We start from the raw sequence: 144179 nt of genomic DNA, 5'->3' as shown, positions 1-144179 counted from the left end.
ATGCAAGAGGTAGAGAAGGACGTCTCCCAGACCTTCTCACAGAAATGGCGGTGACAGATATCTGCTATTGAAACAGTTAAACTGTGTGTGGTAAGCCTTGGGTGTATCTCTGTGAACCAAAAGGCTAACCCAGACACAGGATAAGCAGGGTTGATAGCCTGTTTTGTCTATGTTAGCCATAGCTAACATAGACAGATTGTAAAATACGTACTTGGACCTGCTTATACTGGAGTGAGGTTGGCAGTGGGATGCTCATTCCACCCGGGCTTCGGTCCTGGGTTTCCATAGTCACATGGGTCATTAGGGCCTAATTTAAAGCTCATTGTAGAGCTGAGCAGGGTGGCTATACCTGGAGAAGCTGACAGCTGAACTACAGAAGGTATTGCATGTGCCACCCAATACTTACCCTTTATACTTGTGGGCCGGGTAGCCGGTCCCACGTATAGTCAGGGACTGTTTTGTTGTATTAGCTACTGACTCAGCCGAGCAGGGTTTGTTTGTTTAAGCCTATTAGTTAAGGCTATGCCTATGTTTAAATATATGTGTGAAATAAAAACACTTTAATCGGACTTTATCCTGTTTGCGTCCCTGCTTCCTGCACAGCTACCAAGTGTCTACCAGAGCGCCAACCCATCCAAACTGTGTATACAGAAATAGCTGTCAGACACTAATAGGACTATATCCTTTACTTCAAAGCCCAGAATAAGCAGGTACTTAAATGAATAAATTACAAGTTTTACTGAATATTTTCATATTAAACTATATACGGTATATCAATCTGCTCAGCTACTCCTGCTCTATAACATGCTGCCTGCAGCTCAGAGTTTTTTAAATACAATTTATTGTTTTATTTATTTATTATATTTAAGTTTTAACATTTATTTTGTAACTCTTGTTTTGTAACTCTTTTTTAACCTGTTAATTTTTATTTGTCATGGTTATGTTTTGATCATGCATGTGAATACTTACCTATACACCCACCCCAAGGAGTGGATCTTTGGGCGTTCCTTCCTGCCCACCGGTGGTGCCCTTTTTCTTCACTATATATATGTTTGCTGTATGTCAATTATGTATGTAAACCTGAAGAAGGAAAATTCTATCTTCGAAACGCGTTGTTTTTCACAATAAAAATAATTCATTGATCCCATGACAGTTGATGTGGTCCTTTTGGGCCTGGCGTTCCACCATTCTTAACTCTAAAAGTTGGCACCTGTCCTTGAAATTCATGTGACTGCGGCTGAATCCCATACAACAGGTGACCCTCCAAATTACAGGAGTCTGACGATTCATGGTCCTGACATACTCACCCTATGGGGCACTCTTATTTCTGTTTTAACCCTAACAGATACTTCCTGCCTTCCATTTGGGAACTATGTTCAACATGACAGGTTCCATTTAATTTTAGCATGAGAATCCTTTGCTCTCAAATCAGATAAGCCACTGCCAAAAGTATCTGACAGCAAATTACCTCCCTTCGCACACTTAAAACACTTGCAAACCTGGCTAAACTGAGCATGCGTATATATGGGTAGTGTATTAGTGATAGCTGTCACCGGACTGAGCATTCTGTTGAAAGCTATTGAAAATGCATGAGTAGCTTCAGTTTTCCACTTTCGAGCTATTAATTGTCAACTTTGTAGGATGCTGACCATTGACATTCAAAAATCAACAAGAATGAAGCTTCCTAGACAGAAGCACATTACTGGAAAGAACTTCCTAAATCCCTACTGAAAGCCATTTCCTTTCAGAAAGAAGGGACCAAACCGCTTGAATTAGTAAGGAGGAAGAGCAACAAAAAAGGGCTAGCATTCTGAATGAACATATTAAAGAGATTACTAATAAGTTACGGACTGGCACTCTGTGTGTGTGGTTATAAATAAATGAACAATATATAGTGATCACACTCAATTTAATAACAAAATCAATATCCATAAAATACTGTAGACTATTAAAAGATCATAAAACAATCAATCACACATGTATATGCTGGCACACATTAAATATTGAAAAAATGTGCAATGGTTGTTAAATATGCAAATAAAGATAACTTCCTGATAGGACTGGCTAAATTTGTTGGTTCAAAAGTCCACATGAAATATGTTCATATCACTATCACTTGCGGCTTGTAAGCCAAAACGTCCTTAGATGGAAGGAGCAGTCCTGAATACAGTAGCAATGATTTGCAATTCAGTGTCCCGACCTTTGTTTCTATCCACGGTAGTGCAAAAAACACGTAGCAATTGTACTATGATGCCCACCTATACAGGTCTTACCTGCTCCTGGGTGGATTAGAATTTTCGTAATCCCAAGATGTGGCATTGCATGCCCGACATAAAAGCTGCTGTTGTGTTTGTCTCTCCACGCTGTTCAGACGGACGCCGGCATATCACGTGGTCTGTGTCAGAAAGCAAACTTGTATCTCGTAGCAAAGTATCGCGGGAACTCGATGTAGAAAATGGGATCCGAATTTTTCTTCTTATTTGGAGCGCTCCGATTGTTTGTTGGATTTTAATAAATCATCTGTATAGAGGCCTCTTATTCGTCCGGTGGGAGTTATCAGCTGGTTATGCCAGACGCGTTTCGGGGTATATATTATACTCAAGTTGTCATTTGCCATATTGGCTAATGAACATACCATTTGGATAATTCCGTCGTATAAAAAGGAATTGCACTGAAGATTCACAATTCCAACAGGAAGCACAAAAACTAGAAGACAGGTTTGTGGGAAAAAAGATACCCCACACAAGTGCTAGAAAAAGCACTCTTAAAGGTCAATGAAATACCTAGAGAGACTGTCTTCAGAAAAAATCCTGAGAAAAACAATAGAAAATGATGAGGAAGCTAAAGAAAAAAAGAATACGGATTTTAGGGTCATAATTCCTTTTTCTTCACAACACAAACAAATTGAATTAATTATAAATAAATATTGGCACTTGCTATCACGGGACAAGGTAATTGGTCCTTCACTACCTATCAAACCCCAAATCACTTACACAAAAGCACAGAATTTAGGATTAAAAATTGCACCTTCTATTAAGCACAAATCTAAAAATCCGTCCCTCAACAGTTGGATAAGCCTGAAGGGGTTCTACAGATGTGGAAAATGTCAGGGCTGTAAAATAACTAAATTTCCAAAAAAGACCACTGAAATCAGCTCATCTCAAAATACATTTTCCATGACTATAAAAATGTTTCTTAATTGTAACACCTCTAGTGTAATCTATTTGATCCAATGTCCCTGCGGAAAGCAGTACATTGGTAGAACAAAGCGGTGCTTGAAAACTAGAATAAGTGAACATATACGAAATATAAGAAATGGATACATCAAACATTCACTGTCAAAGCACTTTAAAGATTTCCACAATAAAGATCCGAAAGGTATGTTCTTTATGGCATTACAAAAAAATTGGAAAAGATTGGCGTGGAGAAAACAAATAGAAAAAATGTCCAGAGCCGAATCTAGACTCATCTTTGATTTTGGCAGCCTCATCCCAATGGGTTTAAGTGCTGAAATAGAAATTTTTGTTTTTTTGTGATTTTTGGGGTTGTGTGTTTGTCATCCGATGGAGAGTCTCATGGTGGGCTGGTTATCAGCACTGAGACTCTCCCTTGGAGACAAGCACACACCCCCATATCATCATGCAAAATAAAAGCAAAAATAGTGAAAGAATACTTCTATCATATCAAGAATCTATTAATATGTTGCAAACAAATATATATCCACTGCAATATCTACGTTCCACTATGGTATTTTAATTTTTAGATTTCATGTTGTATTCAATTTTACAAGCATTTTTAAGTTTTTAAAGCATAATATTATTGCTACAATATTTATTTTTTATGGGATAGATTGATCGCAATATGACACACATTGTAACCAAAAAACGCATCAATAGCGGAAAAACCGCATGTCCAATAACAGGGTTAAATTCCTGAACTTTTGATTACCAAACCCGCCCTACACCTTTGGGTCATTATGGGCGGTCTATAAAATAGTTGGTCCAAAAATGGGAGATCAGCTGCCACTGAGGAAGGGGTAAGAGGTCCCCGAAACGCGTCTGGCGTAACCAGCTGATAACTCCCTCCGGACGAATAAGAGGCCTCTATACAGATGATTTATTAAAATCCAACAAACAATCGAAGCGCTCCAAATAAGAAGAAAGATTTGGATCCCATTTTCTACATCGAGTTCCCGCGATACTTTGCTGCGAGATACACGTTTGCTTTCTGACACAGACCACGTGATATGCCGGCGTCCGCCTGAACAGCGTGGAGAGACAAACACAACAGCAGCTTTTATGTCGGGCATGCAATGCCACATCTTGGGATTACGAAAATTCTAATCCACCCAGGAGCAGGTAAGACCTGTATAGGTGGGCATCATAGTACAATTGCTACGTGTTTTCACTACCGTGGATAGAAACAAAGGTCGGGACACTGAATTGCAAATCATTGCTCCTTCCATCTAAGGACGTTTTGGCTTACAAGCCGCAAGTGATAGTGATATGAACATATTTCATGCAGACTTTTGAACCAACAAATTTAGCCAGTCCTATCAGGAAGTTATCTTTATTTGCATATTTAACAACCATTGCACATTTTTTCAATATTTAATGTGTGCCAGCATATACATGTGTGATTGATTATTTTATGATCTTTTAAGAGTCTACAGTATTTTATGGATATTGATTTTGTTATTAAATTGAGTGTGATCACTATATATTGTTCATTTATTTATAACCACACATACAGAGTGCCAGTCCGTAACTTATTAGTAATCTCCTATTTTTTCTCTGTATGGGTGATACAGATTTTGGACTAGAGCACCTGTTCCCTGTCACATAAGAGTGAGCTATTCCAACCAGCTTTTTTCTCAATATTAAAGAGATTGTCTGAGAAAATTCAAAATCTCCAACAAACTCCTTTATTGCCTGAAAAATAGAAAATCATGTCATATTCACCTTTTTCTCCAGCGCTCTTCTCTCCACTGCTGGTCCAGTCCTACTGCTACATACAGTGATTGGCTGCAGTGGTGACATGCCGTACACCCACATGTCATTGATGATAGTGATTGGCTGCAGCTGTCACATGCTGTATACCGACACATACAGTTTGTAAAGGTTTTCAGTTGCAAGGTTGGACACAGAAAAATTGCAGGTTACCGCAATGGTCCCACAACCTTTTTGTATCCTTAAGGTTGGGAAGGGAATTTGTAGGCAGGCAACTTGTGTCAATTACAAAAATTCCAACCAAATCCCTACATGGTATTTCTCCATAGAGGGGTAAGATCTAAAGTTGCTGTAGTGTCCTAACCTTAAAAATACAGAGAAATCCTAAGAAAAAAATTATTAAACGCAGTTGAATGAACATTTCAGATTTAGAAAAACTGCATATGTTTGATTCCCAAAATGACATTTGATAGTAAAATCACTAAAGTTCAACTAATACAAGGTCACTTATGAATGCGGCAGGCGGCGATAAGCCTGGAGCTTCCTCGAATGACACAGCTGCTGCTCCACAGCAATTCATTTCTGCTATCATATTATATATTGCTGCATGTGGACCGTAAGTAAAAAACTTAGCTTTACAAATGTTAAAGTGAATACCCAAGTAAACAATACTAAAATTTGCGCATTTACTTTCCATTGGCATTAGCAAGGACAAATCCACCTATTTCCATTTAACAGTTATGGCTTATAGCGCATAATAAAATAAGTGGCATTTCTAAAACTATAGTAAGTCAGTGATAGCAACCGTTTTTGTATTTTTGGTTTTAAAATGATCATCTGTAGTTCCACTATGCAAATCAGGCAATAGTAATTTTCTGACCAGCATTGAAGAAGGTCTACGCTCCACAATGATTATTACATTGTCATGGTAGACTGCAGACGCTTATTGTCAGAAACAATTAGGTGGCCGACACCTTAGACCCTGTTCCCATCATGTTAGAGCCTCCGGTCAAACATATACCTTACGTAGTGACTAGGCATACAGTGGCCCAAGTTCCCCATAGATCCATATGCCTTAGAAATGTATGTTGTATGGAATGTATTTGAGCAAAATGGTCTTTATCAGGTGAATGGAGACCTGCGAACAAGTTTAGCGTATACGTCAAAACCATTTCCTGGAGTATACAAAGTACAATCTGCAGACAGCATGTTATAGAGCAGGATGAGCTGAGCAGATTGATATATGGTTTTATGGGAAAAGATTCAGCATAACTTGTATTTAATATATTAAAAACTATTCTTTCTGACTTCAGTTGTACACGGGGAAGATGTTATCAGTGATTCATAGCATTCCCTGTGCTGTCAGTCACGGAAAATTGTACACTTATGTTTAAGGTTCAGAAAAAGCATAGGTTTCAATTCATAAATTATAGGAGTCATTTATGAAATCAGATATGTCCGTTTTGTAGCGTAAAAAAGTCACAAGTCATAGCAACTCGGACACGTGCACCGCAAATTTAAAGAAGGTAGTGCCGCCCTGCTTCTTACTAAAGTCATAGCAACTGTGACATTTCCATGTCATTTTGTGATCCTTGCCACTTTTCACAGTGATCTATGTTTAAGAGCTAAAAATGAGTTTAGATCTGGATTATGGCTCATTTACTATATGCAACTTTTGAAAAAGTTGCAAAACAGTAGCAACCCACGCCAGACAACCCCCTGTCTACTTTTACACCTACACATTACAATCACTCCACATACACTATTAAGGTGCACCAGTTCATAAATTTGGTGCAGGCACATAAATTTTGCCATTAGTGATTAGCGATGCGAGCTTTGGATATTACATCCGAAGTCGCTTTGTTCAAAACTTCGGATTAATACTGTACGGAGATCCGTCTCCATACAGTCTTAGAATGTATGGGCTCTGATGAACCAAAGTTAGTTATTTGCTTTGTTCAAAACTTCGGATTAATACTGTACGGAGATCCGTCTCCGTACAGTCTTAGAATGTATGGGCTCTGATGAACCAAAGTTAGTTATTTGCTTTGTTCAAAACTTCGGATTAATACTGTACGGAGATCCGTCTCCGTACAGTCTTAGAATGTATGGGCTCTGATGAACCAAAGTTAGTTATTTGCTTTGTTCAAAACTTCGGATTAATACTGTACGGAGATCCGTCTCCATACAGTCTTAGAATGTATGGGCTCTGATGAACCAAAGTTAGTTATTTGCTTTGTTCAAAACTTTGGATTAATACTGTACGGAGATCCGTCTCCGTACAGTCTTAGAATGTATGGGCTCTGATGAACCAAAGTTAGTTATTTGCGAAGTCGCATGTGTAAATTGAGAGCTCTATTGAGGGCCAGATGTTCCATTCCGCAAAATGCTCATGGCCGGCATCTGGGTTTGTGTATCTGCAATTAGCGGACTGCAAAATGGACACAGTCATGTGCATAAGGCCTTATTCACAGGCCGTCAAAAAAATGGCCATCTGAATAACCCCACAGACTAATATTTTTCTCAAAAAGGCCACTGCCGTTTAAAAAAACTTTTCACTGTCTTGTGAATGTAGCCTTAGGCCTCTTTCACACGGGCGAGTTTTCTGCGTGGGTGCAATGATTTAGGTGAACGCATTGCACCCGCACTGAATCCGGACCCATTCATTTCTATGGGGCTGTGCACATGAGCGGAGATTTTCACGCATCACTTGTGCGTTGCATGAAAATCACAGCATGCTCTATATTGTGTGTTTTTCACAGCCCTATAGAAGTGAATGTGGCTGCGTGAAAATTGCAAGCATCAGCAAGCAAGTGCGATTTTTCACGCATGGTTGCTAGGATATGATCGGGATGGGGACCAGCTAGTCTTCTTTCTTCTTCTTTGATGACCTGGGAGGAAAAGGACCTTTGGTGATGTCACTGCGCTCATCACATGGTCCATCACATGAGCCATCATCAAAGGGTCCTTTTCCTCCCAGGTCATCAAAGAAGAAGAAATAAGAGAAGCCGGGTTGCGCGAACAAGTGGATGAGGTGAGTTTAATTATTATTATTTTTTTTTTAGCCCCTACATCCCTAATTTACTTTGCATTCTGTATTAAGAATGCTATTATTTTCCCTTATAACCATGTTATAAGGGAAAATAATAAAATCTACACAACACCTAACCCAAATCCGAACTTCTGTGAAGAACTCCGGGTTCGGGTCTGGGTACCAAACATTCCGATTTTTCTCCCGCAGTTGCAAAACACATTAACGCTTTGCACTCGCGCAGGAAAAATCACGCATTTTTACCGCGACGCACCCGCATCCTATCCGGCCCTCACATGTGTGTGAAAGAGGCCTTAGAGTGCTGCCACACGTCGCTGTTGTGCTGAATTTTGGCTGTGGCAAAAAAACACATCCAAAAAATGCATGCAGTTTTTTTCAAGGAAAAGAAAAAGCAAATCACACACAGCAAAACTGAATTACATTACAAATTTGAGTTGCATTAATGCAGTTCATATTACTGTGTGTTTTCATTTGTTGGAAGGAAGCGCAGCATAAATGCAAATATGTTGTTACAAAAACCACATGCGTTTTTATTTATAGGCTACCTGAACACACGTGCAGGATTATAAATTAAAAATCCTTACAAATGTCTGTGCGGGTTTCTCTGCGTTTTCGCACCAAAAAGGGTGAAATCCACATGCTGTGGATTTCCTAAATCCGCACGGCGGGTCAATTTCTGCATGAAAAAAAAAAAGGAAAGACTACATTAAAATTGTTTAATCTCACTCACTTTGCTGGTCTGTATGAGGCCTCTGCTGTCTCCATTTTCTGGTCCCAGCACTGTTTACATCTGGCGATACATGGGCATGGTCAACGATTTCAGTGGTGATGTGCTGCTTATGGACGCAATACCTCTGAAGCCAGGCATTAGGATGATGCATGTGACCAAGCCCATGCATCGCCAGAAGTAAAGAGTGCTAGGACCAGAAGATGGAGACAGCAGAGGACTGAAGCGGCATGGAGCCGGTAAGTATAAATCTTCTATTTCAGGACACAGGCTGGGGACATTACCTAAAATATAATTATTACCGGAAAAACCCTTTAAGAGGTATATGTACATGCTATTCCACACAGATGATCTGCAAGGCATCAGCATCCTGGAGCCTTGATAAAAGAATACACTACAGATTGTGTGCAATCAGAGACAGAATAGACAATAACTAAATTGATTGTCCTCTCTGGTAATAGTTGTTGTCTTTCCACCATCTGGCCCAAAGCATTATTAATTTATTTTAACGTTCTATTCAGGCAAATCAACTAGTTTTGAGCAAAGGGGACTTATTCATCTCTACATTATTTATTAGATTGGCCCAAAGCATTATAAAGCCTTCTTCCAGCTGTATTTCTGGAGTAGACTGCTTTGGCTCAATTGTTCCACTGCACATCCCACTCAATCAGGCACAAAACGCCCCACTCCCCAAACTCATGTAAATATGCAACAATAACCGGTCAATATTGTGCCCAATATCTGAGTCCCTGTAAACAGTCGCAGTGACCCAGTGGATCACTGCTAAATAGGGTTAAATACTAGATTAAATATAACAGAGGGATACAAACCTTCAGCAATGCCAAAATGCAGAGCTATCTGGCAGGCTGTTCCCTGCCGCATCGCCGCTGCTAGTGTGCAACTAGCCTTAGTGTAGTAGTGAGCAGCGTGTAGCGAGGTGCTAACCATGCCGCTTAAGCAGCAGGAAACAGACATCAAAAAGGGGGCTTAAAGGGAGTCTGTCACCTACAGAACATGTTTAAACTGATTAGATAGCTCTGTGGGAGACAGATACATTGCACTGATGGTACCTGGGTTTAGTTATTCAGAGTCTCCAAAAGTGCCATAAACAAAGTTTTAAAGATATGTAAATTACCTATCGCAAGTGCCCAGGGGTGGTGAGTGTTCTGCAAGTGCTCAGTGCTCCCCGCCTTACTTGTGCCTGACTCTTCCCCTCTGTATCGTCCAGCCAGCCCTGTATTCTTGCTGCGTTATTTTCATCTCTATTCATAATCCAGCGCCGGTGCGCTTCACCGCCGGGCCCGGTCATGTGCAGTACATTGCCCACTGTGGGCAGAGGCATTCTGATATGCAGTGAGCATGCGCCGGTTTTTGGCACTTTGAAGACTCCTCTGAAAACCTAAATCCAGGTGCCATCAGTGTTATATATCTGCCTCCCTCAGAGCTATATAATCAGTTTAAAACATCTTACATAGGTTACGTGTTACGTAGGTGACTCCTTTTAAGGAGACCATGCCAGGTGATGTCCTCTGAGGGAATGAAGAACTGAATCAGATTTATTTATTTTCCTAACTTATATATGCTGACATATTCCGCAATGACAATCTAAGTTCCCTATCAGTGTATCTTTGGAACATGGGAGGAAAACACAGTACCCGGAGAAAACACATCCAAACACGGGGAGAACATACAAACTCCATGCAGATGTTGACCTTGGTTGGATTCAAACCTAGGAACCCAGCGCTGCAAAGCACTAGTACTAACCACTGAGCCACCATGCTTCCTGTGGGTAGATGGTAGGGCAGCCATTACAGAGGGATTGTGCATATAGCAGCCTGTGGAAGTAATGCTTCACAGCATTTGGCCTCATGCACACGACCGTATGTATTTTGGGGTCCGCAAAAAATGTATCCGCAGAAACTACAGATTCCGTATTTTGCGGAACGGAACAGCTGGACCTAACAGGACAGTACTCTCCTTGTCCGTAATGCGGACAATAATAGGACATGTTTGATTTTTTTGCGGAACAGAAATTGGGACATACGGAAACGGAATGCACACGGAGTAACTTCAGTTTTTTTTTAGACCCATTAAAATGAATAGTTCTGCATATGGTCCGCAAAAAAACAACAACGAATGGACACAGAAAGAAAATACGTTTGTGTGCATGAGCCCTTTGGCTGTGTTATAATCTTCTGACTCACATTCCTACTCAAGAGACAGATTACCAGTCTGTTAATGGTCTGCGTCCTGCAGATGGACTTGCAGACAGAAGTTTTGAGAGAACTGCACCCCTCGGTTGGATTAGGCTACTTTCACACTGGTGTTTTGGTTTCCGTTTGTGAGATCCGTTCAGGGCTCTCACAAGCGGTGCAAAACGGATTAGTTTTGCCCTTAATGCATCCTGAATGGATAAGGATCTGCTCAGAACGCATCAGTTTGGCTCCGTTCTGCCTCCATTTCGCTTTGTCCATCTGATGAAACTGAGCCAAACGGATCCGTCCTGACACACAATGTAACTCAATGGGGACGGATCTGTTTTCACTGACACAATATGGCACAATGGAAAACCAATCCGTCCCCTATTGACTTTCAATGGTGTTCAAGACAGATACGTTTTGGCTATGTTAAAGGGATTCTGTCATCAGATTTGTGCCCTATAAGCTAAACATATGGCCATGTCGGTGCTAATAACATGAATCCTAAACTGCCCTTATTAAACCTGCTTGTGGCTCTATTGAGCGAAGTGCGCATGTGCCGGCCTGATGCGCATGCGCACTTTGCTCAACGAAGCCGCTGCCAGGAGTCCGCGGCGCATCAGGCTGAGCCTAGTGCGCAGGCGCTGGATCTGGCAGAGGGACGGGTGGATTGAGGAGGCGGCGCTGAGGTGAGGAAGGCGGTGCTGGGCACCAGACGGCGAGGGGTCCGGGCGGGCACCATGGATTAACGTAAAACCCCTTGGGCACCTTAGGTAGGCGAGTGACAGCTTATAAAAACCTGTTTTTTGGGCTAATAGAGCCACAAGCAGGTTTAATAAGGGCAGTTTAGGATTCATGTTATTTGCACCGACATGGCCATATATTTAGCTTATAGGGCACAAATCTGATGACAGAATCCCTTTAAAGATAATACAAACGTATCCGTTCTGAACGGATGCATGCGGTTGTATTATCTGAACGGATGCGGATAGAAAGACTGCACCGTGTTTTGGAAAGTGTCCCAGAGGATTCCTGTACTGAACTCCATATGCCAGCCTCAGGTCTGTTGGTGACATTTAAGAAACTGTGCCTGCACCACTTCTAGACATATGGGAACACTGCTTAGACAGTCACTGTACTTTCACATAATTTTATTTCATAAAGCAGAGAATGGTGTAATTAGTAAATTTCTATATAACTTTATTTTAAAAATCTGCCTGCATCCACCTAAAAAGAAAGCTGTAACGTCATGGCCACCAGGGGTCTCACTTCCACCTAATTTGCAGTCCACTGGGCAAGTTCTGTCCCTGGTAACAGAGACACAGAAGACAGCTCTCACGAAATAGGGGGCATGTGAGAGCTAGCTAAGATCCTGAGCCTGATACATGAACTGCTTCTACACCGCTTTTGAACACTATAGGAGCGATCCTGTGTGTCTGTAAGTGTGATTTCCCCCTCCTTATCTGTTCTGTGAACTCCAGAGCTGAAAACAAAGTGGGAAGTAAGGGAAAGGATGTCACAGCAGTACAGTGCGGCGCACCTTCACCAGTAGCTCAGGCAAATTGGGGTAGGTTTTGATAAACCGCTGAACAACTAAGTTAAAGACGTGGGCTAGGCATGGGATGTGTGTGAGCTTGCTGAGCTCCAAAGCCGCCACCAAGTTACGGCCATTTTCTAGCTCTAGGTTGAGTGGCGATAGCCACAGCTCAGTCTGGTCTCTTATCCCCTACCACAGCTCTTCGGCGGTGTGTTGTTTGTCCCCTAAGCATATAACATGTCCTTATTCTTGTCCGTGCTTTGCGGACAAGAATAGGCATTTATATTAAAGGCTGTCCACCATCCGTGTTTTGTGGATCAGCGATTTGCGGACCGCCAAACACACCACGGTCGTGTGCATGAGGCCTTACAAATGCCATCAGTTAGCATACATTTTGATGGATCCGGCAGGCAGTTCCGGCGACGGAACTGTGTGCCGGATTCCTCTGCCGCAAGTGTGAAAGTACCCTTACAGGGAATGTCACAGGTATTTGGGATAAGGAAACGTTATACAGGAGAGGCACCACCGGTAATGTCACTGTATGCAGCGTCTACGCAAAAAAGTACACTGTATGTCACAGATACATTTTTGAAGCGCACACGTTACACTGCAGATGTGGCCCTGGCAGTGTCAATGTCAGAAGCGGACACAGTCTATTGACAAAGTACACTGTATGTCACAGATACATTTTTTAACCGCACACGATACATATGAGATGTGCCCCTGGTAATGTCACTGTCAGAAGCGGACACCGTCTATTGAAAAAGTACACTGTATGTCACAGATATTTTTGGGATGCGCACATCTTACACAGGAGATGTGGCGCGGCTAATGTCACTGTCCGCAGTGGACACCGTCTACGGAAAAAGTACACTTTTCCATGTCAGTGTTAATCAGTGTTTTACCATTTAGTATGTACGGGAGACTTGCATTATTCCTACCCATGTGCATAACCTTACATTTGTCAGTGTTAAACCTCATCTGCCACTTCTCTGCCCAAGCCTCCAATCTATCCAGATCCATCTGTAGCAGTATTTTACACATCAATTATTTGACACAGTTTAGTGTCATCTGCAATTTTTTTTATTTTACTGTGCCAGCCTTCTACAAGATCATTGATAAATATATTGAAGAGGATAGGGCCCAGTACTGACCCCTGAGGTACTCCACTAGTGACAGTGACTCAATCTGAGTATGTGCCATTAATAACCACCCTCTGTTTTCTATTACTGAGCCAGTTACTTACCCACATACAGACATTTTCTCCTAGTCCAAGCATTCTCATTTTATATACTAACCTTTTAAGATGTACAGTGTCAAATGCTTTGGAGAAGTCCAGATATACGACATCCATTGATTCACCGCTGTCAAGTCTAGAACTTACCTCCTCATAGAAACTTATTAAATTAGTTTGACATGACCGATCCCTCATGAAGCCATGCTGATATAGCGTTATTTGCTTATTTTCATTGAGGTGCTCCAAGACTGATGTTAAACTTACCGGCCTATAGTTTCCGGGCTCTGTTTTTGGCCCCTTTTTGAATATTGGTGCCACATTTGCTATGCGCTAATCCCGTGGAACACACCCTGTCATTATAGAGTCCTTAAATATCAGAAATAAGGGTCTGGCTATGACATTACTTAATTCTCTTAGGATATGGGGGGTGTATGCCATCTGGTCCTGGTGATTTGTCTATTTTAATCTTTTTAAGATGCCGCTGTACTTCTTCCTGGGTCAGACAGGGCACTTTTAATGGAGAATTTACTTTAACATTCTGCACTTCATCTGACAGTTTATTTTCTTCAGTGAATACAGTGGAGAAAAAAATATTTAATAGCTTTGCTTTCTCCTCATCGCTCTCTGCAATTCCCCCCTCATCACTGTGTAAAGGGCCGACACCTTCAGATTTATACTTTTATCATTTATATAATTGTGAAACATTTTAGGGTTAGTTTTGCTCTCTTTGGCAATTAATCTTGGTCACTAGTTGGGCTGCTATTATTTGTTTTTTACATATTCTATTTTTTTCCTTATAGTTTTTCAGTGCTTCCGTGCTACCCTCCTGTTTTAGTGATTTAAATGCTTTCTTTTTGTCATTTATTGCTTTCTTTACAGTTCTATTTATCCACATTAATTTATTTTTGTTCCTTAACCTTCTATTCCTATAAGGCCCCTTTCACACGGGCGAGTATTCCGCGCGGATACGATGCATGAGTTGAACGCATTGCACCCGCACTGAATACCGACCCATTCATTTCTATGGGGCTGTTCACATGAGCGGTGATTTTCACACATCACTTATGCGTTGCGTGAAAATCGCAGCATGCGCCTCTTTGTGCGTTGCGATGCGATAATCCACGCAACGCAGGCCCTATAGAAGTGAATGGTGTTGCGTGAAAATCGCAAGCATCTGCAAGCAAGTGCAGATGCGGTGCGATTTTCACGCACGGTTGCAAGGAGACGATCGGGATGGAGACCCGATCATTATTATTTCCCCTTATAACATGGTTATAAGGGGAAATAATAGCATTCTGAATACAGAATGCATAGTAAAATTGCGCTGGAAGGGTGCTCGCGTAGCCCGGCATCTCCTTCTGTCTTCATCTGAGCTTTGTGCAGTAACAAGGACCTTTGGTGACATCACAGTCATCACATGATCCATCACCATGGTAAAAGATCATGTGATGGATCGTGTGATGACCGGAGTGACGTCATCACAGGTCCTGTTCATGTATTTAATGCTCACCCCAGGTCCTGTTCAGCAAAGGAGACAGAAGGAGATGCCGGCTACGCGAACAAGTGGATTAAGGTGAGTTAAATGTTATTTTTTTAACCCTTCCAGCTTAATTTTACTATGCATTCTGTATTCAGAATGCTATTATTTTCCCTTATAACCATGTTATAAGGGAAAATAATACAATCTACACAACATCGATCCTAAGCCTGAACTTCTGTGAAGAAGTTCAGGTTTGGGTACCAAACACGCGCGATTTTTCTCACGCGAGTGCAAAACGCATGACAATGTTTTGCACTCGTGCGGAAAAATCGTGGGTGTTCCCGCAACGCACCCGCAGATTTTCCCGCAACGCCCGTGTGAAAGGGGCCTAAGGTATGTACCTCTAACAATTACATTTTAGGATGCTTTGAAAAATATCCAATTTTGTGGCTGTATTTTTATTTTTGAAGACTTTGTCCTAGTTAGTTAGGCCTATCTTAGTTGGCTAAATTTAGCTTTTTTGAAGTTTGATATTTTTGTTCCTCCCTGAAGAAACTCTTTTGAATGATGATTGGAAGGTTATTACTTTATTGTTACCATTTCCCAGGTGCACATCTGTTGTTATGTCAGGTCTATTGGTTAATATTAAGTCTAGTATGGCCGTCCCTCTAGTTCGGTACTGAACCAGTTGTGAAAGGTAATTTTCTTTGGTTATTGCCAACAACCGGTTTCCTTTATGAGATGTACAAGTTTCAGTTTCCCAGTCTATATCTGGGTAGTTGAAGTCCCCCATAATAACGAACTCATTATGATTTGCCGCCTCATCTATCTCGTTTTGTAGTAGGTTTTCTGTGGAATCTGGTATATAAGGTGGTTTATAATAAACTTCTATTAGTATTTTAGTATTGTTTGCGGGGCCAGGTTGCGTGCCTGGCGGACGGGCTCAAATAATTTTGTACAAAACGATTTGCCAAGCATCTCTAACTTATTAGTATAGCATTTGCAATTATGATGCAATTTTGTACTTTATTTGGTTTGCAGTGAGCTGTTGCATTGCATGTTTTGTTTAACAACAGTATCATCCAGCCATGTCTCAGTTATTCCCAATATGTCACAGTCCTCCTCACACATCACTATTTCCAGTTCCCCAGTTTTAGTAGTCAGGCTTCTGGCATTAGTATACATACTATAAATTTTTTACCCAACACCTTTCCTTCTAAACTGTTCTAGTCCCTCCTTCCATTCCTAAATCTTCCCCTCCTATAATGTAATTACCCTCCCATTCCGTAGTTTAAACACTCTTCCAACCTTCTAGCCATCTTTTCCCCCAACAAGGTGCAGCCCATTCTTATGATAGAACCTGTAGCTGAGAGAGGTCAGCCCAGTTCTTCAGGAACCCAAACCCCTCCTTCCTACACCAGTTCTTGAGCCACTTGTTAACCTCCCTAATCTCCCGCTGCCTTTCTTGTGTGGATCGTGGTACAGGCAGTATTTGGGAAAATACTACCTTTGAGGTCCTTGCCCTAAGCTTTTGACCTAAATACCTAAAATAATTTTTAAGGACGCTCCACCTACCTCTAACTTTGTCATTGGTTCTGATATGGACCATGACTGCTGGATCTTCTCCAGGCCCTCCCAGTAATCTGTCAACCCGATCCGCGATGTGTTGAACTCGACGATCCTGGTCTTTGTGACAGATCACCTTATCTGTACCCCTAATAATTGAGTCTCCCACTACCAGCACCTGTCTGGCCTGCCCTGCTGGTCCCCTGCTTACTGGAGCTGACATTCCCCTGACTGGCAGAGGAAGTGTCCAGCTGCAGCAATGCTCTCTCTGAACTGACATCCCCCTCATCTGCCAACCTTGCAAACTTGTTGGGGGTGTGTCAGATCAGGGCTAGCCTCCCTGGCACTCTTCCCTCTACCCTGCTTTCTGTTACCCGGCTAGCTACCTCACTTTCCTGAGCCTCCTCGCTACCACCCTCCCCCACATCTACCCCATAGAGTGCTTGCTCAGTGAGCAGCAAACTCTTTTCCAAATTGTCAACGCCTCTCAGTGTCGAAACTCACCCGTTTAGATACTCGATGTGCGATTCCAAATGGACAATATGCACACATTTTGAACAAAGATATGCACCCTCAAACGGCTGTTCCAGGACTGCATACATTGGACAAGATGTGCACTGGACTGCGCTGTCAGTAATGGAACACATACTAAATGGGAATTACGCAAGAAAAGAGAAAAATTCTATATAATGCAGTGATAAGAAACTGATTTACTGCAGTCCCCCACTAAAGTCCCTGAATCTGAAGCCACTTAATCTAAAGTCACACACTTAATACAAACACACACTTAAACATCAAACACGCGAACGCTCACAAACTCGCATTATTTGCCTGCTTGTATAAATGGATCTCTCAAAACAGCCTGCTTTTTTCCCTCTGGATTCAAAGGGTTAACAAGCGTTAGGCATCTCCTGCAGGCAGTTCCATCAGGGAGCAGCCTGCCGGAGATGTCTGGATCCACGCTGGCCCCATTTACTATAATGGAGACCAGAGAAGATCAGGCCACAATCTGGTAAATCGGGCAGAGGTTTTTGTCCGACCGATTACCTGACTCCCCCATTTGGTCAAGTGTGTATGTGTTTTCAAAGGGAGAGAGGAGAGAGCAGCTGCCAGACACCTTTGGTGGAGGATTATTTCTCAGGATAAGGCCTCATGCACACGACCATATGTATTTTGCGGTCTGCAAAAAACGGATCCGCAGAAAAGTCTGTGCACATTTTGTATTTTACGGAACAGCTGGCCCCTAATAGAACAGCACTATCCTTGTCCGTAATGCGGACAATAATAGGGCATGTTTTTTTGTGGAACAGAAATACGGACATATGGAAACGGAATGCAGATGGAGTAACTTCCGTTTTTTTTGCGGACCCATTGAAATTAATGGTTCTGCATACGCTCCGCAAAAAAAACAGAACGGACACGGAAAATAAATACGTTCGTGTGCATGTGGCCAAGCCCAAAAAAAAATAATGATGCTAAATCCTTTTCTTCTCAACATCTTCTTGGCCAGTTTCCCTCAAAACCATGGGTTTGTCCAACAGTACTGTGAATGGGAGACATTACTCGCTACAGGCTTGTCATGGAACAGTGGCTTGCACCAACTTCCTCTTTAACTACTTTTCAGTTTGAACATTTTGCTGATAAGAGAGATTGAAAACCTTAAAAAATATGTGAAATATTTCAAAATTTTCCTCTATCTAAAACAAGAAGTAAAAAATGGTGACCAAATTGGAAAAGGCCCAAGATTTAGATCTGCCAAAGGAATCATCTGGGGAACCACCAGGGGTGGAATGGGAAATTAAAGGGGTTATCCGACACTAACAAATGCCCCCTATAATCCGGGCCCCTCACACTAAGGGCTCATTCAGACGGCCGTATGCTGCCCACAAAAATGCGGATCCGTTTTTTTGCGGATTAGATGCTGCCCAATTCACTTCTATGGGGACCGTTTCTTCCATTGCACGGCTCAGCAAAAAAATGAAATATGTCCTATACTTGTCAGTGAAAATCAGGACATGGCCCTATTGAAGTCTATGGATCAGCAAAAAAACGGAATGCAATCCGTTTTTTTTTTTTGCAGACATGCTGAACTGTCCGCAAAAAAACGGATCTGCACTTTTGCGGACAGCATACGGCCGTCTGAATGAGCCCTAATTCTACTTACCTTGCTCCCTTCTCCCCGTGCGCGGATGAAAACATCCGGTGTCGGGGGGGAGCAGCCAATGGCAGGCGATGCTATAGAGGCTCGTCCTCATCACCGCCTGCCATTGGCTGCCCCCCCCCCCCCCCGACACCGGATGTTTTATTCAGCGCACAAGGAGAAGCAGGTGCGGTGGTGCGGGGACCAGGAGTGGCGCAGAGAGCGGGTAGCCAGGTAAGTAGAATTAGTGTGAGGGGACCAGCATAAGGGGGGCGGGGGGGAGTTTGTTAGTGTTGGATAACCAGTGGCGTAACTACCGGGGAAGCAGGGGAAGCGGCTGCTTCGGGGCCCGGGCTGACAAGGGGCCCGGCACCCGGCAGCGTGTCAGTCAAGTTTTCAGTGCAGCGCCGTCAACATTGGGGGCCCGTCCTGTCCATCATCGTTCTCCGCCCCTGCCACGCAGTGCATCATATTGCCCGAGCCAGACAGTACTGGAATCGAGCTGGTACATCCGGAAGCGCGCTGTTTAAATTAGGACCGCCCACCGAGTTCCCCCAGTCAGTGCGAGGCAGAAGCAGAGCTCGGGCCGGGAGGCCTCTCCGGGACCCTCCGTCACCCAGCTGACACTGCCAGGCCGGACAGGTATATCCTCCCTACAATCCTCCTCCCCCTGCCCTCAGTCAAGAGGTTTTGCAGCATCCTCCCCCGAATGCAGCGGCGCTGCAGTCAGGTGTGATGCTCTGCAGCCTGTGGGGACCTAGGGTGATTCATACTTTCTCCATGAAGAGCCGTCTGCTGTGCAGCAATGATGAGGATGCGGACCGGGCTCACTCCGTCCTGCCTGCAGAGCATCAGAAGGGATGGATCCTTTCTACCTCTGCAGAGCATCTCTTTTCTAGGTAGTTTATAAGGAATAGGGACAGAGAAAGTCTATAGACCGACTAGTGGAGGCCATTGTAATGGAGCCGGGACAGATCTGTGCTGACCCATATGATGTTTTATGATGTTGCTCTACTAAAATTTCATAGGGTAATCTGAACATATCATTGATCTTCTTCTGTGTGTGACAAGGAGATAAGGTGTTGGAAATCAGAAGTCTTAAGCCTCATGCAGACGTCCGTGGAACACGTTCCGTGAGATACTGGACTGGCATTGCAGGAGCGCACAGCGTCATTGGTTGCTATGACGCTGTGCGCTCCTGCAATGCCAGTCCGGTATCTCACGGAACGTGTTTCACGGACGTCTGCATGAGGCTCAGGCCGAATGCACACGGCCGTGTTCCGCGGCCGAGAGCGGTCCGTGGTAACGCGGCCTGGATTCCTGTTCAGAGCAGCGAACGGCGTTGACGGCTTCCTGCTACCACCGCAGTACAGTAATACACTGGTATGATCTATACCAGTGTATTACTGTACTGTGGCGGCAGCAGGAAGCGCACAGCGTCATAGCAACCAATGACGCCGTGCGCTGCTGCTCTGAACAGGAATCCAGGCCGTGTTACCACGGACCGTTCTCGGCCGCGGAACACGGCCGTGTGCATTCGGCCTTAGGGTGCGTCCAGACAGTGCATTAAGGATCCGGCCACATCAATTTGCGTGACAAATGGCGACATGTGTGGAGTGGCAAGAAAGTTGTACAAGATTTGATTTGGTGTTGCTGTGGGACATGTAAACTGCAATCACATCCTCTCAGTCTCTCGCTCTCTGTGCTATCAGTTTCCCTAGAATGAGAAAGTGGGAACAGAAGGTGACAAATCTTTACTAGTTTATTGAAAAGTAAAAACTTAAATCTCACATTGACATACGTCTTCCGCCCCTTCACTCGGAGCATAAGTCTTCCGCCCCTTTACTTGGGTATGGTCTAGATCGTGACCAACCCAAGGGAGTTGGGTTTACACAGGAAAATACGGTTGTGTAGCCGGGAGAGGGGGTTTGGGAGCGGTTGGGGGGGGGGGCCCATACAAAAATTTGCTGTGGGGCCCAATCACTTCTAGTTACGCCCCTGTGGATAACCCTTTTAAATTGGCCCCATGTTGTAGGCGAATTGACAGAAGGCGAAGCAATACAAGTCACAAGTGGGCAGGGACAACAGAAGGTTGGCGGGGGCAGCAATACCGTAGTGCAGCAGAAAATACCCACAGAAAAACCATACACAGTGCAGTATAAAATACTGAGGACGGTAATACAGCTGGATTCAGGAGGAAACGTGCAGCTGCATGCCAGGTTCTGAGCGCATCAGAACATTATGTATCTGGTCAGTGACCGTGAAGAGGGCTCGGGTTACCCACTGCATAGATCTGAAGTCAATTTGTTCAAACACTTCGATTTTAATCCTGTCTCCATACAGCATTATAATGTATTGCCTCCATGTAGGCAAAATTTGTGTTACCTGAAGTTGCGAGGTACCAGCTGGTACAAAAACCAGACTTCAGATTCATAAATTTTAATGTTTTTAAAGATGCAGAAATGAATACCGAATTAATTCATAGAAGTGAAACGAAGTTCGGCTCCATACAGGGTCCATTTACACGTCCGCAAATTGCGGATCCGCAAAACACGCACACCAACCATGTGCGTTCCGCATTTTGTTAATAGAAACGCCTTTTCTTGTCCGTGTCTGCGGACAAGAATAGGACATGTTCTATTTTTTGCGGAAAGGAAGTGCGGGTGCGGCCAGCACACAGTGTGCTTTCCGCATCTTTTCCACCCCTTTGAAAATAAATGGGTCTGGATTCGTTCTGCAATGTTGCGGAACGGATCCGGATCCATTTTGCAGACATGTGATTGGACCTTTATGCTGTACGGAGACAGAATTTTAATCGTAGTGTTCGACCGAATCCATTTCGGATCGATGATCCAAAGATTGATTTGCTCAACACTACATATCTGATATGAAAAATAAAAATCAGGCATCATATAGCACAAGACAGTGGGGGTCATTTACCAACATCAGTACACCAAGTTTTGACGTTAAACAAAAAGTCACAAAACACGATGATGTGAACACAACACAATAGAGTTGCGATCAGATAGTAACTGATGGTATCATAAATTACTATGGTGCAGTCAGTGCAGGTCAGGGCAGCAGCAGTCGGTCCAGGAGATGTGGCTGACCAAACCCGGTCGTGTGAATCAGCCCTAAGGATGCTTCCGCACAGTCCGTGTTTGATCAGTGATTGCCATCAGTGACTGCGAGCCAAAAGTGGAGTATAATGGAAAGATTTGTACCCGTTCTGTGTTTTTGACCTGCTCTGGTTTTGGTCCAGAATCACTGATGGAAATCACTGATCAGACACTGACCAAACAATGAAAGCATGAAAGTGTCCTTAGGGCTGTATTACACCAACAGATTATCTGACCAATTTCTGTCCAATCAGACCAATAGTTGATGTGTAAATGGTCATCTGACAATGATTGGTCAGAAAATCTGTCAGTGAGGCCTCAAGCACACGACCGTTGTGTGCATCCGTGGCCGTTGTGCCGTTTTCCGTTTTTTTTCACGGACCCATTGACTTTCAATGGGTCAGTGGAAAAATCGGAAAATGCACCGTTTGGCAACCGCATCCGTGATCCGTGTTTCCTGGTCGTGAAAAAAATATGACCTGTCCTATTTTTTTCACGGCCAACGGTTCACGGACCCATTTCAAGTCAATGGGTCTGTGAAAAAACACGGATGCACACAAGATTGCCATCCGCGTCCGTGATCCGTGTCCGTTTTTTCCTATCATTTCAATGGCAAACGTGACTTAGATTTTTTTTTCATTTTTCATGTCCGTGGATGCTCCAAAAATCAAGGAAGACCCATGGACGAAAAAATGGTCACGGATCACGGACCCCGTTTTTGCGGACCTAAAAAAAAAACGGTTGTGTGCATGAGGCCTTAATCTTTTGGTAAAATACAGCCCTAAGGCAGGCCATACACATTAGATGTGTATCTGCTGAACACACCGATATCAGAGGGTCCTTTTCACAGCTGACATTGCGGGACATATGGATTGGGCAAATTGGATTCAATTTCCTGATCCTTTCGTTAGCACGGAAATAAGCCACTGGCCGGCAGCTTTCTCCTCTATCCCCATTTGGCTGAGTCGGGTATTCATATTTAGAAGAGGATGGGGAACGGGGATCTGTCAGCCGAACAAGCATTTGGCCAACTATCTTATGTGTATGGCCAGCTTAAAGGGTTTTTTCAGTCACAGACAATGGGGGCATATCGCTAGGATATGCCCTCATTGTCTGATAGGTGTGGGTCCCACCTCTGGGACCCGGACCTACACCGAGAACAAAGCTCTGCAAGTGGTGGAGGGTGCACTGCGCAGCCGCCCTCCATTCATTTCTATGGGGCTGCCGAAAACAGTCGAGTGCTTTACTTGTATGTGGAGAACGCTTTGTGGTGGCCAGACCCTGGGAAACCTGGGGTCCTCCAGCCACCACTCTCCCCGATCCAATCTCGTCGTAGGTGCGGGTCCCAGAGGTGGGACTCGCACCTATCAGACAATGGGAGCCCCCATTGTCTGGGAATACCCCTTTAAGAGTGAATACAGAAATCACAATGCTTTTATAGCCTGTCTCATATAAGATTTCACATACATACGTATTCATCCAATGAAAGTATCTCTGATAGGGAACCCAAAAGCATAAACAATGAATCTTTCTAGTTAAGCTATAGCAGTAGCCATGGCTCATCCCCATACAGAAGAGATGATTGCTGCGCATAAGTGTAGCTCTCACCGCTGTTCACAATCGGGCAATTATCAGGAACGAACAGTTTATTCCCAATAATTGCCAAGCTGATGTAAAGGGGCCTTAAAGGGGTTTTTGGGTACTTAAATATTGACAGGGGTGGACTGGCCACAGATCCTACTGAGAAATGTCCAGGTAGGCCGACGCCCAGTGGGACACTGGCCATGGCAAGTCATGATCTGACGCTCCCTTCTGAATCCTGAATTCAACTGTATTGCCATCCTGAGGCAGCTAAAGTAGGAGGACAGAACATGGCAGCTGGTGCTGGCCACCACAGGGGGCAGTTACTGGGTTGGTATTTTGTGATCCACTGTGGTATTTGGCGCTTCTGGGGTGGTATAGCGTGCTGCAATATGGTATTGCCTACTTGTGTTGACCATGCCTTCTGCCATTTTGGGCCTCATTACAAAATAGGCTCACTTTTAGTTTTTTCCAGGGCCACTTTACGTTCCCAGTTTATCCCTGGATATTAATTACCTTTCCTCGGGCTAAATCATCAATATCAAATTAGTGGAGGTCTGACATCCAGCACCCCATCCACCATTTGTTTGTGCAAGCCAAGCTGACGATAGGTCATCGATATCTAAGTCCCTTTTAGGGAGTGTTCTCCTGGCGGACCTGCTTACGGTTTAGCTCAACTGAATAGAGCTAAACCGCAAGTGGACACTGGTGCGCCTTCCCAGTGTCTGCCCGGACAACCCTGTGGTCATGGCTTTAAACCACCAGCCACATGAACGGCAGCACGCCCTCCTACTGAAAACAACAGGAGGCACCCACAAATTGTAGACTTCCCCCGTCCTCCCTAGAGAGCCCTACTGTCTCCTCGGGACATCACCAGGCCACACCACGTCCTTACACCACTGTGTGTCTGTTGTCTACATCCATCCCTTTGTGGCATTACAATGATCATTAAAGGGGTTCCTCTATCTGGACATCCCTTTGTAATTTGCAGATTTCCTGGGGGTTGGTTGACCATGGGGTGTGCCACTGGTAGGCATCTGGCATTAGTAAGACATGGTCATGGTCAAGGCGGGGATCCCCTTAATGACAAGGCACTATTTCACTGTACAGATGCATTTTTTAAAAAGTTTGGCCACTAGATGGCAGCACACGGGAACAACACTACGGTTGTATCATTTATTTTTACATGAATAGCAAATAAATTTAAAAAAAAAAAAGCTATAAAACTTTCAGCTCTCTTTAGAAGCCAGATGTGAGGTGTGACCGAAAGAGGTCACCTCATTGTCCCTGCGGTAAAAGGTCAGGAGCTAGGACTTAATAGCCCTATGTATCAATGTGCGATAACGTCCTCCTCCCCCCACAGCGGACGGATGACAGGACCCCCTCCCCCAATCTCCTCATGGCTGAGCGGCTGGCCATCCTCCCTGCAGAGCATTGCACAGCAAGTCAACCGAGCCCCCCTCGGGCGGGTTAGGGGCTCAGCCATCCGAGCAGCTTGTCGGGGCTGGAAATAGCACAGAACAGCTTCCCCCCCCTCCTCCTCCCCCTCTTTTTTTCACAGGAAAATTATGCCAGCTCCAGTGGCGCGTAAAATTGGTAGGAGCCGAGGGAAGTGGGTTCTAGCGGATCCCTCCGCGGATTTCTCAGCACGCTGCACAAGGCTGGTCTTGTCTCTTTAAGGAGACACCGGACTCTAATTAGCCAGCATTCCTTGATGTGGGTGATAGCTAACATAGGACAAGGGAGGAGGACGTGCGGTAATGGAGGAGTACAAGCGCCCCTCCCGTCCAGCTCCTCATGCCTCCATGCTTGTTTTCACCACAGATTGCCACACAGAGCAGCAGCGGCTCATCCACACACTAGCAGCGAGCAGGCGGCCCACGTTACTTTGATTGACAGATGGACAAATGTTTCCCCTGTTCGAACGCTCGTAATGAGAAGCGCCCGCCCTGGTCCCACTTATCACACCGCCCGGGGCGGGGCTTACGACAGATTTCGGAGCCCATTGGATGGAGGAGGCAGGAAGGCTGACTCGGATTGGTCTGGACCCCACGTGGGGGCGAGCCAGTAACAGCCGCTACTTGCCCTTCTCCTATTGGCCAGCGGAGAAATGATAGGCAGTCATTGGAGAGCTGCGATTAACGTTCCTATGCTTCCAATTGGTCAGCGAGAGCCAGTGCCTTGGTCCGAGGGAGGGCCTTACTGTCGCAATGAATCTTGGGCGTTGTAGTTTGGTAGGTGCATTGCACCCATACTGGGGAGCGCGGCTTGCCGAGGTCGTGGACTACAAGTCCCAGCAGGATCTGGTGTCCAGCCTCAATGTTGTGAATATGTATCAGAATGTTAATGATTTGCTGCTGCTAAATTTGGTCATAGAAGTCACCTACACAGAGCGTGTTGTTGGAGCTGCTAAGAGCGGTAGCCTGGCTTGTGTGGGGCTTTTTTTCTTCTTCCTGGCATCCCCCCTCCTCATCTCCTGGGCAGTGTGTGGCTGAGCCGTCGAGGAGATCTTGGCTGAGTTGGGAGAGAACGTAAAACAAGGGAGATTTTTTTTTTTTTTAATTAATTTATTTTTGTGTTGCTTTTGGGCGATTGGGATTTAAAAGAGCGGACGAGGCTCCATCTACGACCCCCCGAGAAGAGCGCGACCACCAGCGCGTCGTCGGCAGAAAGTTGCTTTGTTCCCGGGAACCCGGACAATGAGAGCGGGGTCGCCGTGAGCGCTCTGTGGAATGTGGAAGGCTTGGCTCGGGGGATCAGCACCATTAGCATCGCCATTAACACGGGGAGCCCGGGGGCAGCTGTGTCATTAGCTGGATCACACGCACTCTGCTTCCTCCTCCCTCCCTGCTCGCTGGGGGATCCCCCCCTCTCCTCTCCGCCAATTAGTCAATGAACCTTCGTGCTCCTGGGAGAGGCACCTAAACCAGCGGCTTGGATGATTCGAGACCTGAGCAAGATGTACCCCCAGTCCAGGCACCCGGTGAGTACCCCCTGGCAGGGGCTGGCGCCGTCCATGACGGAGCCTTTGTTTCCTCCCGTCGTGTGTGTGTGGAGGCCCCCCCCCCCATGAGGTGACAGAGACGGGACAGCCGAGGAAGCCATATTGCCCCCCCCCCCCCATCATATGAAGTGAGCTGTAACATTTGGTGCACATTTGAGGCCCCCCTCCCTCTCCCAGGGACTGTATGCCTCCCCCCTCCTGCTGCCTGCTCTGCTTATCTTGGATGGTGGTGTGCTTTCCTCATCTCTGACCTGAGCGCTGCCTTTGTCTGGAGGCTTTTGTGGAAAAAGGAACACTTTTTATTTAACTTAAAAATAAAGTGGCCTCATCCTAACCCGGGTCCTCGAGACCCCCCCCCCCCCCCCGGATTCAACCTGATAATCGCCATGGAGGCCGCATCCTAACAAGTTGGGGGTCCCTGCATTTCCGCCCATTAAGTCCGATGTAATTGAAACAAGCGCTGATCCTTTAATACGCTGTTGTGTAGACGGGAGAGGCTGATAGGAGATTGACTTTCCTCCGCCCAAAGGATCTGATGACCTTACCCATGAAAAAAAAAAAAATGCCGGGTTGTAGCCATTTTCTCTGAGGCGCAGACAAAACTAATTTGCAGAGTGGCTGAAATGAGCGGAGCAGGAACATCTTTCCTTCTAAGCTTCTTTCATTATTCCGCCACCTCGATGGACGCCTTTCCTGGTATAAGGCGCTCACTTTGGATACCTTGTATCCTTTCCATTTCCCGTCTAGTGTATCCCACATAAATCCCGGGCCGCGACTATAAGACAATAAAAAAATATTGTGCTCCAAAAACATCTGTGTGTTCCAGGTGGCCTTTTATGCATTTATTATATGGTTATGATTGGGAAATGGAGCGTTTTGTGCCTGTAATCTCTTAACAATTCTTGGACTTTGGTGTTGTGCAAGGATTATAATCGTCTCCTTTTTATAGGACAGCCCCACGCCTTCCTGGCAGAGAAGAAGCAGCCTAGCCTGATAATTTCCTAATTAATATTTATTATTTTTAGGCTCCGCATCAGCCAGCACAGCCCTTCAAATTCACCATATCCGAATCGTGTGATCGGATTAAGGAGGAGTTTCAGTTTTTACAGGCTCAGTACCACAGGTAATGCTGTTTACTTTAGCTGATCCTTCTATTTGCTTAGCCCTTGTTGTCAGTTTTTTTTTATGTGTGTACCTAAGGCGTTAACTGTTGAAAGGGTTTGGACTTTTCCTATAGGAAATACGAGTTAAAACACCTTCGCTTCTCAAAGCCAAATACGCGGTAGAGCCTAGTGCTATTATGCGCGGTCACAAGCATGTGCCATTATAAACTGCTGAACTGTTACAACAATGGCACCAGTGCACTGCTGAAGTTTACCTGGAGGTGATCTCACCTGTGCGGATTACCTCCTCCAGTGCTTAAGATCAGAGGTGAGTGCTCTAAAAGGCTTGCTGGCTCTACACGGTAAACATGATTAAGCAGCCTTTGGCAGCGCAGGAGTGGGATGTAGTTGATATCCCGCTGAGCAGAAGGGAAAAAAAACAAAACCTTGGCATGCGTTGCTGAATACTTTGCTAACCGGAATTAATAAATAAGTTACATATCAGCAAGTTCCCCCCAAAAAAAAAAACAATCGGCTCCACATCTTATTTGGCGTTGGAAACCTCATCTAGCCTAATTCCAGATGACATTTTGAACCAGCTAGGCGTCCATTTACGGAATTGTTGGATGTACCGACCGTTGCCGAGCCGTCCATGTCAGATGGGAGGTGTTTTTTTTAAATGTAGGTTAAATGATGATTGGGTCTGATCATTTGGACCCGTTCATACATGGCGATTTTATCTCTGTCCTCTGACATTCGGTGGGGAAATTGGGGGGGGGGGCCTGTAAATCCACTCGTCAAGTGACGACAAAAGGAACCTTAAAGCAGTGGGAGGGCGAGTATTTATCCCGACAGGTATGAGATTGTACAACGCGTGTCCTGCTAATCTCCCACGTACGCACAAAGCGGCGTTAATTACTTTGATGCTATTCCCCGCCTTCAAGGGCCCGGTGTAATACGCCGCAGCTATCGACAGGTCTCCTAGACCCTGTCATGAGCTCTAGAGGGTATCTTTATGTTTTGTGTCTTCAGAGACAGCCTAGGTTTAGTGAGTTTGGGGGGGGGTTCTACAATCAGTGAATCTTTCATTCCTGCTTGTGTTTACCACGTTGGATTACATTGTTTAATCCCCTTTCATTTGAGTAACATGCAATACATGCCACCGCAGTAGTGAAAGGATTAAAGGAACTGGGACGTGCTGGTAGGACGCTCCCTTGAGGTAAATCTAGAGATGTGTGGATACATTGAATGGATTTATAGTTGAACGTGGTGTCTCTTTACCCTGAACATCTTCAAGTTCTTCAAGAGGAACGCTAAGTGATTGGTAATGGTGGGAGGATTTTCAGTAGCTGAGGACAACCCTGGCACCTACCTAATGCTGCCAGCAATAAGTTTAGCCAAGGAAGAAAGAGTTAATTGCATTCCGATGCTAGAGGTGGATGCTTGGAGCCCATAGAAGCGTCCACCTCCTGAGTTCTTGACAGGAACATTAACCAGCCCTAATTCTATGTGGCCGTGTAAATATGACCATTTTTGTCATTGCTTTGTGCAGCTTGAAGCTGGAATGTGAAAAACTGGCCAGCGAGAAAACCGAAATGCAGCGGCATTACGTGATGGTAAGAAGATTTCTCTTCATAGCTTTCTACATACCAGGCTTGCGTTGCTGGAGGCAAGAGCTGGATTATAGGTTAAAGGATTGGAAGTTCCGTGTGGTCTTCTGTCTTGTAAGAGGCCGCCGTCGCTCCAAGGCTATCTAATGGGCTTTCTTTTTCTTCTCTCCCCCTCTAGTATTATGAAATGTCGTACGGGCTGAATATTGAGATGCATAAACAGGTATGTCGATACGCTTTCACTGTGAACATGTACCCTGCGCATTCCGGCGGATTAAGGCAATCACGTTAAGAATTTGTGGGGAAAAGGTTGGAATATTTGTTTGCCTTGTGGGCCTCCTGCTTTAATATCATGGGTGCTGAGCGGCTTGAGGTTGATGACTGGCTGCCTCTGGTGCAATATTAGGATACCGCTCCGCTCTTGTATACGTGTTGTGGAGCGGCGGTAACCAGCGCGCTTCATTTGCATTTCTGTATATTTTGGGGAAGGCGTTTTGTGTCGTGGCGAGCTCCGTTCTGTTTGTGTGTGCTGACAGCTTGATCGATTTGCTTCTGTACCGGGGGAGGGGTGTGTGTGTGTGAGTGAAGAAATGGTTCTGAAATATGCATGCGTTTTTAAGGAACGGAAATAGTAACGCATCACTTAAAGGGCTAATTGTGGCGAAATCAAAGCAATCAAACCCCATTGTTGATTTCAAATTCACGAGATAAATGACATTTTAATTCCGAGCGTTGTACGAACAATTATGTGAAGGGTTGCGCTTGCACTTTAATGGGGAAGTTGCATGTGTAATTATGATTGGAATAGGGGATTAGCGAGGATTACGTTTAATTAGAATATAATTTTCCATTACTGTCGTTTTTGTACAAATTAGTAATGTAAACAGCGCGGTAATACTTCTGGACTTCATCAATTCCTGATGGCCCCAGTGAATTGCTGCCTCAGACCTGCTTAGTAATTATCAGTGTTTAACTCTGATACCAGCGCTACGTTTTCCATGTCGCTGTTTGCAGCCGGGAAATTAATTAGTCGCTTTAAAGAGTGTAATGATTTAAGATTTAGTGGCTAATGTCATGTTGAATCTTGTTTTTCTCCAAATATGTTTTTAATACGTGGCACGATATCCCTTCCCTATATTTATTTGCTTCTTCTGCCCTTACCCTTTTTTTCCTTTTTATGAGAGAATTTGCAGAATTTTATGAGGGAGATTATGCTGTCATATTTCCATCCAGTCGTTCTTGCTTTGCCTTGATTTTTACAGCTTAAAAGAGAAGCCTCATAATCTCCCTTCTACTCCAGAATTGATCTTTATACAGCCTTCCTTAAATGCAATCTTACCCCAAATCCTGCAGGCTGTTTATCGCGTTAAGAACTACAGACGGCCCCACAAAACCACCTACTTACTATATTCCTTTTTAATCTCTGCTTCCTCCTCTTTTCACCAAAGCCGAAGAAGGAAGGGAGGGGACGATGAGGAGGGGGAGGAGGGGGAGGAGGGGGGGGCGGTTAGATCTGTCTTTGTTTTCCTCCACTAGACAGGCGGCCTTGGTTCCTCTCAGGCACTCATCCAGATGTACTTACTTGATACCCTTGTAATAGAAAGCAGGTTATAATTCTGTGAAGTTGCCGTGCGGCATAATTGGACAGAGTGCTACAGATCGGGCCAGGCTTATTAGATTTATGCCTCTCAGGGTTCAAGAGCAGTGTTCTCCAGAGACCATGGAAGTACCTACTAGTTTTCGGTGACCCAGCTATTTTAAACCTATTGCGTCTTTGGCTTTTATTTCTTTTCTGTGAATTGTATCTTGTTTTTTTTAATTTTTTTTTTCTTGGCCCCTCTCAAATCCCCCACCCCTCCTCCTCCCTATTTTTGTTGTTTTGTACTGTGGGATATTATTTAGTCGGAGGCTTGGCTCCTACCATGTGGGGTCGAGGTTTTGAGCCGAGCCCTCCCCTTGTTTTGATGCTCGTCGTCAGTCATCCAGTGTTGATTTTGATAGACTATTAAGGCGAATCCTATGGGGAATTTGTCATTCTGAAAGGAAAGCTAATGTAATTAGTACCAATTAAAGTACATTTAGTAAATTGGATTTAATCTTAATTAAGCCTGTGTAATGTTGCCAATTTTTAACAATTATGTTTGAGAACCTAATTAATTTAAATTTTGGAAATTGAGTAAATAGCTGAAGCCTGGATGGTAAGGGCGTATAAAATATCTAGACGCAGCCGGTATATTTTTATTTTTTTTTTTTTTATCCTAATTTGACACCTCCCTATGAGGTATAGGCATTTTAAAGGGAACTGCTTAAGCTGCGTTTTAGAGTTGATGCGTTCTGAACGGATCCTTAACCATTTGGAATGCATTGGGGCTGAACAGATCCGTTTTGGGCCGCTTGTGAGCGCCCTGAAATGGCTCTCGCAAGAAAACGCCGATTTTTCTAGCCTCCCAAATGACGCAGTTAAATTGTTAACGTGCGACCTCTGACTGCGTATCGTAATGTCACGGCCAGGCTGAGCGTGAGGGGGTTAAACGCAGCCGAGCCTATTGAAAATGAATCGGTCGCTCTTGCCATGTAAATTTTATTGCGAGACCTGGGCAACAGCCATTTTGAAGTGCTGCTGAAATATTAATTGAGCAGACATGAAAGGGCTCGGCAGCCCCGATAGGATGTCATAATTGTAGATGCAGCAGTCGATGGCAAATGATGATAAATGGCATTAGAATCCTTTTAGCAAACTGTAATAACTTGAAGGAGGGAGGCGGTATGGATTTGCTTTATATCTGATACCCTCTAGTACCAAGTGGATTGCCAATACTGCTTGTTTAGCATTTTCTAAGGGCTATAGGATATTGATTTTTGGCTTACAAGGAATAGCTCTATTTTCACCATTGAAAAGTATTGCAGGTTGTTAAGAAGAAATTGACTTGAAGAGGGCTGACTGCTGCCCATCATGGAGCAAATAAAGCAAAACTGCCGAAGCATAGTGAAGCAGCGAGCTGGGCCCTCAGCAATTTGTTGCTATTAATTTACCATGCTCGACAGCAAATCAATCGGCATCTACTTCATCTGCTGGAGAAAATGCTGTCCAGGGCAGATAAAAGGGCCTGTGTCTTCCACTGAATAGACTGGATTCTGGAAAAGCAGGCTGAAGGTAATGTGTAAATAAGCTAAATCAAAGCCGCAGCTGCAGAAGGAGCTGGTTTTAATTAGCTTTGGCCTTTTTAGGGAGGGCTTTTATTTCCTTCTCCATCCATTTTCCTTCCTCTCTAGGAGGACAGCCTGATACATGAAGAGTCCAGTTAACCCACACACTGTAATGAGGTTGGTAAGCCATCTGTGCATGTTCACGGTATTTAAAGGGTATTGATGTACACCGTGATAATCGGACCTCATGTAGTAGATGACAATCTCTTTTGAACAAAGCTAGCACCAGCCCTGTTCCTCACATTTATCCAGAGATCTCCTCATTTATTCCTCCAGAAGCTATGCTAGATTGTCTTCAGGCTGGCAACTAAGAGGGTGCGTCCTTTCTCCGGGGTCTGCTACCGCTTCTCCCTTTCACAGCACAGGGGGTGTATCCATTCTCAGAAAGTGTCTTTTCTGCTGCAGCTTTTAACAATATATACAGCCAGTGACAGTTGAAGGATCGAACTGGGCATGTGCGACCACCTCAATAGGAGGACATGTACATTACTCTACAGATTAAACACCAGGGGTGCATTATGGAGAAAGTTATTTTATTTTTTTGAAGATTTAATTAACATTTAATGGTAGCACAACCCCTTTAAAGCAAGCCTCTAGGCTTCCCTGTTTTTTGTTTTGTTTTTTTCCCTTTGGTTTATTAGTTTGTATTTATAACCATTCTAGCCATACTGTACTGGAAATTGTCTCTTCCTACACTCACCGGTGAGCCTGTGATAGACTTGTTATTCCAAGACAGAGCCGCAGGGGGAGGGACAGAGCATCAGCCCCAACCAATAGGACAGGAGGTGTGTCCCAGACTACCTCAGGCTTCTGTAGGCACTGCCTGTAGTTGCAGATCACTACTCTTCCTGAATATAGCTGACTGAAAAACTATCCAAGGAACAAATACTGAGTAAACAAATATCAGCTAATCGTCACTTACAGGTAGTGAATTACATATCATATTTGAGCTCCCAAATGAACAGTTGTTTTAAGTGATTAACTAGTCTTTTTGAGCTCACATGAGGAACGCACATCACTACTGTCTTTTACTCAGCACACTCCGAAAACAACTCTTGGGCCAAACCGTTTTTTCCAGCTCCCATATTTTTCAGCTTTAAATGTTTTGTGTGTGTGTATTTATTTTTTTTTTTTTTTGGCATAGTTTCTAGTTTAAAAAAATGTTTATTTCCAATTTAGTATATTTGTAACTTTATTTTTATTTTTTATAATTGTTTTCAAGTCCTATAAAGAAGTCCATACTGAAAATGCTAGGAATAAAATGTCATACCCAGAACATGCCGTGTTCTGCAAAAATGCCTTGGACGTGTGGCTTTTTTAAGTTGTCTTCGGTTTAATAGGTTTTTCTATCCTTCTAAACTGGTGACCACAAAACTGTTTGCTTCTGACTAGGTTTTAGGAAAACCAGTGTTTTTCTTTAGGGTTTGGAGAGCCTTTCATTTTCACTTTTCCACAGTTGAACCTCCTGTTGTTACTTGATGAATGATTTTGAGCAAACTGTACCAGAGTGAACTGGGTGGGTGAAGGGGGGCATAACATACTAGTTGTCTGTCCTGCAGCCAGTGGTGCTGTGTAGGCCACTGCAGGAGAATAGATGTTCTGTATTTGTGAGCTAGAGGCTGACATGGGTGGCAAAAGGGTGCTGAAAAGTTTCACTTCTGTAGTGGTTCTGTAATGTTTCCTGGAAAATAGGAGAAATGAAAATTGCTTATGTTTGCTGTGGCTTGTGCGAAAAGAATGTCTCAATGTCTGGCTTTGCAGTAGCTCATGGAATTGCAGATTTATTTCTTAGATTTGTAGATTTTTGTTAGTGCTGTGACTTTTTGGAGGTTGTTCTGACTATACAAGTGAAATCTCCCCCAACACTTCATAAACATGAATTGTGCATAGAACCAGCAACCACGTTTTAATGTGTATGACCAGAGTTAGTTCTACATAAGTGTTATTAAAGGGTGTTGCCTGAGTTAAAGGGGTTGTCTGGGTTCAGAGCTGAACCCAGACTTACCTCCATTTTCACCCAGGCAGCCCCCCTGACATGAGCATCGGAGCAGTTTATGCTCCGATGCTCTCCTTTGCCCTGCGCTACATCACGCAGGGCAAAGGCATTTTTTGGAGATCCGGTGACGTACCGGGCTCTCCATGGGGTTGCCAGGAAGCCCGGTGACGTCACTGGCACTGATGGGTGGGATTTAGCGCTGCCCTAGCCAGTAAAACGGCCGGCAGTGTGTTATTGAAAAAATAAGGGACCCTGTCCTGCGCGATTTAGCGCAGGGCAAGGGACTGCATCGGAGCATGAGGGGGCTACCCTGGGGGAAATAAGGGTATGTCCGGGTTCAGCTCTGAACCCGGACAACCCCTTTAAATAAAAACTGGGTCTTCACTGTACATATGCGAAAATAACCAAACAAGCCATACTTGCCCCTTTTCTCCCCTTCCTCATCCTTTGCTGTGCTTTAGTTCTCCACGCTTCTTTTTCCTTTTTTTTTTTTTGCCTGGCTGCAGCAGTGACGTTCCGTGCACACGGTTTACCACTTCAGCCAATCCCTGACCTCACCAGTGATGTCCTGTAAACCTGAGTGTACAGAACCTCACTATTGAAGTCAGGAAGATGACATCAGTGGCGGGGTGGACCAGAGCTCATCGTTGGAAGCGGCAGGGGAGAAAAGGGGTAAGTATGACTTATTTTTATAAGGTGGCCAACTCCCTGAAAGAATGGATAGGTTTTCAGGTTTATGGCAGGGTTTAATTCAGATGGTCCTTTTAAAAAGGTTGTCTGGTTTCAGGAAGAAACTGGACAACCCCCAGGATACACCTGAAATACAGAACATTTAAAGGGGTTATCCAACACCTGAATTGCCCCCCACATATTCACGGGCCCCTCGCACATATCGTAATTACCTGGCTCTCCGGCACCTGCGTCTTTTACTGAAGCGCGCGCGGAACGCCACTGCATCTCTGGTGTCGGGGGATGGCAGCTAATAGCAGGTGGTGGTGACTGGAACGAGCCTCCCTAGCCTACAGACTCCCCTTTAACTTCGATCACTTGGAAGCCATTATCTGAGAAGTTCAGGTCATAGTCTGGTTGTGGATCAGGCTGAAAATGTGGTTATGATTTAATAAGGGCATAGACGGTGGTTTTCAATTGTGTATTGACTTGTCAAAGACATTTCCACATGGAGCTGGGTATTTTGGAGAAACAGGAACAGTACCCTGTTTATCTCCAAATATATGTCTCCTCCACGATGTCCTGACTGAGGACACCATGACTGATCCCCTTAACAAAACTCTTTGTTGCATTTTTTGACCCAGCCATTCACAGACTACTGCTGTCCATTTAAAAGTTTAAGGCGACTTTCACGCCTGCGTTTTGGGTGGTTCCGTCATGGGTCTGCTACAACTGATCCGTTCCAATAATACAACCGTATGCATCCGTCATAAATGGATCAGTTTGTGTTATCTGTAACATAGCCAAGACTGTTTCGTCAAGAACTCCATTGAAAGTCAATGGGAGACAGATCCGTTTGTCTATTGTGCCACATTGTGTAAGAGAAAACGGATCCGTCCCCATTGACTTACATTGTGCCAGGACGGATCTGTTTGGCTCAGTTTCGTCAAGCGGACAGCAAAATGCTGCAGACAGTATTATGGTGTCCGCCTCCAAAGCGGAATGATTGGAGGCAAACTGATGCGTTCTGAGCGGATCCTTTTTCATTCAGAATGCATTAGGGCAAATCTGATCTGTTTTGGTCCGCTTGTGAAAGCCCTGGACGGATCTCTCAAACGGAAAGCCAAAACGCGAGTGTGAAAGTAGACTAAGACACTAACTGGTTCTCCAGGTTCTGGCCAATCCGAGGGCAGCAGGAAGTGTCTTGAACTAACAAAATGGCTGTGATCCATTTTCAGCATTCTTGCTGGTAAAGTGTCTTGACCATTGGACTGTGTGGCATGGTTAGCCTCTTGCTTTTGATGTTTTATATCTGTGTGGGATTCCTTAAATAGTCCTGCACTATGTTAATTAGCAGAGATTCAAGGATGGGAGCATACAGTTGGTAAACCAAAGTGACCACAATTTGGGTCCTGTATTTGCTATGATATTTGAGGCAAGTTTGGCTGTGTAGGCTGTACTGAGATTCAAGCAAAGGTTTCTGTAACCACAGTGGAACGTTAACTACAGACTACGTGTTATTCCTCCGACTGCAGCAAATATAAGGGAAGAAAACCGCACATATGACTGTCATCATATATTATATATATAATTTATTTATTTTTTTTATTATTTTTTTCTCGTGTCATTTGAAATTGGCCCACTAAGTCATTGAGCTGGATCGTGAAGATCCATTTTTTTTTTTCTGATAGTTTGTTCCTGGAGCAAATGCAAACAGCAAGTGGTGATTATCTTGAAACAACTTTGTAAATGAGTGGTTAGTTCACAGAGTACAGCTCGGTCATTGATATGCTGGCAACCTTCTTAGATAAACATAATGGCTCTAATCTTTCTCTAATTGTCAAAGTAGAACATTGCCAACATTATACATTGAAGCCCTTTTAAAATTAGAGGCCACCTTTCATCTAACCATTGGCTTTTACACTAGATCAGGCTATTTTATTTTTATTTCTCACAGTTTAAGAGGTCTGGAAAATTTAAGAGACCCAGACAAGACTGTTTACTGCATTTTGGTAAACCAAAGTATTACTTGGTGGCTTTGAGCCACATCCATTAAACTGAGCAGAACTGTGGTTTTTGCAGTCTTCAGCAACCAAGCAAAACATGTTATGTCTTAAGATCTTGCTTTCTGTTCCTGTTTTTGAACTTTTTTTTTTTTTTAGCTTAGTAACCTGTGGCATGTGAAACTTTGAGAGTAGGTACAAAACTAAAGCGGTCTTTACATTGTACAATCTGCAAAGACTAAACCGCTTTATGTATAACGTCTGTCGTTGGCTCCGTCCTACCCATGTATTGTCATTTTGCGCCATTGACAAATCCACCTTAGAATCTGCTGTGGTTTTGCCATCGAATTCTTGTGGATTTCACCTGTGGCATTGCAATACCCTCCCAGAAAGTCCATGGAAAATCTGCCTCTAAACCAACGTCAAAAGCCACATGCAGATTTTGTGGTGGATTCATACGTGAAATTACAGGACATGGGAAAATATTCGTGTTGGCCAAATTGGGACCAGCTGACGGTCTAACGTGTATGGGAATCTCCCAACTATCCCCTGACAGATGATGTTGGGGCAGCGAAGGGCTCTCTAAGGTCCAAATGTATATATATATTTTTTTTTTTTTTCACTGGCGGTGCCAGGCAGTGGCTTTGTCCTCTTTAGCCTTTAAAAAATGCATACATTGGTGATCAACAATGTTGAGCACTCCAGCTGCCGTGAAACTGCAACTCCCAGCATGCACACTTGCTCGGCTGTTCTTGTAACTCCCATAGAAGTGAAATGAGGATTCTGGAGTGCTGAAGGTTGCTGATGCTTGACATACAACCTCGGCTTAGCATGTAATCGTATGGAGGAGTCGGGAGAGATAGCGGTTAACTGAACGCTATTGAAGGTATATGGGCGCCTTTAATGTTTTACAAGGAATTCCATTTCAGCCCCCAGCACCACTGCCAGACCGAGAATCGGGTTTTACGGAGTCGAGAAAATTCAGGACGCCATATATTTGGCTCCCCCCAAACATGTAGAGGTGTGCACTGATAACTTTGTTGTTTGTAAGGACAGTGTGTGTATTTGGTGGCACCAAGAAATAAAAATGTGGCTGGCTCTGCATGGTGGTGCCCAGGTTGGGCTGTATTTTGATTTTGGAAAAAGGTAGCCATAGTAAGTGTTTTTTTTTTTTTTTTTTTTTTTTTTTTTTTAAAAGAGGTAACCAAGTGAAATGTATAGAACTTTTTATTTGTATAATTCGAGCATAGTGTAGCCGTTGTAAAACCCTTTGGAATATGTTGGTGCCATATCAATAAAGATTAGCATGGCAGACTGTCATTCTGGAGGAGGCTTCTTATTTACCGTGTCTCGGTGTACATTAGACAGAGGTATTTTGGGGTTTTATAGCTGCTGAGATGGGCAAGACGTTTCAAGCCTTTCTCTTGTTGCTGCATTGCCAGGAGGGCTTCTAGATGCTTTGCATAGGTGGAGGGGGCATAAATCTAAATATGACAGGTTCAGCTAGTTCCCGTTCTCTTCCATTAGTCCCTAGACTGCAGGAAATTCTTATGTAATGAAGCATGATGCTTTGTATTTATTGTAAAGGTAACAGGACCAGTACTGGCTTTCTTCATTATCTGTATTTGACATGTGAGAAATCCCTTTTTTTCCTTACTTCCCTGCATTCTAACCCCCCTGATCCAGAGATCCCTACTGTCAGGCCTCTATTGAAATCTGCTCTTTCGCAATGTTCCCATCAGTAAATACATGTATTTCTCATTTGACTGAAGTCAGTACATGAGAAAGTTCATTTAGATTCCATTTATAAACTTGCGGTTCTGATGACATTATGCATACTTCAAAGTATAAGTAATCTGATCTTGATTTATTAAGGCTGGCCTTTCACATTAGTATTCATCTCACAGCTATCTGTCTCTCCTGGCCCCCTATATACATGCACACTTGGTTCAAGTGTGCATGTGTTTTCTGTGAGGAGAAGGGAGAAAGCCACCGCCAAATTCCCCAAACAATGTCTTCGCTTACTGAGATTGAAGGGATCAGGCAGTGGAAATTCAACTGCTCGATCCCCATATCTGACGCCTCTAAAGTAACTAATCCTTGATTTAGATGGTTGGCGGTCTCTGAAATACGGTGGTTCGGCTGATTTGTACATCTAATGTCTTTTGTCATCTTAAACCTGGCAACAAACGCCATAGACTTTAACGCAACCTTCCATTTCACGTTTACTGGGATAGGAACAGATCACTTACCTGGTGCCCTCCTTTTTGTCTTTTTATTTTTATTTTTTCCCCTACACTCCTCTTCCTCCATCCAAGATGACCACACCACTTCTGAGACAACCTAGTTCAGGCATGCTCAACCTGCGGCCCTCCAGCTGTTGTAAAACTACAACTCCCATCATTCCCAGACAGCCTACAGCTATCAGCCTACAGAAGGGCATGGTGGGAGTTGTAGTTTTACAACAGCTGGAGGGCCGCAGGTTGAGCATCCCTGACCTAGTGCATACTGTGATTTTGGTTGCCCAAGAAACTTCCTGATGCCCTTTTAATGGCCTGCTCATGCGAACAGTGCTGGCCAATCAAAGATCACAGCGGTAGAAGCAGAAAGTATCTTGGCCTAATGATGCACATTAGAGAAGTGGTGCAGCCATCTTGGATGGCATGAGAGGATCCCAGGGATTTGGTGGATCATTAGCTAAAAAGGAGTGCACCATGCAAGTGTTGTGTTCCTTCCCCAGTTAATGTGAATTTTTTTTTTTGGGGGGGGTGGTGACTTTATCCTTGATGATACATGGTTTTGTACTCTGGCTGTAGAATTGAGGATATCCATAAACAAAAAGATTCATTGTTGCCGAAAAAATATGCAAGGTACATATGGGAAACCCATGATATCACTAGGCTTTCCCGCTCTCAATGGCTCTTGCAGTGTAGGGAGATGGAGAGATCTGCTACATACGATACCCTCCCCATTTCAAATGATGCGTGGCGTCCACAAGTTCACCTAAATGTTTTCATGCTGCAATTTACCAGCAAACAGCTGAAGAAAGACCTGGAAGGTTGCTGTCTGACTGGGGAGGACTGTCTGGAGGATCAGTACTGCTTGAACATGACTGTTCTATTCAATATATCCGCACTTTGGTATGCTCTATATTGATCTTTTACCTCCTACTTAGCTGAATGTTTGTTTAGGCAGATTGCTGACCTTGTGAATCATTCTGTATTTTTTGTATTTATGGCGTTTCTTCTGACATTGTAATGTTGATTTTTATTTTTATGTAACTGAACTTTATGACTTGTAAATAACTGTTCATATAAGCATTGACAAAAGTAACTTGGCTTACGTGTACAGTTTACTCCAGCTTATCAGCTTTTTATGGTATGTTAATCTTGGGCGATTGAAGGTATATGTATTTTTTTTATTTTTTTTTCCTCCTTGGACATTGATTGACTCATGAGTAAACAGACAAAAGCACTTGAACACTCTTGGTTTAATCAGTTTGCTCAAGCACTTCAACAAGCTGTCAGATTAGAAAGTTTAAGTTCAAACGTTTGTCCTTCAGTTTCCACTGCAACTAGATCTTTCCTGACAACCCATTGTACTGACGGTGGGAGTGAGGCCGCACAGTTACCTACACCGTTCAAGCAGAACATTGTAATCGATACGTGTCCAGGGCTGGCCTCATAAGCTTGAGGTGACGCTTTTTCATTCTTCTGCATTTGGTTGTCAACGTTTTCATAGAAAAAGTATGCAAAAGTTTGAAACCGGCAAAGATATGCAAAAGTTTGAAACCAGCAAAGTATAAGGAGTTTTCAGGAGCTAGAAATTTGATGGGCTGTCCTTAGAATAGGCCACCAGTATCAAATTGGTTGAGGGCTTATCTCTCAGAAACCCTGACAATTTGCTGTTGGAAGGGCAGTGGCATCCTCTTCATTGATCCACACTACACTACATGGTAATTTTAGTAGCTGCTGTGCATGGTATGGATGCTTTGTCCCATTCAAGTGACTGTAAATGGTGAAAAAGCCGCAATACTCGCCCAAGTGCCACAACCTCTTCAAACAGCTGATCAGAAGGGGTACAGAGTCTTTTCTCCTACCAATCTGATATGGGTGGCCTACTCTAAGGATAGTCCATTACTTTTCTAGTCCTGAAAAACTCTTTAGACAGTAGTTCTTTCTTATTGGATGCCATAAATTTCTACAGGATATATCGATAATAAATTGCCTGAGGAGAACATCTCCTCTTGGGACAAACCAGGATCCAACTGATTGGACTATAGTCTGTCAATTTTTCCCCTTTAAAGAATATACAGTGGTAGAGAACTGTCATCTGCTTATCTCCCTCCTTCTATTGAGATAACAAACAGCTGCTATAAAAAGTGGGCAGCTGGTTATCGCAGCTCAGCCTCATTCACTTCTATGGGGCTGAGCTGCGCCTAGGCCATGTGACTGATGAACGTGATGTCACATGGCCTAGGGAAAGCCAATAGAAGGCCATGACCCTACTGCCATCCCTGGTGCTTTCTCAAACTGTCAATCATCAGGGGTCCCATAGTAAAGTCTTGGAAAACCCCTTTAAAGCTGCTTTCAGCAAGATCTAGTGACCATCTATAGTGTGTACAGGGATCACCAGGCTCTTCCCTGTCATCAGATGCCAAGGGAAAGCGTGATTGGTATTTGGGCTATCAACATGACCAATTCTTTGTCCTCTCGGGCACTTGCTGTCACCAGAGGGTTCTGATATTGACTTGCCAGTTGAAAATCTTTTTTATTTTTATTTTTTTGTGTGTGTGTGACCTAAACGAACACTTAAATGCACCAATTAATGTTTAACTGATATCGCTTGGCTATGCAGTTAAATTTTGGGCTGGCAAGAGGCTGATCGGAAGGGTGCCCATGTGGATTGTTGATGAGAAGTCCATAAAATGTTTTTCCCCCTGATCTCTGCATTACATCCACCTATATCTAGTTCAGAGAACCTGACATACATTGATGTATGTGCTGGGGATTGTTATGTATAGTTATAGTGGAGACATTGTGCCGCTGTAGGGCGTTTATCACCGCTCTTCTCGAGCCCGTATATTATACATACAGCTTTGAAATGGTCAGAGGGCGTCTGAGGCGCAAAATGGCATTGGGGCCATCATTTCATGTACTTGGACTTGGCAGTGAAGTATGTCGTTTCATCCCTCTCCAGCCTCTTGGTGACAAGCCAGCAGAAACATTCCTTGTTAAATGAAGATGGTCCTTATCGATTTGACCCATGCTGCTCTCCTCCTTTGTCACATTTAGAGGTGTGAGGACAGGGTCTGGATGGCTTCAGTAGTCTATATAACAGCGTTGCCATTTCCTCCTATTGATTTTTCTTTCTCTACCCCCGACCCCCTCCCCCTCCCTTTCCCACACCTTGTATTATATATTTTGTTCTCCTTAACAGACTTGCCGTTGAGCAGTGATGTGCATTTTCAAAGCAGAAATGGTATATTGATTGAGCGGTTGACAATGCTTATTGTTTGATTTTTCATTTTCAAATGTGGTGAGATTCTTTTTTTCCTGTAAAATATATGCATGATAAAATACAATATGAAAGGGCTGCAGGTAGAACACCCGACATCCTTTTATTTATTATCTTCTCTTTTATTTTTTTTTATTTTTTCTTCTATCAGTGTTTTTTGTGTTTGGACAGAATAGACTATATTAGCTTTTTTTTTTATTAATTTTTTTTTCTCTCTGTGGAAAATTAAGTATTGTGAGCGGTTTTCTATGGCCGCACGGCATTAAGCTCCAGTCATTTAGCAGCTGTTGATACGGAGGACGCCTCGTGATGCATTGGACGGTATTATGAAACGTAGCAAGGCCTAATAGCTTTGTGAAATTTGGATTGGGATCAACAGAATCTTTATGAATGTATGTGTTCAGGGATGCATGACCCACATAACCTACAAATTTGATTGGGTTGGCATCAACTGATGGATAGCAGATTAGAATCCCGTGCTTTGCAGGCTACAGATTTGTTGTCAAGCGAGATTTATCAGATGCAATCAGAATTTCGAGAGGTTACACAGGAATTCCAAAGCACGGATGTTTTTATATTATTCCCCCCTCCCCCCACCTTGCAAGTGCATTGGTAATGTTCTGTACGAGATGGGGGGGGGGGGGGGGGGGAGAGGCAAATGTATGTATATTGGATGAATCCTCTCCCTAAAGCTGTCTGTTCATCAGAAAGCAGGTCGCAGCTCGCTGAGCAGGAGAAAAGATTTTAATAGAAGTTGTGCCAAGGGCTGTAATGCATCATTTTAGGGCCCTAATTACATTACAATGACAAATATCAATGGTGACAACAGCAATAACCCACATCCTTTAATGGCTGTGCTGGAAAAGGAGTTTGGGCTCTGCGCCATTAGTTTAGCCTTGCTTTCAGAATCATAGGCCATTAGGAACGTGTTTCCATAGTGTTACTGTACGACCAGTAGTACGAATTGGAAATGTCTCTCCATAGCGCGATCTCTTGGGGGCACCAGAGTTGCTACGGCAACGTGTACTCTCAAATGAAATGGGGGGAGGTTAAAGGGCTGGGAAGACTAAGCTACCAAGCGACACGTTATTAAAAGGTCTCCTGCCACTGAAGATCATGCCCGTTAGCATTGGTCCCTGGTGCATTGTCGTGCGCCATGATTATCACCAATAGGTGGATGTTGATCTATATATTTTTATTATATTTTTTTTTCCTGAATTTTTTTAATACAAAGAAAAGCACATGTGGTGGTGGACTCACAAAGGTAATGCGTTGTATTGATCTAAAAGACAGATGTCCTCAGTGACATGGCTGAGAAATACATCTTTACATGAACAGGTTCTTACAGATGGAGATGGGTAGATTGGAAAGGCGTTTCGGCAGGAAGTGGTGAAATCGCACATTTAGACAATGGCCCAGTTTATCCTTTTTAACCACCTTCTCTTTTTTTTTTTTTTTTTTCCTTTCTACTTGTGCGACAGTGTAGGTGTCTGGAGGGGAAGAATGACACTTGATTATGCATTGTGTGCTTCTGAAGTGTCTCAAAGGTGTTTGTGGCAGTGTGACATGTTAGCTGTGGTTAGCTACAGGCCTGAAGCTGTTTCTAGCCCTTAGGTCTGAGAATGAATGCCCTCAGGAATATACGGTTTGTGGAGATTATACCAGAATACGTTAAAGGGATTCTGTCACCTCCCCTAAGCCAAAAAACGATTTTAAAGCAGCCATGAAGCACAGCTTACCTGGATTAGGCTGTGCTCTTTGATCTTGTAATCCGTCCAGCAGTTACTGCAAAAAACGACTTTTATTGATATGCAAATGTGTCCTGAATGTGCCCAGAGGGGCGTTTTGTTCCTCTTAGAGAGCCCAGTACCGCCCCTCTTACAGTGCCCAGCCCGCCTTCCTTGCACTGTCTATCCGCCCCCAGCCTGCCACAGCCTCTCCTCCCCCTCCCTCACGCCGAACGAACACTCGCACAGGCGCAGTACCCACTGAGGGCTGCGCCTGTGCGATCAGCAGGAGACTGAGGGCAGCAGCTTCATCCTCATCACTGGGCATGCGCCGAGCCCAGTGACGTCCGATGCTCGCTCTTCCCTGCTGACTGAGGGAAGAGCGAGCATCGGACGTCACTGGGCTCGGCGCATGCCCAGTGACGAAGATGAAGCTGCTGCCCTCAGTCTCCTGCTGATCGCACAGGCGCAGCCCTCAGTGGGTACTGCGCCTGTGCGAGAGTTCGTTCGGCGTGAGGGAGAGGGAGGAGAGGCTGTGGCAGGCTGGGGGCGGCGGTTAGACAGTACAAGGAAGGCGGGCTGGGCACTGTAAGAGGGGCGGTCCTGGGCTCTCTAAGAAGAAAAAAACGCCACTCTGGGCACCTTCAGGACACATTTGCATATCAATAAAAGTCGTTTTTTGCAGTAACTGCTGGACGGATTGCAAGATAAAAGAGCACAGCCTAATCCAGGTAAGCTGTGCTTCATGGCTGCTTTAAAATCGTTTTTTGGCATAGGGGAGGTGACAGAATCCCTTTAAGCATGGGTATTCACTAAAAACAACCTAACTGTTCCTCCTTCTGTCTTTTCCTCCATTTATTTCATGTTCCAGTTCATACTAAGAAATAGAATCTGTGTCCCTCTTCCTCCTCCTCACAGTCTTGTGATGATCTGTTACCCTGGGTTCACACCTGAGCGTTCGCGATGGAGCGCTCTGTATGCGCGATTGTACGGGCGTCAATCGCGCATACAGAGACAAGCGAACGCCCATTGTCGCGGGTTCCCGAAAGTCTATGTACTGGAACTCACGACAAAACGCCCCAAAGAAGCTCAAGAACTTTTTTTGAGCGTCGGGCGTTTTACAGCGCGATCGTACGCGCTGTAAAACGCCCAGGTGAGAACCATTCCCATAGGGAAGCATTGGTTTCTCCTTGTTGAGCGTTTTACAGCGCGTAGGAACGCGCTGTAAAACGCTCAGGCGTGAACTTGGGGTTAGACAAGTACTAGGAGCAGGAGCCTCCCTGCTGTGTCTTGTGTGTAATAGAACAGAGAAATCATTAAAGGGATTCTGTCGCCTCTTTTTACCCTATAGAGATGCGGACATGCACAGCTAGATCGCCGCTAGCATGTCCGCAATATACCTGTCCCATAGCTCTGTGTGGTTTTATGGTGTTTAAAAAATTATTTTAGGGATCTGTAAATGAGCCTGGTAAGGAGCCCAAGGGGCTGTATTAACCGTTCTGGAGCCCAGCCATGCCCCCCTGTGATGGAGCCCAGCACCGCCTGTAACCAGGAATCTGGGCTCCAAGCAGGTGATAGATAGATAGATATTGCGGACATGCTAGCAGCGATCTAGCCATGCATGTCCGCAGCTCTATAGGGTAAAAAGAGGTGACAGAATCCCTTTAAGCCCCCGCTCTGCCCCCTCCTGTCAGTCTCCAGCCAAATATGGGGCAGATCAGCAGGAGACTGACACCTTTTTGTTCTCTGCTGGATTTCTGCAAGACAATTTCTAAGAATCTTGCAGAATGTGCTGCATACCAACAAACAGCAAAGACAGTTGAATTTCTTGTTCACATTTCGCAACTATTTCTAGGTGGTGTTCCTTTAAAATGTATGTGTCATTAGAAAAATACCTTTTTGTTTAAATCCTTCTATTAAACATGCTGTTTTTGATGTGTGTTTTTAATTTTGTTTTATTTTTATTAAAATTTTCCAATCTATATAAGAAAAAAAAAAGTGCATAATCCTGCAGGTTTTTACACTGGCCACTAGGTCATGATATCCTGTTCTGTACAGGTAACTTTTCAGTAACTATTATCTTTATCACCACTGGCCGAGTTACAATGACAAGTAACACCTCTAATTATAAGATAACACAGGATCCACCATTCACAATAAGTGATATCACAGCTTATTTGCTTCCTCCTGACCTCTGCATAGGGCACAGAGCATGTCTAGAAAACTTTACCATATAAGTCCATGAGGTCCTGTCCTGTCCATTGTGTCTATGGCCCATGTAGCTGCTCTCAAAAGACAGAACATCTTAACATATTTTAGGCCTAGTGTCCAGTGTGAAAACTAAATTGTATAACAATAAAAAAAAGTGACATAGAAATTTAAAAAAAATAAACTGTAAATTGTTACATTTTTAACGTAACAAGAATAAAACGGGTCATTTTTTGATGACGATCTCTTTAAGAGGGGCTGTCTAGGTGAAAATGGGGATATGTCCAGGTTTGGCTCTGAATCCAGACAACCCCCATTTATACAAGGCACTTACTAATGTACTGTGATTGTCCATATTGCCTCCTTTGCTGGCTGGATTCATGTTTCCCTTACATTATACGTTGTTCGTATTCATGGTTACGACCACCTTGCAATCCATTATCGGTGGCTGTGCTTGCACGGTATAGGAAAAAGCACTAGCCTATGTGCACTCCTGGCATACAGAGAGGATGGTGCTTTTTCCATATAGTACATGACAGTCTCTGCATGATCTCTCCTTTCGTTGCTCTGCTAAATTTATATAAAACTGGTAGCTCAGGGGGTGTGTCTGCAGCTCTCCACCTATCACAGCTCAGGAGGCAGTTGAACGATGGAACATGCTTGACCACCTCAGAGAGGTGGATAGAGAATTTAGAAAAAGAACAAGCAGCAGGTGGCGCCATACAGATGCATTTTATTAAATAACTCAGTGGCTGTACCAAATTTTTTTATTGCATACAATTAGAAAAGTATTCAGATCCGGGGGCTGGTTTGAAAACTGCAGGGTATTTTTAGTGGCACAACCCCTTTAATGAGGCTCCTAATCTTCACTGACCGCAAGGATTCGTTTTATTGTCTCTGTAATTTCTTGTGTGCCGTTTTCTAGCGCTGTGTGTTAGATGAGCTATAGATACTTGAGCTGCTAACTCATTGGATGGTGTCAAATGCCGTGCGGATGTGCTCATTAATGTGTCACTGTCAGGTTTCAAGGCTGACTTGGCAACCTCTGCAGTTTTTCAATGGTCTACTGAGCTAGCTGTAAAGACATATAAAAAAAAAAAAAGATGCAAATTATGAATGGAAATTTTGGCTGTGCCTTTCATTGCAACAAAAACTTTTGAGAGCTGGCCTTATTAACATACTGCTGAGCTGAACATCTTGGACCTGAGCCACCCATCTCCTGCAGATTTGTGGCTCATCTTGCAGCTTTGGGTTTGCCTGCTTTTCCCTATGTATGCGTTTATTTAGAGACTACGCCATTGCTATACATAATTTAATATATCAAATGTTAATACATTCTGTCCATGGAAGAAAAAAGGGGCTATGAAATGCTTTGCTTTAATGAAATGCTCTTATTTATTTATTTTCCCATCTTTCTCTCCAGGCTGAAATTGTCAAGAGACTAAATGCTATCTGCGCACAAGTCATTCCTTTTTTGTCCCAAGAGGTAAGCGAGCTTCATTTGTAGTCACCTAGCTAAGTAATGCCATTTAAATGACATGTGAGTTCTTTAAAAAAAAAAAAAAAAAATCCCTTATTTTCTCCTACCGCGTATCTTGTGGTGCTTGTATTTCATTTTCTTGCTGCTCCACTCATTTCCACCACAGCGTCTTATTAAAATTCCAAGCAATATAATTTAAATGCACTTATATAGTGGAAAATGTTCTAATGTGCTAAGCGTAATGCAGCTGTTTCCTTGTCATGTGCGCGCCGTGTCGCTCAGAATTATGACTGTTTGTCAGAATGGCATCTAATAGACTAGATTGAAAAATTGCCAGAAAAGGTAGAGAGAATCGCTCCCCTCGCTTGATGATAGGCATTAAATGCTGGCAGAAGTGAGGCTGGGCATATCGAATGCAAGTGCTGCTAAAAGTAAACAGAATGAATGGCGTCTTGGCTAAACGTTTCTCGGAAAATGCTAAGTTGTCACCAAGTTTTTTTTTTTTTTTTTTAATATTTTATTTTTTTTTCCCTTAAAGCAAAGATTTCCTTAATCTCCCATGGTATTAAAGACAGACAGCGTACACCTTGTTCTGCTGTTTTATATTGCAAGCTACACTCTAAGTGGTTCTTGTGTAAAATGGTTTGCAAGTCATTGCATTGAATTTCGGCTGTATTCACTAGCATCATGGTTTCCAATGTGAATAGGACCATGACTGATCTGTTGGATCCAGCCAGACTTTGTAACGAGATCTGTCAGGTTTTCATTATTGTGCTGTCCATAAGGGAAGACAGTAGTGTAACGGAAGGGAACCTAATTGCCAGTCTGAAACTGAGCCTTCCAAAGTTGCTATTATAATGGGGGCGTTTTGGTCGGCAGCCCCTGGAGAGACGTTTATGTGGCGCCCATTGCCGCACAGAGAGCCTGTTACAAGGAAGGAAAGTGGTGTAGGAGAAAGGACCTGTGATGATATCATCGCCATGTGACCAGTAAAAAAAGGATGTTAGTGGTCAAATGGTGATGACGTCATCACAGGTCCTTTTCCTCCAGGAGGAGTGTTGCTGCAGAAAAAAATTGCCATAGTTTTTATGTTTAAGATTACATCGGAAAAAGGTGACAGAGGGTGTTATACTGTATACTACATGCTGTGGGATCCTGCATACTGTGGGGTATTCTACTGCATACTGTGGGGCATATAGTACCCCACAGTACGAGGTGGTATACTGCATAATCTAGGATGCTGTTAGAACACCCCACAGTATATAGTATAACACCCTGCAGTACACATTAACTAGAACATCCATAGTATACAGTATATACTGTAACACCCCACAGTATACAATATACTGTATACTACGGATTTCATAGTTAATGTGTACTGCGGGGTGTTATACTATATACTGTGGGGTGTTGTATACTATATGCTATGAGGGGCTGGGAGTGTTATACAAGGTGTACTTTGAGTTGTTATACAGTGGTATACTGCATGTTGTACTCTATACACTATGAGGGGTTGGGGGTGTTGAACTATGTATGTGGTGTAGTTCTCTTTAATAATTACCAGAAAAAAAATAACTATGGGGTGGGACGCGAATGGGGGATGGTTAGGGCAAATGGAGGGAGGGGGCCCAATATGGGTAAACATCCCCAGGCCAATGATGAACTAAGCCTACTTTCACACTAGCGTTTTAATTTTCCGGTATTCAGATCAGTCATAGGGGCTCAATACCGGAAAAAAATGCTTCAGTTTTGTCACCATTCATTGTCAATTGGGACAAAACTGAACAGAACGGAATTCTCCAAAATGCATTCCGTTCCGTTTAGTTAGGTTCCCATACCGGAGAGCAAAGCGCAACATGCTGTAGTTTGCTTTTCGTCCTGGGGTGTGGAGCAAGACGGATCCGTCATGACCCCCAATGCAAGTCAATGGGGAAGGACCCATTTTCTCTGACACACTAGAAAACTGATCTGTCCTCTATTGACTTTCAATGGAGTTCATGACTGATCCGTCTTCGGTATGTTAATGATAATACAATCGGATCCGTTCATAACAGATGCAGGCGGTTGTATTATCGGTAATGGAAGCTAGTGTGAAGGTAGCTTTAATCCGCCCCTGGCTGCTGAACCTTAAACTAAAGCAATCCTTTGCTTAGGATAGGCCACATTGCTGTATGATCGTTGAGGCATCGGTTCTAATGCGTTCTATAGGCACATCAGCAAAACGCATACTACAGGTCGGAAACTATTTAAACCCTCTTAATTCTGTTGATCATGGGGGGTCCTGGGATTTGAACATAAGACTTGGACTTTAATATTCTGCATAATTTGGCAACGTATTTCTTGCACAGCTATTCACTACCTAGTCTTGAATAAAACTGAAATACATATACAACAATTCAATTTCGAGCATTGAGACGTGGTCACATTGTACAATGGTGGGGCACCAACATCTAGATGGGTGGTTTAATTACTAGACTAATGATTACAAAAGACACTTCCATCAGCTTGTTTATCACATATTAACAACCTATATGTGAATATTCAATGTTTTTTATATGAAAGCAGGTGGGTGGTTTTCTGAATATACCGTATTTCCTGCACCATAACACGCACAGAGGTTTTAGGGGGAGGAAACTTTTTTCATCAGACCTCAGATCAGACACAAACTAAATAAAAGCGCTTACCTCTCCTGCTTTGGACAACTCCACCACTCACAGATCCAGCGTGTTCTTCCTGCACTCACAGCGTGAGGTCATAGTGTGCGCTTACACTGTGCATCATTAGGTCACAGCACAGCGTGCGGTGCCCGCTGAAGATCGGGGAACAGTGAGCTTATTTTAAGCTGTTGCAGGGCTTGTCTGAGATTTTTAATCCTCTCCCAACAACCCCTCTAAGCTAGGACAGGAAGTAGAATACATAGAGTAACTTCAAACTATTATATTCAGAAAACCAGCCACCCAAAAAATGACATAGAATATACTCATATATAGGCTGAGATAAAAAAGAGAGAAAAAAATGTAATGGTAGTGTCCCTTTTCAATCAGACCATCACTGTTATCCCAATTTTACACCTACAATGAGGATTTCCTCACAACAGCCAATTTATATAGGAGCGCTTATCATTTCTGTGGACTGCTACAGAAGGAGACCATTATGTATTTAATTTTCAGCGGCATAATACTGCCTAAATAAAAGAGAAAAGCAGCCAACAATTTAAAAATAATAGTTTTATGAATCTTGCTTTACAATAAAATACCTCTTTCTGATGGAAGTGTCATTTTTAAACTCAGATTTGTGGATCTTACAAACCTTATTTTTAGCAGACTTGAAGATCTACAACCACATTTGGTTGTGTATGGGTATTTACATCTTGAGGTAATTATAAGAGACACTCAGTCTGTATATCTCAAATGTCTAAAGCTTATTAACATATATTTCTGGTTGTTTGCCAAATTAAATGATCTAAGTAAGGAGCTAGATGTTTACTTCTACCATGTGTGAAGGTATCGAGACAGGTAAGTATTTTTTAGAATTTTCCTTACTTGTTCTCTTGGATTTTCAGTTAGAAAATAACTGGTGGGGATGCTAAGAACGTGTTCCGGAATCTGCAGCCACTGCAGGGTACATGTTTTGTTACATGGCACTGATTCGAAGGAACACAGTGGCTGAGTGGCTCTCTGTTTTGACCAATAGACTTGGTTCCCAGATCTCTTTAGTGCCATCTGTGGGTAGCTACCCTGTCGGCCATTGTCCAACCCATTTATAGAGTCCTGAGACCTTACTAGGGATATCTGCAATTGGGAATCTGCATATTCCAAAAGCTACTTCAAAGGCATCCCGAACAGTTGACCAGAACTCTAATCTGCACTGACGAGGAACAAAACGGTCTCTGGTTTGGCTGATGTCCCAACACTCTCTATAATGGTACCAGACAGTGGCTTACAGACTGGCCACCTATAGGTGGCACGAGAGGCAGTTTGTTTTTTAAAAGATTAACATCTTTAGGTATCATAATGGTAGACTTCAATGGTCAAATGCAAACCAAAAGGTTGGTCTTTGGTATGACTGATCTCAATACCGGAAAATTAGAAACGCTAGTTTGAAAGTAGCCTAAGTTGGGATACCTCGGTTATGTTGAGATGCCCAGTCAAGTATGTTTTTCAATGCAACCGAATACAAATGACAAATACTGTTTATACTGTACAGTATATAATTTTCTTTTATAATGGCAGACATTAACTGTTCTGGCATATAATTGCATAAATCTGGGTGAATCTTATCACTGAATGCTGTATGAAGGGGTTGTCTGAGCTACAGATATTGATGACCTATCCTCAGCTTTGGTCATTAATATCTGATCACCAGAGGTCCGACTTCCTGCACCTCCACCCCACAGGGTCTTACATCTTTCTCTCCCATTCACTTGATCATGAGCCACTGTAATTACACTGCACCACCACTGCTATTTAGACGGCGTGCAGGTGAACACTGAAAAGGATGCCGTGCCCAGACGACTGCCATGGCCCATTCAAACAGCCAGTCAGCGGGTCTAAAGGGAGTGGAACACCCATCAGCCTGATATTGATGACATGTCCTAAGGATGTCACCAGTATCTGTAGCCTGGACAAGCCCTTTTGATTAACTGCAGTATTTAGCTTAAAATGGAAGAAAAACAAATCTGAGAATACCATTGGAAAAAAGGAAGATACAAACAGGGATTACTATACCAAGTTGGGTCAAAACCAGGAGGTAACGTCTGAGCCAGAATCGGCAGTCAGAGATTAAGTCACTAATGGGTAGGTCAGAAGTTCAGGGATCCACATGGAAGAAATGCAAACTAATCATGTGAGGCAAGAAGACCGCCAACAGGAAGCACATAGACACCAGCGCCAAGCCTGATTGGCACTGTCAGCTGGGCTGGTTGGCATGGTAATGGAGTGACACCCGTGGTGCCACATTCTGGCAGCTACTTATCTCCCCAAAAACAAGCATCTGGCAGATGAAATCCAACTTGCTTAATCCTTTTCACAGAAGGCTCCCATACACATTCTATAGCTGGCCAGTCCCACTGACCAACAGACATCTAATGTGTATGGGGTATTCCAGTTGTTAAGTTGTCCCCTATCGACAGGATATGGGAAAAATATTAATTTGTAGGGGTCCTACCTCTAGACTTCTTCCGATCACGACAACAGGTACCCCCCAATCTGTCTGAGTGCCTCAAAATGAATTAAGAGTCAGGGTCAGGTTTGCAGACTGGTGCTTCACTCGTCGTTATGGGAGTTCCAGAGATGGCAGAGTGCATTGCTTTGCTATTTTCGGGACATACTGATGAGGAACTTTTGTGATTGTGAGCCCCATTGGGGACAGCATGGTGCTAATGTCTGTAAAGTGCTGAGGAATATAGAAGCATTATATAGGCGCATGCTCCACCAGCTGCTCTGTTCATTTCTGGACGCTCCGAGCAGTACGGAGCTTCCATTTTCATTATCGTTGAGGGTCCGAGCAATAGGACCTCCAACATCTGTAACGATCAGTATTCCCGTTTAAGTCCCAAAAGGTTGATAATGTGACCTGTTCAATGTACCTTTGATGTTTAGCATGCAGTTAACCCATGTTGATCCAAAATATATTGATTTGTGGCTCCAATAAGAAAATTATGCTGTAGGTTTGAGCTGAGACAGGTGACCTGAACTGATGTTAGGATGATTTCTTAACTTTTCATTTCTCAAGGCTCTTTTTAAAGGTATTGCTGTAGATTTTACCCTTTTCTGCGGGTTTGTAGTGGATTTTGTTACGGATCCACAATAAAATATCCTTGGAATTTTCCACCACAGAATTCTTCCTTTGTTGATGTACCCTTAAAGTGTGTAACTGTATGGTAGCCATTGATGGGGTAAGAATGACTTCCTAATCAGTGGTCAGCAACATCACAGTTGTGAAACTACAACTCCCAACATGCTCGGTTCATTTCTATGGGTGATCAGAGAACAGCTAAGCAAGTGTGCATGCTGGAAGTTGTAGTGCTTGGAAGTTGATGACCCCTCCTCTTTATGTTTATTGTATGGTCACGTACAAAACGATAATACACAGGACTGTATTTATTTCGTGGTCCACAAAATATGGGTACCAGCCGTGTGTATGCAGCATTTTTCAGAGCTCCAATAGTAGAAGTAATTATTCTTGTCCTCAAAACAGCAATAGGAAATGTTCTATAATTTGCAGGACCAAAATATGATTGTGTGTGAAGCCCAAAAGAAATGTGGGCAATGCTAGCTCTAAGCGAGTTGCTTTACTACGTCTGTAGGAACCTTTGGGGTCATTTATTAAGGCTGGCATTTTTAGATGCGCTGGCCTCAACTTAGGGCTCATTCACACGACTGTGGTTTGGTTCTGCATCCAAACCACATTTTTTGCGGCTCTGGTGCGGACCCATTTACTTCAATGGGGCCGCAAATGATACAGACAGCACTCTGTGTTTTGTCCGCATCCGTTGCTCCGTTCCGTGGCCCCCGCAAAAAAATGATAAATCATGACCTTTTCTTGTCCGTTTTGCGGACAAGAATAGGTATTTCTATAATGGGCTGTCCCTTTCGTTCCGCAAATTGCGGCAGGCGCACTGACTGCATCCGTGTTTTGCGGATCCCCAATTTGCGGACTGCAAAACGCGGCACGCTCGTGTGAACTAGCCCTTAAACGCATCAACCGCTGACCTCTATCTTCGCCAGCTACCTTGCTGGCGTGAATTTATATCCTTTTCTACGCCTATCTTCCTCGCACACACCAAGCCCCCTTTTTTTTTTAGACCTGATATGAGCGGGGAAAAGTCGCAGATTTTTGCAGCAAATTCCCTTAGCGACAGATATACGCCAACAATGGGCATATATCTAATAATAAATGTTCCCCATGTGTGATAAACTGCCCTGTCCCAGGACTTTGCCTTTTATGTATTATTGATTGTTGAGCTGTCTGTCTGTTCTTTCTTTCTTTTTATTTTTTTCTTTCTTTTATTCCGTTGAACAGATTGTACCATAATTCTCCTAATTGGCCCATGCTGACTTTAATTCCGCCTCATTAACCAATACTTCAATCCTGTTGCTTCCAACTCTGATATGCTTGCAAAAGGGGACAAAAAAAACCTAATTAAAATGACAGCAAATGTGTTATTTTATTCTATTTTCTTATTGTTTACTTCGACTCGTTAGGTCTTGATGCTCTTTATTTGTTTGTGACCCCGATGCCTTAGTGGAGACTAACAGCATATGTCACTAAACCCACATGTGTCTATTCCGTGCCAACCATATAGAAAATCCCGGCTCTCCTGATGTATTCCCTTTGTGCCGATTCTTTTGATGTTTGCCCTGCAGATCTGTCTTAAAAGGCTGAGTGCAATCATAGAACATACAATGGTAATACATTATAGGAGCAATTAAAGCATTTACACTCTTCCCTGCTGATCTGTGGTAAACCACTTATAGCTCTGCTATTTGATGAGGTCATGAAGGAAATTGCCCATGCAGGGCGGTGTATACTCAGCATAGTGCTCTGTATACGAGCAGCAGGAGGATGTTTACTTTGGGTACTAGTTAGAGGGAAGGTTGAGGTTAATGTTGATTAAAGTTCTCTAATTATATCCTTATGGCAGGATCTTTCCCCACACCTTGTTAACTTGCAGCACTATCTGCAATGAAAGCAGAAACCAACAGGCAGTCACCAGCGTGTTTACACATGGTGGGGAGGAATGTCAAGGAGTAAACAGTCGGAAGTGCTGCCGCGGCGCGTACAGTAGCTTCACTGTGTTCTCCTTCACGTAGGGCTCATAGACGTTCAAATGTATATAGCAGCGTGGAGAAATTGTAAAATGCTCTTCTTGTTCTCTTAACAGCACCAGCAACAAGTGGTGCAAGCCGTGGAGCGTGCCAAACAAGTGACAATGGCAGAGTTGAATGCAATCATTGGGGTATGTGGTCTTTTCATCATCAGTGACTTCTGTTTGTTACGTTGTACTCTTTTATTTTACTTCTGTTCCTCTTGTTTAAAGGGAATCTGTCACGAAATTCAAAACGTAAGACGAGCCCTTGCCAGCGGAATCTAATGCTGTTTGTCCCATCTCGCTTCCTGGCCGCATTGCAGCGTTTTAATAATGTAAAATTATTTATAGAAATATAATCTATCAATTTAGTCCCCAGGGCGTTGCCGTTGCACCCGCAGGCTCCGCTCGCGCTCCTTCCGGCCGCTCCCCCATCACGTTGACTCGCAAGGTCAGGCAGTGAAGCGGTACTCACGCCTAGCCCCAAAGTCTTGTCTGCGCCTTGGCACAGTACAGAAGTTCCCCCGACTGATGAATTCTGTTCTCCGCCTGCAATGTTTGGCTGGTTGTATTGAGAGGTTTTTAGTGACAGATTCCCTTTAAAGGGTTGTAACATTTTTAGCCAGTTTTTTTTTTTTATTGGCATGACCTGTTGCCATGGAAACGTTCATATATACTGTAAGCGAGTGTTTGATTTACTAACGGCTGGGACACGCAATGTCTGCCGGCAAATCCCTGCGTACATGTGTTTATTAATATACGGTGAACTGTTCCATATTGCACAAAAGAAAAGGAACCCTACTGCCCATAGTAGGTGTTAGACATTCCTTTCTAATTTTACTCTGCTTAGGTAGTCGTATATTTTTTTCAGGTGGAGGGAGGCAAAACCCGGAGTAAGGCCACTTTCACACAGTCAGTATTTGGCAGGTATATTCATACAAAACCAGGAGTGAAGCCTACAGAGATAAATTATAATAGAAAGGTTTGTGCTTTAGGCTACTTTCACACTAGCGTTCGTCGGTCCGCTCGTGAGCTCCGTTTGAAGGGGCTCACGAGCGGACCCGAACGCAGCCGTCCAGCCCTGATGCAGTCTGAATGGAGCGGATCCGCTCAGACTGCATCAGTCTGGCGGCGTTCAGCCTCCGCTCCGCTCGCCTCCGCACGGACAGGCGGACAGCTGAATGCTGCTTGCAGCGTTCGGGTGTCCGCCTGGCCGTGCGCATCCGTGCGGATCCGTCCAGACTTACAATGTAAGTCAATGGGGACGGATCTGTTTGAAGATGCCACAATATGGCTCAATCTTCAGGCGGATCCGTCCCCCATTGACTTTACATTGAAAGTCTGGACGGATCCGTACGAGGCTATTTTCACACTTAGCTGTTATATGCTAAAAATAATGCAGACGGATCCGTTCTGAACGGAGCCTCCGTCTGCATTATTATGATCGGATCCGTTCAGAACGGATCCGATCGAACGCTAGTGTGAAAGTAGCCTTAGCCTTCAGTTACTGATGCCAAATGCTGACCTTGTAAAAGTGGCCTAAAGATCCTTTACATGGACTGATAGTCGGGCCAATTATCAGGAATCGGCATTCGCAGAAATGCTTGTTCTAGATAATTGGTTCTTGCAAAAGTGCCGCCGATCATCCAATGGACAAGCAATTGCCTATTCATCAGAAGATTGTGGCTTTCAGCCGGCTCCAAAGCTCATTGTTTCTGGACAGAAGTTTGGCCTGTGTAAACGAGAAACAATGATCCTCTATGGGGAGGGGGCGAGCGGTAGAGATGATTGCTGCATGGAAATGCAGCTCTCACCATCCCTGATCATCAGGCAATAATCGGGAGTGTTTGTTTCATTCCCAGTCATTGCCTTTAATATCAGTCTGTGTTAAACTACCAAAGTACCTCTTGGTTTTGCTCCCTCTCTAGAAAAAAATGACTGCAGTTGTTAAATGGTTGGCCCCTTTTAAGGACCATATAATGAGTGACATTCTTAACAACTCCTAACTATAGTTCACTGGAGAAAAAACCCTACAGGTGGTCGTAGACTTTTGTGGCCAGCTATTCCTAACAAACTTCCCATACACATGAATGCTTAGAGCGGCTGAAAGTACACGTGTTTTCGTTGTGGAGCGGTGAACAAGTCGCTACCAGACACTTACACTGGCTTATCTCCCAGGAGCACAAAGAATCTGACATGCTGAAATCCATCATGACCGATTCTTTTATTTTTCTTCTTCTTGGCAAACGTCAGCCAGAACTTTCCAGCCGACCATTTAATGGTTGTGACATGTTTAGCCACCTTTGGGGTCCATTCACACGTCCGTAGAATGGGTACGCAGAATTGTGGAATGGGTGCCGACCTATTCATTCTTAATGGGGACGGAAAGGATGCGGACAGCACACATTGTTCCGGTCTGCAGCTCCCATAGGCAGTTCTGTGTGGGTGCCGGCCCGGTGTATTGCCGATCCGCAATACACTACGGACGTTTGAATGGTCCCTTACACTGATAATGTATACATTTACATTTGCATGATTGTACTCTGATAATTGGTGACATCATGAACTGATCTGAATGGCCTTTCTCTCCCCCTAGCCTTTTACAGTCTCTTTAGTTTTAATTTGCTCCTTTTCACCTTTAAAGGGAATATGTTAGCTCTGAAACGCCGACCCTAACTAGAGTTAGTGTACTTTCACACTTGCGTTTTTCTTTTCCAGCATAGAGTTCCGCCACCACAGGGGCTCTATACTGGAAAAGAACTGATCAGGCATATCCCCATGCATTCTGAATGGAGAGTAATCCGTTCAGGATAGATCAGGATCGTTTTGACAAACGATAAAACCGGATCCTGCATTTTTCCCCATAGGAATGTATTAGTGCTGGATCCGGCATTCAAAATGCCGGATCTGGCCTGCGCATGCGCAGATCGGTAATAATGTAAAAAATAAAATATAAGACTCATCCGTCTGTCCGCATGACAAGCGGAGAGACGGATCTGTTCTTGCAATGCATTTGTGAGACTGATTCGCACCGGATCTGTCTCAAAAATGCTTTCAGTCACACCCAGATCGGCGGATCCGGCGGGCAGTTCAGACGGCGGAACTGCCCGCCGGATCACACTGCCGCAAGTGTGAAAGTAGCCTAAGCGATGTATAGTGTAAGTGACGCAGAGTCTGTTCATGTAACTTTTATCTTCATACTTGCTTGCATTTGGAACCTGCGCTCCCCCAAACCAGCAGTAAAATGCATTGAGAGGACCCCCGGGCTCATGTACATAGCGGAGAAGAGTCCTCCCAATGCATTTTACTACTGGTTTGCGGAAGCACAGCTTCAGAGTACAAGCGAATATGAAGCTAAAAATGAGGTAATCTGACTGGGCGCTACATACTTACACTATACACCGCTTGCGTTAGTTTTGGGGCTGTTTATGAGCTGCCCCCCATGCTGGCAGCAGCGTTCAGACTGCAGATCTGGGCAGGCATTTTGTTTACCTTTCCCATAAAAGCCAGAGAAACAATGGAATATCGTCTGTTTCGCATCACAAAGTGGAGGTGAGAAATCATAGTTCAATAACACATTATTCCCATCCATAATTATACAGCTGGTGCAGCCGCTAAGTTATTCTAATGAAGGCACTACAACTGTACTTTTCTTATTCGCCCCCTCCCAAATGCTTTTTCTTTTGTGTATAGATTATACATAAAAGTCTTTCCCTCTTTTATTCAGTGTATCAAACACACTTTGAAATGCTAATTATTCCATTTACTTTCATTAAAATTCAAATTGCCGAGTGAAGATGTGGATAAGGGTCGCCGAATAATCAATCTGAAGTGAAGATATTGCCTCAATTATGCCTCTGTCTTTTAACAAGGAAATCAGCACTCTCTGATCCTTGCTGACGGAGGTAGAGTGCAATGTTCTGATTGTGGCCTGCATTTAATGGCCTATTTCTTATTCTGCTTTGTGCCCCTTTGACCGCAGGAGAATACTGGTAGTCAATTAAGGGTTATAAATGGAGAAAAAGTAACCTTTTATTTCCTGTGAAGTTCCCCAATAAAAAAGACAAATCGGGGAAGCTGTGTTCAGCCACGAATAACATTTGCTGCAAGCTCTTGAAGCACAAGTAAGAGGTGAAAAGGCCATCCCCCTTTCCTTGAATAAAATGTCTAACTATCATGCAAACAGTAAAATCCTTTAAATCCAGCATTGCCTGATCAGCATATAGCCTAAATAGCAACTTTTTGGTTTTAATACAGATATGAAAGGTAAAAGAACCTAATTGCGCGATCTTAAAGGCTAGCTGCAGACTTGGAACCCGTTTTGTTGTTCCATTGTAGCCAAAGTGAAGCAACTTTGCAATAGGTTGTGATTAAAAACTTCATCTGGTTTTATCTGCACAGCTCCTGTGCAAAGCTGTGGTGACGGACTGCAAACAAACATTTCAAACAATAATCGGGGAAGCCGTGAAGGTTTATTCCATCAATTAAAATTCATATGGCCTAGTTTTTGTGGTCCTACTCCCTTCTATTTGTCCAGTATCACTTGGCAATATAAATTCAGTAGAGTTAGCAAGATGTAAGGGGAGGAGGAGAGTGACCGCAGGATCAGACTACAGAGTTAGTTTGTAGTCTGTTGCCATAGAGACGCATAGCTGGTTTTATTCCAAAAAGAGACTGGCATAATCAAACGACTCCCCTTAAAGGGAGCTTGTCTGCAGTTCTGTTGATGCAAACCTGACAGACCAAGGTAGGGGCAGGGCACAGGAGTTTCTACATACCCCTGTCCCTGCTTTTAATCGCTGTGTGCTCCCAGTAAGTGCTTCCGTAACAGGCCCTTCAGGCTCTGTGTATAAGCAGCACCACAGACCCTTGCCTGAGCTATGAGCAATGGCGTCCAGTCATTAGACTGGTGCAGAAGTCCACAGCAGAGGGGAGGAGGGAAATGTGGCATGGTTCATATTCTGAGCCTAAAGCACTGCAGCTTGTTGGCATGCCCCCCACAGCACATACGAGATCGGTGCCAATGGCATTCAAAGTTTTTCTGAGCAATACAGTGATTAAAAGCAGAAATGTTTTACCTCCTGTCCACTGCCCCTGCCTGTGTCCGCAACGGCTGACACCCTTTAAGAGGAGCGATAGGCCATCAATATCAGATTTGCAGGGGTCTGATATCCCACACCTCCACCGATCATCTGTGAGCTCCAATACACCGCTTTGTCCATTGTGTAGTGGTAACTGCAGCAGTGTGCCCATCCACCTCCCAAGTGCTGCATCTCTTGCATCATATATGGCCAAGTTCAGAGGTTTAGGATTTAGGCATCGAGTCCTCATCCAATCAAACATTCTGCATTCACCCCCAGTCATAGTCCGCATTTTACACCTCATTCACAGGCTCTGAAAAATCATTGAGTGTCAACCTTTGCTGCCACATATCCTCTTGTTAGATACACAAAGGAATTGCCATTGCCAAATCCTGAAATAGCCTGGTCAATCCTCTGTAACATAAATATATCGGGACGGGAAAAGATTGTTCCTGCTGGTAAGATGTAACAGCCGGAAGAGCCGAATGGTTACACAGAGGATGTCCTAGATTTGTTTACGTTTTAGTAAACTCTCATTGTGAGACATGTATGGTCTGTATTGATCAGCCCAGTGAGACTCCACATGCCTTATTAAGCTATGTGGACAAGGATCATCTTGAAGCAACTAACTTTAAGTCTGGTTTCAGACCAGCATGTGTGGTCAAGAAAATGTCCAAATGCCAACCACATTTCTTCGACTGACTGTGGCTCGGGTGACCCAAACTTGCTGCATCTTAGTGTTCTGTAATGCTGTGAGTTCCGTCCCATACTGACGTGATGTGCTAAGTAGACCTGTGGTCAGGCTGGAGTTAACAGCGTCCTAGATCGAACAGCGAGTTTGGGTAAGCCACAATCAGTCCAGGAAATGCAGCAGTCACATGGACCATAAATGCTCGTCTGAAACTGACCAAGTAGGAATAGGTAAGACTGTGCAACTATATCAGCAGTTCAGGTTTTCTTTTCCATTGAGTCCTAGTAATAGACAAACAAAAATGTCAGCAGTAATGGATCCGTCACATGATGGACACCAGTGGCAACTGACAGACCCTGTTTTATAATGGTGTCTTTGTGTATTTCTTCTGGTATTTTTGATGGAATCTGTGACGGGCTCATGAGCCTCTGACACTGATGTAGACAATGCTTATTGATTGTGGAATCATGTCAGGTTATCTGATGCAGGCTGCCTAGGAAGATGTGGGTAAAGTAGTGTCATTACAAACTGATTGCTTTCCTTTAGGAGGTGATGATTTTAATTTTTATATATATTTTTTTTAATAGTTTTTCCCTAGTCTACACCAGTGCTCACTGTCCACATGCCACCATGTACATTGCCCTCTTTCTCTAACCTCCCAATTGTGAGCCTGTTTGTTTTAATTTCTGTGCATTTTTCCTCTTCAGTCTGCATTCGGAACAGATTGCTTGTTCTGCACTGTTGATTTTCATACTGCAGATCTTAAACAACAATTTGTTTGCAGGCGGTGAGCAGTCTAAGAACAGAATGTTTTCCTGAAACCTGTAAAGGTTGTGTTGTAATAAACAGTGCTGCTTGAATATTGTCGTACAGCTGTCAGTGAGCTATGTCAGGGAAGAACGTGCTGAATGCGCCTGTGTTTTCTACGCTTTACTTCCCTTTACATGTTAATGTTGGACAATACAAAGAAATTGTCACGGCCTATGGTGTGCGTAGTGACATTTTCCTTCACTTGGTTGCCCGTGACTACGTTTGGTGTTGTATGCATGTGGTGGCAGTGTCTCGGCCTTCTGGCTGATCCCCAGGACATGGTTGCCACGCATGCCGTTAACCGCGGCAACAGGTGAAGTGTGTGTTTGTGTGTGTACTTCCCCTTTAAGTGGCCGACTTCCCTTGCTTTGTGTTGGAAGGGTTAACTTCCTTCCTAGTGTGTGTACTGGGTGTGTCTGTGTGTAGGTGTGGCTACATGGGCTATAAAACCTTAGTTTAGATCGGTAGTCTGAGGGGTACTTCAGCCATGGTTAGCTGGAGTCATCCTCCTGTGTTGTTCCATCTGCCAGTGGGGGCCACCCTTGTGGTCATAGGTTTATGTTACATGATGTTACGAAGATGTTTGTTTGTTTGGTCTTTATTCTTTGCAGCTTATGGTCCTGGGTTCCTGTGTGGTGTGTGGTGTGTGCTGTGTCCGTTTGTGTTGTTGTGGACAGCAGCACTTGCACATGAGTTCCAGGCTTTGTGTCTGTGGCAGGTAGGTGTTGTATTTGTTACATTTACCTGCCATTGCCATAAGTTGTATATGTTCCCCCATTCCTTGCAGCTTGGCCAGTGAGACTCCTGTTCCTCCGTATCCAGAAGGAACAGGTCGTCTACCCTGCTCCTAGTTTAGGGCCACCCTGAGGGCTAGCAGGGATTTCAAGGTTCCGGAGTATGAGCCCTCCTAACATCAGGGTCGGCTCATACAGCTAGGAGTCAGGGTCAGATTAGGGATGCGATTAGGAGGTGACCTGCTCCCTAATTCTGTCGTCCTGGTCGAGCAGCGACCACCATTTTCAGCCATCGCACGGCTGAGGGTTTTCCCCATCCTCAACCGTGACAGAAATCCTCTTTTAACCAAAAGGTGTGCTTTTTGGTGGGTTTTGAACTAATGGTGGTCTGTGGATGGCACTGTTATGGGGACGATCTGTGGATCCCTGTCCCTGCAGTGTGAATGACCTCCAATACAGGGGCTAGGGGCCGGCATCTGGATTAGGAATGACAGCTGGGAGTGGTGCAGGCCCTGTATTACAATGCACCGGGCCCCGCTCACTGTTGTATAATCTTATCTAACCTGTAAGCATTGTTAAGATATAATAATCATGTGTAATGCATCTGTATTACTTACAACATTAAGTTCCGTAGGAGGGAGGAGGCAGGCTGGGCGGGCAGGCGGTGCGTCACTCACTACGTCACGCGTCCATGCAGCAGGCGGCATGGGCGCATGACGTAGTGAGTGACCCGCCGCCCGCCCTCCTGGCCTCCCTCCTCTCTGCTACGGAACTTAATGTTGTAAGTAATACAGATGCATTACACATGATTATTATATCTTAACAATGCTTACAGGTTAGATAAGATTATACAACAGTGAGCGGGGCCCGGTGCAATAGAATACAGGGACTGCACCAATCCCCGCTGTCATTCCTAATCCAGATGCCGGCCCCTAGTTGATACACCCACCAACCGCGCTGTGCGGCATCACTGCAGCCGTGTATCATTGTAAATTGCAGCATTCGCCCCATAAGACGCACTGCTATTCCCTCTCCTCCCCACACACACACACACACACACTTTTTGGGGGAAAAGTGCGTCTTATAGGGTGAAAAATACGGTACTTAACCTGGCTTCTCCCTGCGCTGATCTGAACATGAATATTTTTGGTGAAGTGGGCGAAGATAGGCTGACCATACTGTTGTTCTTCGTGGTTGTTCTGTGAAGGTGGTGGTTTTAGACAACTGTCAAATCCCTGATCGATCATGTGATCTATGGCTTAGTCAGGGCTTCCATTGATGGGATGCAGTTCTGTTGCTTGGGATGAACGACTAATACAGTGCTGACAACAACCAAAATCCAGATCAAGTTTTTCATAGATGTCATGAAAACCAGCAGCAGTCAGCAGAAAATTGTCTGAATTGACATGCAAAGTCTCTAGAATATGACCTGCTTTAGTTGTTGGTCCATTGACCAATGAGCCAACTGCAAGCTCTTAAGTATCTAAAGCCTTTGTCATATCCATTATGTCAGGAGAATAGACATAATGGTGATGGTCTTGTCATGTGTAAAGGATATCTCTGTATATACAGTCATACAGGGAAGGTTGACAGGGTCACCTCCTTGATTCCAAAGCCCAGAATAAGCAAGAATTTAAATGAAATCAGTTTATACTGAATGTTTTCCTTCAAAGCTGTACTCATTGACAAAAATAACCCACCCAGATAGCGTGCAGGCGTGGCCTGATTAGACACTGGTTCTTGCCGCAGGAGCACGGAGGCTTTCAGAGGTTACTTTTGGGTAGTGTACCTCTTGGTAAGAGATCTTTGACTGCCAGACATGCTTTTGATGCACTCAAAGGCATTTTGCCCACTTGACAGACTTTGAGGGGTTGCATCATTGGACTGAGAAGCAGGATGGTTATTTTGATGAACCGTCGCCATCTGGGCTGTTCTGACCTAGCTGTTAGGAGGTGTTGGGAGCACTGGTTACATAAGAAAACGTACACATGGCGAGCAGATTGCCTAGACGAGCCCACCAGAGAAAGCACGAGCCGCTATTTTTGTGGGACTGAGGAACAGATATACAGATGTGAACAACACGACACTGCACTAGTAAAGCAGGCTTTGAATGTTTAGGAGAACAGGCAAGATATTCTTTTACTTTGCTTTGGTAAGTTAGGACTATGTATGTGAGAACATATGTTAAAATGTCTCTCAAAAACGCTAATAGTGTTAATTTTTATTTGATCCCATTTTCCTTTGTTAGCAATTCCCACTTTTTCAAGCATGTTTCTTCAATCTGCCTTTGTTCATAAAGCGGAGGGCAGCTTTCCAGGCATTATTCATAGTGAATGGCTCTTTGTCATTCTTTTTCCCCCTCAGTAATACTAGAATTACTGTTGTATTTTCCAGGTCTGAGCTAATGCCTCAATCAGAACATTTATAAATCTATATATTTGCTTTGAAGCCAGTGGTGAACAGACATAAATCGATCAAATGCTTGCTATCTCATAGCTGGGCCTGGCGATGTTATCCATTAGTTCCAGATCTATGTCTATGCTCTATCACATTTGTTTTGTCTGCCTTGAGAACCAGGCTGTGTAGGACGCTATGTTTGCATGCACCAAAACTGCTCGTTAAAAAAATAACGCAAATGATGGCTTTACAAAAGTTCCCAGTTCTGCATGCACGACTTTTTGTTCTGTCGGAGCCGGCCCTTATGTCGGATAGCAGCCGAATCCCATTATAGTCAACGATGTCACAGTGCACGGCCGTGTCCAGTGAACTCCGTCAAGCCGTGCCTCTGCCGGATCAGTTAAACGCAGATGTGAATCGGCTCTTACTATCATTTTAAGGGGTTGTGTAGCTCAGGATAGGTCATCAATATCTGATTGGTGGGGGTCCAACTCCTGGCCCCCCTGTTGATCAGCGTGTGGGAGCACTACTTCCTCTAAGATTAGGCTACTTTCACCGCTTGTGAGATCGGTTTCAGGGCTCTCACAAGCGGTCCAAAACGGATCAGTTTGCCTCAGTTCCGCTTGCAGCGTTTTGGTGTCCGCCTGACAATGCGGAGGCAAACGGATCCGTCCTGACAACCAATGTAAGTGCTTGGTTTGTTCACTTGAATGGAGCAAGTACTTGTAATTGCACTGCCACTGCAAGCGAGAAGACACGCAATATAATCTGGAAAAGCAACCAGTGCTTGTGTGAGCGGAGCTTCCTCTTCAAATAGGCTGATCAATGAGGGTGCCGGGAGTCAGACCCCCACCAAGCCGATATTGATGACCTGTCCTAAGGCTGGGTTCACACCTGAGCGTTTTACAGCGCGTTCCTCCGCTGTAAAACGCTCAACAAGGAGAAACCAATGATTCCCTATGGGAATGGTTCACACTTGGGCGTTTTACAGCGCGTACGATCGCGCTGTAAAACGCCCGACGCTCCAAAAAGTACATGAGCGACTTTTGGGGCGTTTGTGGCCATAGGACACTGTAGTGAATCACACAAACGCGCGTCAAACGCGCGTTTACTATTACAAAAACGCGCATAAAAATGCGCGTCAAAAACGCGCGTTTGCGCAACGCTCAAGTGTGAACCCAGCCTAAAGGATAGGTCATCAGTATGTATTGCTTGCACAACTCCTTTAATTAGCTTTAACAACACTTATCACCTAAAGCATGTAGGATAAGTGATAACTGTTCCTTGGTTACCATATAGGAGGCACAAACTGTATAGACCAGAAATGGTCAACCTGCAGCTCTCCAGCTGTTGCAAAACTACAACTCCCAACATGCCCAGACTGCCTATAGCACGACATGGTGGGAATTGTAGTTTTACAACAGCTGGAGAGCTACAGGTTGGCCATCCCTGGTATAGACAGTGCTGCAGCATATGTGTGCTTTATGGCCGAGAAATGTCAGACTATTACCCACCCCTACAGTGTTGCAGTTCTCCATTATCTAAGCGTCTAGACCCCATCCCTTTTTGACTGTACACAGCAGAGCTGACTAGTAAGTGTCAACCCATTGTGTATGCACTGGCTGTTAGTCTGAAGGCTTGAATATTGGGCTTAGGGATGAGCAAAACTTTGTTGTAATACTGTACGGAGCTGGAGTATTCTACCCGTATTTACCGATGGAAAATCTGCAGAGTAATGTCCGGTAGTACTGGAAAAGTAGTAATTAATTTAACTAATTTAAAAATCTGCACAGCACATCAACTTATTTGGTGGATTTTCTTTGTAGTTTTCACTCCTTTTAATGCGAGAGGTGAAATCCGCAACCAAATCCACAGCGGAAAGATCCGCCTTGTGTGCAGATACCAAAATATTCTAAGACCGTATTAAAGAAAACCATTCAATCATCATTACAGGCCTGTAGCCGTTCTATTGATCTGTCTCCTTTTGTGTCCTGCAGACAGGAGACGGAGTACTTCTCTCTCCTTATGCTAGCGATCGTTGGGGTTCTCGGCGCTCTCTGAACACTCGGTTACCCTTTAACATAATTAAACGTTTCTGTGATGCTCATGGAGTGTACTATTGTAGTTAAAGGGTTATTCCCATCTCAGACATTGGGAGCATATCGCTAGGATATGCTCCCAGTGTCCGATGGGTTCAGGTCCCAGCGACACCTACTCTTTTATAACTGAGCCCGCAAAGTCCCAGGGGGCGCACTGCACATGTGCAACTGCCCTCCATTCATTCCTATGGGAGCACTGAAAATATTTTTGGAAGTCTCCTTAAACTGAAATGGAGGCCCACCGCGGCCACTGCTCCATCCATTTCTATGGGGCTGACTGAAATATCCCAGCCAGTGCCTGGCTATTTTCTGCGATTTCATAAGGGCGGTCGAGGTGCGCCCTCCGGGACTTTGCGTACTCTGTTCTAAGCATAGATAAGACATTCAGACATTGGGGGCTTATCCTAGCAATATGCCACCAATATCAGAGGTGGGAATAACCCTTTAAAGACCAGGCATCACTCCGCCACCCAGAAAAAGGAATCGCAATCACTGGCAGAATTATTGTGGTCGATGCATTTCCTTTTATGTAGCTCAGTAGGCTGGCCAAGTGGGGGTAAAGGCATTTCAGTGCCACACATGCTCGCCCTCCATTTTTAGCGGTGACATTTTAATGATGGGAAGTCTGCAAAATTATTTGCCATCAATTGTGAAGGCAATAACAAGCCTTGGTGGTTTTTCACACTCTGTGTTAAGTGCTTTCAGAATGACAGCGTAAACTGTGTTGGAGAACTCCAAGGAAGTAAAACTGATTAAAATGTTCATGCTTGAATGCGGCTGATGGAATAGTTCATTTGGACTTTCCATACCTCCTGCAGCTCAAGCTGAAATATTAAAATTCAGTGGATTTAAATCTCTCTCCCCTCAGCTCAGGAAAAAACATTACATTTTAATAGGTTTTAAACTCGTAATTCATTGGTTCGGAGCAGCACATATTAAATCTATTTAAATATTACTTAGGTGATGACTTTAATGATTTTTTTTTTTTCTTTCTTTTTTTTGCCTTTTAGAAAAATTTCTCCAGAATTACAATTTTTTTTATTTTTTTTTTCAGGTTCCTTACTAAATAATTTTGCTTCAGGGATTTTTTTGTCATTGTTGAAAGACACGGAAACACTTCAAAGATACCGTAGATTACCTTGGATACAAGGGATTCTTGGAAAACTGCCACCTCAGGGAAAAAAAAATATTTTTCTTTTCTTAGAAAATTTCTATCTTTCTATCTTAATTTGTATATTCTATAATATGCGTGTCTGTATTTGGTGTACCGTGCAAACGTTTTAGGCATGTGTGGGGAAAAATGCTGTAAAGTAAGAATGTTTAAAAAAAAAATGAAATAAAAATAAATTGAAGTTTAATTTTTTTCAATTAACAAATTGCAAAGTGAACGAGCAAAAGAGAAATGTATATCAGATCAATATTTACTGTGCCCACTTCTGCCTTCACAACAGCATCAGTTCTTGGTACACTTGCATACTGTTCTTGAAGGAACTTTGCAGAGAGGTTGCTCCATACATCTTGGGGAGCCAAACACAGATCCTCTGGATATAGGCTTTTTTTTTTTTTTTTTTTTTTTTTTGGATCCGCGGAACAGAAGCACGGATGCCGACATTGCACCGTGTGGTGTCTGCAATATTGCGGATCAGATGTGGACACCAACATATGACTGTCTCAATGAGCCCTTGCGCGGAAGATGGTTCTTCAAGAAAATGAAAATACGTTAAAATTACATTATTAGAAATATATTCCCAAATACATTTCATTAGTTATAACTGCTTGTTTAGTCTAGGGAGCAATGAGTAGGAGAAACAAAATGGCCACTGTCGTATTAGTGCTCACAAAGCCTATCCTAATCTCACAGGAGGACAAGTTACTTCGGAACACTGAGCTAAAGAGCTGCTTTATCCTCCTCTCTGCTCTACCGGTCAGGGATTATGATCCTATATACAGCTGATAAGATGTTCAGCTGAATCTCTGTAGAAATGGAGTTCATGAGGAGACATGAAGTACAAAGAGGATGGACAAGTAATGTTGGTTTGTGGTAATGGAAACTGCATACACTTAATGCTGCTCATTAGCCACATCTGCTAATGAATTCCATTCCTACAGAGATTAAGCAAAAGTTCTTATGTGTTCAGGATCACAATCCCTGTCAACTAGGAGAGGAGGATGAGACAGTTCTTTAGCTCAGTGTTGTGAAGTAACTTGTCCTCCTGTGTGATCAGCACAGGTTTTGTGTTTACTGATAGGACGGCGGCCATTTTGTTTCCCCAGATTATTGCTTACCTAGACAAAACGAGCCATTATGACTAATGAAAGGTATTTGGTAATATATTTATAATGAAGTAATATTTAAGCATTTTCATTTTCTTAATTGCCGGAAGAACCCCTTCAATGACAGTGGCTGTATGTTTGAGGTCCTTGTCCTGCTACAGAATAAATTAAAACTTAATCTATTAACATGTCTATATTTTTATTTATTTTTTTTATTTATAAAGCATTCTTACGTTGCATCATTTTTTTCCACGTGTGCCTAAAAAACATGCACTATATTTTGACCGATCCATGTGGTGGTTTTCCTTGCTGTGCACAGCACTATACAGTAGACGCTGGTGGACAGATCAGGTCACCCTCCATCCTCTGCTCTGTTGGGACCAGATTGCCATACAGCCAGGGATGTGGACAGTTGTAACGTGCAAATGACTTAATGCCCAGTGATTGTAATTATGCTGTGTATTGGGTGGAAATTGGTTAGAGATATGAACAGCCTTCTTTATTATTTGAATGATTTCTGTAGCAATGTAGAATCTAATTTCTTAATGGTATTTACCTGCGTCCCTCCTGTGGCCAGTCAGGGAAATTTGGTTTTCTTCTTCTATGTTTTTGTTTTTTTGTTTTTTCATGTTTATATGCTCATGAATATGGAAGATTCCTTTTTAACGTTTGCATAATAATAAAATAAAAATGAAATAAAATAATTTATACTCTTCCTGTAAAATATCTAACCTCCTAATACCAAAGAACCTTTTACCCTGCAACATTGTGGTTTCACATGGTCACAGTGCTCCTTGGTGGCTTTTGCCATGGTCTACAGTTTACCTTTTTGGTTATATTACAAGACCTTTTGGAATGAAGCAAGTTGTTCATCTGTTTATGTACAACGTGCACTATAAAGGGTCAGAGTGGGTGCATAATATTAGAAGGTAAATGCTGGCAGGTTCAGAGTTGGAGACAGGAAGCGGTATTGGCTGAGGTCAAGCGCTCCCAATTCTAACCTCTTCGGGGCTTTCTGTATGTGTTGCCAGTGTGCTGGTAAAAATGACTTTAAACTCTTGTCAGCGCAGTTACTGGTGCATGCATCACAGTCCTCCTCAAATAAACCTGTCACAACACAGAGTCAGCAGCAAGAGAAGAGTACAAGGGCAGGCCTCTAGCTTTTCATTCGAGCATCACTAAACGTGCACAGAGTGCCCAATTATTTCAGCATTATTGAGCAAGCCTACAGGAGAACCCATGCCTTGCTACATTAGATTTTCTTTAGTAATTTGCTCAAGTACCGCTGAGGACACTTAAAGAGCTTAAAACGGTGGCTGCAACCAGTTCCCTTTCTGAGTTGTTAATTCAGGTTTTTGCTTTCAAATTAACTCTCTCTGCATGCTGTGCAAGCGGGCTAAGGCTGTTCAGCGCTAATTTTCTCAATTTAGACATTTCCCTTTTTTCCATTTCTGCATCTGAAATGTATATATTTAGGAAGTTTAAAGGTTATTTTACACCAGATTTTCAGCTTTTTCAACCTTTTTCCTTCCTCGTAAAAAAAAGATGTCTGGGCTAACTTGGCTGCCATATATAATCCGTATGAAATGGAGCAAACTCTGGGAGATTAGGGCAAGTGTTGAGCGAACTTCTGTTTTTAAGTTCGGCGTACAAGGTTCGGGTTATCAAAGAATTACGCTACCACGGACCATAACCTTAATTAAAAAAAAAAAAGCGATGCTTAGCATTGTTACTGTTTGGTTTACAATATTTTTTGCCCCATAAGACTCACGGCCCGCCCATAAGGTTTTTGAGGAGGAAAAGAAAAAAATTTTTTACCCAAAAGGTGTGCTTTTGGTGGGTTTTGAACTAATCGTGGTCTGTTGATGACACTATTATGGGGGATCTGTGAATGACGCACTGTTATGGTGGTCTGTGGATGGCATGACACTGCTATGGGGGGGGGCATCTGTGAATGACACATAAATAGCATCCACAGATCCCCGCCATAACAGTATCCCTGTGTAATGTGAATGACCCCCAATACAGGGGTGGGGGCCAGCATCTAGTTTTGTAATGGCAGCGGGGCCCGATGCAGTCACTGTATTCTTTTGCACCGGGCCCCGCTCACGTTACTAATCTTATCGAAGTGTAGGCATTGTTTAACAATAGAATTAATCTTCATTCCAGCAGCCTGTACTACTGTACTTACTAACTTCTGTAGGAGCCGGGCGGGCGGCTGTAGCGTAACTCACTACATCAGGCACCCGCACCGCCAGCTTCATTTATAAAGTGGGAGGAGCAGGCGCGTGACATAGTGAGTTACGCTCCAGCCGCCCGCCCGGCTCCTACAGAAGTTAGTAAGTACAGTAGTACAGGCTGCTGGAATGAAGATTAATTCTATTGTTAAACAATGCCTACACTTCGATAAGATTAGTAACGTGAGCGGGGCCCGGTGCAAAAGAATACAGTGACTGCATCGGGCCCCGCTGCCATTCCTAAACCAGATGCCGGTCCCCAGCCCCTCCTCCCTCCCCGCTGATACACTGCCGACCGCATGCTGCACAGTGCGGCCGGAGGGTGTATCAGTGTAAACTGCAAAGAAATAGAAAATCCGCGGCGCTCCTCAGTTCTGATGAACAAGCTGGTTACTTTATTGGTAACGGCAGCATAGGGATAGCAACATTTCAACCATCTCTACAGCATTCGCCCTATAAAACGCACTGCCATTCCACACACACACACACACACACACACACACACTTTTAGGGGGATAAAGTGCGTCTTAGGGCAAAAAAATACGGTACTTTTATTTTAGGGTTATTTTATGTGACATACAGTACAGCGCCGAGGCCTTTGCCAGATTTCGAAGCCTGGATCTCTGACTGACCCAGGAAATGTCACCACAGCCTGTTGTGCAGTCTTCTGTTAATGAAAGCCAGTACTCTAAATCTTTCTAGTGACACACGGCCATTGATTTATATGCTTTTTCTCATCCACTGGCAATATGTATGATTTTGTTTTATTTTATTCTGTATATTGAGCAAGTTCAAGATCTCTGTTTACTTTCTCACAGCAGCAACAACTCCAAGCTCAGCATCTGTCTCATGGGCATGGTCTCCCGGTGCCTCTGACTCCGCATCCTTCTGGCCTGCAGCCCCCGACCATCCCGCCTATCAGTAGCAGTGCTGGATTGCTGGCCCTTTCCAGTGCCCTCTCTGGACAGTCTCACCTTCCAATCAAGGATGAAAAAAAGCACCACGACAGTGACCATCAACGAGGTCAGAAGGAAATCCAATATAAATGTTGTGTTTTTGTGAATTATTCTGTAACTAATTTCTCTTGTTTTTTTTTCCATATTTTATTTGGCCTGTGGATTTTTTTTCTGAACAAACTCTTTGCAGACAGAGATTCCATTAAGGTAAGATTTATTTTCCTATTTTTGTTTCAGATTCTGATATTAATGTGGTGTTCTAAAGCCCATGAGGTGACTCTGCTTTGCTCCTTTAGGAAAGAGCTGTGATCAATGATTGCAACTTGGTCCAGTTGGAGATATTGTGCAGTATCATAGGCTCGAGCTGCTTCTCAGTCCACATGCTTTATGTGGAGGCCCGGCATGTTAAGATTGCCCTTACAAACAGCTAATTAAGCGGGGGTGCTGGGAGCCGGCCCCCCGCTGATCTGATATTGATGACCTCTCCTGAGGATATGAAAGGGGTATTCCAGTTACATTAATGTATCCCCTAACCTGTGGGATAACTATCAGATTTGGGGGGGGGGGGGGGGGTTCCTACCTCTGGTACCCCCACCGATCACGAGAATGGTGGTCCTATATCCTTTTCAGTCTTCTGAATTGAGCAGACGGTCAGGCATGCGTGTGGTGCTTCTGTCTGCACACTTATATTCAGCAAGAGCCCATATAATACTGTGGGCAGAGTAAAATATATAAATATATATATATATATATATATATATATATATATATATATATATATATATATATATATATATATATATTTTTAATATTTTGATTTGCCATTTTCCAATCAAAGATGAATTCACAGAGCAACAGCACTGTGGGGAGATTTATCAAAGCTGGTGTAAAGGAAAACTGTCTCAGTTGCCCATAGCAACCAATCAGAGTCCACCCTTTATTTTTCACAGCCTCTTTGGAAAATAAAAGGTGGAATCTGGTTGCTGTTGTCCTATACACCAGTTTGATAAACTTCCTGCTGCATCTTTGTATGAATAAATTCCCACGTGTCCGACATGCTTGCAACTGTCTCATTCATCGAAATAGGGGTTGCGGTTGTTGGGGTTGTCCCTGCACAGTCTGATACCAATCAGTGATGCCAGTGTCAGACTGTGCAGATACAGCCCCAGGTTGATAAATGGATTTTCAATCTCGGATATTTCTGCGCCATTCACCCTATTAATGCACTCCTGCTAAAAGAAGGTTGTATAAGGGGAAGGCGAAACAGTTGCTTGGCGCTGCAGGCTGTGCCCACAATTCTTTGTGCAGTCATTGGCAGCCTGCGAGCAGCCATACTGTTTGCCCTTACCTTTAGTCTATAGTTTACTTTGGATACTGCAAAGTGTTGCTCTGTAAAGAGGACCTCTCTCCGCCCTTGGCATTTCTGTTTTAGCAGTTACTTGTGTTCCCCATGTAATACCAATTCTGGATCATCTAGTCATATGACCTATGTTGTGCTGTTCTTCTACTAGTCTTGTTAGAAGTTTATAGATATATGTCGAGATGGGTGTCACCAGCTGGGCGTGTGTCCCTGCACAGTCTGATAGTATCCAGTTAGTGTTGCCGGTGTCAGACTGTGCAGGGACAAACTCCCATCTGTACCTATATCCATAAACTTCTAGCAGGAATAAGAGAAGAATGGCACAACATAGTCATGCCCTAGAATTGCTATTACATGGGGAATGCAAATAGCTACTCTTTAAATCTACGTAGTATTGCTGTATTGTGTCCTGAACGATCAAGCTTTTAATATGATTTCAGCTTAAAACAAAAATAGCCAAAACGGAGACAGACGTGACATAAGATAATGCCCTCTGTTCTGAAGGCCGTGTGCTGCTCTTAATGGCTGGGCGCCCCCCCCCCCCCCCCCCCCCCCCCCCCCCCAGTCCGTTGGCTGGCCTGATGGAGATGCATGTGGTGATTGGGAAATTGTGGTTTGACAGATTTTCTGCTGGATTGTAGCTGGGTTGAGTCTGCCTCAGAGGCTGGCTGCCAGCTTTTACGAGGTGAACTAGTTTGCTAATTTCCTTAAATGTTTGCAGCAATGCCCGGAGAAGCAGTTAGCCGCTTGTTCTATTGATCCGCCCTCCCTTAAGTGTCTCCTTGTTAAGAGGGTTCTCTGCTGATAGAATTGTCTGCGTGTGACTCCCGGTGAACTCGCGCTTGCCAGCAGCCCGGCTTATCAACCATTTCCTCCTAGGAGGAATCATTTATTCCTATAGAAGCCGGCTCCTTAACATTTAGCAGGTAATGAAGGAGACATAAATTTACCTCTTTTAATTCCTCCCTCTCCCCCAGCTTCTAATGAGCAAACAGACAGTTTGGGGAATCTAAATAATAAGTAATTTTTGGCCATCTGTCAAAAGGAAACTTCAACACAAATTTAAATTAATGGTGCCTGAAATTTTTTCATAGCTTCTCTAAAAGCCTCTAATGTGCAGAAAATTCCAGATCTGCTGCTTGTAATTAGTGTTGCATGTAATGAGAATATGGGCAGTGCTTTGCGGGCCCCTGTGTAACATTTTGTTATGGTAGCAAAATCTTGATTTATTCACGGCGCCGGGCAGGTTTAATTGTCAGAAGCGCTAGAATGAGAATTTTTTTTTTTTTTTTTCTCCCCTCTTTGACAGAGTAGATTATTAAATAGGGCAGTATTCAGGATTGCTTGTAAAATGTAAATTTAAACTCCCTGGATACTCGGGCAATTAAGCTGCATTGCTCGTTGGCGAAGAGGGGGCATTGCCGCAGAGCCCAGCAGAACTACTCACCTGTTTTTATAGCTTTCATTTCTTTCCCCAGAAATTGCTTTTCAGTAATGTTTTTAATAAAGACGCATTTTCAGCCGTGTGGTTTTCATATCGACATCTGCCTATCTTTTTGGTTTTGCTTGTGATTTCCGGAGAGCGGATCAGTAGTAGGGTCACGAGTACGTATTTGTGGCTGGGAGAGGAAGTGGTTTTCATGTGGACTGAGTGCAGTTGTAGACTCTGTCAACAGTTTCTCTTCCGTCTCGCCATCCTCTATGCGCTTGTATTAAGAGCAGTTTCCGCTTTGAGTTTTGTCAGTTACTAGGGACCCCTAACCTGTTTTCTCTGACATGTGATCACATTATACAGTATCCCATCTTATCTCTCTCCAGAGACCCTATACCAGTGATGGCTAACCTTGGCACTCCAGCTGTGGTGAAACTACGACTCCCAGCAAGCTCCATTTATTTCTATAGCGTTCTGAGAGCAGCCAAGCAAGGGGGGCATCTTGGGAGTTTTAGTTTTACCACAGCTGGAGTGCCAAGGTTAGCGATCACTGCCCTATACTATACTTCTAGATTTTGGGAACTCCTTTGGAAAGTTACAGATTTGAATGTTTAAAGTGGTGGTCCAATCTGGACACTTGTGTCATATCCCCAGGATATGTCTGATAGGTGCCATCTCAAGAATGAGACCCCATTGCGCAATGCAGTGAGTGGAGAGGTGAGTGTGCACGCGTGTCGCTCTCTCTCTCCATTTCCTGCTATAGTACTTCCGGTAATGGCAAAGTATCGTGCACAGCTTTTTTTGGGGGAAGTGTCATAGCAGTGAGCAATGAGAACCACATGTGCAGCCTTTCTCAGGAGTGGATCCCACCTCTATCAGACATTTATGGAATGTCTTGTGCATATGCTGGAAATGTACTAATGGGAATGCCCCTTTAACCAACTAACTGCTCTGGCAGGAGGGGGGTGGGACTGCTTTAGTTGCTATATATCTGGATTGGTAGCAGATAGAGATTTGGGCCTGGTCTTGTTTGAAAGCAGTCTAGGCTTTCATACAAGACCAGAATCGCAGCATTAGCACAACATCAGCTGGAGATATCACAGGTAGAAATTTAGTCAAGAATAATCACGGTAAAGTCTGTCCAGTGGTGGCCGTAGCCATCCCGAAAAGTTAGGTGCCACATCATTTTGGATCTATTTGGATAAAAAAAATAAACCTTAGCTACACTTTTAGGAAAATGTCTACTCTTTCTAGTATAAATCTCCATTTAAGATTTAAGCGGTTGTCCAAGTGTTTAATATTGATGACTTATCCTCTGGTTAGAGATGAGCTATTATGTAAAGATTGGCACCTGTTTGTGTTTTTGACCCACACCTGGTTTTGTTCCAAATAAGTGACCAAACAACTGAAGTGTGAACTTGGCCTTAACTGAATTTCCCGGTGACAGGTTCTTTAAAGGGCATCTATCAGCAGATCTGTACCTATGAAACTGGCTGACCTGTTGCATGTGCGCTTGGCAGGTGAAGTCCTCTGTGTTGGTTCCATGTTCATATGTGCCCACATTTCTGAGAAAAATTAAGTATTAAAATATGCAAATGAGTCTCTAGGAGCAATGGGGGTGTTGCTGTTACACCTATAGGCTCTGCTCTCTATGGAACTGTGCGCCCTCTACACTTTGGCTTTAGGAGAAGTTGGGGTCAACATAGGAACAACACAGATGCCTTCAGCTGCCATGCGCACATGTAACAGGTCAGCCAGTTTCATAGGTACAAATCTTCTGAAGATGCCCTTTAAGATGAGCCTGAGCAATAAAACTGAGATCTGTTACAGGTGGAAGGGCATTGGGGGTGATGACATAAGGCACCCATACACACTAGACTTATCAGCCGAACCTGCTGTTTTTGGTGACTCAGTCTAACAAACCAATGTGTATGGGGTACCCCCAACGTCTTCTGTCAGGGAGAAAAGAATATAGTGTGTTTTAATTGAAGCAGCAGGTCCTTTTATTGTCCTGGGAAATAGACCACCATCGGAGGTGTTAGGCAGTGGCTTTTTCCTCTGTTGAAATCGCTTACACATTCGGCTGAACTTAAGCCTGTATTACACTGGCCAGTTCATCGTTAACATGCGTTCACCGATTACTCGTTCCTCGGGCAATCATGATTTTTTTAAGCATGCTTAAACATCATTGTTTGACGACGGCAGATACTTCTGTGTAATCACAAACTGCTGCTGGCAAACAACTAGACAGCATGGGGATGAGCGATGGCATAGAGACCACTCCTCCCTATGCTGTGAAGGAGATTGCCGCATGTAATAGCAGCGGCCTCCTCCTCTAGCGAGCAGGCGATTACTGGGAAGGAATGCTTCCCTCCCGACAATCGCCTGCTAGATCGTATAATCTAATACAAGCTTAAGTGTGTATGTTGGAGTAACGAGGGAGCTGTTGGCTGAACCTGCATCTGCTGTAACTTCTGAGAACATATTTTATGTTTCCACCTAAAAGAACGCTAGACCTGAAAACAAATAATAAAAGAAATATAGTTCCCATCAGTGATTGTCAGTGTTCATCACTTTCTACATGATCCTGACCTCTTGTAGGATTCCTGCATAGAACAAAGGGGAGATTTATCAAACTAGTGCAAAGTAGAACTAGTTTAGTTGCCCATAGCAACCGGTTAGATTCCACCTTTATTTTTAACAGCCTCTTTGGAAAATGAAAGGTGGAATCTGAAGGGTTTCTATGGGCAACTAAGCCAGTTCTACTTTACACCAATTTGGTAAATCTCCCCCAAAGAGTTTATTCAATCTCCTGGTGATCTGCCCCCTTTTGGGTGGAGACTGATCAAGGCCGGGGGTCCTAGCTGTCTCTTTGGTCTGCTGCAGACAGGGCATGGCAGGGAGGCCTCCTCTCCAGCCACTTGTCTTTCAGATTGTCACAGGACCTTGAGGAGTAGGCCATCGATGACCACCCGGGATGTGTAGAGAACATTTCTTTATACATTTCTCAGTTTTCACTGTAATAAGAGAAAAAATAGGACCTGGAAGGGAGGCAGTGCTTATTTTGTGTATCTTCAGTGTTTATTGTCCCTTACTCTAGACTTGAATATATATTGGGTTTTATATCTACACACTGTGATGTTTATGTATGTAAAATGTGACCACCATTTTTTTTTCCGAGCCTAATGTTACATTAACATGATAGAGCAGACCTCTAACTCTATGTGGCTGCAAGTCCAATCAAGTCTCCTATGAGTATATTGATAGATTTATAGTATGGAACTATATACTAGCAAGGGCAGAGTATGGACAAGCAGCACTAATCTGGTCAATCCTAAAATGGGATCCTGACCTCTAATCTCCTTATGTACTCTCAAAGCTTTTCTATTATCTTATGTATAATAATCCTCTGATAATACTGCAGTCCGGAGTATAGCTTTACTTCATGGGTGCTACAGTCCAATGAACGATCAAGGTCTAAAAAAAAACAAAAAAAAAACAGTCAGTAGTTTTGATGCAAGTGCACCTGGCCTAAGTATGAACAGATAATTTATCACAATTCTTCCCAAAAAAATCATGGTTCCTGACCAGTTCTGAAGCAGTATACATACACTGCATGTGGTTATTTCAATTCTAGCAACTATTTCATTACTTTAATCCACAAGGCAATATCTGGAGGTCTTTTTGTGGTTGTTCAGTACTTTGACTGTAGCAATAATGACTCAAAGATGAGAATTAAACATCTCTAGATTATTTTGGCCATTGCCTCTATTGATTCAGAAGAATTATTTTCATAGTTGGGTTGTCTACATATGCTTTGCCACCATATCACAGTCGCCTAGACAAGCTAGGCCAGAGGTGTTGTAGGCCCGTACTTGCAGTAGTAGCATCATTCTACGCATCTCCATTATGGTAAAGGAAGTGCATCTTGTGATTAGAAAATATGGTGGATGCCACAGCTTTAACCCTGTTTCATATGTGGTGAATCCATGTCACTGGGTAGGAAGCAGCACATGAAAGATATTTTGGTGTTGGGGAATTCAGGACACCTTTAAAGAGGGGAGGTGGTACACACCGCTTGTCAATCCTGCATCGGCAGTTTTTTTCCCTGCGGCTGTCCACCAGATTAGTCATGGTGGTTTTATCATTCCACACATGGACATTATCCCTCAAGGTATTTTTTTTTTTTTTTTTTTTTAATCCTCATTATGGAAATTCTATAGTAGGCACATAAATGAGCTGTCCATGACTAGAAAAACGTGGCTGTTTTCCAGAAGGAGTGCCGCACCTGTCCACAGGCTGTATCTGCTATTGCAGCTCAGCTCTATTGAATTAAACAAGGCCGCTCTACCACACTCGACCCGTGGACAAGAAAAAGGCCATGTTCTTTGTCCTGTATAATCCATTTAGTGTTTTTATTTTGTATTCACATTTAGTGTCCGCTGGGACAGAAAACTGTAATATGCTATAAAATCACGTTCTAGCTTTTGTAATTGGCTGTGTACACCAATTTACCACCACTGCGTAGTCCCTGCCTTATTACTTCCTTGACGCACAAGAGAATTTCCCCCAGAAAATTGTGGCAAATTTGGGCACGCTCTGACAATGCGGTTTCCCCTTCCTGCCCTCTTGCGTTATTTTGCAGAGCATCCGCAAAGTCGCCCTCACATCCTGTGCATTGAACTGTTGGAAGTCATTTTGCTCGGTAATACATAAACCATAATTGTGAGCCATGTGTTGCATATTCCTCTGGGCTCCCTGTAGACGTGGATGGAAGGAAAGGTATTATTTAGCGCTGTAGAGCTACATTAAAGATTCCTCTGGGAAACCTCTTCTGCGCTACGGTTCGGAGATGGAGCAGCTTTTATTTGCATTTTAACCTGTTGTTTGCTTTCCAAAGAGTTGAGAAATCCATTTGGGTTTGTGCAAATTCCCACTTTAGGCTTAGTTGCTGAGTGAGCTGTTTGCTTTGCTTCCTACCTTCTCATGTTTAGGGTAGCTCTATCAAAGAATAATTAGAAGCTCCCTTTTTGCTGCCGTGCAATACAATATAACTTGTTAGGTGCTGATAACGGGGGCCCTTATACCAATGAATAGCTTGTAACGCAGGTGAATAAAGATCTGAGCTCTCTTAATTCTGAATTACTCATTTCTAAACACTAGAACCCAGCAGGTTTAACGGAGTGTCATGTGGTGATGTGCTGTTACAGCACTCTGACCTAAACTGCTATCATAACATTAAAGGGTTTGTGTCACCTGAAAATTGGGTATTAAGCTGGCTGACGTTAGCGATGTGCTAATGTCAGCTGAACATAACTATATTACTGCCATCCCACTGCCTCACTTTGCACCTGCTCCTAGAGGCTCAGTTTGCCCACCTCTTTTTACGCCCTTCTTCTCTTGATTGACCGGGTCAGGTAGCGCTGCTCTCCTCCCGCTGGCTGTGTCTGCAGTGTAAATCTCATGCCATTCAGTATTCGGCGCAGTGAGGGGAGGATGCTCGGCAGCTGCTGGCTTCCTCACTGCTCCTGCGCCGAATACTGAATGGCGCAAGATTTACACTGCAGACACGGCTGGTGGGAGGAGAGCAGCCTGACCCTGTCGATCAAGAGAAGGGCACCTCTTGGAGGCTACTGAGCATATTATAAGAGTTTTTCTCAAAGGCTTCAGGCAGTGAGATGGCAGTAATATAGTTATGTTCAGCTGACATTAGCACATCGTTAACGTCAGCCAGCTTAATACCCATTTTTCAGGTGACAGAAACCCTGTAAAGGGTATTTTAATATATTAACGTGTATGTGGACACTTGTAAATCCCATTTGGAGTTAACCCTTTTAAATGTACGTTTTCTAATTCTGTGCTTTTCCGTACCGCCATACTTTAAACTCTATAGGAATGTTGGAGCTATCAGAGAGTTGTACCTGGCTATCTTCCAAAGTACCGTAGACTTTGACTAGAGCAGCAGTGCACATGCTCAGCCTTTGCATTATTCAGGCATTGGTGGGGTTCCCAGAAATAAGACCCCCACCAATCAGACACGTACTACCTAGCTTGTTGGTAGGTAATAAGTTGACAACTGCTTTAAAGGTGGGCCCGTCTGGGGAATGGATGTAATTTCACTGGGATATCGGTATCAGATAGGTGAAGGTCCCACCTCTATGAACTGCTTCTATCTCCAAAACTGTGCCCCCCCCCCCCCCCCAAAGTGAAGGAGAGCGCATTGTGCTCAGCTGTTTTTTTTTTTTGTTGTTTTTTTTTTTTAAGTCCCATAGCGGTGAATGGAGAGTGCACCACCCAAGCATGGCCACCTCTCGGCTATGGCCATGCCGGAAATAGCCGAGCTGGTTGGCCACGCATGCACGCCTATCTGACATCGATTTCATATCCTAGTGATTTGCCATCTATGTGCCAGATGGGTCACCTTTCTAAAGTGATGAGATTAAGTTGAAAGGGCCAATAAATACAGGGGCCAAAACTGGAGATCCTAGAGCCCCTGGTTGGGAAATACCATGGCACAAGCTTAGGATTCCTTTTACATGGGCAGATAACTCCTAACGAGTGACAACAGACCCTCAAGTTGATCAGTGTTTAAGTACATTTTACATGGACAGATAATTGGCTGAATGTATAAGCGCCCCTTACTTAAAACCGTTTGTGAACACGTTTGTGTCCATTATAGTCAGCAGCAGGATGCATTTAAAAGATGTGGTCAGCCTGTGCTCTTAGTTGGCAGCAGACCGCTTGATCATATGCTCAAGTAAGGGTATGATCACATGGCACCCTTTGACGCGGACATCCGCATCGAAGGCAGTACTGAGGAGGGACATCTCAGCTCTGCTGCCGCTCCACAATCCTCAACGCGGCCTCCCATGGAAACGAATGGGAGGCAGAAAGGACGCGGCAGTTGGTGACATTTCGGCTGTCTGCACCAAAATTCTGCAGGAAAACCTATTATGTAAACGGCCTCTAAAAGTTCCTTAACACAAACAAGACGATGATTGACGCCTTTGATCCAGTAATTGTGACCCATCAGTGGTAAATGCTGAAGCCATTGATTACATTGATGTTTTATTCTACTTTTAGGAGTAGGTTTTTATACCAGAAGGCTTGAAACAGTACTGTACCTAGGCCTCTTGGAAAGCGCGCATAGCTTGGTGCACTTTATCTGATGTGCTCATTTGAATGACTAGGTAAATTTTTGCCTCGGTATGCAAAGTATTCCATTGTTTGCAGCAGTGTGTTGTCTTTATGGATAGAACACACAAGCAAAGTACAAGGGGAGTGGTAGGCCTTTCTGTTTGAACAGCGCTAACCACATAGACTCCAAAGCCGAGGCTGGACCTCTCAAGTCTAACCAGACACTTTACCAATCCCTTCAAAAGGAATGTGCCTTCATTACATGACCTACTGCATAAATCACATTTTTGTTAAACATGCTTTTTAGAATGTTTGGTTATTTTTCTTTTACTTTTCCATATCACTATTAATTTATAATTTAATAAGAAAACTAAACTAAAATTGTGCAGTTTTTGTGTCTGCCTCTGGGCCTCATAATATGTTGAGACTTTCTGTTCTGTACAGAAAGAGATTATCCAATCCTATAAAAGGTCCCCCAATATGCCGGGTCCCCCACATTGAATATACTTACCTGGCTCCCCGCGCTGCTCCTGGTCCCCGCACCGCCGTGCGCGGATGAAAACGTGTCAAGGGAGGAGGGGCAGACTGGAATGATGATAGGGAGGCTAATCCCCGTCCCCGCCTGCCATTGGCTGCTTCCCCCAATACTGGATGTTTTCACCCACGCAATGGGAGAAGCGGGGGTGCGGGGACCAGGAGTGGAGCGGGGTAAGTATATTCAGTGTGGGGAGGCCCGGCATATTGGGGGGGCTTTTTATACTCTCAGATAACGCCTTTAACGTTTCAGCTGTCCTCTTAATATCATCACCGGCAGGATTACACTGACAGACATTACCTCTCTGGAGAGAACACAGGATCCACCACTCGCAATAGGGAATATCACATCTTATCTTTGCCCTCCTGATCTCTGCACAGGTCACAGAATGCCTGCCAGTATGGAAGTCTGTGGCTGCTGTCAAAGAATAGGAAGTCGTGACCTAATTTAGGCCGCCTAGTGGCCGGTGTGAAAACTGCACGCCTTTGCAAATATAGATGACATAGAAAATGTATGTGTATAATATAATTTTATTTTATTATGTGTCATTTTCCGATGATACTTTCCCTTTAAGGTTTATGTTTTGGATGACACTCCTAAACTTTGTTTCCCCCCTCCTATCCTTTTCCCTTTCTTCGCTCTTTTTTCACCTCAAGCCACTCGGCCTACTGAATAGCGAAATAAAATTGGAAATGTTAATGTGTGGCAGGCAACTGGGAGAGAATGACGTCGCCATGGTAACAAAGCTACTTTCCCGATGCCTTGCTAAGATATAGCCGAACTGGAAGCAGATGTCTGATCGAGGGTATTTTGCCTCCTTCAATGTAAACAAATAACTTGTAGGCAGGTGTTAGAAGTAATATGGAAATCCTATTAAGAAGCGCTGGGTTCCTGTCAGCCAGGAAGCCCCGACCACAAAGGGAACGGTTGTCTGAATGAGCAGCAAGTCATTTCTCATTAGTGCTTTATCTCTTCCCAGGAAATGGCTGTCGCCTCTCTGTGTGTTCATTCTCCTGCAGTCTGAATGTAAGATGGGATTCATTCTGCTGTCATTTCCCTACCTCCCTCCGTCTTTTAGTTAAAAATAAAATAAAAAATCAAAGCACCTAAAATGTAGTTTCATGCGCCTTTTTATTATTTCACATATTTTGGGGGAAAAAATGTGTGGTTAGAAGTGGCTGCAAGGTTGTTAAAAGGTTAACAAAAAAAAGGAAAATGTATGTCTTTGTGCTGTAGTATAATTGACACAATGGTAATTCTAAGCTGGAGGCCTATTAACTGCCCTCGTAGCGGTCCTTTTGCGGCACTGAGGGTGCGAAAGTTCAGCGGCTACGCTTAATTTGCATTTTAATGTCTTTCACTGGATTTTCTTTTGACTATGCAGGATATTTCCTCCTTTTTTTTTTTTTTATATTGTGAGTGTATATAACAAAGTGTAATAGTAGTAGTGTTTTTTTTATTTATTTTTTTATTATTCCACACTTGCCTATGGTAAAGACTTGGTAAGCCATTTTCTCCCCAGCTCTATATAGACATGACATAGGTCGCAAATCTTCAGCATTGCTTCTATGCCAATGGCCTCCGAGACTTACTCTATAAAGCTAATAATGCTCTCACTGGTGGTCTCCTGTTACCCTGGCAACAGACTCTGAAATGTGATATATATTTATTATTATATTTTTTTTCCCCTTAAACATTTTTTTTGGCACTGATTTGGGCCACTCTGGCTTGGGCCTATGACATTGCATGAGCAGGGTAAGCTGAAGGGCTCCCCTGGGCCCTGCCCTAAGTGGTTGGCAGAATGGAAAGTGAAGTGCGATTTATCCAGGCTGAGCTTTCAGTGGTTGAGGGATTTGGCCTGACATTGCTCTCGGAGGGATGATACTTGCTTGTGCCTTTTTTGCAAGGATATGAATAAAAAATGATCTGGTAAATCATGGAATTATTGGCCTACTGTGGAATGGATATTCTGGAGGGGAAATGATAGCAGTTGCATACAAGAGTCATACAATTTTATGGTCATTTATGTTCCTTTTGCTCTCCAGTTGGATGTATCTTGACTTGCTTAGCTATCAGAAATGAGTGTGCCCACGTACACATCCTACGGTATGTGGCTCTTGTGATCCTCCTACATCCCTCAACATACTGAGGGATTTCCTTCAAATGCAAATTTTGCCACAAAAATTGAGCACATGGCACACACCAATACAAATAAAATAAAATGTTTTTAAGAAAACTTTAAGAGTTGAAAGAAGCCTGTGGGGCTACGAGGATTTGTAAATTGCACCAGATTACCCACCATTTATTTTCATGAGATCTTTCTCTTTTTATCTCCGCTTCATGGACCATAGCTTCGCTGGAGTGCCTACAGGGATTTTGAGGTAGTCTGAGACACATCCACCTTGTCGTTGGCCTGCAGCAGGGCTGTGTCTCAGACTACCTCAGACTACTCGTTGGCAATGTGTTTAAAGTGTAGTCAAGATCGGAGCTCTGCCCTAATGATGTTGCGCTAAAAAACAGCCAAGGAGCATGAGCTAAATATGGCCTAAATATTTTATATGTTTATTTCCAAAAAGTGTACTCTGAGGTGAGAGGGTTTTAAGTTCAGTCCCTTCTTGTAATTGCCCTACAAAAATGGACATAAGCGAACACTGACTGACTTCCTTCCTATGTTGTAGATCTGTGCTCCTTATGGCCCATTCATCTGCCCATGTTAAACATGAGACATGTGAGCAGAGGTTGTATCCCTGTATGGAGGAACAAATTGCCATTCGGGGGAATAGATGCCCACCATAGGCTGTAGTGGGGAATGCCATGTGGCCTGCTGTCTCCAGCCTTGTCTCCCATTTGCAGTCTTTATCAAAAGCCCATCAGGGGACAAAGGACCTTTGTCCTCCCTACAGGTTCCATTGCCGAGACCCCCAGCTAGAAGACATTTTATGGTATTGTACATTTTTATTTCAAGGAATACACAATGTAAGGATACATACACACGACACTATGTAATTTGTGATCCACAAAATGCGGATGACGTCTGTTACATTATTTTTATTGTTTTACCTCAACGGTTTTGGCCAAGTTCTGTATTTTGTGGCGTGGACATACGATGCGGAAAGCATACTGTTGTCTTCCTTGTGATTTCTGCATCTGTATGTCTGTTCTGTAGCAAATGTGGGTCTGCAGAAAAAGGTGCAACATGGACGTTATCCATTATTTTTTTTTATTTTTTTTGTGGACCACAAAATACATAGTCATGTGAATGCCTGCTATCATCTATAAATGTTTAGTTAAAGCCTAGATTTTTATATAGTCTGGGATCCAAATTTCCCTAAAGAATTTATTTAGGCTTCCTTTCTTAGTTCTCTAATTTCTACTTGATTTGCTAAATAAAATAAAAAGATCAGGGCCTAGGGCAGAGTCTATTTGATTACTCCCCCTTAATGTTGTGTGCAGGAGATGCTTTTACCTCTCCCCCTAATGTAATAGAGCGGAATCGATCTATTTTTCTGTGCTATGATACCCATTGCCGAGCTCTGCCCTCGGTGCACTGCGGGGGCATCTTTATCTCTGTGAAACGATTAGTGAACTTTAAATGTTATCGGTCTTCTCTTTAATAAAGCAAGTCGTTTACTTTGGCAGAAATGTGATGCATGGAAGGAGAAGGCATGTGTATCATATTATTTCTGCCGCATGCGATGTCACTTAAAAGGTCACTCCGAGGGCAAGGGATAGCCGTGTTTGATCACAATTCAAATAGTCATTGGCCATTAAATCACTTGGCAGAGTTAGACTTTTCAGATGATGTTGCAGCCGGGCTGTTTGTAATGAGCTCCGAGCAGCCAGATCAATGAGAGATTTGACCTCCACGTTAACAACTAGGCCGTGCCGCTTTGCATGTATGGCTGCTCCCCAACTGACACCGTTTTCTTTTCATTTGATAACTGCTTTGGTGCTCAGAGGTGGAGGAGGCTTTTGGAGAGAGAAAGCTATATAGCTTGAAGGGGGTATTTCCACCATCATGTCGAGTGGCCGTCCTCTGCAGAAGAATCGACTTGCCCTATACATGTTATTACTGTAATGGCCGTCTTCTCTCAATATGGCTCATTCCTACTTTTCATGGTTTACGACCACCACTGCCATACTGTAGCGGGAGCCGCGCAGGCACTAAGTCTTATCGTCTCTTCCAGGGCTCTGGTGGGTCGGGATCATGGCAGCACCCTCCAGGCCACCTTTCTGCACCTCTGTGTAAATGTACAGATAACTGTTCAGGTCCTGCTTTGCCAGTGCAGCTAATAGAAACATCTGTTAGCTACATTGGGGATGTGCCTGTACAGGCAAGCAGCCAGATGATGTCATCAGAGTGCCGATTGCCTGTACTGTCAATCTAACGATGCTATCGCCCCCTGGCAGCTACACAAAGTGAGGACCTGTGGTGGTGGAAGAGGGCAGATGGGATAACTCTCAATCTTTCAATAGACCATTTCATTGCATTGTTTTGGGTGGAAAGAAACATATTTAGGCCTCGTTCACATTTCCGTTTTTTTCAGACGTGTGCTGTCCGCATTTGCCACTGACTGCAAACATACCCATTTATTTCAGTGTGTCTGTTCACACATCAGTATCTTTTTTTTTTACTGACTGGGTCAGTGAAAAAAAATCATGGCGACATGCACTATTGAAGTCTATGGTCCGTGCAAATCACTGACACTCTCTTATATAGAGGACCTGTCTGACATGGGTTTTTTAGTACATATTTTCCTCAAGAAATAATAAATCTGAAGCATCTTTTCATAGAAATTTCTGAATACATTTACAACTGGGCTTTTCTAGTTGGCAGTGTCCCCCTCTACAATCTGACATTGTCCACTCGGTGCCGCTCGTGTCAGACTGTGTGGGAACACACTGTTTGGATTAAAGGATTATAATAAATATCCAGGAGGAATAATAGAGGAGCGGAACAATGCACCGTTCTGAGAAAAGATGTTCCACAATAGTTATTTAATGACAGTGTACATGTTTACTAAACCAGACATGTCAGGAATGGTGACAGGTTCTCTTCAGCGGCTTCATCTATGGTATGTATGCCCCTGCAGCGTATGTACACATCTCATCACTGTCAGTTTATATATATATAGACATACTGTACATAAAAAGTTCAGTAACTTTGTAAATATGTTGTTTTACTTCTCTAGTTACCCTGAATTACCTTCTGTATTAGATCATAGCTGCATTCAGTGTTGTTGGAAACAGTCAACAAGCTTGTTATACACGCTGCTAGCATTTAGCGGAGAGATCCTGTAATGTGGAGGCCAGTATTTCCCCTACATTAGATTAGTGCACAGTGGTTACTCTTCCTATAATGTAAAGCACCATAATATGCTGTGTAGGCACTTGGCCTGCAGAATTGTGAATTCAGCTCTGGACTCTAATACAGATTGTAACCCCACTCCTTAAACGGATTCCTTCTCTGTGTAAACTCATGTCTGAAGGTAGACAGGACTTGAAACCCACATTACTGTACGGAAGCGCTCATGCACACAACCATGTCCGTCTTTAGGTACATAGGGGATCATTTATTAAGACCAGCATTTTAGACGCAGGTCTTAATAAAGCCGCAGTGGATCCGCTGACGTTATGAAGAGGTGCTGACTTTTCCTTAACTTTGACGCATCCAGCGCCACTTCTAAATGGAATCCACCTTCTTAGCTGGCTTACATTTACACCATTTTCTACGCCTGAAACGGGCAAAGAAAATGAGGAATGAGATGGGCCTACCGGCGCATCCCCTTCTCTGCCCATGCCACACTCACGATTTTAGACCTGGCGTGAGCGGGGAAAAGTCGCAGATTGTGGTGCAAATAACTGTTTCGCTGCCATCTACAACTACCATAGAAGTATTTCAGTATAATAAATGACCCCCATGTCTGTATTTTACAGGAATGTTCTGTCTTTGTCACCCATATTTTGCAGTCCACAAAAATCACAATTGCAGGAAATTCTCACTGTTCTTCTCCCAGACACCTAAAGGAAGGTGATGTGATTATTCCAGCGACATTAGCGCTCTTCTAGATTCCTCTGCTTTACTAGCCGCTAGTCCCACGGCATTGGGGCCGCAAACAGATGGATGACATTGTGTGCTGGCCATATTTTTTTTTGCAGAGACCCCTAGATCAGAATGGGTGAGATGGGCCGCAAATGCGGACAGGAATAGGACCTGCAGTGAGATTTGCGCTACAGACATTCAGAAATGAGTATGTGTGCATTGGCTATAGCAACGAATGGTTCAGTATGCCGTCTGCGAAACATGCAGATAAGATGTAGAAGAAATCAGTTGTGTATGTGATCTCTAATGTTAAGCATAAGCGTTCACTAATCCTATGTTGATACGGCTTAGAAATCCATACATTACGTGCGAAGCTCCGGTTCCCTGCAGATCCACAAATGGCCTGCTATTTACACAAGGTCCAGACCACAAGATGTCATCAGACCACGCTGTGTTTGCTGATGGGTTGACTGGGAAGCCTCTGAGAACTGGATCTCCCCCAGCTGCACTGCTGTATTATTGGCGAGCTCCGCTTCTGGAGGGAGCCGTTCTGATAAGACCCTACTAGGTAATTACTGCTTGTGCGGTTCTCTGAGGTGTACATCCACCATATCTGAACCCTCTGTGGCGGGGCAGAGAGACTTCTCCTCCATGGTTCATGCACCTGTAGACTGCTTTCTCCTGAGAACCGCCGGTGAATGTAGACATTGGAGTTGTTTCGCCGCTCCTCCCCCCTCCCCCAGGCTAATGGTTTAGAATAACTATCTATCTTTACTGAGCCAACATGTTTTTAGCCCTGTGCTTATCCTCCTCACCCTCTTAACCTTGTCAGTGAGGAGCCTGAACAGACATTGAGCAGCTGGAATTTGAGTGAGCCATTCACACTTGCACCAGTCTGTTTGTAGTGGCTTGTTTGCTTTTGATTCTTGTTGAGCTGTTGACAAAGGCTTTAGGTACAAATGGGAACAAGCTGAAATGACGCTGTGCCAGCCAGGCCTGGCGAAAGATAGTGGCCTACTTTCATTTCCCAACTGTTGAAAAGAAAACACATTGAAGGAGAGCATCTTGTCTTCACAAGGCCTTCCTTATCTTCCTCTTCAGCGGCTATGATGAATTCATGACGCCCAGTCAGGCTGTGCTTAATGTAGGAAGTATAATTAATCCTTTTACTGGCTCCCAGCTGCCAGGGTAATTGAGATATAAAAATCCCTCTCTCTCCGAGTACAACATAAAGAGCCCCGGTTATATGCTAATCAATATTTCCTCAATTACCTGAAATGCTGTTTTCCTTTACCACGTGGCTCCTTTTATTGACCTGTGATGTCATTAAACCGTAAATCACTATATAACGGAGGAGACCTCTGCCTTTTTATATATATATATATATATATAATTCCGCACCCAACAGAAGGATCCGCACAGCGAGAGAGAGGCAGATATGCATCATTTTAAATATCAGGTTATACTTTTCATTAAGGGAAATGTTCTCTAATTAACTTAACCAGAATAAAGGTTGCCTTTCCCGGGCAAAAAAAATAATAAAATACTATAGGCAGTTGTCAGAGTAATGAGTGGCTAAGGATTAAATGAAATTGTATACCCTGAAATAGAATAGCCATTTGAATTAGAAGTCATTTACTGGAACATAATTTAATTTGCATTAAAGGAAACTGTTTTCATACAATAAACTCGGAATGCCTCAGCCGTTACGGAGGAGAAAGAAAGGCACCTAACGGTTGGTAATTGTCGCTGGCAATTAGAAGACTGCTTTTTATTCTGGAGTTGGGCTTGTGATGCACCATAATTAGTGTTTGTATAGTTCACTCATAACAACCATGCATTACAGGCGTGTCATAAGTAAAAGGGAACCCCGCATCCCAACGATGCCACTGTAGGATAAAGGAAGGGAAGTTAGAGTCCCAAGGCCTCTTTCACACGAGCGTTTTATTTTTATTTTTTCTGTTTTACCGGGCGTTTTTTGCGTTCCGTATATGGAACCATTCATTTTAATGGTTCCGCAAAAAAAAAAAAAAAGAATGTACAATGCATTCAGTTTCCGTTTTTTTTCGTTACGTTAAAGATAGAATGTGTCCTATTATTGCCCGCAAATCAGGTTCTGTGGCTCAATTCAAGTCAATGGGTCCACAAAAAAAGGAACACATACAGAATGCATTCCGTGTGTCTTCTGTATCCATTCCGTTTTTGCAGAACCATCTATTAAATTATGCCCAGCCCAATTTTTTTCTATGTAATTACTGTATATGCCATACGGAATAATGGAAACAAAAAACGGAACAACGGATCCGTAAAAAAAATGACTGCAAAACACTGAAAAAACCATACGGTTGTGTGAAAGAGGCCTTATCCTGTCTTGATTGACATCCCATAGGCCAAGATGCGTCATTACAACTCAGTTCTGGCAAATGTTTAGATGAAATTGAGGCCAATACACCATGCTTCACTGCACATGCGCTGGACACCACTGGAGCTGGCTTGTAATGAAACTACTTCTTCTTATTTTTTCCTTTCTTTCAAGGGACATTTCGGACAGTAACATCTTTAGAAGCCTGTTGCTACGGTGTATAACGCTATAGGTGCTGAAATTTTTTATTTTAAAAAGTTTCCCCTAGTCTGGTCATCTCCTTCTGTCAAGCTATTTAAATGTGATATAATAACTTATATTGTGCCACCATATTGAACCGCGTTTTACTAATTCAGAGGGTTCATGCACAGAACAAGACATCACAACGTAACTAGCTAATATACAACAAACACTAGGAGTGAAAGCTCTGCTCACAAGAGCTTAGTCTACAAGCGAATGTCCACATAGGGCAGGTCCACAGCAGTGGTAAAAATCTTACCAAATGGTGAAAACCTGCAAAATAGACATTCTGCAGGTTTAAAAGCCACTTTGCTTCAACCCTAATATACTGCAGATTTGTGCATGCAGTTTCACAGTGGAAAATCCACAGCATGTGCCACTTTTGGCCAAACCCTTAAAAGGGTTGACCAGAAATTTTATTAATTCCTACCACTTCCCACAGTGGTAACTGTGAAGAGATCTATAGCTGCTCCCCCACTTCTACGTGGCTCTTGGACCTTCTTAACTGCTGTTCCGGTCCCCGTCTGTGAACACCCCACAGATAGGGTGACTTGTACCAATGTAGCCAACGACTAGTTTCTGTGATGGTGTTCACAAGCAGCACGTCACTGTTTAAGAAATAAATAAATCCTGGACAACCACCTTAAGGTTTTATCTTTTTGGATTAAGCTTGTTGACAACTGATATTGAATCCACAAGGGTCATTCTTGAGACCCTGGAATGTCAAATCTACCTGTTTATGCAGTTATACTGGGAACAGTGAATGTATTGCTGGAGAAGCTGGATGCAAACCTGTGTGGATGATAGCATTTTTTTAGACTGATGCCAATATTTCCAAGATATGAATATAGCTGCTAGACCACTCCATGTATATTGTTAGGTGTGTAGCACAAGGTGAAGGAGTATCAGAAGCTGCAGACAGTGTGAATGTTCCCTTGGTCTACAGGTACGGTACATGAGAGCTGTTGCCTTATGCTTGGGTTGTCATAAGAAGCCTGTGGTAATGGCAGCATGGCCGCTTCTTTAATTTCACTAAAAGACTTGAGCATATCTCATTATAGCCACCAGAAAGCTCTCGGCAGGAAGGCTCTGAGGAGCAGTGTCAGCTGTGTTGCCACCGGGGACCAGAGTGTGTCCTGACATGTCTGGATAACATGGCACGGCAGCTCATTGTAATGTGATAGGCTCAGGCTTTGTTCATGTTTTTGAGTGTCCTTTTGACACTGCTAATGAGCGAGAATATAAAACGATACCATATTGACAAGCTTGGTCTACTCCCAGAGTAAATTGCGCACGTTATTTGAGACGCTTGGATAATTCCTCCCCCTCCATTTAATTGCTGGTATGAAAATTTGTATTCATTTTGTAGGCCGCTTGGGTTGGAGCATAGATTGCAGATGTTAATAAATTTTTTACAGTTTACCCATCCTCCCTGCTCTTCGGCTGACTAAGTGGATGTTCCTGAATTACAGGCCTTCAGTCTGATGTTTCCTCCCACATCTCTATTTGAAAGGCTTAAGGAGTTAGGGTGTGTTACAAGCTGCCAGTACTGGAGTGATGCAATATCTCCAGAATATTGTATACATTGGAAATGACAGCCTTGGAATATTCAAACATTTGGCATATTGGTAAAACAAGATTGTCGTCAACCTGTTTTTAATTTATTGCATATGGCAATAAACTTTCTTCAAGATAATGGATCATACCAAGGTTTGCAGTATTTTTCAGGGGTGGTGCTGGTTCACATTGAAGACTCGGCAGGGTATATGTTCACTGCAATGTGCTCTGGGAAAGAAGTATGCAAATTGGCCAAACCAGGGCCGCTTCCTAAATGAAGATAATTTCATTTTTTTCCTCCAAGTGGTAACACCCAGGAGATGTGACCGCTCCTCTAAGTGAACAGTTTATATAAGGAGTACCATGAGCAGTGGTGTCGTGCAACAAAATGTGTGGTACCTTTTACGGTGTAAATAGTGTAGTAAATGTCCCCCTTAATTTTTAAAAGCAAAGATAGGGCATCAATATTTTATTGGCAGGGTCTGACTCCTCGCAACCCTGCCATTCAGTATTACATTCCTGGAAAACTTTTAGGCCTCATGCACACGACCGTTGTGTGTTTTGCGGTCGTGTGCATGTGGTAAAACACAGATGGCGTCCGTGTGCGTTACGCAATTTATGGAACAGCACAGACAGCCATTAATAGAACTGCCTATACTTGTCTTCAAAACGCAGACAAGAATAGGACAGGTTGCATTTTATTTAATTTTTTTGCCGACCACAGAATGGAGCAATGGATGCGAACAGCACACCGAGTGCTGTCCGCATGTTTTGCGGCCCCGTTGAAGTGAATGGGTCCGTATCAGAGCCGCCAAAACGGCGGTTCGGATGCGGGCGAAAACAATGGCGGTGTGCATGAAGCCTTAAGATGTGACCTACTTGATGGTCGTAGTTGGGTTGTCAAACAATTAGTGCCTACAAGCTTCTGAGATGTAAATCCAGTGCTGGTCATCTTATACGTGTTTTTGAGCGGAAGCAAACGCGAAAATGAAGTCCACTTTCCGCAGGACAGTTAGAACACCAGAAATGGAGGCTGATGTTTCCTAAAATTCATTTGTCCTCTATTTTGAATTCTGATTTACTTGACCCATCTCTCTGTATGATGGCAGAGCTGTAGGCTTAATTTTTCCTGCCTTGTGTTATAGTTTCTGGTGGTATTTTTCTAAGCACAGTGGTAAAAAATATACATATTCAGCTTGATCTCTTTACATTAAACTTAATAACCCTCTTAATGTGGAAGTGCCGCTTGCATTGAAATTTCAAGTATTGATATTGCTGTCCCGCTGTCTCAGACAAAATGTAATAATCTGTTCTCCCAGGCATTTACATCTTGATAGCTGCATTAACTATGTAATGGCATAGTGCATTCATATTTTGCCACTTAATTGAATTATAGATAAAACTCGGGATGTTGGGGTAAAGAAAAACCTAAATTGCTAGATTCTTTGAAAAGTGAAGTTTAACGGGTGAACAGATACTTCTGTTCCAGATCATCAAGATCATACGTGCTATAGAGACATCCAATGAGCTGAAGGGAGCCTTTGCTATGTGAACGTATCTAGAATTGCCACACAGTAATATTAGGTTACAACAGTAGGGAACTCATTTTTTAGCTATTGGACCCTATGTGCAAGTTGAAGTGGACAGTTAATGGTTTTCCTGGAGGTGATCGTGGGTGTTCACAATGGTTTGTGTCCATTATAATTAGCCATGTCATTGAATCTGATGAAATGGCAATGATTTAATACTCTGAAACGGAATAATTGTTTATAACCCTGTTAATGCGTCTGGGTTTTCCATATTTAACTCATCCAGCCCGTGACTCTTATAGAACAAACTGTTTGGAATTGCTGTGCTAAAAATCAACCTATGATGTGTTCTTGATACTGTGAGCTGGCCTACTGTGACTATAATTCGTGCCTGTAAATGTAGGTCACTGACAGCAGTACTGTATGGCTCCGGAGTGAATTCTGGCAGATAACATCCTCCTGGAGTTTACCGGATCCGGCTCTGCCAGATGTGCACGGCCCCATTAAGTATGACAAGTGGAGAATCGGACAAACCCAAACCGCTGCATGCTGCTGTTTGTGTCCGGACGATTCTCCGTTGGTCTGCCTTAACTTAGAATCTAACCTAAGACTTGGGGCCCTTGCACACGACCGTATGCCCTCCGAGATATGTCGGGCCACCCGCGGGGTTATTATCCTGCACTTATATGATCTAATGAGTGCGGGACAATAGTCCCGTGGGCAGCCCGTCGTGCACAGTATTATTGTAATCTATGATGCTGTGTGCTCCCGTGCGCACGATCAATGCCCGCTCACGAACCATATATCTTGGAGGGCGTACGGTTGTGTGCAAGGGCCCTTATACTGGTTGTAAGGTATGGTTCATGCTTTAAAGGGAACCTGTCACCCTGAAAATGCAGAGCAATATGCAGGCAGCATGTTATAGAGCAGGAGGAGCTGAGCAGATTGATTATATAGTTTTACGGGATAAGATTCAGTAGTATACAGAGATGGCTGTCAATCACTGATGGGACCATCTGCTTGACTTCAAAGCCCAGAATGAGCAGAAATTTAAACTGATACTGAATATTTTACTACAAAACTATATATTGGTCTGCTCAGCTCCTCCTGCTCTCTAACCTTCTGCCTGCAAGGTTCTCTTTAATGAAGCACTTTTTGAAAATAATTCACTCAGCAGATTTGCCTTGTGCTACTTCCGTATTTATGGTATGGTTGCAGCATGGTCTGGTTACGTTTCCCCTTTCTACTCTCAAAGGTAATATCATTAATATTAATATATATATATATATATATATATATATATATATATATATATATATATATATATATATATATATATATATATATATATATATACATATACAGGTCCTTTTCAAATAATTAGCATATTGTGATAAAGTTCATTATTTTCTGTAATGTACTGATAAACATTAGACTTTCATATATTTTAGATTCATTACACACCAACTGAAGTAGTTCAAGCCTTTTATTGTTTTAATATTGATGATTTTGGCATACAGCTCATAAAAACCCAAATTTCCCATCTCAAAAAATTAGCATATTTCATCCGACCAATAAAAGAATAGTGTTTTTAATACAAAAAAAGTCAACCTTCAAATAATTATGTTCAGTTATGCACTCAATACTTGGACGGGAATCCTTTTGCAGAAATGACTGCTTCAATGCGGCGTGGCATGGAGGCCATCAGCCTGTGGCACTGCTGAGGTGTTATGGAGGCCTAGGAGGCTTCGATAGCGGCCTTAAGCTCATCCAGAGTGTTGGGTCTTGCGTCTCTCAACTTTCTCTTTCCAATATCCCACAGATTCTCTATGGGGTTCAGGTCAGGAGAGTTGGCAGGCCAATTGAGCACAGTAATACCATGGTCAGTAAACCATTTACCAGTGGTTTTGGCACTGTGAGCAGGTGCCAGGTCGTGCTGAAAAATGAAATCTTCATCTCCATAAAGCTTTAGCAGATGGAAGCATGAAGTGCTCCAAAATCTCCTGATAGCTAGCTGCATTGACCCTGCCCTTGATAAAACACAGTGGACCAACACCAGCAGCTGACATGGCATCCCAGACCATCACTGACTGTGGGTACTTGACACTGGGCTTCAGGCATTTTGGCATTTCCCTCTCCCCAGTCTTCCTCCAGACTCTGGCACCTTGATTTCCGAATGACATGCAACAGTCCAGTGCTGCTTCTCTGTAGCCCAGGTCAGGCGCTTCTGCCGCTGTTTCTGGTTCAAAAGTGGCTTGACCTGGGGAATGCGGCACCTGTAGCCCATTTCCTGCACACGCCTGTACACGGTGGCTCTGGATGTTTCTACTCCAGACTCAGTCCACTGCTTCCGCAGGTCCCCCAAGGTCTGGAATCGGTCCTTCTCCACAATCTTGCTCAGGGTCCGGTCACCTCTTCTTTGTGCAGCATTTTCTGCCACACTTTTTCCTTCCCACAGACTTCCCACTGAGGTGCCTTGATACAGAACTCTGGGAACAGCCTATTCGTTCAGAAATTTCTTTCTGTGTCTTACCCTCTTGCTTGAGGGTGTCAATGATGGCCTTCTGGACAGCAGTCAGGTCGGCAGTCTTACCCATGATTGCGGTTTTGAGTAATGAACCAGGCTGGGAGTTTTTAAAAGCCTCAGGAATCTTTTGCAAGTGTTTAGAGTTAATTAGTTGATTCAGATGATTAGGTTAATAGCTCGTTTAGAGAACCTTTTCATGATATGCAAATTTTTTGAGATAGGAATTTTGGGTTTTCATGAGCTGTATGCCAAAATCATCAATATTAAAACAATAAAAGGCTTGAACTACTTCAGTTGGTGTGTAATGAATATAAAATATATGAAAGTCTAATGTTTATCAGTACATTACAGAGAATAATGAACTTTATCACAATATGCTAATTTTTTGAGAAGGACCTGTATATATATATATATATTAGAATTCTGCAGCACATCCAAATCGTAAAAAAGTAGAAAAAGGCTTTATTCACCAGACATGCGACGTTTCAATCCTCTCAATGGGATTTTTCTCAAGCAGTGACCCTGCTGAGAGGATTGAAATGTTGCATGTCTGGTGAATAAAGCCTTTTTCCCTTTTTTTTTTTTTTTTTAATTTTCCATGCAAAATAGGCACTTGAAGTTCGTGTGCTACCGCACTTTAGATGCTGTACTCCCATAAGCAGCTGTGCCTGGTAGTAAAGATACCCCTGTCGCTGCACAGGCCATAGTATCTCTGCTCCTGCCTGTACCAGGCCTGTTCCGCGAAAGCCTGGAATACATGGGCTGTGTCAGGCTTTAGCAGCGCTGGCCCGAGCAGGAGAGCGATGTCTTTTATATAAGCTCCTGCGCTCGCTCTGCTCAGTTAATAGCCTGCATAGTCACATCGGTGCGCCTATTATCAGCTTAGGGGAGTGATTGCAGGAGCTTGCTTTTAAAGCGCGATAACGCTTGTGCCTATTTTGCATGGAAAAGGAAGGAAAAAAAATTCAAGTGTATTACAAAAATTATTGTTTAGCACTTTTAGAATGGGATTTAATGAAGGTTGGTTAAAAGTTTAGGTACACTTTAGGAGAACAGTACTCCTAATGCTCCCAAAAAGAAATCTCCCAGCGCTTTTTCCCTTTAAATCCTCCTCTTTGATCCTATTTTCTTACATTACAATTAATACTAAGTAATATATAAGGAGGTCTTCTCTGTGTGTCCCCGGAGCTCGGCCATGTCCCTCCTGCTCCTCCTCACTGTAAGACACTTGGCTGGATCGGCAGCTACCCCGCCTCTTAGGCATTTGCCTCATAATAGGGCATGAAGACTAGCATATGGGAACGTCCGTCTTGATAAATCTCTCCCTATGTGTCAGGATCATACAGGGAGTGCTGTAGACACAGACAATGGTGACAACTACTTTTAGTGTTTAGTGTTCCTTTAAGAGAATATGCTGCATTGGTAGAGTTCAGGCGCATTTAGTTACAAATCCTAATTTATATGCAAGCAACAAAAACGTGGCACATTTATCTCGACCTAGTAGTACGCCATCTCGCTCTCTATAGTATATTGGATAACACAAGTACTATACATCTTTGTTTAGCCCTGATTGTGCATAGCCATACTAACCTGGGCCCTACATGACGTGTTTGTTTCCAGCCTGCTGCCGTTTTCTATGTATTTGTTTGATTCCTGGTTATTTTAATCTATGGTTTTGTGCTGTTCTCTGGAGAAAATACATTTGTTAATTCAGTGTGCCGTTCATACCAATTAGTCTTGAACTATGATTATGTTGTCTGAATGGCACCATGCTTCTTTCCCCTTTCCTGCCACGGAACACTTTGCCATTTATTAGAAGATTGTGACCTGCATTTCCTCTATGCAGCCGATTACAGATTTGCTATATGTCCCCAGGCGCTTTACTACATGTTTTAATCTTAACCGTTCATATCTTTCACTTCTTGTGATGGAACTTTATCACTTTACACCTCCACTGAATAAGTATTCTGACCATGCTTTTCTAGCCACAGCAGCTGCATTCAGGTATTAGGATTAGTTTTACCATGAAAGGAAGGTGCAGTGTGTGTGGGAGTGATCCCACCCAAAAAAAAGGAATGACCTTGGAATCAATTCTTAAACGAACCATACACACAAGTTAGAGGACCTTTCACCACTCCTGACATGCCTGTTTTAATAGCTTCATGCATTCCCCATGTGATAATTCTGGAGCATCTATTCTTATGGCTCTATGATGTACCGTTCCTTTATTATTTCTACTAGAAGTTGTGAATGAATTGCTAGCAGTCTGCAGTAAGGGTACAGAGGGGAGGTAACAAGTTGGGTGGGGGGGTGTACCTGCACAGTCTGAAAATGGCAGCACTGATTGGGTAGAGTGAGTCTGTGCAGGTACACCCCCCCCCCCCCCCCAACTGGTTACCTCCCTCTGTACCCTTACTGCAGACTGCTAGCAATTTATTCATAACTTCTAGTAGAAATAATGAAGGAATGGTACAACATAGAACCATAAGAATAGATGCTCCATAATTGTTATTACATGGGGAATACATGAATCTATTAAAACAGGAATGTCTGGTACGGTGAAAGGTCCTCTTTGAGTCAGCCAAAATGGACGATATTTACTATTTCGGCCTAGAATAATTTCAGAATTATCCATGAATGACCATGAGTGATGGCTGAAGTTGGACTCTAGTCTGGAAAATAACGATACAATCAGCCAATTACATTTGCCACTTTGCACAGGCCCATTGAGTTTTTTTTTTTTTATATGGCAGTAAAATGTGTGCGTTTTTTATTTGGTTAAAGTCCAGCCAACTGTGATCATTTTTGGGTCACCCAGGACCAGTTAAGTAGTCTTCAGCTCCAATTTCCTTATCTATTTCACTTCCTGTCAGTGATCCATCCGCCTGCATTCCTAAAGGGATAACATAAGCTTACTTTGCCCATAGCAAGGAAGCTTTTGTTGAGTAGGCAATGGGATTAGATGTAGCATTACAGAAGGTAGACCTGTGCCTAGAGGCAGCACAGGATGATACTGGCATTTATTCTCACCTTGCATGGAATGCACTATAGGAATATGATGCTGAACGTATAGCAGAGGGTGCTCTACATAAGACTTTTGTGATGTCCAGTCATAGCACTGAGTTTCTACTGAGATGGTATACCTTTTTATAAGACAAAACATTTTATATATCGAAAAAAAGGGTTTCAAATGTTTAATATGCCTGTATTTTTACACTATTTTTACCATTACAGCTGGCAGTATGAACTGCTACTATAATATTTGCTTTAGACACTATGTGATGATTACATAACATAATACAGGTCATCATAGATATCATATATCATCAGGTACTTCATCACTTACATAGTTCCAGATGGCATTCTCCTTAAAGGGGTTGTCCTCTTACAAACAGTTATACCCTATCCACAGTATGATCAATAGTTTTGAAGACTAGTACCTCTGCTGATCGCAAGAACAAGGGTCCTATGTTCCCCATAACAACTTTTTTTGTTTTATTAGTGAATTTTTATATTATGTTCTAAAATAAAATAAAAAATGTGTTTATGCAATTTTAGTAATGTCTTTTCCATAGTTTTTATAGCCCATATTTACATGCTACTCCTATGCTATGCTCCTACCTAATGAAGTGGGGCATATATTGTTTAACAAATTGGAAGTGGTCATTTTATGTTAAATGAATGCAGTGCTGTAAAAGTGAGCATAATATCCTTCAAACTGCAGAAAAAGTTCCAATGGCCCAGCTATCGCATTCTAGGGGCTGCTTCATCCTCCAGTATTTGATTAGTAGTACATGTCGATCACTACTTGATGATCACTAGTTAAAGGTGTGACTTCTTTAGTGCTTGTTTTTGTTTTTGCCTTCTAACCCTTTTCTTGAAAAATGTTACAAAATTACTAACCGTACAACCCATTTAAAACTCCAAGTTTAGTAGTAGGTCATCAGTATTTGATTGGTGGGGGTCTGACAACCGGGACCCCCCCGATCATCTGTTTGAGAAGGCAGCTGTGCTCCTGTGAGTGCCGTGGCCTTCTACAGCGTTTCCTAGGCCAAGCGGCGTCTTATTCATCGGTCACGTGGCCTAGGAGCAGTTCAGCCCAATTCAAGTGAATGGGCTTGAGCTGCAATACCAGGCACAGCCTCTATATGATGTACGGAGCTGTGCTTGGTGCTAAGCTACGAGAAGGCCGCGACTCTCACAGGAGTGCTGATGCCTTATTGAAACAGCTGATCGACGGGATTCCCGAGTGTCGGACCTCCACCAATCGGATACTGATGACCTAACCTATTAAAAAAAATCTGATTCTTTCATTTTCCAAAGGAGTTATGAAAAGTGGAATCTGGTGGAGCCAGTTTTGATAAATCTCCCCCCAAGTGCGGTCACAGTTGGTATTTTTGCAGACCTACAGTGTATGCAATCAGATCCATGTCCTAAACTTTGCTAAGTGATGCCTTTTTGCTTTCTTTCAGAGTTCATCGGTGTCTCCATCTGCGAGTTTCAGAGCAGCAGAAAAGCACAGAAATTCAGCAGACTACTCCTCGGAGAGTAAAAAGCAAAAGACAGAAGAGAAAGATATAGCGGCCCGCTACGTAAGTAGCACTGGACCTGGAGGCTTCCTTGTCCTAACCAAACGAGCAGATAACACTAGGTTGCATCTGCTGCTGTTCATATATGTTCAGTGTACCTAGCCGAACGTGACTACGGCCACACACTTTATCTTTGACGAGTAAATATGCTTAATGGTTCATAAAGAAGCATAAATATTTCCAAAGGGTGTGTTTGGTTAGTGTGAACGTAGTGGAGAGTTTGTTTAGCGAGAGGCGCGTCCAGTGCATACGGTTTATCTGTTTGCTCTGTCATCAGCATGTGGCTGTGGAACATCAGTTACCTTAAAAAAGAGATTGTGGAATATTCCTTATGAAGTGCACAGTTCCATTGTCTGGCGACAAAACACCTCTGTTTATTGTCCGTCCTCTGTAACGATGGGAGTAGTGTGTATTTGTCCATTGGTGACATGGGTACAAAGGTCACATTTCAGTTTCACCCACGCTAGGTACGTTATTTTAACCAACACCTTGCTGTTGCCTTCACATATCAGTATGTATGTGATCCTTGCCACGTGAAAGCCGCTCCGCAGGGGAGCACAAAAAGGAAAATGTGGGGGTATTTGAAATCCAGCAGGGCAGATTTACTATTGCAAATGCAGCTAAAATATAATTTTTTTTTTTTTTTTTCTGATGACTTATTCCCATACTTTAAGTTACGGAATCAAAAACTTTCTAAAAAAACCACCAGGGCAGTTAGTGTTCTTTGTAGAAGGATGAGATGTGATTTTAAGGTGTACCATATACTAGACACAACGCCAACATGTTTTCTACCAGCATCTGTATATTGGCAACTTTAGTCTGGTTTCATGTAAACTATTTTATTTCCCATGCAGGACAGTGATGGTGAAAAGAGTGATGACAACCTTGTGGTGGATGTTTCCAATGAGGTCTGTGTTCCGCTTATTTTATATTGTTTGTTCTGTCTTGGTTCTGCTTCATGTAATATCAATGACTGTTACTTAGGCATTTAACACCTTATTAGCACTGAAATGGCAACAATTCCTTTACATTTTCTCAAAGGATCCTTCTTCACCAAGAGGAAGCCCAGCACATTCCCCAAGGGAGAACGGCTTGGATAAAGCCCGACTTCTAAAGAAAGATCCTCCTATCAGCCCTGCCTCTATTGCATCCTCAAGCAGTACACCCTCTTCAAAGTCCAAAGAACTTAGCCTTGTAAGTCAGCCTTTGAAGTAATAGAATTACATATATTTACTTGATCGGACAGGTTTCATATTATCAGATTATCTAGATAAATCATCCTTGTAGCTAAAATGTTTCCCAGGGAAGACTAGCACAGATTTAACTTCAGCCATTTAATAGTACTGCTTGTTCCGTCCCACTGCTCAGCTGCTGTTCTGTGATATTTCCATTTAGCTTGAATTTGCTTTTCATTTAAGCTTCTTAAATCTCCAAGATTTTCATATCTTCAGAATAGGTCATTAATATGAGATCAGCGGCAGTCCAACTCCGGACACCCCTGCCGATCAGCTGTTTGAGGAAGCCACGTTGCTCACTGGAGCTCTGGTGAGAGCCGCGGCCTCATCACACCTTACCAAGCACAGCTTCATTCATTGGATAGTGGTTATGCTTGGTATCTAGGCCCAGGACCGTTCATACAACTGATCTGCGGAGGTGTTGGGAGTTGTAGCCCTACCGATATCCTATTGATGACCTATCTTGAGGATAGGCCATCAGTATCAAAATCCTGGAGAATGCCTTTAAAGAGAACCTGTCCCCACAAAACACAGTGCAATGTGCAGGCAGCATGTTAGAGTAGGAGGAGCTGAGCATATTAATGATATATACGTTTTGGGAAATGTTTCAGCAAAACTTGTAATTTATGCATTTAGATCTCTGCTTTTTCTGACTTCATTGTTCATGCTGGTATATATCTCTGTATGCACACTTACACAGAGAATGCTATCAGTCATTGATAATAGCCCCCCTGTGTACAGCTTGGCTCAGAAAGAACAGAGCTCTACACGTATAAACTACAAGTTTTACTGAATGGTTTACCACAAAACTATATATCAGTCGGCTCGGCATTCGCAGCGCGATTATGTGGCAGCTCCAGTCCTGACCTCCCAGCACTGCCAGGGTTGCATAGCAGTAAATTGATTTGATGATGCTAGGTAACCCTTAGAGGTCTGGAATGTAATGGATAACACTGACATAATGCTGAGGTGTTATCCAATACATTCCAGAATTGTAAGGGTTACATAGCCTCATAAATCAATATAATGCTATGCGACCCCCTGCAGTGCTAGGAGGTCAAGACTGGAGCGGTCTTATACTCGCGCTGTGAGGCCGGAGCGTGACAATCGCTCGTGTGAAACCAGATTTATAGGCAGGGTAGACCTGTTCAGACTGAGGGGGGAGTCCTCCACAGACATTTACTATTAACTCGGTAACAATGTTTTTTTTTTCTGCCCTAAATTGTTACTCTCGACTTCACCAGTAAAACCTAACACGGCTCCGTATTTAATGGTGATTATTCTGCAACAGTGAAAACAAAGAAGTTTTCAATCATGCATTATGGCCGGATGAGGCTAAGTTGGCTCGGACAAGGAAATACAGTATTAAATACCAGTCATTCAGATCAGGCTGTTAATGTATATTACATAGACTGGCAAGGACTGCAAGAACAAGTTATGATCTTTGTTTGCAGCTCTCTGCCCCGGCTAATAGAGGGGGGAGTCCTTAGTGGTCAATCCCTTGTATTATATCTATATGCCTTAATAGGACATATGGAACATACAAAGGGAACCTGTCACTAGGTTTGGGTTCATTAAACCGCCAGCACGTCTCTGCGTACAGCAGGTATTTAGCTCCTTAAACCTGCTTGATCCGGCATCTGGCGCATGCGCAGTGAAGGGAGGTGTACTGTCCTGGCTTCATCTGGCCCCACAACCTAAGGGCAGGTTGAATAGATGACAGATTGCAGTTGGTATGAGAAATGTTTCTTTTTCCCCAGAGCTGCTCTTCATGAGGCTGTACATCTCCACCATATTCCTTTAGAAAATAGAAACCTGAATAACTAATACATTTTAAGGCCTATGATTCCCCCCCACACACACAGACACAGCCACCTTACAGGTGTGTTTCCATTCCTGCTGCTCTGGTTACACAGGTCTGCTGTACAATCCTATGTTATGAATAGATACTTGAAAGATATGATTGTGAAAGCGCATATGTTACGACTCTTCCATTAGGGATGTTGACTTTAGCAGGGTGAGTATTTGAGGTTTTCAGTAGAGTAAACCATGGAGTCAATAAGTTGTTTGCTTTTGGGAGGATTCAAGTCATTTAGCAGGTTGTATCCTTTGCTCCAGCCAGAGATTCTTTGTTAGTGCTGATGTAACTCTTACATGTTTGTTTTATGTGAAGTCCAGCATGTTTGCACTTTGGAATTCAGCTTCATTGATTTATTATAATTTTTATTTATTTTTTTCCTTCACCTCCTCTCCTTCTATCTCACCCTTTACATCCACCTCCCGGAAGAATGAGAAGTCTACAACGCCTGTTTCAAAATCCAACACACCCACTCCACGTAGTGATGCCCCTACACCTGGCAGCAACTCGACTGGACTGCGGCCTGTGCCTGGCAAGCCACCCGGAGTCGACCCATTAAGTAAGATAGATGATGTTATTTGATTCACTGTCCTTATCAAAATGTAATCTTGTGCAGGCGGACTGTAGCCGTTTTATTTCCGGCGGCATTGCTGTTGGAGTTTCATACGTTATGATTAAAAAAAAAAAAAAAAAAAGCTAAAAGTTACTAATGTAAAAGCTAAAAAAAATAGGGCAGGCTATAAAGTGTTTGATCCGAGTTATTTACCAGCTCCTGTTTCTTTTTCTTTACAGCAGGTCTGAGGACTCCAATGGCAGTCCCTTGTCCTTACCCAACCCCATTTGGAATAGTTCCACATGCTGGAATGAATGGAGAACTGACCAGTCCAGGAGCGGCTTATGCTAGTCTTCACAACATCTCCCCACAAATGAGCGCCGCCGCAGCTGCTGCAGCAGCAGCCGCAGCTTATGGGAGGTCCCAAGTGGTAAGCACTTTTTTTTGGTGACATTTTGTCAGTGTTTTTTATAATTTTTCCTATAGGCATGGCATTTCCCTGTTACACATTCTGTTCAAGTTTTCCCTCTGAAAGATGTGAAATAATATATGATAAATATGGACCTAATAGCCTCGGAACAAGGTCAGATGGACACCGTAAATTGAGTCAGGTTCCTAAACATTTATCCTTACTTCTTTAGGAACCGAACCAGAGTTTGGGAAATTGTTTTTTACAGTTTCAATTTCTGAATAACTTCGGCTCATCGGAGCCAATACATTCTCACTTGCTCCGTACAGTATTGAAACAAAGTTTTTTTTATGCGAATCGACTTCGGATGTTTCATCCGACGTCTATTCGCTCATCCCTAGTTATGATAATAGATGAACTAAGGATCTCCACATTTAACTATGATATACCTATACATAATCACTCATGAGCCAGTGCTACCTATAGACTTTGAGCGTCTCTGTGAGCCTCTGGGCCAGAACATTTCAATGAGATACTTCGACAAATAAATCCCCTTAGCTACTTGATTCCGAAGCACGGTATAGTACAAAGATAGTCAACTTCAACAGTTTATAGGGGTTTTCCCATTTCTAAATGGGGCTCCCCAACCTCGTTCCACCTGGATGTGACAGTCAGATGTGGTTGAGCTGTGGTATAATGTGTCCATAGCTCCTGTACGAGTGAATGAGCGTTATGGAAACCACATAGGACAGTGAGCTTCACTGTGTCCTTAACCTGTGAGATGCAGAACCATTTGAGTTCTGTTCTGTTACATTTTCATAACTCAAGTTCACTTGTATGTCAGCTATGACAACAGCTTGGCACAGCCCACTTGGCTGTTGCTATAATCCCGACAACTTCTGGTCACCACCTCCAGGTGGGAGCAACTGGGGCAGAGGGGATGGGAGGAAATAGGCTTGGGACCTGCATCTGCTAGACATTTATGGCATATCCTAAATGCTTACCTGTTGTCAGTATTAATAGGTGGTAGCAGAAGATGTTTCCACTATGCGTGTTGTCACTGAGATCTCTAGTCATCGAATTGCTCTTCTTACTTTTAGGTTGGCTTTGATCCACATCATCACATGCGTGTTCCAGGAATCCCTCCAAATTTGACGGGCATCCCAGGTGGAAAGCCGTGAGTAGTTTATATTTGTTATCCTGCTGTTTTACTCCCTTTTTATGTTTTTAGGCTCCTTTCACACCTGCGTTCAGGTGTCCGCTCGTGAGCTCCGTTTGAAGGGGCTCACAAGCGGCCCTGAACGCAGCCGTCTGGCCCTAATGCATTCTCAGTGGAGGCGGATCCACTGAGAATGCATCCGTCTGCCAGCGCTCAGCCTCCGCTCCGCTCAGTGAGCCGACACCTGAACGCTGCAAGCAGCGTTCGGGTGTCCGCCTGGCCGTGCGGAGGCGAGCGGATCCGTTCCGACTTATAATGGAAGTCAATGGGGACGGATCCGCTTGAAGATGACACCATATGGCTCAATCTTCAAGCGGATCCGTCCCCCATTGACTTTCAATGTAAAGTCTGAACGGATCCGCTCAGGTTACTTTCACACTTAGAAAAATTTTCTAAGTTATAATGCAGACGGATCCGTTCTGAACGGAGCCACCGTCTGCATTAATATGAGCGGATCCGTTCAGAACGGATCCGATCGAACGCTAGTGTGAAAGTAGCCTAAGACTAAATTGAGTTGTCCAAAAGAATTATTCTTCTGGGTCTTTGCATTTTAGGTTCATTTAGGTTTTTTTTGTCTGTCATTTGAGTTTATCTTGGAATATATTGTTTCAAGGATAATTGCTGGAGATCACCAATAGATAACTTCTGAATGAAAACAAGGCTGCTGGAAATCTTTAAAGCAATTGTACAGTTTTTTTTTATATTGGTGGCCTATTCTCAGGGTCGGCTATCAACACCCCTCACCTCTGACGATCAGTCATTAAATCTTGAACGGCTCACGCCAGAACTACAACAGCTCCGTCGACTACACAGTTGCTAGAGCTTGTGTAATTCTTGTGGGATGTCAGGCCATCAGTATCTGAGTCCTGGACAAAGTTGAATCTAATGAGTTTTATTTCTGTCCATGTTATTTTTTAGTTGAAGGCCCCATTAAACAGATTTTCATTTCTTAAGTGGTCAGATTTGTCCCATCTATGGTGAGAGATAACTAGTTTTCCAGGTTTGCTATGTTTTGACTACTACTTGAGCAAGTTTTTGCTAACAGCTAATTTTTATCTCCTAATTATTTTTATATTTAATAAAATATATTTCTTTCTCTAATTAGTGCATATTCATTCCATGTAAGTGCTGACGGCCAGATGCAGCCAGTCCCATTCCCCCCTGATGCTCTCATTGGCCCAGGAATCCCTCGGCACGCGCGGCAGATAAACACACTAAATCACGGAGAAGTAGTTTGTGCAGTTACCATCAGCAACCCCACAAGACACGTGTACACTGGTGGAAAGGGATGCGTCAAGGTCTGGGACATTAGTCACCCAGGGAACAAAAGCCCCGTCTCTCAGCTGGACTGTTTGGTAAGCACCAATTTATTATGTGCATCAACTAATTGTTGGCAAAAGTTTGATTTAATAATGCTGATGTACAATTCTGGGTATAAAATGGACTGACATTCAGTAAGGCCCGGTTCACACTTGAGCGTATTTGATACGCGCGTTTTACGTGCGGGTTTGTTGGACGTTTTCACAGCGTGTTTTTGGAAATGGAAAAACGTGCGGCGTACGCGCTTTCTTGCAATTGACCAGAGGCGTCCAATGAAAAACAGAGGTGTTATGCGCGACAATACGCCCCAAAGAAGCTCCTGTACTTCTTTGGGCATAGGGCGTTTTACAGCGCGTTCATACGCGCTGTAAAACGCTCAGGTGTGAACCAGGCCTAAGTCACTACCTATAGGTAATACCGGCTATTTGTTTTCTTTTTTTATTTTCAGACTGTCGCCATACAGTAACAAATACTAAAGAGAGGAATAATATACACATGATACTACTATGCTCTTCCTTGTTCTATAGCATTTTTATACAATGCCCCCCCAACCCAAGGAGAGAGAGAGAGGAAGAGAGATTTTTAAAAATGGAATTGATATATTCTTTTCCCAAGCACCTCACCCATGGCTTCCATGTCTGTTCATTCAGCTCTTCTATGCTGTAAAAATACATATATATTTTTTATATTCCACTGTTTCCAACCATTCTTTCGTAGATGGCATTTACCAGTATTTTGCAATTTGAAATGGCCTTATCAAAATGTATTTTCTTGTTGGTTGCTTAGCTATTTTATGTTTCTATTTTATTAGGACACAGCTATCGGTTTTGTAACCTATGTACCCATGGCTGCTAATCTTGGCTTCCACTATGCTTTATGCTGCAGCCATTTTCATATTGGCAGCTATGTTATAAGCACAAGTACATTGCAAAATAAAAGAAACCCTAAACAGAGAAAATGCACAAGAAATAAATAAAAAAATCCCAGCACTTATTCTCACCTATTCTCTCTTATTCCTATCAAAAACGAAGAAATATTCTTTGTCTTAGGAGCTCAGTCATGTCCCCCTCCACCTTCTCCCCTCACTGCCTTGTGCCTGGCTGTAGGACAACTGCTGGAGCAGCACACTCCTTACTGTGTCCTGTCTGCAGTAAGACCTAAAGATGGTTTCCCTATTCCCTGCCTCTAAGCCCCAGACCAAAGTTAGAAGAGATGGGTCATCAGTATCTGGTGGGAGTCTGAAACCCAGGACCCTCATCGATCAGCTGTTTAAGGCACAGGGACTCGCAGTAGCATTGTGGCTTTCTTAGCCTAGACCAGGTGACGTCACGTGACCTAGGCATCGCTCAGCCCCATTGAAGTGAATGGGGCCAGGCTGCAGTATCCAGCACAGCCGCTGTACAATATACAGTGCTGTACTTGGTTAGTTGCGAGAACGCCCCGGTGCTCACAGGAACACCTGTGCCTCCTCAAACACCTGAATGGCAGGGGTCCCAGGTGTAGGACCCCCACCAATCAGTAGTAAAATCTCAGAAAACCCCTTTAATACATGTAGATTTCAATCATGGCCAAGGTAGATAAATATAGACTACAAAAATGAAATCTCTGGAAAAAAATAAAAAGTTCTCAAGTAACTGCCACAGAAATTCTGACGCACGTGACCTCCAAAAGGGGAGGGGGGCTACTGGAGATCCCCTTTTAATAAGTAACTATGTATAATAATTATAGCTATAATTTTACAGTTACTGCATTAATACAGTAGCAAATAAAGATTCATGGGCATAAAATAACACTAAAGCTGTGAATTGCAGTGAGTAATAACTTATTTTGGCCTGAAGCCACAAAAATACTCTGGAGGGTGGTCACCTTCTATGTAGAGCAAAATAATGACATTAATTTAACATACATTGTAGATTAATGGTAGGATGGATAATTGTGCCGACGATATTTTTTCTATTAGCATATTGACTTCTTGCACTGAACTATATATCATGCGGAGCCAAGTTGTTGAGCGTTGGAAAGTTTGGGTTGACTTTACAGCTTTGGTTTTTGATGCTAATTAAGATGAATTGCGGTATCTCCCAACACTGAATATAAGATCAAGTTTAAGTACTTGCCTAATGTCATGTAATTTTCTGGCATTAATCCACTTTATCATTGTCATAATGGCAAATGGCTCATTAAAATCAGGAGGGAATGTTTGCGCTTTTAGAGGTTTCCCGTGTAGAGTTTAACCCATCACCCATGAGCATTTTTCTTTTTTTTTTTTTCTTTTCAAGTCGGCATATTACAATACAAAGTACACTTGTAGAATAACTGCTGTTTCTACAGAACAATGGAAACACTTGTGAAACAAGCTATGAAACTGTTGCTTCTCTAGCTCTAAGTACCGATGTCATGTCCCACTTGTTTTTGTCTCTGCAGAACAGAGATAACTACATCCGCTCCTGCAGACTACTCCCTGATGGGCGCACTCTGATTGTTGGAGGGGAGGCCAGCACGTTATCCATATGGGACCTGGCAGCACCGACCCCGCGTATAAAAGCAGAGCTGACCTCATCGGCTCCTGCCTGCTATGCTCTGGCCATCAGTCCTGATTCCAAGGTCTGCTTCTCCTGCTGTAGTGATGGCAACATTGCCGTGTGGGACTTGCACAACCAGACCCTAGTAAGGTATGTACATCAGTAGCCTATGCAAGGTAATTGGGGCACTCGATAGACTCTAATGATATTTCATAATGTTTATTAAAGGGGACATTCCCTTCATCATAGAGGACACGACAATCTCTTTCTAACTAAGCTAAATCCAGCCCTGTACCTCACATGGATCCAGAGATCTCACTATTCATGATTCCAATTGCTCTGATAAGTTTATATTAAACTGTCAGATCAGGGTACGTGTCCTTTTCTCAGGAGGCGTCTCATTTCTGCTGCAGTTTTATCTTTATCTCGGCTCAGGAGGCAGTTGAAGGATGGAACTCGGTATGTGTGTCCACCTCAACGAGGTGGACAGAGAAATAAGGACAAAGAACAAACAGCAGGTGGCACCATACAGACATTTTATTGAATAACTCAGTTGCTATACTAATATTTTTTAATTGCATGCAATTGCAAAAGTATTCAGACCTAGGTTCTTGTTGGGAAACTTCAAAATATTTTTTGAGACAGCTCATTTAAGCGATGATTTGGCTGGTTAATGTTATATGAAAACATAGGGGGATATTTATCAAAACTGATGCAAACGAAAAATGACTGCAGGCAGCATGTTATAGAGCAGGAGGAGCTGAGCAGATCAGTATATAGTTTTGTGGGAAAAGATTCAGTAAACCATGTAATTTATTTATTTAACTCCCTCTTCTTTCAATACTTAAGGCCACCATATGTACAGCTATCTATGTATACACACTTACACAGAGAATGCTATCAATCACTGATAACACCTCCCTGTATACAACTATTAGTGACTGACATCTATCTACATATGCAAACTGTTGTAATTCCTACACCGTTCACCTGATTTAGATGTAACTACCCTCAAATTACAGCTGACAGTCTGCAGGTAAAGCACATCTTGTTTGTTTCATTTCAAATCCATTGTGGTGGTGTATAGAGCCAAAAATGTTAGAATTGTGTCGATGCCCCAATATTTCTGGACCTGACTGAATGTATACACACTTGCATAGAGGATGCTATCAATCACTGATAACACCTCCCCCATGTGCAACCATCAGTGACTGACAGCTGTGTATGTATACACACTTACACAGAGAATGCTATCAATCACTGATAAACATCTCCCTGTGTACAACTGAGCTCGGAAAGAATAGAGGTTTAAATGTATATATTACAACTTATAATGAATCTTTTCCTATAAATCTCTATACATCAATCTGCTCAGCATCTCCTGATACATGCCGCCTGCAGATTACACTGCATTTTGTGCTGACAGATCCTCATTAACATTGGTCAATTTATCTGCAGGAATCAGAGTACACTGTGTTTTGGCAGATTTCTTTGCATCTCAAGGTCAATAATACTCTGCGTTATCTTCAAAGTACCTTATGCTGCTATCTTGTGACCTCAACAGCCGCATTAACCTGTTATCTAATGTCTGCCATGTTTCCTGGTATTCTCTAGACTCCACACGAGAACTCTCAGATCTATCAATGAACTGGATAAATATTGGCAGGCCCTGGATTTTGTGGGCTGCCATCTTGATAAACAGTAAATACACTGCAAAACACTCCTTAACTGGAAAATCTATCACTTTCCATAATCTAGATATGTCATGATTATATGTTTGCATGTTTAGCTGGTGAGCACATTAACTTAATTACAACCAATTTAGTAACTAAAAATAAAGCTACACATACGCTGTCTGGTTGCCCTTACGTGTGTCAGGATGGTTGTATACCTGCAAAGTTGCAGTGCATAGGAACCTAAAGATGGCCATGCACCTTTAATAGCTGGTAGGCAAACACTTGTTCAGCCAATAGCTATTCTTCCAACCCCATACACCTTCATGCCCTGGTTGGCTAAGCTTGTATATGTTCTCAGTGAAGAGAGAAGAATAAGTCACTCCCAGATACCTGGTTGCAGCTCATCTCCCATGAGAACAAAGGAATTCAGCATTCATGAGATAGTTGGTGGGTTTTGTAGGGTTTGCTCCTATGTATATAAGGACCTTAGATACCGCTTTTATCAAGGCCTATTAAAAATAGTTTTACTAGTGGACACCATAGTAAAGACAGTTGAAAGATTTGCTCTTTGGACCAGGCATCTACTTGTACTCATCTACGACATCTGTATTGCCAGAATGTGCCTCCTGTTATCAGCACTTGAGTAGCCATAAAAGTATTGCGCCGTGTTCATGCGATATGATTGATCAGGTACATGATTTTGTTTCCTAGAACAGTAAACTGGCTCAGCACGACTTTAACCCAGGATCATAGAATGTGATTTTACTAATTTTAATAACCTGTATCAGTGCTTTATCATCCATAAATGTCTTCTCTTGACTAGCTTGTCAATAGAGTGGTTTGTGTTCTCCTGTTCCCACCAGCTCTGTATTTTGAGGCTTTCTACTATATAATCTTGAGAGTTGCAAATCAATGAACATGACAATAATTTTCCAGCAGTCGAAACGTTGAAAGCCCAAAATGGTGTCACCTGATGAAATAGCTGATTTTTGTCTCTCCCTTTCATGTGATGATTGCCCTTAGTGAGATGTAATGCTGGTTGAAGGCGAAATTACATAGTGCCTGATTAGAGAGGACTTCTCTCTTCCCTTAGGTTAATACTGATGGCACAGACACTTTAGTTAAAAAAAAAAAAAAGGTACAGTGAAAAAGGACAAGACTTAACATTGTACATGTAGAATGAACATTTGGGCATAAATGTGTTTATATTATAGGTACAGGCCGACAAGGTGTTTTTAACGTTACTTTTGCATACATATGGTTTTCCTATGTAAGTTTGCATTACTTAATGCCCCCAACAGGGCTCGCAGTCTAAATTTCCTATCAGTATGTCTCTTGTGTCTGATGTCGCCAGGTCCATTTCAAGGTATGATTGTACACACCCCCGAATGGTTGGCCCAACCCTCAGACATTCATTTATGCAGGACCTGGCGCCAAACTTTTTCTATTTCCTGTTATGATAGAACTGACATCCACAGAATGGTTAAGTTGCGTTCAGAATAAAGAGGTGTGCTGAGAGATTTATGATGTTGGGAGGCTAACATGCTTTGAAATGGCTAATCCCACTAGCTTCAGGATGTTCTAGGTCAGAACAAACCTGTTTTTGTTCCTTTTTTTTTGTTTTTTTTCTTTTTGTAATCTTTTGATGCCCTAGTTGATAGCGGGGAAGAAAGACTGGTTTTCAACCATTTCCAGGAAATGTCATGTTCAAAGGCACATGCACAACCTATTTGGTTAACTATTTAGATATGAAAAAAATGTACCTTTCTTAACACATGACTCCCACCTAAAAATGTATATGCAGACCATATTCTCGTCTATATAGTGGTTATTGTTTTGCAAGGTCCCTGACAGTGAGGCTTATGTTGCACTGACGCCTTCCGCTTCATGTAACCTGTGTCATGTAAGCCTTAATTGGTAAGTGGTTTTGCTTGCCTCAGTTTTGTTTGGGTTTTGACTAAACTGCCATGGAATTGGATATCTTGGTAATGGTTACATTGTTCCTTTGAAAAAGGATATGTATTTATAATCAATGTGTAGGTTTGTAGGGAAGCTAAATCCTGTAAGCTGTGGCAGATGTGTTTGGGTAAATGGGTTTGTCCAGCTTTGGCGACGCAGTTTTTATTTAAAAAAAAAAAAAAAAAACTTTTGTATCTGTTTAAAAAGTCACTAACCTGCTCCTTTCAGCAGTCTTCTGGTCCAGGTCTTATAAATTTTTGGATTTATGGGGTTGTGTGCCACTGCAGCTAATGATTGGCCTCAACAGTGATGTATCCGAGCAGTGACATGGTGCTTGGGAACAAGTCAACACTGAAGCCAGTCATTGGCTCCAGCAGCAGCAATGACCTTGTCCATCTGTAACTTTACAGGATGGTGACCTCTGAAGGGAGCCAGAAAACCAGACTATGAGTTTTTCAACTGGTACAGCACTTTGTGCACCATGAGAGATACTGTGATAAAGATTGTCTGTGTCCCTCATACCTTTTGGTAGCTTTAATGGTTGCGTTTGTATATTTACATATTTCCCACCTCGGTCCTTGACTTCTTCACGCTTATGTTGTAGTCTGGAATTCACCTCCAGTAGGTTCTGTTTGTCAGTAGATACTCTGGAAATGTCAGCCTTTATGCTCAGAAGTCTCTAGATTTGTCTACCTAATGCAGTGTATGTTCAATCAACAAAATCACAATCAAACCAAATGTTTCATTAAAATCAATAGAGGAAATTGGTTTGATTTATGATTAGATGTGGTCTAGAAATTGAGACAAGGGCACCTTTTTCATAACTCATTCCTGATAGGTTGGAAGTCCTAGTATCTGAAATCAAAGACCTGGAAATTCAAACATTGGGTAAAGGAAATGGTACTTTAAATCAAAATTTTCACCCAATGACTTCCATTATTGACTGACAACCCAACCAGCGGGATGATCAAAGTTTTATTGCCCCTTTTCACCTAATACCTCCTTGATGGCAGATGTGGAGAAATAATGGTAGGGAATATTGAAATTCAATTCTCAAGTGTGATCAGCCGTCGCAATAGGTGCTTGGCAGTGGCCTAAGGCCCTCTTGCATGGGCAGAGGATCGAGGTGGTTATCTGGTACGAAACATTAATTATTGCCCTGAATGTCCTGTAAATGTGCCGCCAACCACCCAATGCATCTTTCATGCTGTACATAAAATAATCATTGTCAGCAGCACTTTGCGGTATGTTAACAGTGATGTTAGGATTGCCGTAGCAATCATTCATTCCAATACAGAGAGGATGATTGCTTTGTGTATATAGCTTACAAGCAGGTAATGATCAGGAACAAAGAGCTCATTCCAGATCATTGCTCGGTGTCTCGCCCTTTGTGAAAGTGTCCTTTAGTTAGTATTTTTATATATATATATATATATATATATATATATATATATATATATATATATATATATATATATATATATATATATATATATATATATATATATTCTCTATCTATCTCTCTATTTTGCCTGATGCTTTGTCGTTAAATTTTCTTTTTTGTGTTTATGAAACGTGCACACTGAGGAATACGGTCCTGGTTTCCAAAAGCTGGTGCCCTCATTGCTGCAAATTGTATTTTGGCAATAACCGAAATGCTGTATATCTTGAAATAACTAAAAACCCTGCTCTATGGAGAGAGATGTCTGTGTATGAATGTACGTCTCCTCACTTGTTGTGACAGGCCTGCAGAGACGAGATTGTTTGTTTGTGGAGTAACACTTATCATTTTATGTTGTAGCATATGTGTCTTTATTACACTTTGTGTACTTGTATGCCATTCATCTTGGTAAAGATGTCTCTTTTTTTATATATATATCAGGCAATTCCAGGGCCACACAGATGGAGCCAGCTGTATTGATATTTCTAATGATGGTACCAAGCTCTGGACTGGAGGTTTGGACAACACTGTACGATCCTGGGATCTCCGTGAAGGTAGACAGCTCCAGCAACATGACTTCACTTCACAGGTATAATCAGATGAAAATGCACTGGGAGGGTTGAGGGTGCAGTGGAGCTTTTCATGTCTTTTACAGGTACTGTGGATCAAAGATTTGGCAGCGCCTCGCTTTCTAACAGTTTCCCTTTATAGGCACTAAAAGGGCGGGCGTCATGTCTTTTGTACTTTTTTAGAGATGGCTTTTGTGCTGCTCCCAGGGACTTGGATCTAGCCTGCTTTCTGTTGTACAGCAGCACTATGTAACTTATGACACCCATAGCAACATGTGATTTAATTGCATGTCCCATTACTGCATTTTCAGAATATTATTGTAAGAGCTGTTTAACTGTAGAAACGCATTGAATGAATGGTAAATGATGTCTGGTCTTTTGTGAAAGTTTTTCTTTTTATCATATTGAATTATAGTAAGTGCATTCAAAAGGCCTTTTAAGAGGGTCTGATATAAAAGGATATAATATATAAAGGTGTTTAAAAAAAAAAGCACTAGTTCACCCATTAAAGCCTGTAGCGCTACTGTGATCCCTGGAGTGGCAGTTAATTGACTGCATAGGTCATATTACATGGTGTCATCACTGCACAACTAGCAGGGACCACGAGAGCAGGGGAATTTAAAGGGGTTTTCCAAGTGTTTACTACTGCTGACTTATCCTCATCAATATCGGATCGATGGGGGTTCAACTCCCAGTACCCCTGCAAATCAACTGTTTGAAGAGGTCTCAACCTTCTGCTGAGCGCTGTGACATGTTCTTGGGTCACATGGCCTAGGCGCAGTTCAGTCCCATTCAAGTGAGCCGAGAAGAGGCCAGGGAGCTCACTGGAGAACCACAGCCTCCTCAACCAGCTGATCGGTGAGGTAGCCTTGATCCTCAATCTGAACATAAGTCATCAATATTAAAATAATAAGCATCACTTACCCATTATAGGGGTTTTCGGGTTATTTTAAGCCTGCTCTTAGACAGCTCTTTAAATCCCAGACATCCCTTTAATACAACAGCATAATATCACAAAACCTTTTGGTAGTAAAGATGCATCAAATTTTTGGACCGTAATGTGGCTTTGTAGACAAAAGTAGGTTTAGTAAACTGTGAGGCATGTGCCGTAAAAGACTACCAAGTGAGCTTATTAATTTGAAATCGTATCTTTTCAGATCTTCTCGTTGGGGTATTGTCCAACTGGTGAATGGTTAGCCGTGGGCATGGAGAACAGCAATGTCGAAGTTTTACATGTCACCAAGCCAGATAAATACCAGCTGCATCTTCATGAAAGCTGTGTCCTCTCCCTAAAGTTTGCCCATTGTGGTAAGTCAATATCATCTTTGAGTTTGGAATGGTTCCATTCAAATGTGCCGCTCTTCCCCAGTATAGGGGACTGATGCCAAAGGGTTGATTTCTGGCTCATGAATTTTTCAGAGGATTACAGTGGATAAAGTAGAGTACAATGGGTCATAGTAATACTGCTCAACAATTAACTTAAAAGGCCTTTTAACTCCTCGCTAACACAACTATAAAGCCTATGCTGGTTATGGGTATATATTAATCTATACATATGTATATATAGTCTAAGTGGGGTGTTGTTGGAAGACATGGGAAAAGAAGCAGTATAATAGATCTAAAGGTATGCAAGACGCCATCTTGTGGGACCAAATGATATTCTATCCATACGTTTGAAGACATTACTCCATTGCATTTCTTATTTTACACTTATATTAGATCAATGATTATCAGCTACTTTTTCATACAACAAAATATAAATCCGGACATAGTCGTTGATCCTAATAAAGTAGGCAAACCTAGACACGAGCCAACACGTTGACTTGAAGGGAGTGCAATTTTACAGGGTCCAGTGACCCATCTTCTCCCTGCCTGATTCCTATGAGTTTCCTTCGATCCATGTAGGCTGAAGGTCACATTGGTGCATGCACATGGTTATTAGATCACTGAATGTAATATACACTTTGCTTTCAGGGAAATGGTTTGTGAGCACTGGAAAGGACAACCTGCTTAATGCTTGGAGAACACCTTATGGAGCCAGTATATTCCAGGTAAGTTTCCCGATAAGAGAGAGCTTACATTTTCTGCATTTTAGGGAGTGCTGTATTAATTTTAAAGTGGTTTTAATTAGTGTTGAGCAAATCAACATATCAGAAATGGACTTTAGTAACAAATCAATTTTCACTGAATTTTCAAAAAAATAAAATCATACTCGCTTCATCAATTTGAATGCAAAGAGGCCCTCACGGCCATTTTGATTGAAGATCACGCGCAAAAACTTGTGCGCAATGAGGTCACCTTGCCGGCACAAGATTTCGCATGGAATCTTCAATCTAGATGGGTGCTGCGGCCTCTACGTGTTCAAATGGATAAGGTGAGTGGTTTGTTTTTGTTTTTTACCGATTAACCCCCGAGCCATAATTTTTTTATCTCCGATGCCACGATCAGTGATGAATGCAGCATCTGAGGGGTTCAATGATTGAGGCGGCAGCCGAATCTAATTTATTTGCAAACGTCGCTCATCTCTAGTTATAATGGCATGTTAATCTAACATCCTCCTGAAACGTGTCTACCCTTGCTGACTTTTCAGTGGCTATCTGATAATCCATTGCCCATCAGGTCTGATTAATTCCCTGATTAAAGGAATTTTACATTAATTTGACCGGGCGTAACACTTGGCTATGACCTGAAGAGAAGGATCTGCATATGTTTTTTTTTGTTTTGTTTTTTCTGTTTTTCTTGGAAGCTCCAGATTTCTCATTGTTTATTCTTTCCCACAGTCCAAAGAATCGTCATCTGTGCTGAGCTGTGACATCTCTGTGGATGATAAATACATTGTCACTGGATCAGGGGACAAGAAGGCCACAGTCTATGAAGTTATTTATTAGAGACAACCTCCAACTGCCAATGAGACTCCTACTAGTAGCACTTTTCTGTAAATTGTCTTTTTCTTTCTTCCTTCCTTTCTGGAACCAAGGACCACACGCGTCCACCTCAGCAAGTTGTTTTTCTTTCTTTGCCAAATGCGCCCACCCATTTTACATTTTGTTGTAAACGCTTACTAGGAACTCGAAACCAAATCTTCAGATGATGTGCAGGCAGAAGACGCACGCAAAAAAAGTAAACTTCTTTTATCCTTCAGACTTGTTCATGGATTGTGTACTATAGCTGTAACATATTTATTTTGTGTAAAGAAGACTCCTTTTGTAAAAAAAATATAAAAATATAAAAAAAATGAACTGACAAGAAAAGTAGTCTGCACAGGCCATGGAAATGAAGGTAAGGTTTGCTTTTAGTCCGTCCTCTGTGTTTCCAGTGTGGCTTCAATGTATTTGAATTGCAGCATGGATAATTCTAAATGGATGTCCAAAGTGTTTTACCTTTGTGTTACTGTATTTTCGGTTTATTTTTAATATTGTGTACGGACAGGGATGTTTTGGAATATACGTTATTTAGGAAAGCTGTTTCTTCCTAGTAGAAAACAGGGTGTAAAGAATCTTCTTAGTGACGCTCCACCAGCATTGCTATGGAGAGTCTGTCTTCAGTTCTACTGAGCGCTGAAGACTCTTGTGTGTAACATACTGAGGCCTCCAGTCCCTGACTATGAACACGTGTCCTATCACTGCCCATCCGACGTGTTGCACTAAAAGCACTGAAGACAGACTGTCCTTAGTAACGCTCAGTTACAGCTTTGTTACGAAGACTCTTTAAATCGAAACGACAGTTACTTTTTTTTCACAATTTCTTAGTTTGGAAATGAAACAAATTAAAAGCTCAGTTGAAAGTGGTTTCCTATTTTACTTGTGAACATTGTACTTAGCTTAGTTTTTTATGTACTTCTGAAAAAGTCCCTTAAATGTAATTAATTCAGAAAGGTGGGACATAGAGGTGACAACCTAATGGGGGGCTGACTACATTTGCCCCCCTGACGTTACATGGAATCAACACAATGTAATATTCTTATCCAGTCCTTCTTACCTGACAATATCTTTAGATAATCTGAACCAAATATCCCTGATCTTTCATGTTACTATTACTGTTAGTAAGACTGGGGTATTTAAATGTGTTACCCGGTAACGTACAAATTGTTTCTAAATGCAGCCCACTGGTTTAAATGGAATGTGTCAGAAAATCACCTATTCACTAATGAGCAATTTTCCATGTCACTATCCTCTCATTATCTTCACAGACAGGATTACAATGACTCTATCTATATTAAAATCCCAACCATTTACAATTGCTGATGGGAAAAGCTTATCTACCCATTCCTTGTACACACATGTGTAATCTAGCTCCCCTACCCCCTTTTGCCCTGCGCGTAGTTACCTATGCATCTAAGAGGGTGGAATCCCTGATTAAAATCCATACCTTTTTTGTGCAATTTTTATATTTTTTGGGCTACATGCAGGTGGAGTTTTGAAAACCTTATCCACAAGTAAATTCTCAGCAATTCTGCCATGCTTGGTAGCACCCTGTATATCACTAGTAATACCTCCAATGTCCCCATATACATCCTTGCCCCTCTATACCCCTTGTGCTTAGATATGCACACTGTGTCCGTACCCACATATACACAGTGCACCATGTTTTTACCCCATTTCTTCATTTAAATATATATGCTTTCTGCACCTCCCCATATACAGTGGGTTGCCCCCACTGACTTGATGTTGCAGACCCCCAGCTCCTCCATTGCCAGCTCTCTCATGTGAGTGGCCTGCAACTGTGTTTCATCTAGGATGATGTCTGTCTCCAGAGAAGGACAGCCATAGAGGACAAACAGGCAGCCGGAAAGACCCTTTCCACCTTCTTTTTTTATTGTGAGTGCGGCCCACCACTGAGCAGCTGGTGGAAGTCAACAATAAGGGATGTACAGTCTTTTAACATGATGGCCGGGTTGGTCCTTGAGCCCCAGGAGTCCACCCAAACCCCAGCAAGCAGTGGTACACATAAGAAACCCTGATGTTCTTTCATTCTCATATCCAAAAGAATAGCCCAGTCCAGATTACACTTTGCTTGTTTGGTGCCGATTTCTTAGTGAAAAGCCACAACAGAGTATAATACACTGCCTGTCAAAAAAAAAAAGTTGCCACCTGGATTTAACTAAGCAAATAGTTATGAGCCTCCTCTTGGTTAATTACTGCATGGGCGATTATCCTTCAGCTGGCAACAAGTTATTTAACCCAAACTGGTGCAATGAGTTGCTTCTCATTTCTTAAACAACCATGTCGAAAGACACATCTCGTGGTCGTGGAAAAGATGTTAGTCTGTTTGAGAACGGTCAATCATTGGCATGCATCAAGCCGAGAGAACATCTAAGGAGATTGCAGAAACTACTAAAATTGGGTTAAGAACTGGAACACATTATTAAAAACTGGAAGGATAGTGGGGACCAATCGTATTCGAGGAAGAAATCTGGCAGGAAAAAAAATCCTGAATGATCGTGATCGGCGATCACTTCAATGTTTGATTAAATCAAATTGAAGAAAAACAGCAGAACTCAGGGCTATGTTTAATAGTGAAAGTAAGAGTATTTCCACACGCACAATGCAAAGGGAACTCAAAGGATTGGGACTGAACAGCTGTGTAGCCATAAGAAAACCACTAATCAGTGAGGCAAACCAGGATAAAAGGCTTCAATTTGCTAGGGAGCATAAAGATTGGACTCTGGAGAAATGGAAGAAGGTTATGTGGTCTGATGAGTCCAGATTTACCCTGTTCCAGAGTGATGGGCGCATCAGGTTAAAAAGAGAGGCAGATGAAGTGATGCACCCTTTATGCCTACTGTACAAGCCTGTGGGGGCAGTGCTATGATCTGGGGTTGCTGCAGTTGGTCAGGTCTAGGTTCAGCAACAGTATGTGCTCCAAGAATGAGGTCAGCTGACTACCAGAACATACTGAATGACCAGGTTATTCCATCAATGGATTTTTTATTCCCTGATGGCACGGGCATATTCCAAGATGACTATGCCAGGATTCATCGGGCTCAAATTGTTAGCGTGGTTCAGGGAGCATGCAACATCATTTTCACACAATGATTGGCCACCACAGAGTCCAGACCTTAACCCCATTGAGAATATTTGGGATATGCTGCAGAAGAATTTGCGCAGCAGTCAGACTCTACCATTATCAATGCAAGATCTTGGTGAAAAATTAATGCAACACTGGATGGAAATTGTGCGACATTGCAGAAGCTTATCAAAACAATGTTCCAACCAATGTGTGCCGTAATCAAAGCTAAAGGCGGTCCAACAAAATATTTTTGGTGGAGACTTTTTTTTTTTTGGACGGGCAGTGTACAATGAAAGTGAGCAGGAATTTAGAGGAAAATCCATTTTGGTTTTCGGACGTTCTGCAGATTGTCCTTTATCAGTATTAGGGATGATAGGCAGCACAGCGCATAACCTGTGCTTTCCTGGTGCACAACATTTCAGTGTGCTCGATCGGAAATGAAACCCCAGTTACATTCGGCGTGTTGACTCTTCTACTGCTTCCAAAAGGAACACCATAATCCGGTTTGTTGTGGTGAGCAATATCTCCATTTTAGTCTTCACTAGTTTCTATAGTGAAGATTAAAGTGTTCCTCCAAGATTGAAATAAATTTCCGAGGCATTTACTTAGCCCACGCCATACTTGCGACAGCAGTGCTCACTGCATCCATGTCCAAGAGCTCTGTATAGCATTTTACTGTCACTAGTTTTCTGTTTTATGGTCTTATGCTGGCTTATTAAATGCATGCTTTGTATTGAAGCAGATGCTCAGTTGTTCATTTATTTAAAAGGCACCAAGCGTATTAGTGGTAAATGAGAGGGAATGACACATCAAAGTGGTATTAGAACTTTGTACAGTAGCTCCACCATTTTGACAGTCTTAAAATGTTGCTTGGATATTGAGCCTTTTGAAAATGTATAAAGAGTGCTTAGATTTTATTTTTTATATATAAAATGCAGCTGCCATTTAGTCTTGCGTGACAGATCTCCCTCTTTGCATCTGCATTTTTGGTCTTTTTACCAATTGGAGAAATCAATGATACAATTTCCCAAAGAGATAAGGTTTTGTTTAAATCGCAATTGAGCCTTCTGACAGACCTATATGTTGGCGAGTAATCCCTGACTTATACCCCTGACTCAGGGCTGTGATATATGCCACTTTATAATCCTACATCGCCCATTGGCCACAATGTTACACAAAACAAAAAGGTTTGTGCCGTGGCCTAGTGGACAGGCGTAACATAGTCCTCAGTCTGATGAATGTGAGCCTTTGGGTATGTTCGGATGCACAGTGAGCTTTCCTGGTACGTACACTGGATGAACAGAGCCTAAAAGAAGTGGTTAGACAACTTGAGAGAAATATAAAGCAAGGACATGGAGTATGTGAATTTCAAAGGTGTTTTTCAGTGCTTTTCTATCTGTCTTGACGATAGGCCATCGATATTGGCTCCATCTGTTGTGTTGGTTACTACAGTACTGCTCCTACTCACTGCACAATGGACTGAGTAGTGTAATTCTAGCACTAACTTTCAGCCCCAGAGCTACTGCAAAAATGGGCATCTGTCAGCAGATCTGTACCTATGGCACTGGCTGACCTGTTACATATGCGCTTTGCAGCTGAACTAATCTATGTTCCCATCTTCATATGTGCCTGCATTACTGAGAAAAATTAAGTTTTAAGATATGCAAATGCCCCAATAGGAGCTACGAGGACATTGCAATTGCCCCTAAAGGCTCTGCTCTCTCTGCGACAGCTGTGACCTCTGCGCTTTGACAAGGCCAGAAGTGATGATGTTTTTACTGCCTGACCCTATCCAAGTTCAGAGAGCGTGGCAGTTCCATAGAGAGCAGAGCCTCCAGGTGTAACAGCGACGCCCCCGTTGCTCCTAGAGGCTCATTTGCATATACTAAAACATCAGCAATGTGGGCACATGGATATGGGAGGACCAACGCAGAGGACTTCACCTGCCAAGCGCACATGCAACAGATCAGCCAGTTTCATAGATGTAAATCTGCTGACAGATGCCCATTTCCCCTGAAGAAGCCAGAATACTGGCGAAACATGTCGGGGGCAGTTGTAGTTTTTAATGAGCAGTCTCCTCCTTCACAGTTAATGAGCTGTGGCTAGTCCAGTCCGCATAGTTTTCAATAGTGTGATCATTCAAACAGTGATGTCATACACCTTATCTATCAGTGTCCACCAATAGTCTGTAGTGCTTCTAGCCTGTTAGCCTCTAGCTGATCTGCAGTGTGTATGGGAGCAACTTGCATTCCCTTGACAGTGGGGTGTCGCCTTTGGTTCCCACTGCTTTACACTGCCAAACTGACGACAGTATAGAGCTAGTAATAGCCCTACAAACGGCAACACTGTAGTATCTTGTATACTCTGTGAGAGGGTAGGAGTTGGTGCACTCTCCCGTGTCCTTCTCACCGTCTATTACCCTAATTTCCTGCTGAAGTGGGGACTGTAATTTTAATTTGGTTTGTAGGAATAATTAATAAAGATACGCAATACATTCACCTATCTACTGACATTCAGGTTTGAGTACATATAGTAATAAAAGGGAAGTTTTAAAATATACCTGGGTCAAGATCGGTCTTACTGCCTAGTTAGGCATTAGTTAATACCTTTATTGTGTAGGACCCCTGCCGATAAGATATTGATGGCCTATCCTAAGATTAAACCAAAGAACATATGGTATTTTGTGGTATGGCACATCCACATTGGAGTCTGTTCTTTATTCAATGCTTTAATAGCAGTCACTTGAAAGTGGAAATTGAGACCTTGTTGTTTCACACGTCAGCTAGAAAGAGAAGGGGGAAGCATCAAACTCATGATTAAACGGTTCTGACCATCCAAAATGTTTAGTTGTACAGTAAAATAAAGGATTATGTTTGTAGCAGACAGTAGTTCCAACTTGTGACCTTCTTCCTCCCAGCTAACTACCGCACAATCCCCTCTGGCCCTGTCACTCTGCAGTTGGAGAAACCACCGCTGTGATGGAATATTTTCATACTGGTTATTACCGAGGATTAGAGGGCCAGTCGGGGCGGCTATTGCACAAAGGCCACATTTCAGCCATGCCTGTCAGATTGTTAGTGTTTTGCTGTACTTCCATGACAAGGGAGGCACGTCGCTGGGCTATACTTATGTAAATTTACAGCCTCCACAGGGGTGTGGAAAAAAAAACTACTTGTCGGAGGACTAAAGCGGGGGCTCGATCTACTTGTCCTGATACAATTTTTTTTTTTTTTTTTAAATCAAAACCATATTTCAGTGCACCGCCACGCTTCCTTATGCAGGGTCTTTGTGGTGTGAAATGACTCTAAGTTTAGTCCTCGTTCACACCAGAATGCACTACATCGCGGCCGGCTCACTATGTTGTGGGGCAGGAGGGGGCATGGCGATCCATTGAAGTGAATGGCAGCGTAGCCACAGCCGCAGGCGATCGGATGCACGGGATCTCAAGGTACAATTTTATGCCTGAGGTCCAGTCAAAATGCTGCTTGCAGGCATAATGTGACTTGCGATCCTGTGCAGCCGTTGGGCATGGTTATTGTGCTAATCGCTTCAACAGACCCCTACGCCCCCTTCTGCCCCACAATATAGTTAGCCGGCCACAATGCGGTGCAGTGCATCATGGACCGAATCAGGCCGGAAAGCACTGCCTGGTGTGAACGAGGCCTTAGGCTGAGTTCACACGGGCGAGATTTCCGCGCGGGAGGTGAACGCATTGCACCCGCACTGCATCCGGCACCATTCATTTCAATGGGGCTGTGTACATGAGTGTTTTTTTTTTTTTGTTTTTTTTTGCAATGCTTGAAAATCGCGGCATGCTCTATATTCTGTGTTTTTAACGCAGGACAGGCCCCATAGAAGTGAATGGGGCTGAGTGAAAATCGTAAGCAAGTGCGGATGCGGTGCGATTTTCACGCATGGTTGCTAGGTGACAGTCTATTCACTGTATTATTTTCCCTTATAACATGGTTATATAAGGGAAAATAATAGCATTCTGAATACAGAATGCTTAGTAGGTGATCAATTGAGGGTTAAAAAAATAAATAAAAATTAACTCACCTTCTCCTCTTGATCGCGTAGTTCCCGGTCTCTTCTTTACTTCTTTAATGATGAACTGCCGGCTAGGACCTGTGGTGACGTCAAATCACATGCTCCATCACCGTGGCTGCGTCACTGCTCTACGCCCACTGCTCGGTCACCGCCGCTCCACACCCCTAGCTTGTTGCCGCTCCACTGCTCCGGTAAACAAAGCCATCTCAGCCCTGCTACCTGCCCATAGAGATGGGAAGTTCAGATCTTTTATATGAATCAGTTCAGTTAAAAGAACAGATTCATGAATCGTATCTTCGGCTGACAAGCAAGTGAACCGAAGCTCAGAAGCCAGATGGGTAATAAATGTTACATCAGTGGTGACCTGACTGACGACTAGAACAGGCAGAGGAAGCTGAGGGCACTGATTTGGACACTATACTGAGTAGGGGGCACTTCTGGAGGCATTATATTATATGGAGGGGTGCTTAGGGGCATTATACGGAGTAGGGACACTTCTGGAGGCGTTCTATTGTATGGAGGGCACTTAAAGGGCTTTATACTGTTGCAACCTGGTGATTAGACTCGGTCTATTGTTCTAGTGACACACGATTCTTTTAACTCCAAGAATCGAATGAGTCTATAACTGAGGGTCCATTCACACATCCGCAATTCCATTCCGTATTTTGCGGAACGGAATTGCGGACCCATACATTTCCATTCCGATCCTGAAAAAAATAGCGGACAAGAATAGGCATATTCTCTTAGTGCCGGCAATGTGCGGTCCGCAAAATGCAGAACGCACATTGCCGCTGTCCGTATTTTGCGGATCCGCAAAACGCACACGGTTGTGTGAATGGACCCTAAGTAGGATCATTCGATTCTTAGACTCGGTGTACAACTCCCTGTACTGTGTGTGACCCAGTGCTTGTGCCTCAGCTGTGATTGGTTGCAGGGCGGGGAGGGGCTGGCTTCCACTCTAGGATCAGATTACACTCCTCCCTGCTTTCACCGTCTCTGCTATTGCTCCGCTATCTGATCTGTTTCAGATTAATCGACTCCTCCGGTTTAGTGAAATGAATCGATTCAAAAGAACGATTTGTTTATGAACCGGAGATACTTGCCCGCGGCAGGGCTAAGCTACTGAACAAACTACCTGCCCGGCGCCCGGAACTGCATGTCCTGGGCGTCGGGCGATAGGATTTCCACACCCCTGCTCCATAATGTGTAATCCTTTTTAGCCTGTGTCAAAACTTTTCAGCATTACCCTAACTATCTGGGGATGAATTCTATCTAGGTATTATCATACAACGATCCATAGCCCTCAGTCTTTTATCATTACCATTTGTTTGAACTAAACACTTTTTATAAAGGGCTATCCAAGATTTAAAGGGTCTTGTGGAAAAACATTTTCCTTTTGAATAGGTCATCAATATCAGATTGGTGGGTGTCTGACTCCTGGCACCCCCATGGTTCCAGTGCTGAAACCAGGCATCAGAAATAAACTGCTCTGTCAGACTCCTGCTTATCCTATATTGACCTATCCTTAAAATAGGTCAATATAGGATATCGGTATGGAAGTGCTGGAGAATCCCTATCCTCAGGATAGGTCATTCATATCAGGGCTCTGTTAAAGTTGCTGAGAGTTAGACCTCCAATCAGCTGTTTGAAGGGGTCACAGTGCTTAGATGAGTCCTCAGGCCTTCTTGTTGTATACCAAGAGCTTCATTGTATACCAGGTAGCTTTGCTTAGTATTCCATCCCATTTACTTGAATGAGCCTGAGCTGCAGAAAGGCAGTGTGACCAATTAATGTGACTTTAAGGAACAAGCAGCAGCACTCCTTCTACAGACCTTTTTCAACAGCTGATCAGTGGGTGTTCCAGGAGTCAAACCCCCACTCATCAGATACTGATGACCTATCCTCAGGATTGGTCAACAAAGTGCTATCACTTTTAAAGAGGACCTTTCACCATGTTTAATACATTTAAAGGGATTCTGTCACCTCCCCTAACCCAAAAAACGATTTTAAAGCAGCCATGAAGCACAGCTTACCTGGATTAGGCTGTGCTCTTTTATCTTGTGATCCGTCCAGCAGTTACTGCAAAAAACGACTTTTATTGATATGTAAATGAGTCCTGAATGTGCCCAGAGGGGCGTTTTGTTCCTCTTAGAGAGCCCAGGACCGCCCCTCTTACAGTGCCCAGCCCGCCTTCCTTGCACTGTCTAACCTCCCCCAGCCTGCCACAGCCTCTCCTCCCCCTCCCTCACGCCGAACGAACTCTCGCACAGGCGCAGTACCCACTGAGGGCTGCGCCTGTGCGATCAGCAGGAGACTGAGGGCAGGAGCTTCATCCTCGTCACTGGGCATGCGCCGAGCCCAGTGACGTCCGATGCTCGCTCTTCCCTCAGTCAGCAGGGAAGAGCGAGCATCGGACGTCACTGGGCTCGGCGCATGCCCAGTGACGAGGATGAAGCTCCTGCCCTCAGTCTCCTGCTGATCGCACAGGCGCAGCCCTCAGTGGGTACTGCGCCTGTGCGAGACTTCGTTCGGCGTGAGGGAGGGGGAGGAGAGGCCTTGGCAGGCTGGGGGCGGTTAGACAGTGCAAGGAAGGCGGGCTGGGCACTGTAAGAGGGGCGGTCCTGGGCTCTCTAAGAGGAACAAAACGCCCCTCTGGGCACATTCAGGAATCATTTGCATATCAATAAAAGTCGTTTTTTGCAGAAAATGCTGGACGGATTACAAGATAAAAGAGCACAGCCTAATCCAGGTAAGCTGTGCTTCATGGCTGCTTTAAAATCGTTTTTTGGGTTAGGGGAGGTGACAGAATCCCTTTAAACCAAGTACTTGCAGAAATTCCTTCTGCTGTGCTGAGTTTTTCCTATCCCCCACTTGCTTCCGAGATCTGGGCCTCGATAATGCGTATAGAACATACATACTCTATAGTGTGTGTATATATACATATATACTGTAACCAGTTGTTCATCTTGTTGGATTAGAACCTATTTTCACTTAGGCTTCGTTCACATTTAGGGGCAGGAAAACTGAAAGCCCCCTAGGCTATAATGCTCAGAAGAAAGAGAAAATTTTTGAAGCGGAGATCAAAGTCCTGCGTGCACAACTTTTGTCTCCACTCCAAAATCTTCTTCTGATCCGTTCGGCTCAGTTATGTGCCGAATCCGTCCTTTCCGTTTTCCTGCCCCTAAACAGGGCAGGAGAACGGAAAGGCTGAACAGTGATTTGAACGAAGCCTTACATAGGTTAAGATAATTTTACATTTATGTTAATGCGGTCAATCTAAGGCCTCTTTCACACTACCGTTTTTTTTTTTTTTTTTTCGTTTTGCGGTCCGTTTTTTGCGTTCCGTATACGGTCCGTATACGGAACCATTCATTTCAATGGTTCCGCAAAAAAAACGGAATGTGTTCCGTATGCATTCAGTTTCCGTTTTTCCGTTCCGTTGAAAGATAGAAAATGTCCTATATTTGGCCGCAAATCACGGTCCGTGGCTCCATTCAAGTCAATGGGTCCGCAAAAAAAATGGAACACATACGGAAATGCATCCGTATGTCTTCCGTTTCCGTTCCGTTTTTTCTGAACCATCTATTGAAAATGTTATGCCCAGCCCAATTTTTTCTATGTAATTACTGTATACTGTATATGCCATACGGAACAACGGAAGCAAAAAAAACGGAACAACGGATCCGTGAAAAACGGACCGCAAAACACTGAAATGGACATACTGTAGTGTGAAAGAGGCCTAACGGTGAGGATAAGTGGATTCTTGGGCTTGTGGTAAACAGCGAGGAGGCCGCGACACTACTGCCAGCGCCACTGCCTTCTCAAACAGCTGATCGGCAGGGGTCCTGGGTGTCGGACCCTTGCTGATCAGATGCTGATTATCTATCCAGAGGATAGATCGTCAGTAAAAAAAAAAAAAAATGCAGAACCCCTTTAAAACAGATTGTGTGATTATACAAAGTGATTATTGTTGTATCTGAGTAGTGAGAAACTATCGAGTAAAAAAACTAATCAATTTTGCATTCTTTTTTAGACAAAGTCCAGACTTCACCCAAATGAATTCAGCCTTTAACTCCTGAACGCATATGAAATGCACAGTTTACACAGGAATTAACTTGTATTCTGTCAATGCTGGTTCACCGAATGAGATGTGCCACAGCAAACCCAAAGGGATCATTCTCATTATCTGCTTCACGGCAACCAACAACTGGTGACATACAAGGCGATACAAACGAATGTAACCTCTACGCGGAGAAGACCTTCACTTCAGGACTTCTCTTTTCTGAGCATCCCAAACTGGAGGCAAACTGAGCCGCCATGCCTCTGACAATACTTTCAACCTTTTTGTCATTCTTGCTGTTTTGATTAATATGTGATTCTTTTGTATTTTTAACTTTTTTTTTTTTAAATGCTTTAAATTTCTTAAAGTCTGTGGATCTGCTGATGTACAGTGCCTTTGCTGCTAATGGATCAAAATCAAAAGGACGTTGTAGATAAATCTTATTGTATACGTAGAAAATACTTAATTTCCTACTAGAGAAGAATCAATACTGAAAAGTCGGATTGTTTTACTAAAGTTGCAAAATGTGGTAGCAAAAAAATGGTGTTTTAAGTACACAGTGTTTGATGTCATTAACAGTTTCGTAATAATCTACAGTGTAGAAAGATTTTGATACTAAATTGTGTCATTGTACAGAATTATGACATTGTTGACCATAAGTATATATATATATATATATAATACTAGATTGTTTGTGCATTCAGACTTTTAAGCATTAAACTTAAGTAACTTCTATATTTTCATGAATGTTCCTTGTTAACAAACATTATTCCATATATAAACCCCCCCGCCCCCCCATCAGCTGGTTATTACACAGTGACTTTTGGATATTTAGCAGCATTGGAAGATTCCCCCATAAATCCTCCACTAATTGCACATTTTTCCTTTGACGTTATCTGGATCTTCTCCCGGGGAAATTTTGGTCCTAATGTTTTAATTAGGCTACATCATTAGAGTCCATCTGGACACTGCAAAACCCAATCATCCTAAATAGTTGAAGTAGCTAAAAACATTGTGTGACAGAAGGCATACGTCAACAAGAAACGGAATCTGCTCGCTTCATGTGATGCCATAATGCTGTTATCCTATTATGCAGATTTTTCGTTCATGGTAAAGGGCTTTTATTTTTCACTCTGTATAATTGTGCTATCTCCTTTTATATTGGCCGACATATGACCCTAAAAGAGGGCCAGTCAACAATATAACTAGTCGATTGGTGTTCACTTGAAAATGGCCTTTCCAGCAGGTGAAGCAATCTGAAAGGGAGATGAGCGATTTATACAGTCGACAGTACATCCCATGTTCACACCGGTAGAAGTGCCTCTGGTCTTGGAGAATTTTATGTGAGCATAAACAGAGGAGCATTTGCTTATTTGTCTGCTGATTGCCGTCCTCTTTACAATGGGAAGTGATTGTGAACGAGGACTCTCATCAACATTCATTCAGCCTACCCTCAGCCCATGTAAAAGGACCTGTCGCGTCCTCTTAGAGCTGCTACTTCTTCCGTGACTGACACTGCTGGAATCTTGAAAGATATGGCTGCAAAGTTACGTAGCCGGTTGCAATTCTTTGAGGAAGTGACAGGTCCTCTGTAAAAGACCATCTTTTTTTAATATATATATATACAGGTCCTTCTAAAAAAATTAGCATATTGTGATAAAGTTCATTATTTTCTGTAATGTACTGATAAACATTAGACTTTCATATATTTTAGATTCATTACACACCAACTAAAGTAGTTCAAGCCTTTTATTGTTTTAATATTGATGATTTTGGCATACAGCTCATGAAAACCCAAATTTCCTATCTAAAAAAATTAGCATATTTCATCCGACCAATAAAAGAAAAGTGTTTTTAATACAAAAAAAGTCAACCTTCAAATAATTATGTTCAGTTATGCACTCAATACTTGGTCGGGAATCCTTTAGCAGAAATGACTGCTTCAATGCGGCGTGGCATGGAGGCAATCAGCCTGTGGCACTGCTGAGGTGTTATGGAGGCCCAGGATGCTTCGATAGCGGCCTTAAGCTCATCCAGAGTGTTGGGTCTTGCGTCTCTCAACTTTCTCTTCCCAATATCCCACAGATTCTCTATGGGGTTCAGGTCAGGAGAGTTGGCAGGCCAATTGAGCACAGTAATACCCTGGTCAGTAAACCATTTACCAGTGGTTTTGGCACTGTGAGCAGGTGCCAGGTCGTGCTGAAAAATGAAATCTTCATCTCCATAAAGCTTTTCAGCAGATGGAAGCATGAAGTGCTCCAAAATCTCCTGATAGCTAGCTGCATTGACCCTGCCCTTGATAAAACACAGTGGACCAACACCAGCAGCTGACATGGCACCCCAGACCATCACTGACTGTGGGTACTTGACACTGGACTTCAGGCATTTTGGCATTTCCCTCTCCCCAGTCTTCCTCCAGACTCTGGCACCTTGATTTCCGAATGACCTGCAAAATTTGCTTTCATCCGAAAAAAAAGTACTTTCGACCACTGAGCAACAGTCCAGTGCTGCTTCTCTGTAGCCCAGGTCAGGCGCTTCTGCCGCTGTTTCTGGTTCAAAAGTGGCTTGACCTGGGGAATGCGGCACCTGTAGCCCATTTCCTGCACACGCCTGTACACGGTGGCTCTGGATGTTTCTACTCCAGACTCAGTCCACTGCTTCCGCAGGTCCCCCAAGGTCTGGAATCGGTCCTTCTCCACAATCTTCCTCAGGGTCTGGTCACCTCTTCTCGTTGTGCAGCGTTTTCTGCCACACTTTTTCCTTCCCACAGACTTCCCACTGAGGTGCCTTGATACAGCACTCTGGGAACAGCCTATTCGTTCAGAATTTTTTTTCTGCGTCTTACCCTCTTGCTTGAGGGTGTCAATGATGGCCTTCTGGACAGCAGTCAGGTCGGCAGTCTTACCCATGATTGCGGTTTTGAGTAATGAACCAGGCTGGGAGTTTTTAAAAGCCTCAGGAATCTTTTGCAGGTGTTTAGAGTTAATTAGTTGATTCAGATGATTAGGTTAATAGCTAGTTTAGAGAACCTTTTCATGATATGCTAATTTTTTTAGATAGGAATTTTGGGTTTTCATGAGCTGTATGCCAAAATCATCAATATTAAAACAATAAAAGGCTTGAACTACTTCAGTTGGTGTGTAATGAATCTAAAATATATGAAAGTCTAATGTTTATCAGTACATTACAGAAAATAATGAACTTTATCACAATATGCTAATTTTTTGAGAAGGACCTGTATATATACTTTTGTTTTACACTTTTTTTAATTTTATTTTGCATTGTAGTGTATGAAACACACTGTATTCCTATTAAGTCCTGCCACAGGCAGGGGCTCCATAGGAACTAATGTGCAGCAGCCTCTTATCCTTCAGGAGGACAGACTGACGCACATTTCACCACAGCATTTCAAGGCTTTAAAGTCTGCGACTGGCAGTAACATTAGTCCTGGGTGCCTGCTGTTTAAAACGGCAACCAGCGGCTACCCATACCCGATCCTTGGAGTAAAATAAGCAGACTGCTTTTCTAGCGATACCTGTTGCAGTAATAGATATTCCTCATTACTGATCGTGATCACTAAGATATTTGACAGATGGAAATAGTTTTCATCGATCAGAAAATACATTTTCATTCACTGACTGTCACCGTAGGTGTCGGACTGGAGTTCTTTGGGCCCAGCAGGGAAAATGTATTCATCAATAAAGCCTAATGGGTTTTGAATCAAAGAATAGACCCTAGTGGGACGTGATTGGGTCCAAAGGCAGCTCAAAATGTCGTGTTTTTTTTTTGTTTTGTTTTTTAGGTGAGTACTGTACAATAGCTTTTTTGAGCCCATATTGTGGATGCAACATCTAAACTTTCTGCTGTTCATTAGAACCAAAGTTTTGGGGCTTTAACTTATTTTCTGATGAGCTGCAGGATGTTCAGGTATTGTCCATAATAGAGAAGCAATAAAGCCATATTATACCCATCTGAACGCTATCTTCCTAAAGGTTAATATATTGTATCATTTGCGGATTACAGTTTGCATAGGGGATAGAAATGATTATATTAAATACACTCATAATGACCCTCTTTCATAGCGTAAGCCAGATGGGAGTACTCAAGATATCAATACATCATCAACAAACCAATGATCAACATTATATCCCTTTAAAAAAATATTGCTTTATTTAAATACTTGTATAATATAATAATTTTAGTATTTTATAATTCCCAATAGTTGCATGAAAAAGTTGGTTGGTACATTCCTGCGGTTTTTGCATTTCTTTAAAGGTAACGTCATGTTGAATAAGGTATTTGAGCTGTAGGCAGCCTGTTCTAGAGCAGGAGGAGCTGAGTGATCTATGGTTTTATAGGAAAAGATTCAGTATGGGTACTTTCACAGTAGGGGCTCAATACCGGAAAAGAACTGATCCTAATGCATTCTGAATGGAGAGCAATCCGTTCACGATGTCTTCAGTTCAGTCTTTTTGACTTTTCAGGATGGAGATAATATTGCAGCATGCTGCAGTTTTATCTCCGTCCAAAATTCCGGAACACTTGCCGGAATGCCGGATCCGGCATTTTTTCCAATTGCCGAGATTTCCGGCAAGAAGGAAACGGCATTGCGGTCTGCGCACACTCAGACCGCAAAAAATGTAAAAATAAATTAAATGCTGGATCTGTTTTTCCGGATGACACCGGAGAGACGGATCTGGCATTTCAATGCATTTGTCATACGGATCAGGATCCTGATCCGTCTGACAAATGCCATCAGTTTGCATACATTTTGACGGATCCGGCAGGCAGTTCGGGCGACAGAACTGCCTCCTGGAATCCACTGCCGCAAGTGTGAAAGTACCCTATAACTTGTAATTTACTCATTTCTAACTCTGCTCATTCTGGGCTTTTAAGTCAAGGAGCCGGCCCTATCGGTGATTGACAGCCTGTCCTCTATGACTGTGTATACAGAGATAGCTGTCAGTCACTGACTGAAGACAAGGAGACGGTCCTATCAGTGATTGACAGGCTGCCCTCTATGACTGTGTATACAGAGATGGCTGTCAGTCACTGACTGAAGACAAGGAGACGGTCCTATCAGTGACTGACAGGCTGCCCTCTATGACTGTATACAGAGATAACTGTCAGTCACTGACTGAAGACAAGGAGACAGTCCTATCAGTGATTGACAGCCTTCCCTCTATGACTGTATATACAGAGATGGCTGTCAGTCACTGACTGAAAACAAGGAGACGGTCCTATCAGTGATGACAGCCTTTCCTCTATGACTGTGTATACAGAGATAGCTGTCAGTCACTGACTGAAGACAAGGAGACGGTCCTATCAGTGATGAGAGGCTGCCCTCTATGACTGTGTATACAGAGATAGCTGTCAGTCACTGACTGAAGACAAGGAGACGGTCCTATCAGTGATTGACAGGCTGCCCTCTATGACTGTGTATACAGAGATGGCTGTCGGTCACTGACTGAAGACAAGGAGACGGTCCTATCAGTGACTGACAGGCTGCCCTCTATGACTGTGTATACAGAGGTGGCTGTCAGTCACTGACTGAAGACAAGGAGACAGTCCTATCAGTGATGACAGGCTGCCCTCTATGATTGTGTATACAGAGATAGCTGTCAGTCACTGACTGAAGACAAGGAGACGGTCCTATCTGTGACTGACAGGCTGCCCTCTATGACTGTGTATACAGAGATGGCTGTCAGTCACTGATAGGACTGTCTCCTGAACTTCAAAGCCCAGAATGAGCAGGAATTTAAAGGTATATTAGGCAACATTCACATAACCATATCCGTTTTGCAGTCCAGAAACTGCAGATGCGCGAAATATGGATACCGGCCATGTGCATCTCACACTTTCTGTGGGCCCCATTAAATAAAGGCCTATTCTTGTCCACAAAATAAACAAGAGTAGGACATGTTTTATAACTTGTGGAATGGCCACAATGCGGGCTGTCTGCATTTTTTGTGGCCTCGTAGAAATGAACATGTTCCCGTGCAATCCGCAAAAGATGTGGGTCAGACACTGACCCAAAATATGGTCATGTGAATGTATCCTAATACTGAACCTTTTCCTACAAAACTATATATCAGTCACTCAGCTCAGACTGCCTGATGCTCAAACACTATGTTCAACATGACAAGTTCCCTTTAAAGAAGTGCAAAAACGTACCAACTAACTTTATCATGTAACCATTGGGTTTAGTACCAAAATTTCCATCCCCCCCGTATACAAACTGTAATCCTAATAATACCTAAACGTAAGAATGCATTAACTGAGGTTGCTTTCACTGCATTTACATGGTGACAGGTTCCCTTTAACACATGCATCACTGAATGTAGACTCACAACTTAGTTTTTTTTACAGACTATATCATAAGGACTAGAGATGAGTGAAGTTCAGAAAAGTTCAATTTGGCTGCTCCCCTCATCCATTTGATCACAGAGAGGCCATCTGCTCCCGTCTTGATTAAAGAAAACTTGCCAAAGAACCTACAGTGACCGTGATGTCACCACATAATCACTGATTACTACTAGAAAATTTAGACTAGAACCTTCAGAACCACAGGTGCATATCCATGAAGCAAACATAATTACAAAAAACAAGATGGCTGCACACTGTTATATATACAAACAATAGAGCTAAGAAATGGGGGTCATTCCAGATAAAAGTGGTACACTACCGACTGTAAATGAGTTAATGGAGGCTCTTAGCACACATATTTGCGCAAACATGCGTCGGGCCCATCTACCAGGCGTTAAGGTGTGATTTTGAAGGTTCTAGTCTAAATTTTCTTGTTGTATATATTGAGGGTAGCGCCTCTTTTAGACTGAACACGCCCATCTACCTGGGACTTCTGAGAAGAGTACGTATGTAGCTGGTCTCTACACTGCCTTGAATATTGTAGGCTTAAGTAAGTCCAAAGAGAGGCAGTATATTTAGCGTTAGGGACCCATCTGCAGAAGCCACCTTGACGCCTGGTAGATGGGCCTGACACATGTTTGAGCAAATATGTATGCTGAGAGCTTCCATTAACTCATTTATAGTCTGTATTGTACCACTTTTATCTGGAATGACCCCCATTTCTTAGCTCTATTGTTTGTATGTATAATGGTGTGCAGCCATCTTGTTTTTTGTAATAATCACTGATCACGTCACCACATGTTCCCAGCATCACGCCCGCCACAGTTCTTTGGCAGGTTTTCTTCAATCATGATGTGAGTAGACTGCCTCTCCACAAGTAAATGGATGAGGTGAGTATATATATTTATTTTTTCAGCCACCATTTTAGGAAAAATTGATTTGTTACCATGAAGAGCAAGAAATTTGGTTTCTTGACTAGTAACATTTTTCCTGAAATTTAGATCGAAGTCCGCTTTGTATACTTCAATTCGCTCAACACTGATAAGGACTCTGCTGGGCCTTAACATGATTATAGGTCATTGGTAAACGTTACTTCGAAGTGTGTACATTCCTTCTAGAAAAACAAATGTTGGACAATACAGCGCAAGTTGGAAGACGTTCAGCAATACAGGGCTTCGTATACAAAATACGTATCGTATTTTTTGTACTATGAGGTTTTAGAGGAGGAAAATTAGAAAAAAATATTTTTTTTTATCAGACCTCAACTCACAGCCCCAATGTGAATGACCCCCCAAGTAGACCTCACATCAAAGCCCCAATGTGAATTACTCTCCCCCCACCCCCAAGCAGACCTCAGATCAGAGCCCGATGTGAATGACCCCCTGCTCAGGGCAGACATTAAAAAAATTGACACTCTTCTAGTTCAGCCTGCCACGCGCTTGGCTGTGACCCGACATCCGCACAGTCACAGCAAGGCGAGTGGCCAAAGCCCAGGAGCAGTGAGTACAGAGCCTGGAGAGCATTGCAGTCATCCCTTCCCGGTCCTCCTGTGCTAATGAGTGCTTCCATAATGGAAGCACTCCTTATTATTCACCCAATAAGACACACTGACACAAAGTGTGTCTTAGGCTACTTTCACACTTGTGTTCGGTGTGGATCCGTCTGGTATCTGCACAGACTGATCCGCACCTATAATGCAAACGATGGTATCCGGTCTGCATAACAGCTTTTTCAGATCTGAGTTTTCACATTGTGAAAACTCAGATCCGACAGTATATTCTAACGCAGAGCCGTTCCCATGGTGATGGGGACTCTTCAAGCTAGAATATACTGTGAGCCGTTCCCATGGTGATGGGGACTCTTCAAGCTAGAAGAACTGTGTACATAACTGCCCCCTGCTGCCTGGCAGCACCTGATCTCTTACAGGGTGCTGTGATCCACACAATTAACCCCTCAGGTGCGGCACCTGAGGGGTTAATTGTGCATATCATAGCCCCCTGTAAGAGATCAGTTTTAAATTCATTGGTGGCCATCGCGGTCTCCCCTCTCTCCCCCCCCCCCCCTAATTAAAATCACCCCCCCCCCCCCCCAATCATTGGTGGCAGCGGAGAGTTACGATCGGAGTCCCAGTTTAATCGCTGGGGCTCCGATCGGTTACCATGGCAGCCAGGACGCTACTGCAGTCCTAGCTGCCATAGTTGCTTAGCAATTTTAGAAGCATTATACTTACCTACGCTGTCTGTGGCCGGCCGGTCGCTCCTCTTACTGGTAAGTGAAAGGTCTGTGCGGCGCATTCCTTATAGCACAGACCTGTCACTTACCAGTAGGAGGAGCGCCCGGCCGGCCACAGACAGCGCAGGTAAGTATAATGCTTCTAAAATTGCTAAGGGGGGGTGATTTTAATTAGGGTGGAGGGGAGACCGCACTGGCCACCAATGAATTTAATACTGGGGAGGGAGGGAGGGAGGGAGGGGGGCCGCACTGGCCACCAATGAATTTAATACTGGGGAGGGAGGGGGGTCTGGCCCCTGCTGCCTGGCAGCACCCGATCAGGGGGCTGAGATCCGCACAATTAGCCCCTCAGGTGTGGCACCTGAGGGGTTAATTATGCGGATCACAGCCCCCTGTAGGAGATCGGGTGCTGCCAGGCAGCAGGGAGCAGTTATGTACACAGTTTTTAGTATATTCTAACTTGAAGCGTCCCCATCACTATGGGAATGCCTCTGTGTTAGAATATACTGTCGGATCTGAGTTTTCACGATCTAACTCAAATCCGATGGTATATTCTAACATAGAGGTGATGGGGACGCTTCAAGTTAAAATATACCATCGGATTGGAGAAAACTCTGATCCGATGGTATATTAATAGGGACTCCTGACGGATCCGTTTGCAATTGCACCATATTGTGTCAACGTCAAACGGATCCGTCCCCATTGACTTGCATTGTAAGTCAGGACGGATCCGTTTGGCTCCGCACGGCCAGGCGGACACCAACACGCTGCAAGCTACATTTTGGTGTCCGCCTCCAGAGTGGAATGGAGGCGGAACAGAGCCAAACTGATGCATTCTGAACGGATCCTTATCCATTCAGAATGCATTGGGGATGAACGGATCAGTTCGGGGCGCTTGTGAGAGCCCTCAAACGGATCTCACAAGCGGAACCCCAAACGCAAGTGTGAAAGTAGCCTTATAGGGCCAAAAATATAGTACTTCAGAACCTGGCATACAAAAGTAACAAAGTTTTGCACAAAATCACGTTTGCAGAAAAATTTGTATGCTGCACTGCCCACTTTCTTAACCGCCTCCGGACCGCCTAACGCAGATCCGCGCTCCGGAGGCGGCAGCGCTGCGCACAATCATGCATTGGCGCGTCATCTCGCGAGACGCGAGATGACGCGCTTAGCCGGCCCGCGCATGCTCAATGCGGGCCGGCATTTCGTCAAGGGGGGTCGCGTCATCAGCTTGCCAGCCAATGATCGCGGCTGGCAAGCTGATGATTTTTAAAAAATCCAATCAGAAGCCATATAGCAGATCATATTAGTAAATATGATCTGTTATATGGCTGCCCTGCTCCTCTGCTGGTCCTTTTCGTCGGTTGGATCCAGCAGAGGAGCAGGCTTCACAGTGAGTACACCAAACACCACACACTAGCCCCAGATCACCCCCTGCACCCCAATTAACCGTTTGATCACCCCCTTTGATCGCCCCTGTCAATCACTAGTGAAAGGAAAAAAGTGATCAGTGTAAACTGTCACTTTTTTTTTCCACTGGTATTGACCTTTAGGTTTTAGGATAGTTTAGGCCCCTTGGTTAGGTAGTTTAGGGATCAGTTAGCGCCCAGCCCACCGCACCGCAGTCCCTTATTCGCTGATTAGCGTATCGCTAATCAGCATTTGTACTTTTATAGTATCTGGAAGTGATCAAAACTGATCACGGTCAGATCTATAATTGTATTAGTGTCACTTTAGTTCGCCCTCCACCCAAAACGCAGTGTTTGACCCACACGTGCGTTCACCCACGCCCGCCCCACCGCAGTGACAAAAAATATATATTTTTTGATCACTGCACATTCACTTTACACGCGCTGCGGCGATAAAAAATCCGTTTTGATATTTTTTATCAACCGCAGCGGCCTCCGGTACTTCGCTAGCCTCCCATTTGTAAGACAGGCTTGCTTTTTTTCTTGGGTAGTCTCAGGGAATACCCCTAAATTTAGTTGCCCAAATGTCAAACAGGGGGTATTCTTCTGAAGAGGCCTACAGGCTTCTGACCCAGTCGGATGAGGAATGGGAACCCTCATCTGACGAATCTAGCGGGTCAGAATATGAACCTGTAGAAAGCAGTGGCACTCTGACCCAAAGTTCGGACGAGGAGGCTGAGGTCCCTGATGGCACCAGGCGTACCCGGCCCCGTGTCGCTAGACCACAGGTTGCGCAGGATCCGCTTCAAGGGCAGCAGAGTGGCGCTGTCGGATTACGTGATGAGGCATACACCAGCAGCGCAGCCCTCCCTGGACCTAGTACCAGCACTGCCGTAGAACATGGTGAAGTGGCGAGCACCAGAAGGGCAGTTGAAGCTGGTACGGTGGCACGAGCAGTAGTTACCCCGTCGCAGCCACCGCAAAGACGGGCCCGTAGACCCCCTATACTCCCTGAGGTGCTGGCAAACCCTGGTTGGCAGTCCCCAACTTCAGCTGCACCTGTAGTTCCCCCTTTCACCGCCCAGTCTGGAGTTCGGGTTGAGACAGCTCAGATCGGTTCGGCCCTGGGATTTTTTGAGCTGTTCTTGACTGCGGAGCTCTTGGACTTAGTCGTGGCCGAAACAAACCGGTATGCCACACAATTTATAACCGCCAACCCGGGAAGCTTTTATGCCCAGCCTTTCCGGTGGAAACCAGTCCAAGTTTCCGAAATTAAAACTTTTCTGGGCCTTCTCCTCAACATGGGTCTAACCAAAAAGCATGAATTGCGGTCATATTGGTCCACGAACCCAATTCATCACATGCCCATGTTCTCTGCTGCTATGTCCAGGGCACGTTTTGAGGCCATCCTGCGTTTCCTGCACTTTAGTGACAATAGCACCTCCCATCCCAGAGGCCACCCAGCTTTTGACCGGCTCCACAAAATTCGGCCCCTCATAGACCATTTCAACCAGAAATTTGCAGATTTGTATACCCCAGAGCAAAACATCTGCATAGACAAGTCCCTAATACATTTTACCGGGTGCCTTGGCTTCAAACAATACATCCCAAGCAAGCGTGCCCGGTATGGGGTCAAATTGTATAAGCTCTGTGAAAGGGCCACAGGCTATACCCACAAATTTCGTGTCTATGAGGGAAAAGATCAGACCCTGGAGCCAGTCGGTTGCCCTGACTACCTGGGGAGCAGTGGGAAGACAGTCTGGGACTTGGTGTCACCCTTATTCGGCAAGGGGTACCATCTTTATGTGGACAATTTCTACACAAGTGTGGCCCTCTTTAGGCATTTGTTTCTAGAACAGATTGGCGCCTGTGGCACCGCGCGGGCTTCCCCCAACGGCTCGTTACCACCCGTCTTGCAAGGGGGCAGAGGGCTGCATTGTGTAACGAAGAACTGCTCGCGGTGAAATGGAGAGACAAGCGTGACGTTTACATGCTCTCCTCCATTCACGCAGACACGACAATACAAATTGAGCGAGCAACCCGTGTCATTGAAAAGCCCCTCTCAGTCCACGACTATAACCTTCACATGGGAGGGGTGGACTTCAATGACCAGATGTTGTCTCCGTATTTAGTTTCCCGTAGAACCAGACGCTGGTATAAGAAGGTGTCTGTATATTTGATTCAATTGGCTCTGTATAATAGTTTTGTTGTCTACAGTAAGGCTGGGAGAACAGGATCCTTCCTCAAATTTCAGGAAGAGATCATCGAGAACCTCCTATACCCAGGAGGTTCCGTGGCCCCATCCACCAGTGTAGTTAGCCGTCTACACGAGCGACATTTCCCCAATGTCGTTGCCGGTACCTCAACCCAACCGTCACCCCGAAAAAGATGTTGTGTCTGTAGCAGGAGTGGAATAAGGCGTGACACCCGCTATTTCTGTCCTGACTGTCCTGACCACCCTGCCCTATGCTTAGGGGAGTGTTTCCAGAAGTACCACACACAGGTACACCTAGCATAGGGATCACATCTCACCAGGACAGGCACACAGGGCTATTAGGGCCCATTTCACTCACAGCTGCTGCAAACGTCTCCTTTCACCTGGGACAAAGTGCATAACGCACTTCGCCACATCTTTGGGCGATTTGCGCTTTGCACATTGACCCATGGGGAAGGAGAGGTTTGTTCTATAAAGGTAAAAAAAAAAAAAAAAAAAAAAAAAAAACACCAGTAAGCAAAAAGGTTAATGTTCAGTTCAAAAAGTTAAAGTTTATATGTTCTGTTCCAA

At 43.3% G+C, this 144179-nt stretch overlaps 1 protein-coding gene across 3 annotated transcripts; it reads left to right on the top strand.

The window, feature by feature from the left end:
• Nucleotides 1-25963: 25963 nt before the first annotated feature.
• Nucleotides 25964-132124, top strand: TLE4 (TLE family member 4, transcriptional corepressor). 3 transcript variants are annotated; one of them, XM_044273814.1, is made up of 21 exons: nucleotides 25964-26569; nucleotides 27616-27713; nucleotides 29246-29309; nucleotides 29482-29526; nucleotides 48054-48116; nucleotides 55996-56070; nucleotides 73065-73266; nucleotides 73390-73406; nucleotides 102394-102513; nucleotides 103365-103418; nucleotides 103552-103704; nucleotides 106033-106162; nucleotides 106396-106586; nucleotides 107666-107742; nucleotides 108890-109139; nucleotides 111529-111776; nucleotides 117144-117291; nucleotides 118429-118579; nucleotides 119246-119322; nucleotides 120052-120550; nucleotides 131361-132124. In XM_044273814.1, exons 1-20 carry the CDS (start codon nucleotides 26525-26527, stop codon nucleotides 120157-120159), a joined length of 2316 nt encoding a protein of 771 aa, XP_044129749.1. In that variant the 5' UTR covers nucleotides 25964-26524; the 3' UTR covers nucleotides 120160-120550; nucleotides 131361-132124. The 3 variants fall into 3 exon arrangements, with proteins under 3 accessions (XP_044129749.1, XP_044129748.1, XP_044129750.1); XM_044273813.1 differs by having other exon boundaries at nucleotides 73062-73266; XM_044273815.1 differs by lacking the exon at nucleotides 55996-56070 and having other exon boundaries at nucleotides 73062-73266.
• The last annotated feature ends 12055 nt before the right edge of the window (nucleotides 132125-144179 follow it).

The sequence above is a fragment of the Bufo gargarizans genome, chromosome 1, assembly GCF_014858855.1.
Source record: "Bufo gargarizans isolate SCDJY-AF-19 chromosome 1, ASM1485885v1, whole genome shotgun sequence".
Taxonomy (NCBI): Eukaryota; Metazoa; Chordata; class Amphibia; order Anura; family Bufonidae; genus Bufo; species Bufo gargarizans.
The sequence above is the reverse complement of the archived record's forward strand: the minus strand, read 5'-3'. Positions and strand labels throughout refer to the sequence as shown.

What these genes read in the sequence shown, in the direction of transcription:
- TLE4 (XM_044273813.1), top strand. Translation starts at nt 26,525, where the DNA reads ATGATTCGAGACCTGAGCAAGATGTACCCCCAGTCCAGGCACCCG. An exon ending in CACAACCAGACCCTAGTAAG is followed by an intron (nt 111,777 to 117,143) that starts GTATGTACATCA and finishes TATATATATCAG; the next exon opens with GCAATTCCAGGGCCACACAG. An exon ending in CCTAAAGTTTGCCCATTGTG is followed by an intron (nt 118,580 to 119,245) that starts GTAAGTCAATAT and finishes CTTTGCTTTCAG; the next exon opens with GGAAATGGTTTGTGAGCACT.